The sequence below is a fragment of the Vitis riparia genome, chromosome 14, assembly GCF_004353265.1.
Source record: "Vitis riparia cultivar Riparia Gloire de Montpellier isolate 1030 chromosome 14, EGFV_Vit.rip_1.0, whole genome shotgun sequence".
Lineage (NCBI taxonomy): Eukaryota > Viridiplantae > Streptophyta > Magnoliopsida > Vitales > Vitaceae > Vitis > Vitis riparia.
This window is the reverse complement of record NC_048444.1, coordinates 2,631,418-2,742,932: the sequence shown is the minus strand read 5'-3', so window position 1 is coordinate 2,742,932 and position 111,515 is coordinate 2,631,418. Positions and strand designations below refer to the sequence as shown.

Here is a 111,515-nt window from a genome sequence, read left to right as displayed (position 1 = left end):
TTCCTTATACTTTTCATTTTTATTTTATTTACTTCACAATTTCCTTCAGATCTTCTAAGAACAAAACATAACCTTAAAGGTTTAAATGGTAAAAGATGTGTGGCATATTTTATAAAAATTACACAAAAGTGATTACCATATCAACAGAATAAAAATGTATATAGAATTCGAGTCTCTTAATTGAAGGGTTTCATTGTATACATGTGAACGACAATGAATCAAAAAACTAACTTTATTAATTTGGAGTAAACTTTGCAATGTAGAACACCGACAAAAAATCTTTTAAGTGAAATGGTAAAACTCTTATATATGAAGACAAATTACACACAAAATGTTTTAAGTATAAAAAAATATAAATATTATAAATTCAAATATCGAATGAAATGAAATTAGGGAATGAACAACTAAAGCAAGCAAACACTAATAAGGCAAATTAGGATTTTGTATTGGCATATAATGTAACAACATCTAACATAAAATGCAAAGATGTTTGGTACATGATACAATAACCATATTCATGATATGAAAGAATTATTTTCATGATTGGATGAATTAGTAAAAAAAAATAAGTTAATTTTGAAAATAAATTTGAAGTTTTGATTTAAGGCAAAGGAAATATTAAAATACGTTTTAGAAAATTGTACTAGTGTTACTATAGCATACGTATTTTTGTTCCAAATCATTTTTTGAATTTATTGAGAATGGGATAATTAATGTAAAAAAAAAAGACATATTATTAATATCTAATGGAGTTTGCACATTTAGTGACAAAAATAAGGTGATTATTAAAGTGCAAATGATAACAAATATGAAGTTTAGCTAACTTTTGTTTATTTACGAATTATGATATGATTTTATATGTAGTACAAAAAAAATTGATCGAAAATGACCATACAAAAGAGTAAACCATTAAAGAAGTTAGAAAAAAGCTTAAAAGTTACAAGATGAAGTATAAACTTAATGATAAAGTTGATCAATTTAAAATACTAAATAGGATAATTGACGTACTAAGCAATAAATGTTATTATATAATTCAAACAATATTATATCGTTTCCATCATATATAATACTTAAGTATCTCATATCTCATTAAAAATAATATATAGTGATCCTATCTTATTTTGTTCGGCTAGCCTAGGGCAAGATTATATTTAATACAAGATATGATAAGAAAAATAATAATATATCATATCTAGTGTTTAATTGATGGTGAGATAAGATTAATTATTTCATTACTTATTTTATTACATATTTAACTAAAAAATGAAATAAAATAATTAATCGGCTTTTTTTGGTAGGTAAATAAGAGTATATATTATAAATGCTTAGAAATTGCGAAAACAACACACACGATGTACACACTAAACACCCAAAAAATTAAGCATCACAAAAACAAAAAGGTCTATCCCTTACCTAAGGAACAACCGATCTATAAAACCAACCAAAGACAAAATGTGATCCTTTATCACAAAATAATACAAAAAATAATATTTGATGACTTGGTTAGCGCGTTCGACATCGTTGAAGGCTCTCTCGTTTCTTTCCTTCCATAAGGTGGGATATTAGGCATAAAGGCATAAAGGGGTAACCCTCCAAACCTTTGCCCTTCTTTTACATACATGATGAGATAAGATAACCGTCAAATCATATGAGATATACATATATACATATTGCGAGAACCATAAATTTATTTATTTTATATATTTTTCATATTTTTTATTTATTAATATTACTTGTTTTGCAAAAAAAAAAATTCAAAATTTTTGTTTGCAAAAATATACATTACAACCTAAAACAATATTAATGTAATATAATATTCTATATATAGAGGGAGATATCAAATATGTAGGTATGTATGTATGCATGCATATATGTATGTATTACTGTAATCTCCCGTTCAACCCAACCAACAAAAGACCAAAATAGTTCAACAACCCCACAACCCACCCAGAATAAAAGTCATGGCCCAAAATCCACATATACAGTGCAAACCCAAACTCCATAGATAAATAGTACTGGCCCACTATATGTGGAACGTAGGCCCAAATAAAAAGGGGCATGAATAACAAACCACGACCAACTATTTTTAGTGAAGGGAGTGGAAGGGGAAGAGAGTGATAGAAGGCAGTAGAAAAGACAAGAAAGTAGAAGAATTTATTCACATTTTTACAGTAAAATCGATTTTTTTATTATTATTATATGAGTAAAAGAAATGATAATTTATTTCATTACATAAAAGTTATGTTTGATTCCAAAAAATACTAGGGAAAGAAAAAAAATGTTAAGAAAAATTATTTTCTTACGTTTTATTTTATTATGAAAAATGAAAAAAAAAGGTTAAATATAATTAAAATTATTAAAAAAATATTGTATATTTTAAAATTATTTAATCTATTAGAAGAGTTAAATTTATGAAAAATGTTTGAAATAATATATAAAAATAATTTATTGACTTTAAATTTATTTTTTATTTAGTTTTAATGTTAATTTCCTTATACTTTTTCTTTTTATTTTCTTTATCTCACATTTTTCTTCAAACTTTTAAGGAACCAAACATAGCCAAAAACTTCAAATACTTTTTTTTTTTTTTCAAAAACATTCTTTCATGAACATACCCTCCCAAGTATGATTTCAGTTAATTCAGCACATTTCAATATCATATATTAATTTATTGAATGTTATACTTGCAATGTCGGTTGTAAATATATTTGTTAAATTATTGCTTGAATGTACTTGTTGAACATGGACTTGATTACTTTTTTGGAGTCATTTATGTAAAAGAACTTAAGTGAGTTGTATTGAATTCTATCATCTTTAATATAATATTATTTTCACATAAAATTATTGCACTTTACTTAGTCAAAGATAATTTAGATGATTGTCGGACTCTTGGATTGCAAATTTCAATCATATGCATTCACAACTTATTTGAATAATTTAAAAAAGTGACAACTATGGTTTGAAAACGAGCCTCGTGAGGGTTCAAAATATGACTTGCATTTGTATATTTTGAACAAAATAAATTAAAATAAGTTGCTCTGCGTAGACTCTTTTAACCAATACTCGAATACATACATTTAGTTTCTCATATACCCAAGAATCTTTACATGTCCGTGATATTATTCTCACACTTTTACAAGCTTTAACACAACCATCATAAAGGTTCTCACAATTTTACAATTGAAAATTTATCAAATAAAACTTTCATTTAGAGTAGGTCGAGAAATGAAATGAAGAGAGTTTAGACTTGAATGTAATGAAAGAGTATGCAAATTAGGGTTTACACGACAATAAATGCTTAACAAAGGTTTAAAACTTTAAACTCAATGTAATGATGATTTACAAGTTATTGATCTATCAAAAATGAATATCGATGATCCTATTTATAACATATTATAGAAAACTAGTCATTAAACATATTTTCGGCTCAACAAGTTAATTGTCCTATTAAGCACTTATTAGTCATTATACTTTTGTAGGTGGACTTTGAGACCAAATCAATCAATTGATTGTTGAATCAATAGACACTACCAAGGTGAATCAATCGACCACTTTGGTTAATTGGTTAGCTATGAGGTCATCCATTAGTTAACAACACAAAAACTTAGTAAAACAACTCGAGTTAGTTTAATTTAAAAACTTCATATTAAAAATGTTTTTCAATAATGAAAATAGTTTCAAAATATAAGTTTTCATTGTTAATAGAATCAATATCAACTTTTTATAAAAATAATCAATAATTTATAAATAAGTTTGTTTAAAAAAAAAAAAAAACCCATTGTAAAGAATTAATTATTTTTTGCTAAAAAAATTGCATAGTTTTTAAATGTCAATGTTAAAATATATTTATCCTTATTTTGCATAAGTCCTAACTTAAGATGCCTATGACCATCAAAATCCAATCTAAGTCTTTAATAAGTCTTCATTTGCCGATGTTATTTCTTATCAAACTTGAACTCATGCATTAAATGCAAGTTTTGTTTTGTTAACATCAAAACTTAAGATTTAACTAAACCTTGAGTCAACACTAATAAATTGATATAAGATGTAATATCTAACCCTGTACAATTTGTAAAATATATAAGTTGACTTATCACATTAAGATATAATACCTTAAAATGAAGAATGTCGACATTTTCTTGCTTAAGATTCAAGTTTTTATTTATCGTAAAATTATAAACAATCATTGATAAGACTTGCAAACAAAACAAAATGATTCAAGATGTACACGTAATATCATCTAATTGATAATACTAAAAAATGTATAATTTTGTATTGTATCGAATCTTTGATTTGAACATGATAGGATTTTGAAAACCTTCTAATATCTTAAAAGACAAAAAAATAAAACAAAATTTAGCGGATCGAATTCATGCATGACATGCTATAGCAACATCGTCCTTTCAAATGTGATAAGGCCGGCATAGCTTTTCACGGGTTTTAACTTACAAACATCTTGGATTTTTTCACGGGTTTTAACTTACAAACATTTTGGATTTTATTTACTTGATTGGGTTCACAACCTCCACATGTTTAAAAATACTCCTAGAAGTTAAAATTTTGATGATTCCAAAATCAGTGTTGGGGGCCAATCCGGGCCAGAAATTTACAAAAATCAAAATCATATTAAACCCTCCTAACAATATAATAATTATTTTAAAAATAAAATAAAATTCTCAATTCAAATGTGACCACGAGTTCAGAAACTCTGAATATGGGCACTAAGTGCTCAAATCACACGTGGAAGGTTAACCAATTGAAATTCAGAGTCACATGCCCAATAGAGGAAGCAACTTAGTATCATAAAATTTGGAAATAATAATAAAATAATTTCAAGGTGTGTGTGGCTTCCTTTCGACGCCGGCCTCTATTTCATCGAATTGCGGCGCATTAATCTCGAATTGATGGGTGGAAAATTAAAAAAGGAGAGATGGAATGGCGACGTAGCGTGACGGAAGACGACGTGACTTTGAGACTTTGGTTTTTTTACTTCAAATATTTTTTACGGGTTTCAACTGCAATGATTCATTTTGTAGAAATCTGATGAAAAGATTTCAAAGCGTTTCCATTAAGTTTCTTGATCATCGGCGCACTTTCTCCCAGGAGGGAAAGAATGATTTTTATTTTTAATAAGTTAAAATGAATTAATAAATTATATTAAATTATTAAGTAAATGAAGTATATTTAATAACTTAATTTAAATTATTTAATAAATTAAGTATGTTTGATAAAATAATTTAATGGTATGATTTTAAATAAAAATTAATTTTAAGTTATTTATAAAAATAATTAATTTATTTTGAAACCCACGTCTTTATTTTATAATTTTATTTTCATTTATTTTAATTATCTTCACAATTTCTCTTATTACTTCACGGCTTCCATTGTTACTTTACCTCATTTACTTTAATTATAATTTACGATGATAAATATATCAATTTGATGATTTAAAATAAAAATTAAATAATACATTTTAAGTTAACAATTTAAATATAAGTTAACAATTTAACTTAAAGTTAACTTAAGTCAATAAATAATAAATATTAAGAAACTTGATTTTAAATTTAATAAAAAATTTATTAAACAAAAACCTAATATGAAAACCAATAAAATAAGTTTAATTTTCTTAAGTCCACGTCTTTATTTTACATTTTTACTTTCATTTGTTTTAGTTACCTCCATAATTTCTCTTGCCACTCCACCACCTCCATTATTACTCTACCTCATTTGTCTTAACTATAATTTACGGTGATAAATATATCATTTTGATGATTTAAAATAAATTTTAAGTTAATTTTATAAAACAATCTTAATATTTAAAATAAGAATTAAGTAATAAATTTTAAGTTAACACCTTAAATATAATTTAATTTAAAGTCAATTTAAGTCATTAAATAATAAATATTAAAAAACTTGATTTTAAGTTTAATAAAAAACTTATTAAACAAAAACCTAATATGAAAACTAATAAAATCGGTTTTATATATATATATATATCTCATAAATTAGTAGGAGTTAAAATCATCGAATACTTGCTAAGTAAAATCTAATACTAATCATCAAACAATGATACCTTTGAAACAAGAGATGCATAATTTTGGATGTCATGATGTAAACGATAACTTTCTTTCAAGAAAGAGTTAATTAAATGACTCATTTTTTTAATAACACATCATAAACTGAATACACGAATTGAGCAAATCTTCTAGAAATACATGGCAGGAGAAAACCTCACGAGTCTTTCACCCAAAGTGAGCCAATGCACAGAGACGAATCCCGAAAGGCGTGGCATCAAATCAGGGGGCTCATAAACTAATTTTAACGGTTTTCTTAATCCTAGTGAAAACGACTGTCACGTGCTAGTTATTAGTCCTAGCAAAATCCATAAATCTTGCTTTAGACGGCGGCCCACTTAGAAAAAAATATGCTCTACATGTCTCCCTCTCTCTTTCCAGAGGCCTAGTCTAAGAAATTTTGTCTGAGTCCTTGACGTGGATTTTCATGTATTATTGTAGGAACCGTGGATTATTGTAGTACGATTTGCTTCTACACTACGCCAACATAGAAATTTGTGGGTGGGGCTTGGGAGGAGGTGGGTTGCATGATTTTGGAATTGGTCTGCTTTCGTGGTTACGTCACACTGACTCATTTCGGGCTTTTCATATTAGCCGGATGATAAGTTAAGATACTTATGTATTATGCCTATATACTTGCATATTTTGACATTCAAATGAAGGGACTCTTTTTTTCATTAAAAAAAAAAAGTTTTCAAAAATTTATTTATTTATTTTTATTTCTTTATAGAACTAATAATAAAAAAAATAGAAAAAAAAGGTAGAAAATACCAGAGAATGAAGGGTAGTTGCTTTCTACGCTTGTAGCATCACGAGCTTAGTCCTCTACCACATTCCTACTTTATAAATACCCAACCATCTCCTTTATTTGTCACTCAACGAAAACCTCTCCTAAGCTTTCCACTTTTCTCTTCTAATTTTCCACGAGAAAATGAGTGGTTTCAGTCTCAAAAGGCTAGCACTCACCGTTCTCATTGCCTTGCTTGCCTGCTCTTCGAGCTTTCAAGCATGCAGTGCTAGAAAAGCTATGTACACCCGGCAGCTCAAGACCATAGGAAAAGGTCATGATGGTTATAATTATCAGGACCCCAAATTGATGGATGAAGGAAACGGAGTGACTCCATTGAAGAATACTGGTTCTTCCACCTTTAATGTCTTACACTATGGTGCCAAAGGTGATGGGAAGGCTGATGACACCAAGGTGATTTTCAAATGCCTTTTGTTTGTAGCTTCTTATTTGTTTCTTCATCGACTTAAAAATAAATATATATTTACGTATAAATAATTCAAATGCTTTTTCAAGTGAGTGAATAATCCTACATGCCACCACGTTCCGTTCTGACCAACTATTACTTTCCTTTTCGAGAGGGTTGTTAGTTGTATCGATCGGGTGGAACTGTCTGTATGTAAAACAATAGTCTCTGTTTATATTCATTCAGTAAAAACCTGAAGTTAACCAGCTGCTATGATGCAAGGCAGGCATTTGAAGCAGCATGGGCGGCAGCTTGCCAGGTTCGGGGATCGACGATGATGGTTCCGTCTGGGTCTGTGTTCCTCGTTAAACCGATAACTTTCTCAGGCCCTAACTGCGAACCAAACATTGTATTTCAGGTGAGTTACACATATTCACTATCTGATTCCTGTTCCAACATCATGAGAAATCTATTCACGGAGAGTTTGATAGAGTTGTTGTTGATGGACTCAGCCTTTGAGAATGTTTCTTTTGCAGTTGGATGGGAAGATCATTGCTCCTAGAAGCTCCAGTGCTTGGGGATCAGGGCTCTATCAGTGGCTCGATTTCTCTAAGCTTCAAGGGATTACGATCCGTGGTAAAGGAACTATCGATGGACAGGGTTCAATCTGGTGGAATGACTCGACAGATGAATCAGAATCAGAAACTCCGACTGCCGGAGATTCACTTTATAGCAGCAAACAGGATTCGGTAAGTTCCTAAGCCCAGACAAATCTACTTCTGAGACACTTCTAAGACTCCCTGAAACTAACCACCAGTCCTTTTTCCGGCAATCGCTTCTGCAGATAAGTGGTGAACTCAGTGCAAAAATGCCAAGCACCAAGCCAACAGTAAGTGCCTTTTCATAAACTTTTCCCATCCACACAATTCCACAACCTTAGAACGAAATCTCAACATCAAGAAATTTATTTGTGGTGTTGTTCTGATGTGCAGGCTCTCAGGTTCTATGGGAGTTCTGTTGTGACAGTCACTGGCATCACAATTCAAAACAGTCCTCAGACCCACCTCAAGTTTGATGATTGCACCGGCGTCCAGGTTTCTGGCGTGACTGTTTCATCGCCCGGGGACAGCCCTAATACGGATGGAATCCACCTACAGAACTCCCAAAATGTGGTGATCTATAGCACAAATCTAGCTTGTGGTAAATACAAAAACCTTATAGTCTTGAGACTTGTCCTTTTGAGAACACAAGCACCACGGCTGGTCATTTTTGCTAGTAGAAGCGTAACTTGCGCAAAATTATGGCAGAGTCCTCACAAAATTGGTCATCATTGACATCTAAGTTCATCAGTAACGTTAACTCATAATGCATTCTACAGGAGACGACTGTGTATCAATACAGACAGGATGCTCAAATATATTTGTACACAATGTGAATTGTGGACCTGGTCATGGAATCAGCATTGGAGGTCTAGGGAGGGATAACACCAAAGCCTGCGTAAAAAATGTCACGGTTCGAGACATCACAATGCAGGATACAATGACTGGTGTCAGAATCAAGACATGGCAGGTAAAAGCATCCTACCACTCCTCCAAGTCCCTTCTCTAATCATCCTGAAGGGAAAAGGGGGGAAACGGAAGGAAAGCAGCTCTGAAAAACACAATAATGCTACAATTTATTCAGACGCCTCTGATATATGATCTCCAACCATCTTATAGTTTTATCATTTGGCACTGCAGGGCGGTTCTGGCTCGGTGAGTGGGGTCATGTTCTCAAACATTCAAGTTTCTAGGGTCAAAACTCCCATCATGATCGATCAATTCTACTGTGACAAGAACAAATGCCAGAATGAAACAAAAGCTGTAGCTGTATCAGACATAAACTACGTAAACATAAGGGGTACCTACACGGTAAACCCCGTGCACTTTGCATGTAGCGACAGCTTGCCATGCTCAGGTGTGACTCTGACCACCATACAGCTAAAACCAGCACAAGAAGTTTCCCAATCGAATGGACCTTTCTGTTGGGAGACATATGGACAGTTGAAAACCAACACCATCCCTCCAATAGACTGTTTGCAGAGAGGCAAACCATCTAAAAACCAACTACATTCCAACGGTGATTCCTGCTGAACTTAGCCAGTGTTATGATAGATATGAACATGGACCTGCCATGATTTCAAAACAACTATTCATGCTATAGTAGTGTAATGAAGGTGATACCTGTCTATAAAATCACTGTTTCATGTAGAACTCTTGTTTCTGAGGAAAACAGCGGTTTTCCATAGAAAAAAACAAGGAGGTATAAAATGTGGCTACTTTCTAGATCACTTTCAGGAGGCCTATGGTTGGCAAAGGTGCTAATTGTACTTGTCCATCAACAGAATCACACAGGTGCATTTAACCAGAAACATGAAAACACAATCCCCACTTGTCTAATGATACATAAGGTGAAACAAAGATGATAACAATATAAAAATGAAGGATCTCAGACACATTATCCTAGATTAAGTAATTCAAAGAGCCAACTGCAATTCTTATGATAAATTTTAAAATATCGGTGTGAAATGGTCAGTGATGATCGAATGCTTACGCAGCTAAGTCATAGCCTCATAGGAAGCATGAAAATATGTTGCATATATATAAATTCACCGCTCAACCATTGGAAATATAAGCCATGTATTGTGACCTTAATGTGCATCAGGGGAACAGATAGCAAAGGAAGTGATAACCAGGAAACAGAATCCCACAATTGATTGTCTCAAGAAATTTTCAATAAATCAAGAATAAACAGCAAATCTCATTGGTACAAAAACAGCAAGGTTAAGCATATCAAACTATGGTAACAGAAGGAAAATCTTGTTATGTATGCATATGCAAAACAACATTAAACATATCTTCATATTATGATAATGTAATGAAATATCTTAATATATATATTGCACTTTTGATTGATAACAATATGAGAATGAATCTAGTCAATTGGAAAATGAAACTTTTTATGATGATGCCTATTTTTCTGAGGTATGACTTTTCATGGTGATCATAACTATGTCCTGCATCCTATACGGCTTCCACCATTAGACAATAGACATGTTCCAATATTTCAATTTTGTCCTACTTGATTATTGGTTGCTTCCTGCATGACATTAAAAATCACCAAGAAAATATTTTAACTATTTGCAAAGTAAATGACTGTCTAACAGCACAAGCATATCCTAAATCACTCTATAGTTCACCGGTAACAGAACTTCCCAATGACACAGGGACCTTTGGATAGAACCCAATGGTGGAAAGCGCTAACAATCATCAAAAGCTAGCATAGAAAAAAAGGACCATACCTGATGTCATGTGCATAAAGACAAAGTGGAAATAATATCGAAAGAATGCACACACAATCAAGCAAGCATGTATCCAGATGTTTAAGCAATTACAATAGCAGCTGAAAGTCAATAGCAACTCATTTAAAGCCTGAGAAACAATAGATCTGAGTTCTGGCTTCACACTCTAGCCAAGAATTAAGAGACCACCAGTAACAAATTCTTTGACCATACAAATTTGAATCCTCAACTTAATCTCAGAAAGACTGAATAACAAAAAAATACATTGGTATAATGGAAAATGTTGGGAAGAAAATTTTATTTAATTGGTTCAAAAATAAAATCAAAACAGTACCCTCAAATTCTCATCGATAGGCACCTATCAATTAAGTATTACCAAGGAAAAGCATAGGTAATTAAGAATGTGTCAATAAAAATGTGAAATGTATTTTATATGCCGATTCTTCATTGTTGAATACTTGAATCATTAAGACAAATCTTCAATCCCATACCTGTAATAAAGAGAAGAAAAAGGATCACTAATACAAAAAGAATAAACCAGAAAAAGTTGGACATATCTATTGCTTTTCTTCTCCCAAAGTTCACCAACATTGGAGTACACCAGAGAAAGCAGGAGCACATCAAATGCTTCTTCTCTATCTTCTATGTCTGTTTTTTTCCCTTCCTTTTTATTTATTTCTTAGGTCAAGGAAGCAAAGAAGATAAGAAGAATCTAAGAAATTACCAAAACAAAAAGGATACCATTCACATTTCCAGATGTTTTTGAAAGATTCAAAAGTCAATTATGGGCTTCGAATGGGCATTATAGTAACCAACAATGCTTGTGGTCAAAAGAGCCAGGGCAAATGAGTTCCAGAAGTCACTGCTTCAAGCTCAAAGCAGGTTGATTCACTATTGTGGGTGTGAAACTTTTTGAGGTATTAACTGAAGATATTCAGTCTTGCTAACAAACATTGCATCGCATTAAACAAGAAAAAACTATTACCCGGGTATCCAATACCAATAATACATAATACTATTCATCTAATGTATCCACAACATTCCAATGTTCTTGTCCCAGTTTGTGCTTCTGCTCAGCATACTCCTGTATGTGGTACAATCAGCATCAGGCCAAATATCCTTGTCTATATTAATAGAATAAATATAAAGGACACAATCAAACAAGACATGCATTAACAGTGTACCTTACATATAAAACCTGATACATTTAGAAGCTTGTGTATTCATGATTTCCCAAAACCAGCAGCCACCTTCCTTCTTTTGCGGGTTTCTATCCTTTCAGGGCTCGGAAATCCAGTCCTATCTTCATACTTCCTTTCTAAGTCCTGTCAACAGAACAATTGGCACTAAGCAACATAACAAACTTTTCATTTTTCCATTGCAAAATTGGGCTATTATCCATTCATAAATATGACACAGCAACAAACCTCTGAAAGCATTATGGATCCTATAAAGTTAGCAATCAAATTATTTAACAATATTTTATATCAGCAACTCTTCCCTTATGATTGGCAGATACAGTTTCTCAGATACGGTTTCTTGCTTTTAGTGCTACACTGCAACACTAAGTAATGCCTGACCTATGTGTTCAACATGGATAAAAAAACCAAAAAGACAGTTCTTTGACATATAGTGCATATTTGTATTCCACCTTTTGTAGCAAATTATCTAACACAGGAGAATCCAAGAAGATTACCAAGACTAAGCAGTCCACTAGCTATTAGCTTTGGTGACTAGTTAAGCATTGAGTTGCAAATTTTAATTCATATTTTGTTTTCTTTGTTTCCTTATGTTCATGTTAGTTTTTAGAGATGGTCATGTGGCTTCTATACTTTTTAATCATGTAACAGGCATATGACATTTGTAACAATGTGAAACAGTGAAACTGTGAAAGGCTGGAACTACAAGGTTAAAAAAGTAACCAAGGGCAGAGTGTAATCATCATTAACATGAACTTTTAAATAACATCATGGCCTTGGATCCAAGCCACCTTGTTTGAAAAGGAAAGAACATTCTTTTCAAGCCATCTCTCTGCTTTTGCTTATAGGTAATTTGTTTGGTTCCAAGGAATGTTTGCAAGGTCCCTGTCCCCACCTTGACAAATTGCCAATGCCATGTCTCAGGGTCATTTTCTATCCATCTTTCTTATACTAGAAAAAAAAAGGGCCAGCCTGTAATGCCATGTGAAGCCCCTTCAATAGAATGGACTGATGGCGTTGAGCAGATAACGAATGGAACCGATCTTTGGCTGAGTGTCCATTCTCAAGGCTAAGCTTAAGCCTTTACCAGGCTCAACATGGTTCAGATGTGCCCTACCTTCCAGGATTTGTGTGTTTGTGCATGCATGCATGCTTGTATGGGTTTATTATACTATCGAAAGAGAAGTAACTAACTGTTTCACAAGTATTATGTGTCCTATTGTCACAAGCATGAAATTTACCCCCAAAATTTTCATATTGTAAGGCGCTTAAAAGTCTTTTTAGGCCAGCCCTTCTTAAGCCTCAGGAGATGCACAATTAACAACACACAAGACAAGCAACTTTTTACAGGGAAAAAACCCTAACTTATATTAACTCTCAAGCATTTACAAGAAAACGGCCACGGCCTTCTCTGAACAAGATTGCTGCAACTTTCATCGGTGAGTTCATGCAAAGAAGGCTTAGAGAGGAATGCTTTATATGGGCACTAACTCTACCCATGTTTTAGGAATCATCCCACTAACACCACTCACATCTAGGTAGTGGTTCATCTCATGGCTTCAGCCATTGTCATCCATCCCAACAGTTGCATTGCCTGCTCCTGCTTATATTAGCTGTTACCATGCTCAACAGCTCACTCTCTTGGTCATGCCACCTTTCTAAGTCTCAATGTGCCAATTACATGTCACCTACCCCATCATTGCAAAGATTTGCCTGGCTTGTGACACATGTCTAGCAAGCATCTCAGCCCACTAAGTGTCCTATGTTAGACGACTTGCAACTTTTTAACATGCTAGCAAGTACCAACCCCTTGGTTGGGCTTCCCCTAATACTAAGATGTCACATCCTTATGCCTCTAGATGTAATGTTCTTAGAGTCCAACAACCCTTGCTTGGTTTTCCACCAATATTAAGTGTTGCACCATGTTAAGCCCTAGCATTCACTCAGTTCATTGATGTATGCATAAGCGGCCTCATGTGCTTGCAACCACTTGCTTGTGACAATGCCAAAATGTCACATTCTTACACATCTAGATGTCATGTTCTTAAGAGTCCAACAGTGCTTGCTTGGTCTTTCACCAATGCCAAACATTGTATCATGTTGAGCCCACCCGTGTCACACAGCCCATTGATGTATGCATAGTGGCCTTATGTGTGCTAAACCCCTCACCTATCAAAAAATGTGTGCTAAGCCCCCTCTTGGCCCACATCCTTGCTGCAATGTTGCATTTGTGTGCCAAACTCTCTTCTCATCCCATAGCCTACATTAGTTGCATTGTTGGCCCATGCATGTCAATCTTGTTGATTCCTTCCTTTCGAGGCATGCATAGCTCATGCTATGAGCCAGAGCTAGGGGCATAAGCTATATCATGAAAACCGATCACACCAATCCACAGACTGACTTAATTGGTTCAGCTTTCACTTGCAAAATGTTGGTTCAGTTTTGGAAAGGGTAGAACTAATTAATTTGATTCAGTTATCAGTTTGAAAACCTTAGGCCGAAGAGACCAAACCAAACCCACCTTTCATACATGCTTAAGACTTTTATCATCACCAGCCCACCTTATCCTGAACTGCAAACAACATTGTATATTCTAAATAAACAACACTTCAAAAAAGATGATACAAATTTTAAAAATAAAAAAACACAGGCCAAGCAACCTGACCCTAAATCCCATTGCCGGCTCTTAAACCTCAACCCTAAATCATCTCCACTAATCTGTGGTTCACTGATGACGAAGAAAGGATCACCTACAAGAGCTTGTGATGGAAACTCTGAAATGCTTCAATGGATCTAGGAGATATAAGGTGAAGAAAGGGGTGGGAACACCATCATCTAAGTCCAGTAAGAAAAAGATCTCTCTTTCTATATATAGTTGTTTGGTTGATCAGAAATTGGAATCAGAGAATTGGAATTTCATATGACAAGTGTATCCTCTCATGTAATTCCCAAAATCATTCCTTCTTTTAATATGACCCATTTTTGTATGAGACACAAAGTGGAAAGGAGAAATAGATCAAATAGATTTCCATGAATAGAAGCACTTGCACCTAGACTAAACCAAATGATCTAACATACTTAAAGCATTTTTTTGCAACTAGGTAGGAAGAAAACCCACTCATAATCACCATGGTACTTAATTTATCCCACTCATAATCACCATGGTACTTAATTTATCAGAAGACTTTTGTTTTAAACATGGTTTGAAATTACAGCAAATACAGATATATCGGTACTTGGATTTTATGGATATATAAAAAATTATCAGAGAAATATCGGTGGATATTTTGACAAAAATATTAGTAAAACGAAAATTATTCAAAATTCATGGAAATATTTAAAATAACCCCAAATAATGATAAAATAAATAAAAATACATATGTTAAAGTTATTTTCTAAGTATAATTGACGATATGATCAAAGAGAAAAATATCAATAAGTAAGGATAAATCGATCTTAATAATTTATTATTTATCGAATCGAATTAATTTTAATTTATGAAATATTAGAAATTCATTATTATTATTTTTTTATTTTAGTATTTTTTGAAAATGTTATATTTTTAATATTTTAAAATAAAAACATTCAAAATTAAATAAAATTAAAAGGATAAATATAAAAAATTTAAAAGTGAAATGACAATAATTTTTTAAAATAGGATTAATAAGATAAATAATAATACATTTAATATTAAAACTACAATTTATTCAATTCAAATGCATTCAATAATATAAAATAAATGATGATGCATACATGATTTTTTAATATTTATATTTTTTATATATATATATATATATTTTTTTTATAAGTAAACAGGATATGCATTAAAAAAGGCTAATCGCCACAAAGCATACAGGGAGTATACAAAACGGCAAAAGCCTCAAAAAGAGAAAAATGACCAAAGAGAACTACCTCCCCTTAAGTGGAAGCTATCCACTCCAAAAAACCTATAAGAAAGACAGACTCCTCACCTAAATACACTTTGGCCCAATTCCACAAGTTACAGACAAAAGAATTCTTTAGTTTCTGAATATTCAACTCACCCCCCCTAAAGGCTAACCTATTCCTCTCCTTCCAAATCGTCCAAAAAATACATAACGGAATGGATTTCCAAATCTGTTTCCTTTTCTTCCCTACGAATGAGCTCCTCCAAGAGATAAGAGTCTCCTTTACAGTTTTTGGGAGGACCCATTTAACATCTATCAACCCAAAAATAATGTCCCATAGGGCTCTAGTCACTATACAGTGTAAAAGAATATGATTTACATTCTCTTCTGCACAACCACACAAAAAACAACAGTTTGGGAGTTGCACCCCTCTTAACTGTAGTCTATCCAGAGTAAGCACCTTCCCCTACGTAGCCTCCCAAGCAAAAAAACATACTTTAGTTGGCACCCTATCCACCCATATTCTCCTTGCGGGAAATATTGTGGCATTAGGCTTGTCTAGCAGCCTGTACGCTTCTTTGACTCTGAACAAACCCTTTCTTCCCTGTTTCCACATAACTGAATCATCTTCCCTGGAGGGCCTATGGCCCCTCAACGTATGAAGCAGCTCCCCAACCATATCCAACTCCCAATCATTGAAGTCTCTCACAAAGACAAGATTCCAATCTCCTTGACCCGAATCCTGATCCCACATCTCCTCAATCGTAGCATCTCTATTCACAGCAAGGACAAAAAGATGATTGAAACATTGGGACAACGGAGTGTCAGTGCACCAACTATCTTTCCAAAATTTGATTTTGGATCCCTTCCCAACTATAAAGGCCAAGTTTTCCCAGCACCAATCCGCTTCTTTCATAATCTCCTTCCAGACCCCTACTCCAACCGCCCCAATAGCCCTCTTTGACCTCCAACCATAAACCTCTTGCCCATATTTCGAAATGATCACTTGTTTCCAAAGATTATCCTTTTCACAAGCAAACCGCCAAATCCACTTGCCCAGCAGGGCTCTATTCAAAGTGGCTATTCTCCTTATTCCTAGCCCTCCCTTGTGTTTTTCTGTACAGACCGCATCCCATTTAACCAAGTGGACTTTTCCCTCCAAGTTTCCTCCCCCCCATAGGAAATCTCTTTGGGTTTTCTCCACTCTCTTAGCAACAGACTTCGGCATCCTGAATATAGACATTTGGTAAATTGGCATGCTAGCCAAGGTACTTTTTATGAGAGTGATCCTCCCCCCTTTGGAGATATACTGTCTTTTCCACAGCGCAAGTCTCCTCCTGACCCTCTCTTCCACTCCATCCCACATAGAAGAGGCCCTAGCTGGAACCCCTAGGGGAAGGCCCAAATACTGAGAGGGCTTATATTTTTTATATTTAATTATCATATAAATGATATTAAAAAATGTTTGTTAAAAAAAATATAATGATGGTTTTTAATTATTAATTAATTAAATAAATAAAATTTAAAGTAAAATAATTATAATTAATTTTTTAATAATGAAGTTTAACAAATTTACTACACATTAATAAGCATGAGCTTAGCCTAGTGGTAATTGGGCTTGAACCCAAGACTTTTGGCTGGGTTTGAATCCCTGCATCAACGTAAACAAGGCGGGCAAAATTTGAAAGGGGGACAGCAGGCTGGCAGCGGGCAGCAGCAGTTGGGCAACAGCAGCGACGGGCAGCAACGTGAATGGGCAGCAGCAGCGACGTAATTGAAGGGCTGACCGGGTTGGCCACCGAAAATATCGGGAAATATCCCGAAAAATCAGTAAAAATACTTTCGGCGAAATTTTTAAAAAAAAAATTAGTGAAAAATTGACTGCCCGATTATCAGTGTGTGTCGATCTACTCCGATAACCAAAATATCGGCGATATTTTGGCAAAAAATCCGACATTTCAAACCATGGTTTTAAACTACCAAATGGGTCAGTGCCAAGGCATAAAATGAATACTTATTTCTCATGTGACTCACAGCATTTAAATAACTGAACAAAATTTCTGACAAAAAGAAAGCATATCGAATGCTCTACTTATCATCATAGTTTAGACTCCCTTCAAGAACTAGGTAAAAGAACTCATCCACTACCAAGAGATAGAAAAACATATGTCAACTTACCTGCAGATTGGCATGGATACTGTTAAGAACTTCTTCGGTCATTCTGTCAAAGAAAAGAGTACCCTGCAAATTCAAGACCTATGTTAGAAAAAGAAATTTATGGATTATTACTAAAACTGGACCACACGAAAACACCAAGTATATGATATCTAGAGCAATTTATTTGTTTCTCGACATTCAGGCCACAAGTACAGATAGTATCTCATCATCTGTTTCACAAATGTTCTTGGTAAATAAAATCTGGGAGGGATCCACCAACACCATAGAAATCTGGTTTTTAAAACTTTCAGCTACATATTCCCTGAATAAAAATTCTAACAATTGGATTTCTTGTAGTTGAACCAGCAATGATTGAAAGAATGTAAATTAAAGAAGAGAACCTGTAAATGGTCAAACTCATGCTGGAACACCCGTGCAGGAAGTCCTGACAAGTTAATCATAAATCTTGCACCAGTGATGTCCCGTGCATCAATCTTTACAGATTCTGGTCTCTGCAATATTACGGTGTACAAACCAAAGAGCAGGGAAGACCACAAAAAAAAAAAAAAAAAAAAAAAAAAAGAGGTTAGGTAACAAGAGACTTACACACCTTCTGAACAAGGGATACTTGCATGCAAAGTCAAGTTTTGTCAAAGCATGGTGTATTCATCTTTGATAAAAAAAATAACTTTCAGGCATATTCTCCAATGATTAGAACTCAGAAGAAGAGCATTTAAGTAAAAAAATGAAGCAGAAGCAGAAGCAGCAACGGAACCACAGCTTCCGTACAATCGAAAAGGAACATAATAAACTTTGTGTTTGGTTATTAATAAACTAACAATTATTCTATTAAATTGCCACTACACAGGTTAAGGTGATAATGTAACACCTCACAATTTATGATTTAACAAAGCAGTGTACTAGGACTTATTTAACCAGGCCTACAGAGCTCAGGCTAAGACATGGTGGAGTTTGTGCTGGAACAACATTTGAAAATGAGCCAAAACATTATGCATTTGAACAAATGCAGGTGCATGATATAATTTGACTATTTGAAGTTTATGAATCCTTTTCATAGGAACATGTATACACATGCCAAGCTCATTTAGACTATAAGCACCCTGTGTCTTCACTCTCCCTTTTCTGGCTTAGAGAAAAAAGACAAAATTTAGAGAATCAGAAGGTTAGATTTCATTTAGGTGGAGGCTTGAAGCATGGATTGAGCATTGAAATAAGTATAATACACACACACACACACACACATATCACTTATATTAGTTAGTACTCGAAGTACAATTGTTTAGGGTTAGAATAATTCTGGGCTCAAAGCTACCAACAAAACACTACTTTTTCTATTTCACAAGCAGCAAGAGACAAGGAAAGAAGCATGCAATGTTTGAATTCCTGCATGCTTTAGTTACTTAGAAATTAAATCAGCATCATCTTAAGATTTATTTATATATTCATTTATTTTTTATAGGTATGTGGAATAAATATATTAAATGCGCTAACTGAAGGCACACCAAAGTATCATCTTAAGATTTATGGGAACTCCTCACTCAGGAAGATGATAATTGATATTCAGTGGATAGGGTAAAATCATAAATATGCACCAAAGAAAATTAATTATTCAAAGTAACCATTTCCTGTATACTACTCTGAATGGATGTTAAGCTAAAAGGCACCAGACAAAATAAATAAATAAATAAAATAAAATAAAAAAGAGAGAGGAATCAGCATTTATGGATACCTCTACATCAGCATAGATCCCCGGAAAGGACAAGCAACCTTCATTAAAGAGAACAATTTTTTTTGAATATTTGTTTACTCGAGGGTTTACAAGAACAATTTCCTCTCCTTCACCACGTTCACCAACCGGATTAAAAACCATGAGTTGAACATTGATTCCTACTTGGGGTGCTGAGAGCCCAATACCATCAGTTCTGTGGAAAAGGAAGCCAACAAGTATTGTTCACACTCCTGTAAATGGCAAGCATTCTTATAAGCACCTAATAATTTTAAAGAATAGATCTAATCCTAAAACATTCAATTTCAGAGTAGTGTAGTGCTATCAGTAAAAACTTCTTATCTTTCTTTCTAGGTGAGGTAAAAGCAAACTAACCAATGCTGCAATGCATGGTAGTCCAAAATGACACGGCAGTATTTTCTAGTACAAAGAAAGGGCCGTTAAGATCCTGCAACTTATTGGACAAGAAGATGATTTGCTATTTCTTTATCCCACTTGCACATCCAACACTACTTAACAACTATTGCACCTTTCCTCACCATCTGGTTAATACATAAAATCATCCCCCAAACAGCAGTGCAGCTAATCAAGTTCAGCTCATTAAGAACCCCTACCGCATTCACTTATCAACAAGCCAAACTTGACCTTGAGCAACACCAAGCTGAGTTCAAGTAGGCTCGTGAATACTTCAGACCATGCAGTTTGAGTAACAAATTGTAGACCTCCAATTTTGTCCTGAGCAAAATGATACACATCCACTCATACATGTGTTTTGAGGGGCTTGAATGTTTTGGCATATTATTTTCTTTCATTTTACTTCTTAATTTTAGTTTTAACATTAATTTTTATATTTTATTTTTATTTTTATCATCAATTTACACTTTAATTAATTTGATTTCTTTCTTTTGCCATTGATTCGGCACACTTTCATTTTAATATCATTATTCAAATATTGTTGTAATCATTTTGTTTTCAATTTCAATATTCTTACATTTTATATGATATATAAAAAATGATAATTTTTATTTCTATTTTATTTCATTGAATTTATTTCACAAAAGTATAGAAAGTTCTTATTCAAATGATAAAATAACGACAAATAAAAATAAAATAGAAGCACATAATATCGTGTTGTCCTTCAATTTTCTTTTAAAAATTGTTTAATTAGTAAAATGTCAAATTGCAAAGAAAACACATTTTGAAACCTCCAAACATCCAAACAAAGCCATCTTCATAATGTTTGAAGCAACATGAGACGGAGAACACTCCTACTTCCATATCCAACAAATCCACCACCCCATTGTCCTAGAAAACCAAAATATCTCCGATTAAACCTCTAGCTTCCACTACTTCCCATTCCAAAAATATTCCCACACCCAAGCTCCTAATCATCTGAATAGACATCTCTTGCACCTTAGTTTCTTTAAGGCAAACAAGGTCCACTTTATGAGACATGATCATAGACTTAATTAACTTCCTTTTCTCCCCATATTGGCCCTTCTCACATTCCAAGAAAGGATCTTTAACTTCATTAGTCAGCAACAACTATTTCCCAATTATTCTTCTCACCTCTTCTAACTTTTCCAAAAGAGTAAATATAGTTGATTGAGCATTCCGGCTTTTAGAGCTCCTTCTCAAAAGGAGAAATTGAAATTTGCTTCCTTTTCTACTCTCTTGTGTTTGTTTTGAACTCTATGGAAAGAAAAAAATAGGAGGGCATTTAATGATGCTGAGCAGTCAGGCCAAACAGTTAAATCTAATTCTATGTCCATATTTTTGGGTTGGGTTAGGATGCACATAGAGGACCAGGACCATTCTTTGGCTACAACTAATTTTGTAGAGAGGTTGAGCTTGAAGTAAAGAGAGAGAATCATTTTTTGCTTTCTTTTTCTTTGTTTAGCCTATGAGACTATTTTCCTAACAACTTCTAGTGTTTAATTGGAAATTTCATTTTAGTTTAAAAAATATGCATAAATAAAAATGAAATGAAATAAAAAGTAATAATTTGGCTTGGATAAAAACATTTTGAATTGATATGTATAATAAAACTCTCTTTCTTAATAAATTATTTTAAATTCGATTGGAATACAAAACCGAACAAATGATAATAATTTTTCATAAATAAAATTTGTCAATAGTTATATTTCCAAATCAATTATTTTGTATGAAGTAAAAATTATTATTATTATTTTTTGTAATTGCTTGGTGGAAATTAGATGAAATTTATCTTAGTTAAACAAATTTTTGAATTCATCTTTGTAAAATATTAAAATAAGAAATAATTAAAGCCCCATTACTCAAGTTTTTTCTTTTTGATAGGTAAATTTTTGTCTACATTGGGACTTGAACTAGGAACCTCCCACAAACCTTCTCCATCCCTTTACCACTTGAGCTAGGCCTCGAGGGCTCCATTACTCAAGGTTGACATCCATGTATTCAAACTCGATCTTTTATTGTATTATATTTTTGTAATCCATCAAGTCTTATGTTATTAAAAATAGAATGCATACTTTTGTTGGGAAAGTCTCCACTTATTTAGTAGAAACCAATGTATTTCAAACCTATGCTTACTAGTGTAGCCCGGGAGTCAATTAGGTTTTGTTTCTTGTTATGTTTTTCCAACAACTTTAAAACAAAAGTAAAAAGTCAATTCTCCATAAAAAAATAAATAAACAAATAAAATTAATAAAAATCATAAAAAAAAACAAATAAATATTTTTTTAAAACAAATAAAATTAATAAAAACCAAAGCACAATGCCATTGTGTGACAAGGTTCACACACACTATTACAAAAATCAACCAGAAAAAACTTTTTAGTAGATAAATAGAGAAGTGACATAAAGTTGGTAAAGTTTCACAAAGAAACAAAAAGCATTTGTAGTGTTGATTTTCATTGGTAGTGAAAGGAGTCTTAAACTTTGCACAAGGTGAATACTAGAGAAAACTAGGTTAAGTACAAAAAAAAAAAAAAAAAAGTTCTGAATTTGGGCAAACATACATGCACTAAAGCTTGAACAGGTTATTTGAAATCAGGAAACCCAAGCTCAAAAAATTGGCTTGAATGCCTCAATTCTTATCTCGACTGATCAAGTGTCTCAAACAACCCCTTTAAGTGTCACAATGATTTCAAACTTCAAATTACTTCATCAATGTAAAAAATAAAAAATAAATAAATAATCCAATTATATCTGATGAAAAAAAAAATTGAATTATATTATCTTCTAATCAACAAAGGGAATTAAAAAATTATTGAAGAACAAATTGAAACAACAAATAAGTCAAAAAGGCTTACTTGTACATTACATCGAACATTTCATCAACCAACTTCTTCAAATTGTCATCAAATGTACCGATAAGCTTGTTTTTGGCTCTCAATATAGGGTCTGGATATTCCACAATTTTGAGTGGTGCTTCAAAGGAAAGATCAGCAGCTAAGACATTGCAACATTACCACAAAATCAGAGCTTAGCAAGAGAAAAGAAATGAAAAGGGAGCAGTATTTAATCATCGCATATTATGTATTGAACAAGAGATTAAAGATTTGCTGATCCAATGTTTAGTTGCTAAGAAATGTAGGAAAATACAAAAATTTTAAACATATCAGCCCAAGATTTTTCATTGGTTGAAGTTGGAACTTAGTAAATTGAAAACCTCACTGAACTGGGCAGAATACAAATGTTTTGCTTTGTTGAGGTGAGCTAAGATTTGAAAAGACAACAACCTTAAGAAATTAGATTCAACTTTTGATTTCCTTTCTTTTCCTCATTTCCTTAGCAACTAATGAAGACTAAAAGATAGAAGACAAAAGGGAACGATTCGAGAGAAATAAGGAGATTACTTACGAGAAGCGATTACTTCTTCTTTGAAAGAGAACCCTCTCTTGGCCTGCACTTGAACCTGCATTAATGGCAGTCTGAACTGGTTTGCAGAAGAGAAGAACCGGCTGGGTGAGCAGAACCGATGGAGGTGGCTAGTGGAGGTGGAAAGAGCTGAGCGGTGACGGAGGATTGGAAGGAAGGTATTCGACAAGTAAGATGAATGGAGACAAGATGCAAAAGCCATAGCCACTGTCTCGAGTTGAGCTCTGAAACCTCCCTTTGCTAAATATTCTATGTTCCAAAATTATTTGATTTGTTCATCAATAACTATATATATATATATACATATCAGAATCAACATATGTATTAATTAAAAGTGAATAAAACATAAGAAGGATGAGAAATCCTCCGCATGATATAAAAACCTAATCAAAAGACCTGAAGAAACCTCTACTATATAAGGAGCACTATATAAAAGGAACAAAAAAGCCTATACAGGTATAGCATCTCCTAAAACTCATCTAGGAACTTGACTCTGTAGGCCCAACCCTAGGGTGTACATATTAAAAGCCAACTAAGCTGAATTACACTCAAAGGATAGGTTTTAAAAAGTATGAATAGTTTTTACATATATCCATACTATATATAAAAGTATGAATAGTTTGTAGACTTTTTTCTTTCATAAGTATCCTTATTATATCACCTATTTCCTCACATATTTCACATCCTCATTATTTAACTATAACAATATTAATAAATTCATCTTAAAGATTTACTTATTTTGCACTTTAAAGTTCTTCGTTTTCTTTTGAACTAATTGGTTAAAAGGGATGAAATACTCCTCATATTTGTGAATTTATCCCTTCCCATGTTTTTGTTTGCAGTGAAACCCATTTTTAACATAAATGCCTTTGATTATTTCAAGTATTTACAATATGTTTTAAAAGAAATGGTTATTTTGACAAGAAAACAATAAGGACATTTTTGTCAAAATGAGGCCAAAAAATGACGAAGAGTTAGATTTCCAAAATTGGGTTTCCAATGACCCTTTTAATCAAATACCCCTTTTTTTTTTTAAGACAAGAATTGATACTCTTTTCTTTTTTCTTTTTTTTTTTTTGCTGCTCTTCCTTTGCTTCCAAAGGCTTGTATTTTGGCAACACTGTATGTACCATTTGCCAAATCCTCTTTACTTATAATTGCACAAGTTAATGTTTCGGGAAATTTAATTTTGCAGAAAGTCTATCTTGAGTTGTAGTCCATAATGAAAACCTATTACTAGTAGGCGCTATTTGTATACGTCCTATATTCCTATATACTTTGGTGCGTCCTAGTGAAGCTTTTTATTTTTTAATGCAATTAGTTTTATCTATCAAAAAAAAAAAAAAAAAAATGAAATCCTATATTTTAAAATTTTCAACATTGACAGTCTAAAAACATTCAAAGAGAAACCCTAGCCCTTTGATTTCCAAGAAAATAGAACACCATTTTCATTCGTATGTTATTTCTCATCTTTTGCTTCCCAGAAAGAAAAGAGGAAAAGGAAAACGCCCTAGGCAATGTGAATTTTAAGCAAAGTGACATTTTTCTATATTCCAAATAATGATTGGTGAAAATTTTACAATTAAAATTTTAGTTACTTTTTACATATTCTCGCGTATGTAAACTAAATCTACTTTTATACAAGAAAACATTTCCAAGTAGCAAAGATAGTTAATCTAACAAAATTTCAGTCTCAGCTGGCAATAGTTCCATGGATGTTCAAAGCGAAACCCTATAATTCAAAACTTGCAGCAATAGAATTCCCGACTTATAAAGCACTCGGAGTGAAATCCGAACCTCTGCTTGGTTACCAAGAAAACATAAAAAAATAAAAGAAAACCACATTTTGATTACTAATGTTATCTCTCTCTGTTTCCTTGCAACCAAAAATCCAAAACAAACAAAAGAATTAAAACTTCTCGAGTCTTATGAGTTTTGGGTAAAGTGCAATTTTACGTATTCTCGAACCCTAGATGGTGAAAAATTTACGATTCGTGACTTTCTTTCATTTTCGCGTTATTTTCTCAGCATCCAAATGATTGTATCTAACCAAGAAATCGATCGGTTGAAATTGGAATAGAGATCGGAACAGTACCTTCAACCCGGACATCGACGGAAATGCAGCGTTTGGGGTAGAGATGATTGAATGCTCTTGCTTAAATAGAGATTGGGGTCACGTGTGTTCAGTCAGGTACTAATGGGCCTGAGCCTGGCTCGTCCCAATTTTTGAACCACTGGCTTGTAAGCGTGCTGACCTCTAATCTCACAATTTTTTTGATCGAATTTTTTAATGAAAAATAAAACTCAAGTTCTATCCGATCTTATTTTCAATGCTCGTCACTTTATGTTTATACATTCTTTGTTTTCTATTTTAAAAATATAAAATAATAATAATTTCTATATAAAGTATAATAAAAAAATCATTTTTATCAAGAATAATAATTTTAAAAAAAATTAAAATATTTAAAAACTTTTATTATTTCAAAATTTTAAAATAGAAATTAGAAAATATATTTAAACAATCATTTAATATTTAAATTTATGTGTAATCTATTTATTAATATAATAATTGTATAATTAATTATACTTTAGAATGCTTAAAATTAATATTTTATTAATTTTATATTATTTTATTCAGCTGACCAATGGCGTTTTCTTCAATCTTTTTATCAATCCCTTTTAAAGGTGCAACCTAATATGAATAGATTTTGAAGTCTTTGTCAAGAGGCTATTCATGTGCCTAATCGTCAAATTTGGAATGATGCATTTTTCAAGCCCAATCGATTAAGAGGTTGATTTTTAGCCATCATTTTAGGGGCTTAAGATGCAAATGCTACAAATACAAAAATATGAAATTCCCTTCATTTATAATTAGACGCTAATGCAGCATGATAGACTTTGGATTAAGTGTAACAATTCCTCCCTAATATATTCGACAAACTTAGAAATTATTAATAATAATGGGGTAAGTTTTTTGAGTGTTCACCATATTTTGTCCCTGGAGGGTTTGAGATTTAAATAAATAGATTTAAGATAAATTTGATTTTTTTTTTAACTCGAGACGGGTTTGAGTATTGTCCAATTTTACACGGCTTAAATTATATATAAATTTTAATTTAATATAATTTTTTTATATTTTTAATATATAAATAAAAAAATTAAATAAAATAAGTTATAAAAATTATAATAATTTATTTTTTAAACAAAAAAAATGTTAAACGGGGTGAGTGGGAAGGATATGAAAATTTCTCATACTTGCTTTGTCTCGTTCCGTCCCATTTAATTTTTTTAATAAGATGTGAATAAAAATTATTTCAAATAAACGGGAAAGAGGTTAGGATGGGACAACCCACTCAGCCAACCCTACTAAAAATGAAGTATAATATCTTAATTAGTTTAAAATTTAATCATACAACTTTTTTATTTTAAATGAAAAGGGACGTGAATAAAAATGATAAGGGAGATATTTGATAAAATTTTAAATTTATGGAGGTTAGATGTATTTAATCAAAATTTTAGAGGAATGAGTGAAATTAACCCTAAAAAAGAAAAGAAAAAGATATTTTCGAAGGCATTTGAAGAAATATCGCAAAATAAGAACCTAAATTATAAAATCCAAACTTTTTACGTTTATAACGCTCCCACTTGTTGTAATAGTTTAGGAGAAGCCATTTGAATGGATGTCTATGAAAGAAAAAGAATCTTTTTGCTCCTGAGTTGTCCTATACGAACAAAAGTTGAGCCGCCTCCAAATGTCGTCCCCGCAACATTTTTGGCTGGTGTACGGGGGCTGTAAGCGTGTTTAAGTTGTACAGCGATCGTTTTACAGGGGTATTTCAGACCTTTCATTTCGAGAAGCCGTGGCTCATTTCTCCGGTCAATCAAATAAATAACGAGAAATTAACGTATTGTTACTCCGTCCATTAGATCCTTCTCTGAAGCTTTTGAGAGGCGAGTTGTTCTTTCTCCTCTTCTCTTCCGTTGATTCAGTTGACTTCAATTCAGATCTCTCTCGATCTCAAGTGCTATATCCGCTGATCTCCCCATGCTGATCGGTTGAATTCGAATAGATTCGTTGTTTTGGTCTTTATTTCTTTAGAATTCTTAGGAGATTCGCTGTTTTTGAGCCGTTTCTGGTTCGACTTTGACCTTTAATTGGTACGTTTCAGACAGCGTTTTCAAATTGTTGCTACGATTTTTGTTTTTTTATTTTATTTTTTAATTTAGTTTAGACAATCATTTATCGAAACAAATCGTTTTGTTGAATTCAATGTCCCGTGTCTTGATTTTTTCATTTGAAATTGTTTTAGCCTAATTTGAATTCGTATTTATGTTAATTAGACATGTTTGAATGATGGTAAGATGATTTTAGGGTTTCTGTTTTTCTCGCATGGGTTTTATCAGATTTTATACGTATTTATTTAAAATATTAAATTCTTATTAGGTTTCACTCTTATCTGATTTTAAATTGGCACAAGTGAATGCAAATCCCCGTGTTTATTATCATACTTCGTGTTACTGTTGACTATGTATATGGTTTTGGATGTTTTTTTACTCCCTGATGATGTTTTTTTCTTTTTTTCTTTTTTTCTTTTTTTGTTGCAGTGCATCGAGTAATCCATAGTGAGGTAAGAGAAAAACAGAGATGGGGCTGACATTTACAAAGCTTTTCAGCAGGCTTTTTGCCAAGAAAGAGATGCGAATCTTGATGGTAGGTCTTGATGCTGCTGGTAAAACCACTATCTTATATAAGCTCAAGCTTGGAGAAATAGTCACGACCATTCCTACTATCGGTGAGTCCCAATTCCTGATATCAATTAATTTCTAGCTTGTTATAACTTGTATTGGTAAATATTGCTGCTATTGAGTTAATTTCCCTTCAGTTCATTTGTGGTGATCTATAGTTACCTCAGTATAGATGATGTTCTTTCAAAAACCTGTAGTATCTTTTTCCCTATTCATTTATTGTTGATAAAGGTAAAATTTTGCATTTGAAAAAGATGCCAAAGGCTGGTACCTGGGATGTCTACGAGGGCCACACAAGGTCTAAAAAGCTGAAAGCATAAAGAGCACAAACTTAGAATTTCCGATCAAGGAATCATACTATGGAAAATGAATAATAGGTCCTCCAGAATAGGATTCTGAGAACAACATCTTTAAGTTTAGAGATACCTCCCCAGAGCAATGGGCTCCAAATTTCTCATTCGCTGATGATACACTGGTTTTTTATGAGGCTTCCAAGAGCAAATGACATTTTTAAGTTGGTTTTTAATGTGGTTTGAAGCCATTTCAGGGCTGAGTATCAATTTGAATAAGAGTGAAATTTTGTCGGTGGGAAGAGTAGAGAATGTAGAGTTGTTGGCCTTTGAGCTTGGCTGCAAAGTGGGAGCTCTTCCTTTCACTTATTTGGGGCTCCCTTTAGGTGCTCCGCACAAGTCGGTGGTGGTTTGGGATGGTGTGGAAGAGAGGATGTGGAAGAGACTAGCCTTGTGGAAGAGGCAATTCATTTCTAAGGGAGGGAGAATTACTTTCATTCGGAGCACTCTGGTTAGCATGCCAATCTATCTCATGTCCTTAATGCGTATGCTAAGAGTTGTTAAATTGAGACTAGAGAAAATTCAAAGGGACTTTCTTTGGGGTGGGGGAGCTTTGGAGAAGAGGCCCCATCTTGTAAAGTGGGCAATTATTTGTTAAGATAAAAAGAAGGGTGGATTGGGGATTAGAAATCTTTCTATCCTCAATAGGGCCCTTTTGTGCAAACGGAGTTGGCACTATGCGGTTGAAAGGGAGTCCTTATGGAAGCTTGCAATTAGTAGGAAGTTTGGGGAAGAAGGTAGAGGGTGGAGCTCCCGTGAAGTTAGGGAGGGCTATGGGGTGGGGTTTTGGAAGGAAATTAGAAAGGAAGGTTCCTTATTGCTTAAAAATATTACTTTCTCAGTGGGGGATGGCAGAAGGGTGAGATTTTTGAAGGACATTTGGTGCGGGAATAATTCCCTTTGTGAGGCTTTTCCCTCTTTGTTTGCCTTAACGGATTCTAAAGATGTGTGGGTAGCGGATTGTTAGGATTCTTTGGGGGAAGAGGGGGGATGGAATCCTCGATTCTCTAGATCTTTCAATGATTGGGAGGTGGAGGCGGTGGAGAGGCTTCTTTCGACCCTTCAAGGAAAGAGTCTAGCTGCTAGTTTGGGGGACAGGGTGGTGTGGAAAGAGATGAAGAATGAGATTTTTTCTATTAAATCCCTCTATAATACTCTTGATCCTAGTTGTGCAGTCCCGTTTCCGTGGAGCATCATTTGGAGCCCTTGTGTTCCTACTAAGGTGGGTTTTTTTGCTTGGGAAGCCTCATGGGGGAAGGTCCTAACCCTAGATCAACTGAAGAGGAGGGGGTGGAACTTAGCTAACATATGCTTCCTGTGTTGTGCTTGAAGAGGAGACGATAAATCACATTTTTGTTCATTGCTCCAAGGTGAGGGTTTTGTGGGATCTCGTGTTTACTTTGTTTGGTGTTAATTGGGTCATTCCGCTTACGGCTAGAGATACTCTTTTAGGTTGGCTTGCTTCCTTTGTGGACAAGAAGCGTAGAAAGGCTTGGCTGACAACTCCTCTCTATTTATTTTGGACGATTTGGAAGGAAAGAAACAAGATAATTTTTAATAATGAGGATTTGTCGATTCAAAGAATGAAAAATTCGTTTGTTTGTAATCTTTGGTCTTGGGCTAAGTCTTGTTTAGATGTAGGACCCTTTTCTTTAATTAACTTTGTTGATTGGTTGGGTTCTTGTTGAGGGCTGGTGAGTGTTTGCCTTTTGGTGATTCGTGTATACTCCCTGTATGCTTCGGGTTGCCTCTTAAGCACCCTTTTTCTAATACATTTTTTGTGGGTTTATCTATAAAAAAAAAAGTTTAGAGATACCTCCTCCTAATTCTCAAATATTCTATGGTTCATCTCTTCCCATAAGTACCAAAGCCCTCGGCAAGGAACCACCCATCAAATTGTTTTCCAATAAGCAACATGTACTTTGATTCACCCACACCAAAAAGGAGCCTCTCCAATTGTGGCATTATATGACAGCAGATGTGTCATTTCACCTCATGACTCAGGCTATTTATTACTAAATCGAAAAGAACATGCAAGTGGGCACTTTATAAAATATTGGGAATATGCAAATTTCTGTTTTAATTTATTTAAATAGTTACTGTAGATTATTTGAATTATTAAATGAGCTGTTTTTTTTTCAGGATTTAATGTTGAGACAGTGGAATATAAGAACATTAGCTTCACTGTTTGGGATGTTGGTGGTCAGGACAAGGTATTTATTTCCTTTCTTTTGTTTCTTTTTGTCCTTTAAATTGTCATATGCCTATTGGCTGCTTCTTGAGGACCACATATTTGATATTCCAACATCATTTTGTTTCCATGATTCATGGATTCTAGCTGTAGTGAAAAATTGGATTTGGCAAGTACTTATTGAGGTAATTTTAAAATCTTATGAAAATAGGGCAATAATATGGAGAAACTTTAAGTTTGAATTTTGCACTTCTTGCACATTATAAGAAGAATTCTTGCTGTTATAGAATTTTTTAGAACAATTTAGGAATTATCAGTTCATGTGGGACAATCTTGGCTTTTTTGTTTGCTTGGTGATGCTATTATTTAGAATTTGAAGATTACCAGAATTTTATTATGATTTAGTTGGAACTGAATTGTCAATGTGTTTTTGTTTATTAATATGCATTTGGAACATACATTATTTTTTGTGTATATCCTCATATGGAAGAGACAAAGATCTGTCTTGGTAGTTAATCAAAATATACGATCCATAGTATGATTACTAAAGCATGTCTTCTAGCAGCCTGCAAGTGCATAAAAAACCAAAGAACAATGGAGCAAGCTATAACTTTGAATGGGAGATAAACAAATGCATAATACTATCCTGTTTTAGAAGTAAACACTGTTTGAAATGTTAATATGTCAGTGGTGTTTTTGTTTTGGCATCCTTCATATGCCTCCCGTGTACTTGGGGTGCACCCCCAACTCTTTGATTGGTATCTTTTATATATTCTTGTTTGCTTATCAAAAAATAAAAAAACTGTTGTTGGATAAGTGGTAAGAATGTTTTTATACCCAAAGTAGTGTTGGATGTAAAACATATAGGCAAGCGTTCAACAGATTGTTAATCAAAGTGAGAAAGTTTACTACTTTCTCTAGTGCCTCATATTTTTTGTTCCCAGGGAATAACCCACTGAATATATGAAGTTGTTTTCTTAGTCTAATGTGTTATATCATTCTGGGAATCTTTTTCTGAAGCTTTGTGTTTTTATAAGAGTGATTAGCATGTTTCTCTCTTTCTTTGTTTTATCTTTTTTGATAAGAATGTGGTTTCTCTTTGTAGATTCGTCCCTTGTGGCGGCACTACTTCCAGAACACCCAGGGTCTTATTTTTGTTGTGGATAGCAATGATAGGGATCGAGTTGTTGAGGCAAGGGATGAGTTGCATAGGATGTTGAATGAGGTAAATTTCCATTATACATGCTTCATATTTTTCACCTCAACGTTTATGCTAAATCTCCTGACATGACATCACATGGCACCTTCTAATTGAGATGATTGATGCTGTCTGCCTCTTGGTTGTTTGGTAACAGGGGATTTTTTTTTTTGAATGACTGAGATCTTATATTTCTTTGCCTCTAGAATATGGATATATTTACTTCCTTCTACACATTAAAGTTTATCATGAATAATGAGTCAAGAGGGGCTTTATTTGATCTATATAGATATCTCTAGTTTTAGTTTCAGAAAATCCCTTCTATTTTCACTTTGTTGGGTTTTCATTTTTCATTTTTTTCCTTTCTAGTCTAGGGAACTGATATCGGAGAACCTTTCTGTCACTTCTCTTGTACTTCTAATAGAACTCTGGTAGAAATTCAAGCAAATGAATCATAAATCTTCCTAAAAATGAATTGGAGTTTTTGTTGGGTATTTTGGTAATTGTGGGCTACATATTAACATTGTACATTAAGTTATCTTATTTTAACCTAATTAAATGTGATCAATTAAGTTATTTCTTGGGCTTTTAAAACATCTCTTATATACATTGCATGGACTTTATAATGTGTAGAGACCAATTTTATTTTATTTATTAATGATGAACCAATAAATAAAATAAAAATAATAAGGGGTATAAAATGGGTTATGGTCCACAATCTAAACAAGGAGAAAAATTTGCATATTATTCACATCCCATCAGTGAGTGATGTGAGGATTCCCTGCAACACTCGTTGCAATACTTCTTTTAGACGTGGAAGACAATACCCAAGTACAACATCTCAATGGATTCAAGTATGTCTTCCGATATTGTTATCCTATCAATTTAGCATAAGATTCTAGCATATATATCATCTAGATACTGCTATCCACAACAATTTAGAAAAACAGGGGTGGATAAATGAATGGAAATCAAAATTTAAAAACTCCACCCACCATGAAACACCTTTAATTAAAAAATAAAATACAAATCTAATCCTAATAGATTTAACAAAAGTGGCTCTGATACCACTTGTTGGAGAACCATGAATCATACAGAATGATGATAAAAACTGTCATCTAGATAAATAACAAAACTTTATTCCATGGATAGATAATAAAATCTGATGGTCCTGATCTCATCCAAAAAACAATCTAGATGATAAATATGTCAGAATCTCGTGCTAAATCAATAATAATATCGGAAGACGTACTTGGATCCATTGAGATGTTGTACTTGGGTTTTGTCTTCCATGTCTGAAACGAGTATTGCAGGGAATTGTCAAATCATTCACTGATGGAATGTAAATAATATGCAAATTTTTCTCCTCATTTAGACTAGGGATCATAACCCATTTTATACCTCGTATTATTTTTATTTTATTTATTGACCCATCATTAATAAATAAAATAAAATAAAATAAAATTAGTCTCTACACATTGTAAAACCCATACAATGTATATAAGAGATGTTTTTAAAAGCCCAAGAATTAACTTAATTGATCACATTTAATTAGGCTAAAATAATATAGCTTAATGTACAATGTTAATATGTAGGTCCACAATTACCAAAGTACCCAACAGTTTATCCACTAATTAGAACATTTGACCAATTTATTTTATCACAACTCAAACTGAAACTATTTGGCCTTCAGTTCAGGAATTGGAGATACTGGTTACTGCTGTTTACTGGGGCTTCAGATTCTCTTTGTTATGTTACATGGCTTTTAGGAGATACTATTTTATTTATTTATTTATTATTATTATTATTTATTTTTATTTTCTGATAAGTGGCTTTTAGGAGATACTATTTTGTCGAGCCATATCATATAATCGTATTTCTTGTTGGTTAAGTAGGATCAAGGGGATCGGTTACTTGAGATATTGCTACTAGGATTGAAATGTTGTGCTTGAATCTGGTTTCAGGATGAACTGAGGGATGCTGTTTTACTGGTATTTGCTAACAAACAAGATCTTCCTAATGCAATGAATGCTGCAGAAATAACTGACAAGCTCGGTCTCCATTCTCTTCGCCAACGCCACTGGTAAAATTCCATTTTTGGTTTTTTTGCACTGCAATAAGCTATCTTTCCATAATCACCCTGCTGTTCAATAAAACCATTACTTCAAGAAATATCAGGGGACATGCTGAACTGGTTGTCTGAAATTTGGCCCAATTCTTACTGAAATCACTTTTCCTCCTTGGGGGCACGTTTCCCCCTTGATTTGTCTTAGGCAAAAAAATTCAGGATCTTTGTTCTCCTTTATACTAGTTGGACAACCTTGGACTCAATAACTGAATATTTGAAATGAATCGTTTCTTGAAATTTGATCAGATCTTGAAAAAGGTGCCATTTTGAACAAAGAATAGTGGTTTGAACTCTACTGATTTCATTTTGTTGTCCACTCCCAGGTACATCCAGAGCACATGTGCAACCTCGGGAGAGGGTCTCTATGAGGGTTTGGAGTGGCTTTCCAACAACATTGCTACCAAGGCAAGTAGTTGAATAATATATATGATGCTAGGTTTTGCAAACTTGAAATACCCTGCTAGTTTAAATATGTGGACAGATCAAGTATGATGAAAATAAATTGATCCTGTTTAATCTTGTCTGTCCCTCTTTGTTTACAGGCATGAGGCAGCCAAGGAGTCTCATTCAGGATAGGATTTTCTCTGATGCATGTGTAGACAATTATAGGCTTATAATGAGATCCTAGAAACCGAGAGGACATTTCCTCCGAATTTTGGGGTTAGTTATACTTTTTGTGAGTGTTTGGGCTTTATAAGCTATCGTTTGGGTCTGTATTACTGTTTCTACTTTAGCTCATACTTGTATGGTGGTGTCATCTTTTTCTGAATGGATTGTGCTGTGCTACTTATTCTGTTCCCAAGGAATTCTCCATGTACTATAAATACTTTGGTCATGATTCTTATGAATGCTCTCTTGACTGAAATTGACGCAGTACAGATGAAAATCATTGTATCTTTAAATGGAATGAGTAAAGCACTTGCTCTGCTGATAGGTTCAGTATGGTTTCCACCCACTCTATATACATTGCAACGAGCTGTATTATTATGTTTAACCCCGACTTTCGATCATTAGTGGAACACTGCTATCTTCAAATAAAGATCCTGTCAAGTGTCTAAGGTGGTGGTTTTTTTTTGGCTGAATAGAAAATGTCAAAATATTTAGTTTTTTCTATTAAATTAAAAGGAATTTATTGATATCAACCAATATAATTAAATTAATCTTATTGATAACAAATTCATTTTAGTTTATGTTAATTAATATTAACAAGGTATTTTTAGTTGAATAGAAAAAGTCAAATATTTTGGCTTTCTATTCAGTCAAAAAACAAACACTACCTTCTTCCAATACGAGCTCTTTGTAGTTTTTACTTGAGATGCTGGTCATTTATCTTCATAAATCATGCAAACGATTCTTTAAAATATTATAAAGGTAATATTATGAAATTTAAATGAGGAAATAAATAAACTATGCAGTTCTAGAAACCAAAAGGGAGAGAAAATAAAAAAGGGAAAGAATAGATACTGCCATACCACCGTTGTAGGTAGTACTTTTCGAGGAGAATTAAAAGGTCCTTTCTACAATCTTGCTTTCACTCAACAACACGGATATATCCATGCGCTTTCACTCAAATCCAGTCCGTATTTAATCAATTTCGTCCCAAATGTAAACTTGTCCATGTCCATTCCAGCCCTTGGGCCACTAGGCCTCTAAATTATTGGGTTCATGTTGGCGGGTTGGCCGCAGTCTGAACCAAGCCCAGTGCAGAGAGGCTTGTGCTTAAATACTACGAGTATTGACAACGTTACGAGAATGGTCCACGCGAATATCACAGTGGACGAAAAATATTGTGGTATGGTTGCTCTTGAAACTCAAGAGGCAGACAACTAAGACGATGTTGTTGATAAGTCAAAAGGTCTTTATTTATTTATTTATTTTATCAGTTTTATTAAAAGATTTTCTAGATAAAAGAAACTTAAAAACAAAAGTGGATAAATGGATCCTAAATTTTAAGTTTCTTTTATCTAGAAACTCTTTTAATAAAATTAATAAAAAAATATTTTTTTTAATAAGGTTCTTTTGTCTTTAGTTACACTTTAGGATTCTTTTCTACTACTTGATATGACTTACTTCGCTCTTGTTGAATGATATGAACTGATTAAGGGTTACTAACTCTAATATATTGAAGCGTGTTTTCTTTTTAGTTCAAGTTTTGTGTGGTTTTACCACTTTCCTTGCTAGGGATTAACAATACGTTGGTTGGGGACTATGATTAGTGCAAAATTGCTCATATTATCATAATTAAATTATGCAAACTCATGGCATTGCATACACAATAATTCTTAATATATCATGTTTCTCAATATAAGGTGTCTTGATCCTTTTGTACGAGTTTTTTGAGGAAATATGGTAAAAGACAACTTAAACGGAGCACTTTGGAAGGGTTAGTAACCTTAGAAGGAAGATGACTCAATGCCCTTCTAATTAGCCTAGCAAGCTTAATGGCTCATGAGGTTGCCCACTAGGCTAGCTTAGCAAACACTAGGCTTGTTAGGTTAAGACTTTAGCAGCCAGGATGACCCTTCTTTGCAATTTGAAGTTTTTCCATACTTTTTCAAGCCTAAGTAACCCTACGACCTTCCCAAATCTCTCTTTCTTCATGTCTCACTCTCCATCTCTTCTTAGCGGAGACTTGAAATTCAAATTATCAAATCTCACTTACTTTTTCTCATTTTCACATTTTATTTCTCATTTCTCTTCAAGCAAAACTTGCTAAGACAGTGCCAATGCTATGGGAAATGATTCAAAGTTGTCATCAAAGCCCCAATTGCCATAGCATGTATGACACCTAACAATCTTTGGAGGTCACCTATATTGCAAGTAGTTCAAGGAAGAGACATTTCATTTGCCTCTAAGTGAAATTACTATACTTTCTATAAATAGCCAACTATGAAAGAAGTAGAGAAGGGAGAAACATGAAGTAGTAGAAAAATATAGGTGGGAAAATGTGAGAAATGAAGGGGAAGAAATCTAAGTGAAGTTGTAATTTTACATATTTATTTATATTTTCAATTTCAATGTTTAATTTTCAGTTTTATTATTTTGTCTTGGTATCATGAGTGTGTGATATCTTTGGTTTATGGTAAGGGTGAGCTTAGGCTCCCATTCAATTTATGAAATCTTAGTTAAGGCAAGTCAAGGCAAGGATCACTATCTTCATTGTTACTTGAATTGCCTTAAATGAATGGTAGTTGGTGGAGTGATGTTTACAATGTAGAGTCCTCACAAGACTTGATCAATCTTGTGTTGTAGGATTGGCCGAGGGGGTGAAAACTCTTTTGGTGGCACCAATCATAGACAAGACATGGATCATAAACTTTGTAAACACCAAGGTTAGTTTAAATTAGGTTTTAGTGTTTTGAAAGGGCCGGGAAATGGGTAGAGAGAGCAAGAGTTCCATGGTGTGGTGCCTATCTAAGATAGGGTTACAATAGTAAATGCTTAAAGTAAACCTGAACCTTAGTCATTTTTTGTTTATTTAGTTTCTTGATTTTTTAGCTCTTAAACTTTCCAAATTCAATATAAAAAATATAACTTACTTTCCATCTCCTTATTGAACAAATTTCTTAGTCACTCCTTTTGGGTTCGATTATCAAGATACTTTTTAGGTGTTATAAATTAAAGTCTTTGTGCTTGGAAGTTAGTTGACAACAAGAACACAATTTCGAGACAAACACTAATGCAAAAAGAAAAAGAAAAAAAGAAAAAAAAAGAAAAAAAAGAAAGAAAAAAGAAAAAAGAAAGATTGGTTATTAGGATATTCTTTCTTCTCTTAAATTTTTCTTTATAACTTGAGTGCTTGCTGCACTGTTAGACAGGGTTCATTGAATCAACTAAGTCTAGTACCCTACTTTGTTTGAAGGAGGTTTGTATTTTAGTGGCAAAAAAAACAACAATAGTCATCAATGACATTGTAAGAAGAAGATTCTAGAGGAAAAGCTTTGTTGAAAGATTGTCGCTCTAAAAATTCAAGCTATTTGTGGCAATTAACTAGCAGAAAGGCCATTTCCTTACGAAGATGATTCCTAGCGGAGGAGATACCCCTTGGTTATGATAGAGTCCTCACCCTTAATAAACAAGTGAGAGTCATTACGACTCAGTTAGAGACAAAATAGACATAATGTTGCTGCTAGCTAGTACGAGTCCTTATGCTAGATTATTGATAAATTGTAGTAAGAAAACAAACTTCTCCAATTACCACTAGAGTATCGACCAACAAAGTTATGTTACTCCTTTCACACTTGAGAACAACCATCATTAACGATGAGCAAAGTCAACATCGAGTCTCTAGTAATATTGATTTCCACCACTCCATGCTTAGTCAAATTATCTCCCTTAGCAAGCTTCATCATTTGTTCATTCCTTTCGAGCCTTATGTGAATAGGCGTTCAATTCACCTTAGAGTGGAAGTTAGTTCATTGTTTGAGATAAAGATTGGCTCAAAAAAGACTATTCAACATTTTGTGAAGCATTTTAGCCAAGCTCTAATGTAATTCAAAGAGGACAATAATGTTGTTGCTATCAAGGCTTTTAGACAAGCCTTACCCAATATTCAAAATTGAGAAAGTCATTGGCCTGCTTGAAACCCACTACCTCTTTAGAGGCCTTGTTTCATAAGGCCATTGAGTATACATTATTGGAGGAAGACTGGATCTTATGCTCCCAGAAAATATTCAAAATAAGACGCTTATGGCTTATTTTTCAGAGTCAAGCCCCTTAAGCTAGTATGTGAACTATACATATTTATGGGATAATGTCATACTTAGCCTAACCTAGGTGCATCAAATGAATTTCTTTCTATCAAACTACCACTAGAAGTTAAACTTTCCTAAACTAGATTGTTTCTAGAGAATACTATCAGTCCATCATGATAACCAAAATCCCAAAATCGATAGAAATCGACTAATAGAACATGGTTGTGATGGTTGAAATATGTAGGAAATTGGTTGATGCAATGACAATGACCAAAATTGATAGGAAACTAATTGATATGATATGGTGGTGATGATTGAAATCAATAAAAAATTGATTGATAGGATGTGGTTGTGATGCCTAAAATCAAGAGAAATTAATTAATAGGACACAATCATCATGATCAAAATTGATAGGAAATTAAGGTTATGTTTGGTTACTCGAAAATACTAAGGAAAGAAAAAAAATCATTTTCCTTTACATTTTTTTTATGTTTGGTTGTCCTATGAAAAACATTAAAGAAATCAAATATAATTAAAACTAATTAAAACTTATGTATTTTTAAATTATTTAATCTTTATATTAATGAGTTAAAATAAATAAAATGCGTTTAAAGTAACAAAAAAATTATTTATCAACTTTTTTTTTTCCTTTATTTTTTCTTTCTTTCTACTTTTCATTTGTTATTTTCTTTCCTTTACATTTTCTTTCAAATTTTATGGGAACCAAACATAGCTTAACAAAAATGAAATCCATAAAACAACAACCTAAAAATGGATGGAAGAAAATAAAAAAACTAATATGAATTACTCCGACCATATGTGCTCATCATCAAGAGAATTATATGCCCCCTCGATTGAAAATACTAACTTGACCATACATCACAATACTAAGAAAATAATAGACTTTTGATGTTTTATATAGTTAATATTTATTGTAGATGACTTGATATTGAGATATTATTTTTATTATTTTTCATTTAAATGTAAGATGCTTAAGGTTTTACTATGTCACAATTTTGTAATTCATGTGTTTTATTTTTAATTATTTATTTTGTGATTTGAAATATAATTTGTTTAATTTCAACAAATGTAATTTGTTTAATTTCAATAAATATAATTTGTTTAACTTCTTTTTGTTGAATAATTAAACATGATGACCGTAAGATTTTAAACCTCAACCTTAGATCTTGATGATTTTCACACAATATACTCTTATGAAGTTAAAAAAGACTCATTTTGATAGTATTTTTGGAAAAAAAAATATTTTGTGTTCATTCAAGAAAACATAAAGAACAAAAATTTATTCACAAATGAATTATTTTTATTTACTACTTCAAACTCATTTTACTTATTTTAAACAATCGATATAAAAATTAAATAATTTAAAAATATATAAGTTTCTAATTAGTTTTAATTATATTTGATTTTCTTTGATATTTTTCATAGACAATCAAACATGATAAAATTATTTTCCTTTGCATATTTGTTATTTTCTTATTATTTTTTGGGAATCAAATATAACTTTAGTAATAAGAAAAATAGTATAATTTCATACTTTTAAAAGGATTTTAATTAAAAACTCAAAAGAGGTTAAAAAAAAGAGTAATCATAATGCATTATTAGAAAAAACGATTGCAGTTAATACTAATTTAATCAAATTATAAGTTATAATTAATTATATTAGCATAATCACTAGTATAATAATCATAATTCTCAATAATAAAATACACAAAAAAAAATGGCTATTATATAAATATATTACAAATACTTTATCAAGATTTTATTAAAATATAAATAAGTGAAATATATTGCAATCAAATCACAAAATCTGGATGTTTTAAATGTTTTCTCAATCAGACAAAAAGGCTTTGTTGGCATTGAAAAGTATTTTTTATAAAATATAATTCCATACATCACCTCATGAGTGCAATAAAGATCCTGACTAGCAAGTAGTTCTACTTTGAATGAAAGTACAAAAAAGAAGCCTTGCCAAATGAAGCCCAAGTCACTAATTAGCTTTTTCTCACGGCATTTTGAGGTTGCTTAATTAATTAAATACGTATGTTTGGTAATTATTTTCATGAGGGTATTTTGTGGTTAGTTAAATATATATTTTTTATCATTAATAACTTTTAGGGTTTATTTGACAATTATTTTCCAAAATAGTTTTTAATCCTACAAAAAAAAAAAAAAAGAAAGAAAACATATTTAAAACCAGAAAATTATTTTCTGATTTATGTTATTAAAAACAAAACATAAAATGTTTTTAGATAACATTTTTAATTGCTTAAACATATTTTTTTTGACCATCAAATTACTTAGGTTTATTTTGTTTAGCAATTATTTTCAGGGCATTTTGTAGTTACTTAAACATATTTTTTTGACCATCAAATCACTTAAGGTTTATTTGACAATTATTTTCTAGAATAGTTTTTCATTTAAAAAAAAAAACATTTAACAACTAGATAACTATTTTTTGCTTTTTGCTTTTGAAAACAGATAAGATGTTTTTAGATAACATCTTTCAGTTATTTTAAGTTATTTTTTAAGAGTTGTTCTTAAAAAGAATTATAAAAACATGTAAAATAATTAAAAATAAAATATTAAATATAACAATTATTTTAAAAATATATTTAAAAATATTAAATACAAGTTAAAAACATTTCAAGTTCCAAATAGATTTTTATTATACAAAATATTAAAGAACAATTTACAAATATTGTTCTTAAAAACTATTTTTCAGAACTGTTTTCAAAACTTTTTTCAAAAAATATATATAGTTTACTCATTTTGCTCATAAGTACTTAAAGTTTTGTTTGGTAACTGTTTTCGAAAATAGTTTTAAAAAATAATTTTTGAAAATTGTTTTTATGTTTTATAAAACAAAAGTTTGTTTGAAAACTTAAAATATTTTTAATATGTTTTAAAAATAATTTTTATATCTCATACTTATTTTTAATTATTCTACATATTTGTATAATTATTTTTTAACAATTCTTAGAAAACAAGTGAAAATAAGTAAATGATATTATTTTAAAACACTATATTTCATGTTTTTAAGAACAAAAAATAGGAAATAATTTCTCTCGTTGCCGTGCGATTTTTTTTTTTTTTGGAGAACTGTACTCGAAAACGATTGTCAAACAAATTTTTTGATATGTGAAGACAACAGTTAAATTTGGATTTGAAAGATTTTTAGCTCAAGCCTATTTATATATCTATTTCATGCATAAAAAAGAATTAGCATGTAAGATAAAGTGTTAACTCCATAGTTTTATATGGTTTAAATTTTTAGCAAAAGGTGATGATATGTACAACAATTGAAAGGGACTTCAATGTGAAAGTTACATGAATCTTTAATAAGCATTCTTCATTTTTTTTTTTCAAAAAATTTTCTTATTGTATGCAAATTCATTTAACCTGGTGGGGCTTTGATAACAATGAGAAATCTTATCAGTCTTTGCTTTCTTCAGATCACATCTTGTTTTTGTATTAATTCCTCCTGAGACATTACATCATTCAAATGATTTGAGCCATTATGTGGCAAAATAGCTATGGTCGGTTGTATGTGGTAGTTAGGCAGCTCCATCACTAGATGTTGACTCTATGGAATCCCACTAATTGAATGACATTTTGAGGAAACTCTTCACAATGCAAAAGCTGTTCAATAATTCCTAATATGGGCCGGGGTTGTTCTTTGACCTTTCATGGTTGAGGACAGCTTTAACCCATTGATTTATTAACTACAAAACATACATGTGATTAACCTTATCTACCAAAAGCTTGCAACCCAGTTAAGTGGCATCAAAGTTGAGGGTTTTGTCCTTCCCACATGCAGATGCTTAAACCCTAAATCATGGAACTTTGCAAGCCACTTGCCAGCCACTAAAAACCCCATTTATCATCACTTTGAGCTCTGGTTCTTTTCCCACTTTCTTTTATTCAGAAAGAAAGAAGATTTTTTTCCTCACATAGGAAAAGAACCCATGCGTGAACTTTGGAATTGAATGACTTGAGACTATGGTATATAGCCTATACTAATGACAAATCAAAGAGTTTACTAAAAGCACCATTTTCCATTCATAATGTATATATATCTCCTCCCAGATAAAAAACCCATATGAAATTTATCTTCCATGATTATCGTCCCTCTAAAAAATGAAATTATATTCCAAAAAATCTATGAAAAAACATGAATTTAATGAAATGAGGCTCATTTGATATTATTATTAAACTAATAATTTTCTTAAAAATTTAAGCTAACAGTATGTATTTTAACGCCCTCATGTAAGGCCCCATACCTGTATGTGGAGAGCAAACAAAAATAAAAAACTAAAAATGGTGAAGAGCAAATATAAAAAAAGAACTGCAAATTGGAGAGGTGGTTGGAACCCATGACCTTTTACTAAACCAAATTTTAATATCATGTTAAACTATCAATTTTCCTATAATTTAGCAGGATTTGGGTTCAATACATATATCTAGCAAGAACTTTTTTTTTTTTTTTTATCTTTTTAATTACATAAGATTATGTCATTACTTGTATTTTGTACCACTGAACGTGAAGAGTAGTCCCCACTGGAGTCCATGTGCGGCAATGGGGTAGGGTTCCTTGAAGGCCCCATTGATTTCCATCCACATATTGGTTACCAAGAGTAGTAGTGTTTGCATGTAGCTTTTGGGTAAAGAGTCAAAATGTTCAGAGTCATGGATTGGGAAATTAAGGAAGACAACTTTCTGCTTTACTCAGATTATGAGGCGGTTTACACATGTTTGACAGGCCTTGTTAGGAACAAGTCACTTAGATGAGATTTAGCAATGTTTTAGTCTAAACCATGGATCATGACTGAGCTTATCATCAGTCCTTTGTTATCCTTCTTTAGCTTTTGTGTGGATCGCCACTCTCTAAACCTAATTCAATGCCTTATCCATTCAGTTGACTGCCAATAGATACAACTAAAATATCTCAATATTTGTGAACCATATTGCTTCAAATCAAAACTAGAGGTTAATCTTTTCTCTTGGGTTCTTTTTCTTAACAACTTAGACCCCATCCTGTAAATGGAAAGATATTGGTAGGGTTCCACCAAGTCACATCTTGAAATGCAGCTGGTCGCGTGGTGGGCGTATATCTGATTCTATACATCGATCGTTGGTAGAGGAGATTGAAGGTTATATAAGGCCATTTTGAAGGCTCTCTTGTCACCTTCATGTTCCCCATACCGATATATAGCAATCTCGTAGTGCCTTAAACATGGACTGTACCATCGATGTTACTCTGAAGTACTGCATTCAAGTCATTACAAATATTGGGACCAAATTTTTATTATTAATATATCCATATTTATCTAAGCTTAATTGTGAAATAGTTAATTAATTACTATATGCTATGTCTCGTGATTATCATGCATGCATGCATGCTGAGATAGCATGGCTTGATTCCATATTGCCAACTTGTTATCACTATTTGGGTGGACTGATCATATAATTTTCATAAAAACTTCAAGTTTTAACAAGGAAAACAACCCGAAATTCGTCATATTTGTAGTAATATGATTAACAAGGAAAGCTTCAAGTGATTAACCTAGCTGAAATTTAAGAACCAGTTTGATATTTTAAATGAGATTCATTAGATGGTGGATCCTAAATAATAAAAGTGGGAGGAAACTGTGCAAATTAAGGATAAGATCGAGGGACTACTCGAGGTGATGGTGGACGGTTCGCCATGTTAGGAAGTGTGATATATATATATATATATGCTGGCACAAATGCATAAATTACTCATAAGCTTTCACATGCGATGACCTAACCTGTCCAAATGTGGCAAGACCTTTGGTTTATTGCGTTAGGTGGGTGATGGGCTTCGATGTCGAATATAGATTTGGAATGGAGAAGATAATCTTTCCTGCAAATGCATATAACTTAAAACGAAATAAGACTAGTTTTCAAATTAATAGGAGGAGAAGATGGGATTGAAGGGCATGTGAGTATGCATAGATTCCTATAATAGGCTGGCTAGCTTATTAAAAAGAAAAGAAAAGAAAAATTAAACAGTTTTTCTTCCCTTCAGACATGTTGTATCCATCAGTGAAAATGGAGAACTGTAGTCTGAACCGTAAGTTTGTATGCAGGCATTGTGCATATATGGGCTACCTCATAAATTATTATGTACCTTAAAGCCTGCTATCAACTTCAAAAGAGAATGACTTCCAAAGGGATTCAACTATATTCTCTTATATGCTTTCTCCCAACATACATGTAAGTGTTACACGAGAAGCTGCTTGTCTGTTCAACCATTTGTCATTCTTTACTGATCAAGAAAAAGAGGTGACACTTGCTGACCTTATTGCTGCAAGTGTATAAATACATATATATATATATATATATATATGTATTTATATATATATAATATCATGATGTTATCGAATAATAAAATGTCTTCCAAATCAGCCGAAGCAAGAACCGATCAGATCAAAATTTGACTCAAAATTTGTGTAGGGAATCGAAAAATGCAGAAGAAAATTTACAATCAATAATGAATTCCAAGTTCCTTAAAAGTCATGATTCTTATTAGTACTTAGCAAGAACATTTAATGTCCTCTATGTGAATACTCTTGATATATATATGGAGGCATACTCTATGCTCATGATCAAAATTGTAATAGTGATTATAATAGTACGTAGGAGAAATAATAATTAATGATTATGCTACATTTTCTCAATTCACCACTGTTAATAGCTTCAAGAGTCAATTATATCAAAGGCCACACAAAGAAATAATAAAATGGTACTGTATATGATATTTTGTATCTTAATTTCTTTTTTTTGGCGAAAGAAAATTAAGGGGTACGGGCCTCAACGTGCCACTGAATTTTATGTTACATCATTAATAAGCTAATTTAATATTTAAAAGTAGAGTGCAATAAAAATATGCACATGATCAGGCATGCATGGTTATACATGCATCATACATGTATAAGGATTAATTATTAGCTTATCAGTATATAGAACTATACGTCTAAGATAAGGGCAAGCTAGACTAAAAAATCTTGAGTATTTTATTCAGTAAACTCAATTACCAGGAAAATTCAACTTGGACATGCTCTATAAAAGCCATAGGAACCTCTATTGGTTTATTGCCTTTCTTCTCTGTCCCTCTCTCTCTTTTCCCAAAATGGATAAAAAACCCTGCAATTCTCAGGATGCTGAAGTGAGAAAAGGGCCATGGACCTTAGAAGAAGACTTGATTCTTATCAACTATATTGCTAATCATGGTGAAGGTGTTTGGAACTCTCTAGCCAAATCTGCTGGTACTAGCTTCATTAACAAAATCTTGGTCTTTTTTTTTTCTTTCTATACTGACCCTATGAACAAACTATCTTACGCTAATAATTTTGATAGGACTGAAACGTACTGGAAAAAGTTGCCGCCTCCGATGGCTGAACTACCTGAGGCCTGATGTCCGCAGAGGTAATATCACAGATGAAGAACAACAGTTGATCATGGAACTGCATGCTAAGTGGGGGAACAGGTGATTTTTTCCTACACCAAAGAAGTATTATAAATATGAAACTCATTCTTCTTCATCACCCTTTTCTTCATTTTCTCGAGAACAAACAAGAGCCACTCTCCCTTATTTCTCATGTTATTTTGACTAAGAAATGAGCACTTCTTGGAGTCCCTCTTTAATTGCACAACCTTGCAGCCCATCAGAGAGAGAAAGACAAGGAGAGAGAGAGTGAGGGAGTCAGAGAGAGAGAGTTGCAACATGGGGTTAATAAATTAATAATATTTGTGGCCAACAAAAATCCTCATGCAAGATGGATTTCTATTTCTTTATTATTATACAGTTCAAATATGTGGTTTGTAATATCTATGGCAACCAAAAATCCTTGTGCAATAGGGTTTTCTCTCTTTGGAGTTGCAATATGGGGTTTACGGTATTTATGGCCAAAAATTCTTCTGCTCAATGGGTTTTTTTTGTTTATAACAAACTCTCCTGCAAGATGGAATTTAACTAGGGTTTCAACATATGGTTTATGATATTATGATTGCCAAAATATATTCCTTCTCCAAGATGGAATTTTTTTCCCTAATTCTTAGAGTTGCAAGATGGGCTCATGATATTTTTGGCTGCCAAAAATCCTTCTCCAAGTTTTTTTTTCTTTCTTTTCTGTATTTTTAATCTTTTCAGTTGCAATATGGGGTTCATGATACTTATGGCTTTCAAAGATTCTTTCTAAGATGGGCCCTTTTTATTCTTCTTTCCCAATATTTATGGTTACGAAAATTCCTGGTTCATAGGTTGTTTTAATTTTTTTTTTTTTTTTGAATCTGCATATTTGTCATCTACTCTTGTGACTTTATCTATATATGGAATGAATAGTGACACTTTTTTCCTTAGAGAGTGCATGGTTTTTGCTTTTAGCCTCTCGTCACAGGTGTTATATGATGGAGATGAGGCATGTCATTTCCAGTGAACCTATCCTCCTTGTAGTACATATGGCAGATCATCTATGAATGCATCAGACTACCAATCAAGTGGCTCCTGAAAATTTTTCTCTCACTTTCTCTTTTCTCTCCGAGGAATCACATTTTATCCATTTGATCATAAAATTTTAACCTTGTTTTCCCGATCTAACGCTTGGAGAGCTAAAAATGGTTTTGGAAAGGAGCAGGACTAGTTATGAAGATTGATAAGGCTTAGTAAAGGATGCCCACCAATAGAGTTATGCTTATCATGGCAGATATGTACTACCAGGGGGTAAGGTGCATAGAGGATGATGACTCTCCACTCTATGGTATACATTGATTTATTTTTCTTCTATATAAATATATTTTTTAACTCCCTTTATGTACATATAAACAGTACTTAATATGTACAGTTATTATATAGATTGGGAAGCTCATAGATTTGTATAGAAAATCCCATCAAATAAGATGGGTTTTTTTTACCAAAGTTGGTAAGAAAGTGAAAAAGTTTCAGAGGGATACTCAGACGTATCAAACCCTTATAATACAGCTGTTGATATAGAACATGTTGTGAACGCTAGCCACACATATTGAGCTAAAAAACTTTCCATTTTTAGCCGAACCCATTTCAATAAGTCACACTTTAATTGCCTTTGTACATAAGAAAGAGAAGTCCTTGTTGCTTTGGTTGAGGTAGACATCGACCTTACTGTTTTGGCTCTTTCGGGACATGGGGCCCTTCTAATTTAGGGGATTTTCCTAAAACCCTCAAGTTACATAAATTTTGAATCACCGTTGGATGTTCATGATGGACTTAGATAAGAGAATAAAGCTCCTCATAATTTAATTCTTCACCTAAGTTTTTGGGAATCAACATCAAGTATGATATGATACTAACATATTTCCTTTCATTTCAAATGCTATTTCCTTAGAATGAGTTATCCCCATTAGAAGGGTTCATTGGTAAGTTCTATAGTCTTTTGTAATTTCATAAACATTTCTTTCCATGTATTTTTCATGTAAGTGATCCTGAAGATCTAACATTTTCTTTCAAAAATTCCACTAATGAATAGCATGTATATCTATCTATACATATAAAATGTTATTCTTCTTGGTTTGTTTCCTAGGTTAAGATGATGGGGAGCAATTCATCATCGGGAATAATTTCCATGGTGCCTACCTAACTGCTCTAGCAAAAGTATTGAACTATTTTTATGGGGGAAAAAAATTGTCGAAAACTAAAGCTTGTTGAGACACTGTAGGCCTTCTAGTTTCAGTGAGCAGTACTGATTTTACCCTAGCCTGATCACTAAAACCACAAACCATATGGATGACCAAAGAGAACGGTATTGTTCTTTTACCTTGAGGCAAAAAAACCACACACACATGAGATCCGTGGGCAGATTGCTGACTGAATGTGGCCGAGGATTCTTCACTCACTGTATTTATTCCAAAGACAAACAGGGTTCGGGTTGCATCTGAATTGCGCGTACCCTCTGAGTGAGGGGAGAGGCAACAAACACAGCCACAAAATTCTTGTTCAGTATGTTCCATTTCAACTAACACCTACCATGGGGTTTCCTTTAAATAAATGAGTCCAAGATGGACAACTTTGATTTCCCACCATGGAACATGGCTTGAGATATCTCAGTATAACTCACAGTATTAATTGAAGTTACATCATATTCATATGCATATATATAATCTTGTTGCATGAAAAAGTTAATACATATGCATTCATATTTCTTCATTTTTCTTTCTGGTCGGTTGATTGGGTGAATTTAGTCTTCTTACAAGCATTAAATCATTGGTCTCCATAGGTTATCATCTTTATGTTATCTTACACCAAATATAAATACTTCGTCAGTCAAATGAACTTTTCCTTTCCTTTCTTTCTTTTGCTTACCGAAGGAGACCATATAAGTAAACTTAACTTCCATGATAAGATCTTATCAATCTTATAGGCGTGTGTGTCTTTGTTTAAATTTTGTTGACTAATTGTCCTTTACGAGTTGTGTTAACTAATGCAGGTGGTCCAAAATCGCAAAGCATCTGCCAGGAAGAACCGATAACGAGATTAAGAATTTCTGGAGGACCAGAATCCAAAAGCACATAAAGAATGCAGAAACATTCACTGCGCAGAGTTCTGATCAGACACATGATCAAGCAACTACAAGCCAAGTCATGGGTGCTGCACATGTTGCTGATTCTTATTCTCCACCATCCTACCCTGCCAATCTCGAGGCTTTTCCGGGTCCTTCATCGGCTGAATCCAATGATAATTTCTGGACCATGGAAGACATCTGGTCTATGCAGCTACTTAATGGAGATTAAGTACAAAACCATATATATATATATATATATATACTCTAGTTTGCCCTAAATATTAGGTTTGTCTATAGCTGAAACCTTAGTATTTTCTATATGATAAGGTCGAACCATATATTCACTGCTGTAATATAATATTTCTACCTCTATATCTATATATATACATATATATGGTATGTGTTTTGTTTCTATGCTAAATGATACACACAATATATATACATACATATAAGCTTGTGGACCACAATTTTTGTTCATATAGTGGAAAATATGTACGTGCTGAAAAAAGATTGGAGGCCCCAAGTTGACAACGGATTCGATGACCTTTTCCCGATTTGAGCCATGTTCTTTTCATAAGATTGGTTCGTCACTCAACTGCGACATCGCACATTAAAGAAATGATTATGTTTGTCTTGGGCTACCTTCTATTGATGCCAAGGCTCTAACAATACTTTTTAGCCGTTCCACCTAAATCATATCTATAAGGTTATTGCTTATTCATGGAGTTTGAAGTTTCTTTAGGCCCACAATTGAACTCATGACAGGAAAATTTTCAAGGATGGCGACATCACAATGAGACTAAGCCATCAAAGTACGGTTGAATTTAGTTTAGTGAATGAGGGTTAGGGTTGTCATTGTTTAATTTCTTAGGGTTCATTTCAAGCAATTGATATTTCCTGGTTAGGGTTAGGGTTTAGGTGGGGCTTGAGAATGTGGGTTTGTGTGGAAATCTCATGCATGCGACATGCAAGTAGATATTATGATAAACTAGGGCATGCATGATGATGAGGAATTACATCATAGGCCATACATGCCCATACATGTGCCTAACTCAAACAATGGTGAAGGGACATGTAGAAAGGCAATACAACCATTCTTGGCAAACTCCATCCATGCTTTTCATCTTAGCCATTTTTGTGGGTGACCATGCAAATTTGGAGTTGGACGTTAGCCTAATTCTCAAATGGGCACAAGGGAAATCTTCACATGTAGAGATGGAGTGAGTGGAGATGAAAATAAGATGATATTTCCAAGGATTCGTCACATCGATCTTGTATGGGAAAAGGATAAACAGGAGGTTTGTTGTGAGCGTTTATTGATACCTAAGTGATATGAAAGGAGCTGAATTTTGGGCCGCTTGTTTATGTCACATGTTTTAAATGCCCAAATCACATGAAAGCACGAGTGATAACAACTACATGTGAAAGATAAGGAAAAAGCACATGGTGGGTCGGCAATGAGTGATTAGGTACAAAGTGCGAATATTCAAAGAATCACACCCCATTCACGTCTTTTGTTTCTTATTAGACCTATTACACTCCATTTCTCCTTAATGGGTAGTTAATTTCCATTTTAGAATTAATCGGTTAAAATGAGTGAAATAATTGTCATATTTACAAATCTAACCATTTTTATATTTTTGTTTAAAGAATAACCCACATCAAAACTATATTCAACATAATGAAAAAAAAAAATAAATTAATAAATTATTTATATATATATATATATATATATATATATATTTAAACTTATTTAACTTATTTTTATTTTCTAATATAAAGATTAAACAATTTGAAAATATATCAATTTTTAAATAATTTTAATTATATTTGATATTTTTTCATAGAGAATCAAACAAGACAAAATCATTTTTCTTATAAATATTATATTTTCTTAGTATTTTTTACAAGCCAAACATATCTTGAATTGTAATATTTATTTTACTTGAAAGGAAAATAAAGAAATTCAAATTTGAATGGATAGATAAATTTTATAGGAGATCTAGACTTCTTAAAAGCTTTTTTAAAGTATTGTCAACTTTAAAGATCATCTTTGGCCAAACAAGAAACACAACCTAGCTATCAAGTTTGAAATATATAAAGGGTGAGGTAGTGTCATCTACTTTTAAGGATAGCTTTACTTTGTGATTTCACATCTTTAATTTTCTCACTTCTCTCTAATGTGAAAGGACAGATGGGTTATCTTCCCTTGAATTCCCTTTTGTCTACATCTTACCCAATTGGATTATAAGATTGTACTTGGTTTATTAATTATGGATGAGAACTTGGTCTCATTCTTTGAATTGATACTTAAAAAATAATCAACAAATTGTTAAGGTAAGAGCACCCTATAGAAATACAAAGAAACTTTCCTCTATTTCTTGTAACCAAAATAGGTTTGTCAAGGGATTTCTAAAAAAAGATTAATATATTTGATTTGTCAATGAAGTAAACATAATAATAAAATACATGATAACTATAGTTGATTTTAATTCCCGTTGTATCAAGAGTAATGAATTTGTAAAGTTGTCTCTAAAAATAAACTAAAAATTCATAACCATAAATTTCATCAAGAATACATTATTTTTTGCATCAATAGTGATAATCATCCATAAAGATAGATTTTTAACAAATGACTAAAAAAAGTTTATCTCTGATCAAGTGGGGATATTTTAAAGGAGCATCTTAGAGTAATTAGATTGATAACTAGGCCACTAGAATTGAAGAACACATAGTAAGGATTCATTACATAAAAGTAGAGTGAAAATGAACAACATTTACCTGTTAATCCTCTAATATTTGTTTCTCAAAAAACAACCCTTCTCCCTTTGTAATTCCTCTATGTGTAGAGCAAATGCCTCTCTTCTTCCACATATTTTGAATCTCAAGTGGCTTCTCAAGCAAACCACAAATGCACCTCCCTCCCTCCCCCAATTTTTTTAATTCTTAGGTTTTAGTGCCTATCAGTACGGTTCTTAACTTACAAACTAGAGTAGACCCAACAATTCTCCCCATTTGCCCCATGTAATAGGCTCTTTGATCCAAGTCTAACTTTTGTGTATAGATTTCTAGCTTCTCCTTAGGCAAGGGCTTTGTCAACATATTTGATCCATTTTCCATAATGTGTATTTTATCCATAGGTATAGCAATTTTCTTTCAAGCACATCACGAATTCATTGATATCTTATATCGATATGCTTTGACTAATTGAGTGAAATATTGAATGTTTGGAAAGGTGAACAACACTTTAATCATCACTATATACGATATGTTTCTCTTATGACAGACCTAATTCTTTTACAAGCTTCCTCATCCATAAAGCTTCCTTCTATATTTCAATAATTACGATGTACTTAGCATTTGTGGATAAAAACATATATTTTTGTAGTTTGGGTTGCCAAAGAAACTATTCCTTCTACAAAAGTCATCCATAAAAGTCACAAAATAAAGTATACCTCTAGGAGTTTTAACTTGCATGGAACAAATATAAGTGCCAATCAAGTAAAAACATTTGATTTTCTAGATTGAGGGTATGAATGAAAGACCACTCTATATGTTTATCCGACTAAACAACTAACATAAGTTTTAAGAGACATACCTTGCAAACTAGGTAGGTATTATTTTCTAGCTAGTAGTTGAAGTCGTTTCTCACTAATGTGACTAAACCTTTTGTGTTAAAAGATCAATTTTTCCATCCTTTTGAATCACATTTATCTCTCTTTTGTGAAATTTAACTTTTATAACATAAAGTGTGTTCTCTTCTTTCCTCTCATCCCTACTAAAAAAACCTTTTATGATCTATTTTGTTTTACTAAAATAATTAGTAAAACAACACGTCATTGTTAAGTTTATGTATAGATATCAAATTAAGACAAATATCTTGGACATGCCTAACATCTTTGAGCATTAATTTGCTTTATCACTAATCTCCAACTAATTATCTCCAATACCTACTATTAAAGGCACTATTGTTTCCCATCCTAACATTACCAAAATTACTAATAGAATAAGACGCGAAAAAGTCACCATAAGGAGTTACGTGGAATGGAACACCAAAATTAATCATCAATCACTATCTTAGCACACAAAGTTAAGACAAATATCATCACAAACAATGATAACGTAACTTTCAATGGCAACTTTATTAGTCTTCTTTTTCATCTTTATTTCCTTTATTTTGTTCTCCTTTCCACGTTTTGCATTCCTTCTTCATGTGGCTTGGCTTATTATAGTGGAAACACTTAATATTTTTTCTAGATATGGATTTTCCTCCAATTTGTCATTTTTGCCCTAATCTTGATGATTTCTATTTTTTCTTTTTCCACATTTTTCATGTGCGTCACTAACAAGTACCTCAAAAGTAGATTCACTATTTTCCTTTCTTTTGGCTTTTTCAATTGATACTATCTTCCTTATTTAATAACAGCATTATTGTATCCCAACTATGAGGAAAGGAGTTGTTCTGTTTACAAAGAAACTAGAAGCTTATAATAATATAATCCCATTAAGAACACAGAGGTTAATTTCATTCACACCTCTAACATCCAAAGGTTTAATGTAAATACATTAAGCTACTATTGATTTCAAATTTTATCCATTAGTACCATTATAAATGTTGTATTTTATGTATAAAATTATTTTTAAAAAATAAAAATTATTTTTTAAAGAATTGTTAAACATATTCACCTAAAATCTCTTTAAGAATGAAATATTTAATGAAATTGACTAGTAATGCAAGCAAATCAATGAAATTAATATTAAATAATTAATAGAAAATTGGAAGAAAATAAAAACAATTTGATGCGACTAAATGATCAAACATTCAATTGAAAAATATCGAAACAAGAATTCAATTGCATTGTAAAAACAAGTAACTAGAAAGAAAAATCTATATTTTAAAATTTTAAAAAATAATAATAATAAAATAAACCTGAAAGAGAAAAGGGTTATTTTGAACAAATATTTTAAAATAAACCCCAAATGTATATTTTTATGACCAAAAAAATTTTGAACCCAAATCCCTCTTCTTAGGCTGCAAAATTATACCAATAAGACAATCTTCAAATAGCTTACAATGTTTTGGGCTCACTTCCATTCAATTCAGGTTTAGTTCTTGACGACCCTTCAAGTCCATTTAGTCATGGGCAGTGCCCTGTTTCTATGGCCCTGGCCCCCCTTGCATGCTAATCCCTGTGACAAGAAAACTCAAAGGGAACTGCTATTTACTCTTTCCTTCCTCAAGATCATACTTACTATTTGCTATCCAATGATGACGAAGTTTCATACTGAAATGAAATATAATGAAGGGAAAATGTTAATGTAGTAATGAATAATATTTTGGGCCATTCTTTCACTTGAATAGAAATGATCATAATAGCAAGTGTGTCGAAGACTCGAAATTCTCTATCCCTGTAAATGCTACAACATGAGTATTACATCACTGAATCAGCAACAGCAGTAACTGGAAATAAGATGACTAGTTTCTTTACCATCTTCGGCGTCTCCTTCCGTACCAATATGCAAATACAGCTACGGAGGCAGCCACAATCACCCCTGCTGTTGCATGCCAAGCATACATTGGTTTTTGAAGATTAAGGCCAGAGCTGCTCACCTCAGGAGGCTGTGATGGTGGTGGTTTCCGACTGACTGCCAATGCAAAACCCAGACCTTGTCTTTCCAGCTCAGCTAAGTCTTCAACATCTGGCTTCAGCTTGGTAGCCTTGGCTATGGCCTCATACTCCTCTTTCGTTCCACCTTCAAGGAAAGACCCAACAAGTTGGCCTTTACTCACCCAGTAAGCACCAAAAGTGCTTCCAGAGAAATCCCCATAATGAACCACTTCCCCTACAGAGTCCCCATAGAACTGCCAAGACAGCGTGAAGACCCTGGAGTAGAAGAATGGTAGGTAGTCGAATTCACTTGTCTTGGCTGGTTCCATTATTGCAGTAACAGCATGTCTTGCTGACTTTCGGGCTGAGTCAACATGCTCAAGTCTGCGGGTTTCTCCAAAGAGTTTGACAGGAAATGCTGCAACATCTCCAACAGCATAGACTGAGCTATTACTTGACTGCATCCATCCATTCACTTTGATCCCACCCTTTTCCAAAGTTAGTTGGCCCTCAAACAGGCCTGTATTTGGGCGGATTCCGATTCCCACCACAACCATGTCTGCAGGGAGCCGATTCCCATCCCTGAGAGTAACTGCTGTGACCTGTAGAATGAATAGTTTGCCATAAACTTATAGATAAAGCTGAACCAGAAAAAAGATGCCTTATATACAAGAATGATCCTTGCTAGCCTATTTCCTGGAAAGGTGACTTCCTATGTATAATGAAGGTTCATTTTCCTTTGTTTTGGAGATTAAAGAATTTCTCTAGAATAAATAATTGATGTTCTTGCACTCCAAAGATATCAGATAGCAAATATCAGCAACCATTGTCTGGTCCATGTTTCCATAGTACAACAAGGCCACGAGCAATTGGTCTCCACATTCTAAACTAGCATTAAGTTTTTACCTTTCCAGAGTCGTCGATATCAAATGATGACAAGGCTGTTCCTTTAATGAACTTTACTCCTTTAGACTTGTAATAATCTTCATAATAACTCGCAATCTTTGGTGTGAATAAACGGGCCACTGCAAAAACAAGAAAGGAATGAATTTTCATTTTAATTATAGTACTCGCTGTCCATGTAAAGAATTTTAAACATGAAGTCTACAAATTGTTGAACCTTTTTTTCTTTTTAATTTTCCTAATAAACATAAAGTTTTGCTACAGGGAAAATAACCCTTGAAGAATGTAGATAATTCTTACGCATAAGAATGAAAACAAATTAAAGTTTTGACCACGCAAGTGTCCAAGAGTTGACAGCTTGTATTCCCATTCTGTCTTACATGGCATTTCAAAAGAATCCATTCTGTCTTCCAAGGCAATTGAAAAGAAGTTCATCTCATGTAGTTTTATCATGGAGTTTGGGAAAAGTAGACACTCAAACTGGAAAAGGTATTGGAAATGCTTTCAGCACAACAGGCTCTCCATCAACAAAATCTTCAGAAACCTTTAAAATGAGGAAAATTAGGATGGAATTATATTCTAGGATGCCACTTTCCAGGAAATAGGTTGTGCATGCCCACATTGGTCATCTCAAATCATGCAAGTTCTTCAATTATATAACTTACTAATAAATCATAATGATAAACAAGCTCATCCAATAGAGTTAAACACTTCTTTTCATGATTTAACTTCTCATCTAAGCAAACTGAGCCCTAGTATCTAGGATCCTGTTTAAGATTTCAAAAATTCTGAAATTAATTATCAATTTTCATTTCTGAAGCACTCCAAATTCCTTGGATTCCAATTTTGTCTTTCAAATGCTAGGAAAAGAAGGTAATAATTTAGAACAGTGCTTACTGCAATGTGCTTCTGGGAAGACCATTGTAACATTTATTTTATTTATCACCAAAGATGCAGCACACTCCATGCCTATGTACCCACCGCCAATCACAACAGCATTCCCACCAGTACAAGATTTCATGACATCAACAAGCCTGGTGGCATCAGCCAAGTCACGTAAATAACACACATTTTCAGCATCTGATCCAGTCACTCCAAATTCTTCAAGCTGCAATGCCTATACATAAGATGCAATTGATTAGTCAGTCAACAAATTATTAATTAAATCACTATCTTTAATAGGTGAGAATTAGCCTCAATAATTGGTCCTTATAAATTAGTGCAACTCCCAATTTCAATCCTTAAATTGAAAGATTGAGGGCTGAGCATGGATCACAAGAAGGCCTTATGTATCATTAAACTGAAAATCTTCACCTGATTCTGTTTCACTCCTTTCTCTGCTAATTATGTTGTTGAGATATATGCAAACGTATTTACACAAACGTATATTTATATATATATATAATATATATATATATATATATAAATGGTATACCCTTTTAAATACAAATAAAGTTGCTCTGAAACATTTGGCTTATTAAAAAATGTCACCTTTCCACCTTTAATCTGGGCTCTGATTACTTGGGGATTGCCCTTACATTCAATGTAGAAAGCAACAAGATTAGCTTCTTAATGACAGGTTCAAAAAGGCTTGATACATCATAGCACAATCTTCAAAAATTTAAATTCTAACAAACTTTTAATGTTAACTAAGGATTTTGAGCCATTTGAAAATTTTGACATTCAATATGTTGATAGAAACTACAAAATTTCTAGTATTTGGGGAATGCTGTTAGGAATTGTTGTAAATTCAGGATTCTGTTTTTTTATTCTTTAAATCAAGATGAGAACCAAAATACAAAAATAAAAAACAAAGAATTAAAATAAATAAATAAAACCTGATGCTCAGCCCCTACACCACAAAGACACATGCAACCACAAAGCACAAGAAACAACTTATTATGTTTTTAAAGTACAAGAAAGAACAGTTACATAAGCAAAGGAAAACAATGTGGTTATACAATTTTTTTAAGTATTTCCAAAAAAAAAAATCCATATCTCTTATAGGGATTAACCATAAGCGAAAAGATCTTGCCTATCTGATGCACTACAAGGTAATTGACTGTTGAAAGATCAGTTTTCAATACCCGAGCACCTGTTGCAATGATGAGAATCTTGTAACTTATTGTTTCTCCAGTTGCTGTTAGTAGCGTCTTCCGCCTCACATCAGCAGATTTGACTCGAGTACCAAGGACCAGTTCAATTCCTATGCAGAGTCCAAAAGTCAGGCACCATGTTGAAAACAGACTATATATATATATATATATATATCTTCCATGTTCTTTTATTTGATTGAATGATATGCTAGTACTTTTAATCAGAGAGAAAGCATAGATAGAAAAATATTTAAAGCATAAACAACAGTAAGAAACTTGAGATCAAATTGATGCTATTTAAAGCATAAATAAAAGGAAGGAATTTGAAATCAAATTGAAGCAATAAGCATTAATACAAAAATATTACATGAGGAGATGCAGTCAACTATTTTCATGAAAAATCAGCAATCATAAACAGGTTGATAGGTTGTGAAAAGCATACCCAACATGGTCCTGTAATTTTGTTCTGCCTGGGCACTTAAGATTAATTAATATGATGATTATTAATTATATAAATGAGCTGATGGACTCAAACTTTGAGAATAACCCCTCACTAGGTTCAAAAGAATGACTGCATAGATGGGAAAAAGGAAAAAAAACTGAAACAAGAATGTTGATTGCAAGAAGACAACAAAGAAATATCCCATTAAAACACATCATATTCTGAAAATAATTCTCACAAAAGAGTAGCACTAGAGTCGAGGCATCGAATGAAGACTAATTACCATGTTCCTTATACCATTTTGGAGTTAATCTCTCCTCATTAGCACCAACACAAGTGTGAAATGATGGTAGGCGTGAAGGAGCTGCATATTGCCAAAAACAAAACACTAATTTAATCACTGCATGTTTATAGAAGAAGACTAAATATTATAGTAACATTTCACATTGAAAAAAATGTTTAATGGTAAATATCACATCAACGATAGAGGACCCCCTAGGGATAGAAGATAATCTAGAGATAATGTGATAATGATTTATGAAAGAACATGACCATCCCAAGTCAACTTTCTTATCCAGATTTTATGTGCCCCCTACATGTTTTCTCATAAAAACATCAGAAAACAGCCTTATCTTTGTCTTTGTAGAAGCTTCAAAGACATAGTCATTTACCTAGCATGAGAACTGCAATTCCAAAAGCTATTTTGAGTGGGTCATCTCATAAATGTAAGTCTGAAATCCAAATATAAGTCATCTATCTCCAATATTTGAGACATTTGTATGCCCGAATATAACTGAATGAATTGATGTTTTTACATTCATAGACAACTTCCACAATTTCAAGTCACAAGTAATGACATTATTTACATTTTCATCATTGCAATTCTAGGTGGCACTCAAAACCTTTTTTTTTCCTTCTTTTTGAAAATTGAAGCACGTCTCTTTATCATCAAGTTCTGCACAGAACAGAATAAAATACTCCATTTTCACAAGACTATCTGAATCATCTACACCAAAGGGTTAAGAGTCATAAGTTATTAGTAATATGGAGCTTCAAAACCCTCGAGAACCTGAAAATAACCTACTTGATATGGCACCTGAGAGCATTTTAAACAAAAAAAATTATTGAACCTCCACTCCAAAAAGACGTGAAGGTAGGGTGCTTGCGTAATGTTTGAAGTAGGAGAGAATTTTCAAGATTCAATAATCAAATCTCCAAGAAATTTATTTTGTTTAATAAAAAGCGTAAGATATTTATGATGGAAGAAACTGAACCATATAATCAAGCCATGAAATTTGAGGTTAAGAAGATACCTTCTGGAAGCAAAAAACCTTTGCTTAATGCAGGTCTCTCATATGGCACAACCTACAAGAAGAGTCATGGAGCTTTAGAATTGTCTGAAAATCAAAATTGACAAGCCCTTTATTTTCACAAACTATCACATTATTTACAAAATCAAAAGATAGATACCAGACCATTCATCAATGTGAAAAACACAGAATATATACAAGCTTATGAACTTGTTTGCGAGTGATTTTGAGAGGGGCTAAAAGTGTTTCCTAATACTTGAAAGCACTGCTTCCTAATACTTGAAAGCACTTTTTTTTTCTTTTTTTATGAACACTAAGCGTTTAGCAAACATTTGAAAATTTTGAGATTCAATTAAAATGATTTGTTGACAATCGCTTGATGGGTAATTCTTCCAAAATCATTTTTTTTGTGATATAATACATTATCCAAAACATAATCAAAGTACTTTTATTAGTTTATATCTAAACACTAAGCGATTCTTTTTTAAAAGCATTTCTAATAGAAGTGCTACTAACAAAAGTGTTATAAATAAGAACGCTTTAACTAGAATCACTCCCAGATGGACTCTATGTCTCGGCTCTAGAAATCCATAACATTTTGATTTTTCTATTAAATTATCCCAACTTCTGAACTATGAGGGTTAAAGTCATAAAAATCTCTGACTAACCCACTGCATGTAAACTTTCAAGGTATAAGTTAAAGGGATTTAGGGCATTAGAATGCAATTTTAATTTATAAAAAGAACGTCAGAAGCATGAGATCCAAGCCTTACATTTCTACATATTAATTGAATGTTGGTAAAAAGCCCTAAACCCTTTTCATAGATCAAATTGTCGATCATATAGGAAACCCAATGTTCTCTACTGAAGACCAATTTGGACAAGTGTTCACTCATAAGGTGGTTGATATCATTGATTATTTATCCTAGCATTCCCACCAAACTTGAAAAAGCACAAAGTGTTTGAATAAATTCCTCTGTTGTGTTACCGAGCAAACAGAAGAAAAGTAAAAGAGATTCGAATATCTCACAGTCCCAATTCAGCATATGACAAACAGTAAACAAACTTCTGCATTATAAAGCTCCTACTGAATTAAAGCTCTTCACCAAATGAAGTATTTCACAAACCCAATTTGTAAAAACACCAACTGACAAAGCCCAAAAGAGAATTTCTGGGCACTATCCGAATTGAAGAAAAAAAAGTAAACAACGGCAACAAAACAGTAATAACAGCAGATACCCAGAAAAGATATGAGCCTACTAAAGCCAAAAGAAGGAGAGAATCTTACTGGTTCTTCAGAGATTATGCAGAGTTCACCATGAGAAATGCCTCTCTTCGTGAATTCAAGAGCTGCATACCCAGCTGCTACGCCTCCACCAAGAATCACATACGTAATTGCTCTTCCCATCCCCTTTTCCCCCTAGAAATTCCTCGAAGTTCTGATTTCCCTTTTTTTTTTTCCCCTCTTTCTGGGAGTGGTTGTTGCCTGCTTTGAATACACTTCCCCTCCCTCTAAGAAAAACGGAGATCATTAATATTCAATCCATCCCATGAAAAATGTGCGGCGGACGGAAGAGGTTATCTGAATTTACAGTTATGTCCTTCAATATTTTTTTTATAAAAACTAAAATATTATAATATGGTTTAAATACCAATTCATAACTTATATGGTTTCTATACTATATAATCTTTTCAATGAATTTTCAATTGATTTGACCATAATCAATCAATTAAATTAATTAATTAATTTTTTTTTTTTTTTTTAAATGTAAAAGGAGCCACCAAAAAGGATGCGATGCATGGGGAAGGATAATATTCTTGGAGGCAGTGCTGAATGGGGGAGGATATCGAGTGGGACCAGCGATGGATGGATCTAGCGAGTGAGATTTGGCCACGTGGGCGTAGAAAGTGACTGGGGTGATGATGCTGCAGGGGATACTGTTGGAAACTGTGACGACGATGATGAGGATTGGGAGGAACATGCCGTTGATTATGTCAGGGTCGGTTTTCATAACTCCACTCACCACCGCGTCCAACTGAATTCTGGATGAGGCCTCTCCTCCAAATCCACACCACACGCATCGGTTTTTTTCCTTGGAATTATCCGTTTTCTCTATGCATTTTTTTCCTCTTTGTTTGCTTTGTGTTAGGACTTGGGACGTACAAAATCCAAATTTGCCTCCGAGTGAACCAAATTTGAAACGAAACCTGTTCACAGAACCTACAAACTTGAAGTCCAACTTTTGGATTACTTTGAACTTCCAACGAAAGTATGCCTACGTGTGCCAATTCAAAACAATCCTTCTTTCAAGAATCTTAACTTTGAATCATAGAAAAATTATTCTCCAAACATACACTTAATAGTAATATTGAGTCAATTTTAGATATCTATAAGATTTTATGTAATTTTCGGACCATATTGAGTCAATTTGTGAATTTTTATAACTCCTTAATTCAAATTTCTATTAATACTTAAGGACCGCAAAAAAGAGCTTACGAGAATAACTAAGTATTCTTCTTTCTAATGACAACAATAAATATTTCGGATCTTTCATTATTTGAGGTAGAAGTAAAAATATTTTTTTCTCGAGTTATCCATAAATCCCAAAAAAGCTACCCTCGTGAAAAACATGTTTTCCATCAAGAGTTGGGGGAATAGTTTTAATCACGACTTAGTTCGTTAATTCTTCACTTTAAGCAATGAATTGTTTTAAGCTTATAAATAAATAAATAACGAGGATTTAGATAAAACCAATAAAATTTTTTTATGACTATAGGAAATGAGACTCGATGAATTTAAGGGGATTCCTTTGATAATTGAGAAAAAAAATTGTAGACCCAAATATGAAGGAGTCCTAGGTATTATAATAGATAAAGATATTAATAAAGTTTTGATTACTATGTTAAGGTAGATAAATCATATAGATGTTGATAGTATCTAGGCCAAAATCACGAGGAAAATATATATATATTTTTTAGGATATCTAAGAAAGGAATGGATTTTACTATTTGAAAGAAAACCATTGAAAGTATTGGAGATGAGCTAAAACAATGCATTGGAGATAGTGGAAAAGCTAACTTCCAAATGGACCTTTGGGTTTAGATGTCACTTCTAGCTTCATTTGTACACCATAATAATTTATATTATCAGGATGCCAAAGTTTATAATTTTATAAACCAAGATTCCAATCAACATTGATAATGGGAAACCATCTGTATACTTGCCAAAATCCTCAATTGAATTTGGAAATTAAATCTTATGTCAAAAATAAAAATTATCTTGCAGTTAATTATTAGAAAAGTCCTCCCTACTTACATGTACTTGTGAGAAGAATCGAGATATTATAATTTGTCATTAATAAGGAAATTGAAAATATTGTCTATATTTTTAGAAGATGCCCTTTTGTCCAAGGAATTTAAGACCACGTTATGTTTAATTATTTAACCCTATATCACATGAAAACAAATTTTAATAGTGGCTTAAAATTATGTACAAAAATTACAAAATTAATTGTAAAATTTTGAACCATCTTATGGAAAGAGTTGTCATTATCATGTGGAATGTATAAATTTATAGAAATTTGACAGGGCAAGAAGAATCATTCGTTTCTCATTATAAAAAGGGGTATTTGGTTAAAGGGGTCAAAATAACCCCCATATTTGCAAGAATAACGCATTCCTTAAAAGGTACAAAAAAATGACTAGATTGAGACAAAAATACCCCTCATTATAGCATATTAGGTTTTTATTTTTTTATTTAGTCATCCACTTGCTCATTCTCTTTGTTTTCCTACGGAGAAAAAGTTTGAGTTCTCGCGATTGTTTTATCTCTTCTTTATTCTTGGTTACGAAAAGATGTTAAAAATATAAGTAATCAACAATTTATTTTTTGTATTATTTCTTTATGTTTTCTAAAAATTTAAAACTTCACTTCATCATTATAGGTAAAACACAGAGACTCCACTATCACTTATATCTTTACACTCAAAGTCTATATATCCTACTGAAAATAACAAAGATCGAATAATTCTGAAAGACATCCGTTGTAGAGTTGTATTGCCACCAAAAAGTCGACGACCAACAGGAATACCAAAAAATAAGAGAATTCATTCAGGTGGACAAGTTAAGTGCACACGATGTTGTGGTAGATGTGGTGATTATGGGCACAATAGAAAAACATGCAAATGACCAATCCCATTACACCCTAGAGGTGAGCATAGTTGTGTTAATATTGTTAAAAGTAATATCAACATCCAAGAATTCTACTTACAACCAGTTCATCAATCACTTTAATAATATTACCATAGAATTTCTTTATTGGGGATGATTTAGTCATATATCTACACTTTTTTTTTTTATAGGGGCATGATGGATTGAAATTTTTTGTATATGCTTAAAGCAATTTTTTTTGAATGATGGATTGAAATTTTAAGTTAATGTTTTAGTTTTATCATATAAATTAATTAGTTAAATTTAACTATGGTTAAGTTGACAGTCATTATTAACCTGAACTTAACTATGGTTAGGTTGCATTAACAAAGAACTTAACTATAGTTAAGTTCTTAGTCATAATAAGTTCACGGTCATAATTTTCATTTGAACTTAACAGTAGTTAAGTTGTATTAACAAAGAACTTAATTGCGATTAAGTTTATAATCAAAATTTTCACATAAACTTAACAATGATTGAATTGTATTAATAAAGTACTTAACTATGATTAAATTCACAATCAAAATTTTCAACTGAACTTAATAGTGGTTGAATTGCATTAATAAATAACTTAACTGTGGTTAAGTTTACAATCAACATTTTCACCTAAACATAACAATTGTTGAGTTATATTAACAAATAACTTAACTATGGTTAGTTGACAGTTATAGTTACATTACAAAAATTGTAACTTTAAGCATCAAGTTAAATTCATCCGAAATAACAATCAACCCTCAACAATATATAAACCTATTACATAGTCAAATTCAAACTCGCTACATGGGCAAATTTTTGAAGTAGAATAATTCAGTTGTCATTTTCTCTCAAAACTAATCAATACGGGCATTGGTCAGTGAGTTGAATGGATGATCATGCATGGCTTATAATCAATCCTTCAATTCATCAAGTTGTCTTATAAGCATGGCTTGATCATGTCCAAAGTACTCGACTCTATTACCTCCATCTAAGGAACTATTACCATCCCTCGATGGCTCTCCATAACCATAATTTGATGGTCCCTCGTCTGAGTAGGTAGATTGTGAATATCTCATACCTCCTCGTCTCTCTTCCCAAATCGCCAATCAGAACTATGCTTTATTCTCTACCATGTGCTTGCATTTTGGACATAGGACTTTAATTCCCCAGTTTCTTTTTCCATCTTTATACCACCCAATTCATCTCTATTTATATTCATATCAAGAAGAGTCTCGACAACTCATTTATTAGCTTTATCCTTAGAATAATCCCGACTTTTCTCAACATTTAAACCCATTTTACCAAAATTCAAAGAACTAGCATTTGACTTGACATTTGCATAAAAAATATCACTCAAGTTATTAAAATTCTTTGTTTCATTTTCCAATAAATTCCCAGATTTCAAGGAAACTCTTTCAACCCTTTTTTCATTGGATGTCACTAATGAAGTGTATGTACCAGATTTTCTATTCTTTAAACCTCTCAACACTCTGTTTGTTTCTCCAAAAAATGGTCGAAAGCAAAAGAAACTAAACTCTAGGGCCTCACCTTTTACGTTATTCTGATTTCAAAAGAAGGAAAAACAAAGGAGAAAAAAAAAATCTTTGCTAAATAGTTGAATTAGCAAATGACATAAAAAGAATTCAAGATTTTGATTCCTTTTCTTCTCCATGAAATTTTCTCAGCAACCAAATAATGGTAAAAGAGAAACAAAGAGTGAAAGAAATTGAACAAAACACCTCTAAAACTTTGTTTATTTGAAGAGAAAACATATGTAATTAAATAAATTGAACCATCTTGTCCCAATCGAGCCAAATGATTGCATTGGTAAATGGCAAGCAAATGATCCAATAATTTGACTATTGCTCTTTCCCGTTATTTTCTTTGCAGCCAAATAGAGGTTAAAAGAGAAAAATCAACAATAGAATTGAAGAAATCGTAAAATTCGACCCACCCCAATAATTACTTGGGCAAACAACACCTAAATAATTTGAGATCTCAATTTCTTTTCATTTCCCATTCATTTTTCTCATAAACCAAACAGATGGTAAAATAAAAATAATAATAAAAATAAAATAAGAGTTATTTGGTTAATATAAGTTTTATGTTCTATGCACCAAAGAAAGAGAATGAAATAGAAGAAGTTCTGAAATAAGGGATTGTTTGGTTGCTATTTTTGAAAACTGTTATGAAAAACAGTTTTTGAGAATAGTTTTTGGTGTTTTTAGAAAAAAAAATTGTGCTTGGGAATTGAATTTTGGAAAACAGTTTTTGTTCTAAAAAAAAAAAAAACATGTTTTGTTGAGTTAATAAAAAAAAATTTAGAACAAGTAAAACAAAAAACATGTTTGAAAGATGTTTTTTTTTCCAATTAATAAAGTGTTTTCTTCAAGTAACTTTATATTATAAATTTATAAATAGTTTTTATATACAGAATTCATTTAAATTAAAAAAATTATTTCATTTCAAAATTTTTATATAAGTTGATAAATTATTAAAAATAAAATAAAATAAAATATGATGTATGTATCTCACTAATATCAATATCAATATTTTTTTTAAAATAAATCAAACATGATAGAATCATTTTTATTAACATTTTTTTTCTTGATTTAATCTTTAATTTTATTAAAAATTATAATATATTCTATTAAGATGAGATAAAAAGTTTGAAAAAGAATTAATTTAATTTTACAACTAATTTTCACCTAAGAAGCTTGTAAATAAAATAAATAGGACATGAAAATAAATGCAAGTAAGGTGAAGTTTGAAGATGGTCACTTTCCAAGGGATCCCACGGCTGAAGATGATGTTTTGTTTGGGTTGACCAATAGATTTTACCAATTAATATGCATTGATCAATAGATTTGCATTTTATGTATAAATTTTTTTTTACCAACCATGTCCCTTAAAAATATCTCTGCCCATTCCACTATTGAGAAAAGTCTTTACCCAATATTATTACCTTATTTACATATTACTACCCTCACCCTCAGCCATCTCCCATCTTCTTCAAAACTGAGAAAAAAGTTACTTGTAAAACCCTCTCAAAGCAACTCACTTTCTTTTTCTTCCATGTCCTTAAGCAAGTTTTTTGTTTTTCTTGAACAAAACAACTCAAGAAAAATCAAAACTGAGAAACGGGAAAAATCAAGTTTTTTTTTTTTTGTTTTCATTCTCGTTCCTTACTTTTCTCAGCACCCAAACGGGAAAATATAAACGGGAAAAATAAAAAAACTAACAACACATAATAAAAAAAAAGCTCAGATCTCATTCGAATAACAAAACTGATATCTCTTTACCAGATTTAACATTTTTCTCAACAAATGTTACCAAAATAAGCATATTTTACTAGATTTACTAAAAATAACTTCAACATATGTGGAAATAAAATGAAAACACAAATGTGTTGGTGGAGTTACCTTCGTTTCTTGCTACTAGAGATGCCACCACTGTGCTGGAGAAAATGAAATATGAGAACGGGAAGAAAAAAAAACACGGAGAACAGATGATTTCTTTATGGTTTTTTTTTTTGTTTTGTAAACAGTAAAAAAACGGGGAAAACAACATTTTTTTGTCCTCTAAAAAGTGTCATTTTGAGAACACGAAGAACAAGAAAAACAAAAATAACTTTCTCGACCAAACAAGTTTTTAGTGTTTTTTGTTTTCAAGAACATAAAACTGTTCTTGAAACACCAACCAAATAGGCCCAAAGATTTTTTTTTTTTTTTTCGGTTTCTAAAGGAAAAATTGAGGAGTCGTTTTAGAAATGAAGTAGGGGATAAGAAGTTGTAAGTGTTGGAGGGAAATAAAATGAGGGGTATTTTTGTCTCAACAAGGTCATTTTTTTTTTACTTTTTGACCGATGGGTTATTTTTACAAATATAGGGGTTATTTTTACCCATTTAACCAAATAATCATTATAAAAAAAACCTACTCTCAATTTCCAAAATCTGAAAGGTTATTTTGACTCATTCTTTATTCATAATGAGTGATGTAATTGTTTTATTTGTTAACCAAATCTCTCTCTAAGAATTTTCTCATTTTTTGTAGTTTGTATAATTGCAACACGTGCTACTTGCTAAATAACTTTTGTTTTTACAAAAAAAGATATCCTTATCGTGTTCTTCAGGACACGGGAAGACTATATTTGTGTTCTTAATCATACAAAAGTATGATATTTGCAAGAATACAAATTACTAAATTCATGTTCACGAGAACATGAGAATATGTCTGTACATATTTACCCATTTAAGTAATGTCCTTTAATTGGTTAAAACATTAATTTGATAAATTCCTCCCATCAATAGAAAATTTAAGCTAAATTTTGATTAATCAAATATCAGAATAAAAGTACTTCAGAATGAATTATTAGAGACTAATAAAATTATAAAAATTGTTGTAAATAGGTGTCTAGATAATGCATCAATAGTTATTGCATAATATATAATTTTACGGGATTTTATGGCAGTTGAAAGGAAAATAAAACATCCAATTATTTAGCTAAAAAATATTTGTAAAACAAAATTTATAATTTGGTGGTTAATTTTTTTCACTGATGTTATAAAACTTGGGCTTGAAGATTTTTGTGACAATTCATTACTAGGGTTATGGATTATTTATGATATAATACTAAATGTCTTGGTCCTGTCATACAAGTGGGCATTTGGTCTAGTGGTATGATTCTCGCTTTGGGTGCGAGAGGTCCCGAGTTCGATTCTCGGAATGCCCCTTTGCTTTTACCATTTTTACTTGGGAAGGGTAATTTCGTCAATCACTTTGTATTTGGATCCAATTTTTCCCCCTATATAAGGCACTGCCCCTTATCCTATCCTCTTCCAGTGCCACTCTCCCTTCTTCCCCAACTCTCTTCTCTTTCTCTCTCTGACTAAAAGATGGCGGCATCTCTGTCAACTCTCACCCTACGTTCCCCATCTTGTCCTACGCTATCTTCTTCTTTTCCTACCCATTCCTTCAAGCAAACCCTAGATTTCCCTTTCCGAAACCCTAAAATCATACATAGAGCCACCTTCGTTCGCCCTATCTCCGCCGTGGCCGCTCCCGAGAAGATTGAACAAATCGGCACCGAGCTCTCCAATTTGACCCTAGAAGAGGCTCGAATCCTCGTTGACTGGCTCCAGGACAAGCTTGGAGTCTCTGCTGCCGCCTTCGCACCGGCTGCCGTCGCGGTCGCTCCGGGTGCCGTTGCCGACGCTCCTGCGGTCGTGGAAGAGAAGACGGAGTTCGATGTCATGATTGAGGACGTTCCAAGCAACGCGAGGATTGCGACGATTAAGGCCGTGAGAGCGCTCACGAGCTTGGCGTTGAAGGAGGCGAAGGAGTTGATTGAAGGCTTGCCTAAGAAGTTCAAGGAAGGCGTTTCGAAGGAGGAAGCTGAAGAAGCGAAGAAGCAGCTTGAAGAAGCCGGAGCTAAGGTCGCCATTGTGTAGTAGCATCGAATGGCTTTTTGGTAAATTTTCCTAATTTTCCCCCTTTTTTTTTGAAAAAAAACCAGTATTTAGTTGTTGATTCGATTGTTAGTGTCCGTTCGATGATTTGTAATTGTTTGTGCTTTAATTGAAACCAAAATTTCTGTACGAAAATCTCAGTTCTCAGCGTTTTTTTCGATCAATTATCTCATATTGTTGCTGGAATTGTTAATTAAATTGCAAATGGCGAACGTGACCCGAACGAATGTTGTTTGGTTTTAGATCTGTAAAATCCATGTTTGGTTGTGGTGGAAGCGCTTATGATCGGATTTCTATATAAACGTGTCCATATATTAGCTTCAACTTGTGTTTTGTTTTGCGCTGAAGGGGGAAAAATGTGAATCTTCATTCTCTGGTCCTTCATTTCATGCAGCCAGCCTCACTAAAAAATTGGAGTTCTTTATTGGTTAATCATTAGAATGAGTGGAAGTGAAATATCTGAATAATGTACGTTTGGACCTTGATTACCTACCAATATATAGTTTGGGGAGTAATTTACATCATTAGATTAGGAAGTTCTGGAAATTTGAAACATAACAAGACAGAAAAACATGGACAAGGGAGAGAAGCAATGCAAATATTAAATACCATGAATTAATGGACATGAGTTACAATTCACCTTACAAATCATCTTTTGATAATCAACATTGTTCTGTGTTTTCCATCTGTTCCTTATATTCTTTGGCTGCATGAGTTATGGTGGTAGTAAGTTTTTTTTTTTTTTTTTCTCTCTCTTTTGCCTAGAATGGTAAGGACTTCATCAAACAAGAGAAATAACACAGAAATTGCTGTTGGCTCTTTGGGTCCTAAAAGATGAATGCTGTGAGTGGGATGATGGATGTGGTGATGGTTGGCATAACCTGACTGCATTTTCCTTTTGATTGTGTTCATTTCAGTTTTTGGCTTGGGGCTTCTGGATTGTCTTGAGATGAGGCAAAGGGACCCTTATTTCTAATGGAATGTTATATACATATTTTCCATAAGACTTCTTTGTATCGATAAAGGTAGGAAACCTATCATAGATTTTTTTTTAAAAGGTGGGAATTTTTTTAAAAAAACTTGTCTTTATAAATTGTTCAGATTGCCATGTATGTCCTTGTTTGCTTAAATTAAAATTTGTGTCCTGGTAGAAATGGAGATACAGTATATTATGCTATAGGACATTTTTTTGCCAGAATGGAATGTGAAGGAATCTATAGGAAATATCATGAACAATAATTTGTAACTCCCTTAGCACATTCAGAGTTGGACAATTGTTTGGACTGATACAATCTCTAATCCTGTACGCTTTTTCCTCATTGTTCTTAAAAGTTATAGTTTGCATTTGGTGGAAGAGGGTAGGAACTTCACATTACATGATCATTTTGTAAAGCCCAGCAATAGATGTTGCAATCAACAGGTTTTAATGCGCTCAGGGGCCTTCCTATTTAGAGCTGTGGGTGTCAATTACAAATTATAAAATGCCACCAGCCTATAGAACCCAAAGCGGGGTTTATAGTAATAATTGGATGTGAATTAAAACTCATTCTTGTTAACCTGAATCTGTATTAGCCCATGCTTTCATTAGTTCATTTTTTGTGAGCAGAATGTATTAGAGCTATCCTTCAATTTCAAGAAGTTTCCAAGGACGTGACCTTTAATTCCAGGAACAAGAAATTCATTGGGATTTAGGGATAGTGTAATTTTGAGTTCAATCCAGAAACAAGTACTCCTTTTATCTTGAATTATTTTGGTTGAATGTCATTCTTATTATTGACTCAGATTTGAATGCTTCTTCACTTTTCACTTGTCACCGATGTTGTTGAAATGGAATGGATGGATCCGACGACCATGATATCTGCCCTGCTTCCTTTTTTATATATATATATATAAAAGTGCTGATCCCAAGGATTAAGATCCGGTTATTATTTGATTTTTAACATCTCAATACTTAGGCATACAGGCATGTCAGAGTCCAATGCTGGTTTGACTGGGATAAAGACATTGAAAAAAAGAAAAAGAACTTAATGTTATAAATGGGTCGTGAATGACCACCTTAATGTTAAAATTGAAGTTCACAGAAGGCCTTTCATCATTTGTACAAGAGCATCCCAAAAGAAAGATTTTTATCTCTTTCTCTCATTCTCATTCTCTCTTTCTCTTATTCTATACTCTTTCACTTTTCCTTTATGATCCTTTCCTCCCCATTATATATTATCATGGAGTAATATATAGTTGTTATCTACTTTTATTAACATTGCATTTATTCTTGTTTTACAACACGTTATCAGTATAAATTGTTTTGAAGGTAATTCTTGTATCTTAAATTTGAAGTTATTTATATAGAATAAAATTTTACATAATTATATTATTGTTGATTTTGTTTTGTTATATATTGTTAAAAGTTATAAGCAAATTATTTGATTTTGTTTATGATCAAAGTTATACCAATGTTATCAATTTATTATAACTTATTCTAATAATATTGTTTTGTCACATATATGTGAAGTAATTTGATAATGTTGAATCTCATAAAACTCGAATTTGTGACACTTGACATTTTGGGAAAAAATTATCTATCTTAGATCCTTGATATTGAAATACATTTTGATGTAATGAATTTTAGAGCTATGATAAAAAATCGAAAACAAGCATCCCTGTAGGATTGCGCAAAATTGTTGATTTTCCTTCGCCATTACTTCCATGAAGATTTTAAAAATGAGTATTTTACGGTAAATGACCCTTTTACTCTATGAGTAATTTGAAGGAAAGATAAGACCAACAGAAAATTCTGATTTTCCCAAAAGCTTGATATGATTGGATGCACTTGAAATTGCAAGATTGTAAAACTATTAGTGAATATAACTCCATACTTTTCAAAATCAACTCTCAATTAAAGCTGTGTAAAGAAAAAAATCACAAAAGAAGATATGTTAAAGAAAATTTTTACTACATTTCATGCCTCGAATGTGCTCCTGTAGTAGCAATATCAAGAGCGTAGATTTACAAAATGTTCTAAATTAATATCATGTCTTTTTATTGATGAACAAAATAATGAGTTTTTAATGAGAAATCACCAGTCTTGTCCAATTGGATATGAATCATTCCCTGAAGTGAATGCAATATCGTCCCAAACTCGTAGACATGGATGAGGATATGGTCGTGATCGTGGAAGAAATCCCTGATACTATGGTTCTTATGGTAATAATTCATCAAATTCTAATAAAAGGAAAACCTCATTGCATCACTAGAAGGGGAATAATACTAATGCAAAACAAGAAAATGGGAAGTGTTTATAAGATAAACCTCCTAAGAACCATGAAAATAATTGTTATAGATATGGTATGAAGGAGCATTTGTTACGTATCTGTCGTATGCCCAAACATTTGGTTGATTTTTACCAAGCATCAATAAAAACAAAAGGAAAAGAAATATAGATGAACTTTATCGATGGTGATGAATTGGGTCTAACCTACTATGATATTGATTTCTTTGGAGGTCTTAGAGAAAAAAACATGTCATTTAATAAATGATGAGAATATTAACATTGATTGATGTTAATTTATATATCAAATAATATATTATTATGTCTTATATTCACATCTAATTTTCTTTTGTTATTTATATTATGCCTTTTTTTTTTTAATATTAGTTATATTTAAAATCCATGTGCTATTTGGTCTCAAGATGAATGAGGATGATGTATGTCTTGCAAACTGTGTAACCACGTACAATTCTTCGAGATAAAAGATATTTCATCGAATTGACATTAAGAAAAACTAATGTAAGTACCATATCTAGTACTACAAACTTAGTTGAAGGCTCTGGAAGAGCAAACATAATGCTACCAAATGGAATTAGATTCCATATAAATGACGTTTTGTATTCTAACAAATCCAAAAGAAATTTGCTCAGTTTTAAAGATATCCCTAGAAATGGATATCATATTGAAACTATGAATGAAGATAATATAGAATATCTTTACATTACTCCCATTATATCTGGTCAAAAGCGTATAATGAAAAAACTCCCAACTTTCTTCTCTGGGTTGTGTCATACAACTATAAAGCCTATTGAATCATATGTTATCATGAACCAGAAGTTCAACGACCCAAAAGTTTTTGTCATTTGGCATGACAAACTAGGTCACCCAAGGTCTTCAATGATGTGTCGAATAATCGAACACTCATATGGGCATCCACTAAAGAACTAGAAGATTCTTTTGCTCAATAAATACTCATGTGTTGCCTACTCATAAGGTAAATTGATAGTCAGACCATCTTTTACTAAAGTCATATATGAGTCATCAGTCTTTTTAGAAAGAATGCATGAGGACATATGTGGGCCTATTCATTTACCATGTGGACCATTCTGTTATTTTATGATCTTAATAGATGTTTTCATTAGATGGTCACATGTTTGTCTCATTTCTACACGTAACGTTGTCTTTGCCAAACTCATTGCACAAATAATAAGATTATAAACACAATTTTCAAATTGTCCAATTAAGACAATATATCTTGATAATGTTGACGAATTTACTTCTCAAACATTCATTGACTATTATATGTCAGTAGAGATAAATATTGAGCATCCTATTGCTCATACTCATACCCAAAATGGTTTAGCAGAATCCTTCATCAAACATCTCCAATTAATAGCTCAATCATTACTAATGAAAATCAAATTTCCTACTTTCGCTTGCAGACATGCTATTATGCATGCTGCACCTTTAGTCCGTATTCGACCTACAACTTACCTTAAATACTCCTTTTCATAACTTGTCTTTGAAAAACAACCAAATATCTCTCACTTACAAATCTTTAGTTGTGTAGTATATGTACCAATTGCAACTACACAACGCACTAAAATGGGTCTCCAAGAAAGACTTGAGATTTATGTAGGTTTTGATTATCCATCTATCATAAGATATCTTAAACATTTGACAAACTATGTTTTTAGAGCCTGCTTTGTAGATTGTCATTTTAATGAGAGCGTTTTCATGTCATTAGGAGGAGAAAAGTCGATTCCTGAATAACGACGAGAAATTACTTAGAACACATCTACTATGTCCCATCTCAATCCTCATATAAGTTAATATGCACTAGAAGTTCAAAGGATCATTCATTTGCAAAATCTTGCAAATCAACTACTAGATGCATTCATCGATACAAAGAAAGTGACAAAGTCATATATCTCAACTACAAATACTCTACCACGAATTGATGTCCTCGTATGATAGTTAATAAATGAATCTAAGATACGTTTGAAGTGTGGTAGACATATTGGCTCAAAAAATGTAACTCCTCGGAATAGGAGAACACATGAAAAAATTGGCACTTTAGAAGAAGCCATCAAAATGATTGATTAGTTTAAAATTGATAAATCTATAGTCCTAAAAGAAGTACAAATAATGTAGAAAACCCCTGAAAAGACACAGATTGAACAAGAAGCCCTTGAAGAGGCACATATTGAACGAGAAGCCCTTGAAGAGGCATAGGTACCTAAAAATTGTGAGATATCAGTAAGTTATATACACACGAGAGAAAAATGGGATCGAAATAATATTGTTATTAACAATATTTTCGCTTTCATAAGAAATTATGAAGATCTTGAACCACAAAATGTAGAAGAATGCCGACATAGAAATGATTGGTCAAAATGGAAAGAAGCTATGCAGGCAGAGTTAAACTCATTAACAAAACGAGAAGTTTTTGAACCTGTAGTTCAAACACCTGAAAATGTAAAGTTTGTTGAGTACAAATGGGTATTTATATGAAAACACAATGAGAATAATGAGATCATAAGATATAAAGCGTGATTAGTAGCACAAGGTTTCTCACATAGACCTGGTATTGACTACAAGGAAACATACACTCCCGTCATGGATATAATTGCATTTCGTTTCTTAATTAGTTTGACAGTTTCAGAAGGACTAGATATGCGTCCCATGAATGTTATTACAACATATTTATACGAATCCATGGATAATGATATATACATGAAAATCTTTGAAGGATTTAGATTGCCTAAAGCAAATAGTACAAAGCCTCGTAGCATGTATTCAATCAAGTTATAACGATTCTTGTATGGATTAAAGCAATCTGGATGCATGTGGTACAATCGCCTTAGTGAATACTTGCTAAAAGAAGGGTATATGAATAACCCTATATACCCACACATCTTCATTAAGAAATCAGAAACTGGATTTACAATTATTACAGTGTATGTTGATGACTTAAATCTTGTTAGAACTTCTGAAGAGTTCACAAGAACAACAAATTACTTGAAAAAAGAATTTGAGATGAAAGATTTTGAAAAAAGAATTTCCAAATGGAGTTTTAGGACATTAATCAACACACATTAAGAAAGTTTTGAAGCGTTTATATCTGGATAAAGCGTATCCTTTAAGTTTTTCAATGGTTGTCTAATCACTTGATGTGAAAAGGAACCCATTTCGTTCTTGCGAAAAAAATGAAGAGTTACTTGGTCCTAAAGTACCATATTTTAGTACTATTGGTGCGCTTATATATCTTACCAATTGTAAATATCCCTTTTTCTATCAATTTATTAGCAAGATACAATTCCACTTCAACTCAAAGACATTGGAATGGTATTAAACATATATTGTGTTATTTTCATATAACTACTGATATGAGTTTATTTTACTCAAGGGAATCAAAACAACAATTGCTTGGATATGCAGATGCAAGATATCTTTTAAATTCACATAAAAGTAGGTCGTAAACAAGGTATGTGTTTAATTGCAATGGTGTTGGTATTTCATGGAGATTTGTCAAACAAACAATGGTGGTCACATCATCAAATCATTTAAAAATACTAACAATTCATGAAACAAATTGTGAATATATATGACTAAAATCATGATCCAACATATTCGGGAATTATGCGGACTTTCCTCTATCAAATGTGACTCGACAATATTATTTGAAGATAATGTTGCATGTATTGCGCAGATAACAGAGGGTTATATTAAATGAGATAAAACTAAACACATTTTACCAAAATTCTTTTATATATATGAATTTCAGAAGAGCGGTGAAATTGATGTGCAACAAATACGCTCAAGTGATAATCTAACAGATTTATTCACAAAATCATTGTCAACCTCAACATTCAAGAAGTTAATACACAATATTGGAATGAGTCAACTCAAAGATATTGATATGAGGGAGAGTATGCTTGTAAAAAGGTGTTAATGTACTGTACTTTTTTTCTATTCGTCTAAGTTTTGTCCCACTGGGTTTTACTAGCAAGGTTTTTAACAAGACAATCATAATATACCAAGAGCAACTTAAAAAATTATAAGAATATTGTACTATTTTTCTTTCATTAGGTTTTCCCCATAGGGTTTTTTACTAGTAAGGTTTTAATGAGACATATTCTTTTAATAGGATGGTCATCCAAGGGGGAGTGTTATAAATGGGTGGTGAATGACCACCTTAATGTTACAATTGAAGTTCGTAAATGAACTTCATTTACTCACCTTTAAGATGAGTAAATGTTTCTCATCTGGACAGCCTATAAAAGACTTTCCATTCTTTGTACAAGAGCATTTTGAAGAAAGATTTTTATCTCTTTCTCTCATTCTCATTCTTTCTCTCTTATTCTCTCTTTCACTTATTTTCTAAACTCTTTCACTTCTTGTTTCTGATCATTTCCTCCCCATTATATATTATTATCGAGTAATATGTAGTTGTTCTTTACTTTTATTAGCGTTGCATTTATCCTCGTTTTACAACACTTAATTATTTATCTCCTTAATCCTTAGTGTTATTTGACACTAAGCATGATTGAACTTCACGGCACTGTCAATGTTACAGTTGAAACCACAACAACAAAAATGTTACTGTGTGCACAAATTTCGCAAATGGTCCTGCAATCCATAACAATAGGAAAAATAATGTGAAACAAAATATTTTATAAAAATTAAAAATTGTAGAACTTCTATTTTTGTGGCAATATTATTTACAAAAGAATATATTTTTCTGATTCTTTCACGTTCATCACAATTTGGAAGACGATGATGATGTTTTTATAATTTCAAAGATCAATCAAGGGCCACACTAGCTTATTTCCGAATAAACTCAGTGAAGATCGTGTGTGTAGAACTTCTATCGTCTCTTAGACTTATAGAGATATTTTTATGAAACCTTTTTTTCCCTTGTAAGGTAGTTTTTGTCGATCCGAAGAAGTCTTTTCATTAAAGGAGGTCTTTCCATTAAAGGAAGTCGCTCATTATTTATAGGTGAAAATAGGAAATCAAATTTTGGAATTCCCTAAGATGTTTGATTTAACAACTTGTCCATAAGAGAATATGTATATAAATTCTTCACTTTTGACTTCAAAAGGAATATCTGTTTATTTATTTATTTTATAATTATCAATTAAAGAATATTTATTTAATATTTTTTTATTCTTTTTTTATAATAATTTGAAAGATTTTATTTTATTTGAAAAACTACATTTTGTAATCTTTCAAATTTGGTCACATGTCAATTTTTAACATATACCATGTGTTAAATGTGTGTAAAATCAATCTTGTTGATCCCAAATTTCAGCGAATTTAGAAGTCACGTTTTTTTTTTAAGATCAATTTAATGATAATTTATTTCATTCAAAATTTTGATGTCTACCTTTACATTCAACTCTATTGTCTATTATTTTTAATTATCAAACCATTGAAAAATAATATTTAATGTTAAAAGCAGTTGTAAAATTTAATAAAATAGTTAAGATTTATTTTAGTTCTCTTAGTTGTGTGGACTGTGGAGCGTGGAGCAGCAACGACTTGATGAAAGGAGCAAAAGTCCAAAATATCCTTTCAACAACAAAAACCTGGCAGCAACAGAGCTGCTTTTGGGTCGGCAGACAATATTCCAGGACGGTGCTCCACATCATGATTATGGAAAACGACGTCGTTTTGTTACGTTTGAGTCAGGCCCAACTTACCCAAGTGGATAAACACTCATTTAGGGTTCGTTTGGGTCTTAAAAGTTTTCTCCTGTGCCCTTGAATTTCTAATCTTTCCCCTTATTTTGTGGTTTTTGTCTACCTCTGATCTTCCCTTGCAAGAACAAAAAGTTAAAAGGCAACGAACCCAGTCCTTACACCAGAGAATATCGAGCGTTTCTAACTTTAAAAAAATTTGGATCCAAACAAATCCTTAGCCGCTGTGTTAATGCTTAATGAGATTCTGTGCTTTCCACTTTACACCTTCCTCGGTTTTGAAAACAGCTCCCTGAACTGCGTTGATGAAAACCGTGATACTCGCTAGGGATAAATGACACGTTCCAATCGCAATAATATACAGACACGTGGCTAGAGCAAGACAGCGAGTAGATGAAAAATACAGACAGCCAGAAGAATAATAGAGTGGTAAAAACATGAAAATAACCGTTCAAAAAAGGACGGAAAAAGAACAACACGTCTCACTCTCACCGCCTGAAAAATCGTTTTCAATATGGACCCGTTTCTGGCGTATTCATTATGCCACGATTATTAATTTTCTCAAACCCTAAAGCGAAAAGGGTCTGTTCGTTTCTCGAGAAAATTCATTTCTCTCTCTACTACCTATTGCTTATCATCCCTGTTTTTGTTTTTTTGTTACGAACTCGTAGATTTGGGAAGTTGGCATGGATGAAGCATGGGCATGAAGTCCGTGGTTTTGAGTTTGGTCTTGTTCAGGTTCTCTCACTCTCCAGTCAACGTTAACCCTTAAATCTATGATTGTTGGATTATCTTTTATCGCTTTATTTATTACTTTCTTTTATCTTTTCTGTTGTTGTTATTGATTGTTTATTCAATTTTATTGGATGGTTCGTTGTGAGAACTAAAACCCTAGGATGCGATTTGATTGATGTTTCTGTTTTTGTTTCCTTTCGTTTTTTTCCTTTCCAGTTGTGAAATCTGCGGCGGTTTATTTCTCTCCAGATAACAAAAGAAAATCTAATAGCTTTCCAGCATGGAAACTATGCAAATCGTATCTGAGAGTTGTGGTGTATCAGGACCGGATAAACCCCAAGCACCAAAAGAAAAAGCCCTAAAAGAAATTTCTCTGATTTCCGGTTCGGGACGCCAAGAAAATGGAGTTAGGGTTTCTGTTACCACACCGGAAGTTGAGACTGAGGTTTCGATCAAGAGAATATTCGGGGAAGGAAATGAGGATATCTCATTTGGTGATAAAGAAGACGTCGTGTCATGCTCGGTTACCAAAGAAAGTGAGAAAGAGGGAGTGGATTCTGTTTTGGGAGTCGACCACAATGAGGAAAATGTTGATGCGAGAATGGCGCCAAAAGATGGTTCCCTTGGATTGAGTGGGGATGCTTCAGGTGGGAAGGTGGATTGCCATGATAATGGCATTTCACTTGTTGTGGAAGTTCACGGATCTTCTTCAAGCAAAGAGGGGCGCTCATCAAAAATCGACTCCAAAAAGGGGCAAAATCTGGGTAAGAAAAGTGGATATGGAGATAAGGATGGGTCAATGCATGAAAATGAGGGAAACCCAGGTGAGAAAATCAAAGAGATGGATGGTTCCAACCCTGAACTGATGGGGGACAAGAATGGAGAAGTTGATGAAGATATGGGTGATGGAGAATATCAGTACTCTGTGGGTGACTTTGTGTGGGGTAAAATAAAGAGTCACCCATGGTGGCCTGGGCAGATATATGATCCGAAAGATGCTTCAAAACATGCCACAAAATATAGCCAAAGGGATCGTCTTCTTGTGGCATACTTTGGAGATGGCACATTTGCTTGGTGCTACCCATCACAGTTGAAACCTTTTGAGGAGAATTTCATAGAGATGTCCAAGCAAAGTAACTCAAGGAGCTTTCTCAAAGCTGTGGAAGAGGCACTGGCTGAGATTGGTAGACATGTAGAGTTAGAGATGACTTGCTCTTGTACCCCAAAAGAAATTAGGATTGGGCTTTCTAGACCATTGACAGTGAATGCAGGTGTCAAGGAAGGGGCTGTCATGCCCGAGGGTGGCATCAGAAAATTTTCTGTTGCTCATTTTGAACCAGCAGAATTTCTTTCAGGTTTGAAATGTATTGGCCAGGTTGTTTCTGTTACCAGTATGCTTGAGTTTTCAGTTCTTAAGAGCCAGATGTCAGCCTTTTGTCGTTCAAAAGGCCCACATCATCAACTGGCTGTGTACCATGAGCCCCAGGAAATTGCAGGCCTTGAAGAAAAAGTTGGAAATGGTGTAACCAAAACCTCTGATTTAGGTGGTCCAGTAGAAGTCCCAATCCAAGGCCCATGTGAGGATGACTGGCTTTCAATGCCTGTTTCACCTAGTTTTGGGAAAACCAGCCGAACTTTATTGCACAAAGCCACAGGTTCAGAGGATAAGTTGTATCAAAGAAGGAAGCAGAAAAGCATGGCTGAAATTATGAGAGGGAATGGTGATGTTGAGCCCAAGAATGAAGAGACAGATATGGGCAAAGAAGATATAAACTCTGTCAAATTGGCTACAGCATCTGAGAAGAAAAGGAGAAAAAAAGGTGGTAATGAAGCTGAAAGTCATGCTGTCAATAGTAATTTGGCTTCTCCACGAGCGAGGAGAAAGAAGTCCAGGCTTTCAGGATCTCCTGTAACTTCGGAGGATAGGGCTGTAAGTGTTGAAAGTGATGGCAGTGAAGGCAAAAGAGAGAGTGAGAACAGTCCTGTGTCAAGGGAAAGGAAGAAGAAAGGCCTCAGTGTTGAAAATGATGGTGGCAGGCTTCCTGAAGAAAGTGAGCAGACCTCTGTTTCACGGGAAAGGAAGAAGAGCAAATATTTGTGCCCACCATATACAAATGTGATACGGATGCATAGAAATTCTGGCTCAATGGGTGACTCAAAGACAGAATTCCTAGAAGTTTCGAATGTTGCTGGTAAGGGAGAGCGGAGCTCCAGGGCTGCAGGTCAATCTGTTGGGTCCCCTACAATTTTGAAGTGTAGTAGTGAGACGACCTATCAGAACAAAGACAGTAAAGAACTTCAGACACCAAAACAAAATCGGAACAAGGTTATTGACCTGAAGGAAATCCGCATATCATTGCAAGAAGTTCTATCTGGAATCCGATCTGCAGCCCTTAATCCCTTCTATCTGAGGGAAAACAAATCTGTTGATAAGATCAGTGGATTTCTGTCTGCATTCAGAAGTGCAATCTATCATGATGGTTCCAACTACAAAATGTTCAACAAACATGGACCTGGTAGAAAGAGAAAACGTCAAGAATCTGAAACTGGGTCATCAAGAGAAGACCTAAAACAGAATGACCACAACTCATCTAAGCAAGCCCGCAGGAGTAGAAAGAATGAAACAGCAGAGCCAGATGGCCCAGAACTCAAGCAAGCTGCTGCTGGAAAGTCAGATACGAAGACAAAACACAAAGACAAGGACAAAAAGGTTGAATCCGCTACACTTCTCTTGTCATTTGGACCTGGGATCTCCTTACCCTCAAAAGATGACCTCATTAAAATATTTTCGAGGTTTGGGACTCTGAATGAGTCAGAAACAGAGATACTGTATGATTCTTTCTGTGCTCGGGTCGTGTTTTCAAGAAGCTCAGATGCGGAAGAAGCCTTCAATGGTTCACAAAAGGCCAGTCCCTTTGGAGCCGAGCAAGTCACATATAGGCTCCGGTATCCATCATCCAGCACCTCCAGGAGGACTCCTGATAAAAAACATCACCCCCCAAACAAAAAGGCAGGCAAGGCACCTGCCAACCCATCTGCAGGAGGAGAGAAATCACAACTCAATTTCATCAAGCAGAAACTAGAGATGATGACTTGTATGCTAGAGAAGTCCAGTGGTAAAATGTCGGGGGAGATGAAATCCAACTTGGAGGGTGAAATGAAAGGGCTGTTGGAGAAGGTAAGTACGATGGCTGAAACATCCTCATCGTAGATCAGATGGTATGATATATGGAGAGCTTCTTCATACTTGCATACTCCTGCTGTTGATCTTCTATGCGTAGGCATAGCTATATAATATAGGAATGCATGTTCCCTTTTAATTTAGAAAGAGAGAAAGAGAGAGTGTGTATGATGTGTAGAAAGAGTTAAATTATGGCGTTGAGGTGTTTGTGGTGGGTAGCGTTTAGGCTTTTTATGCAAATGTAGGAGTTTATTCAACACAGGTGGGATTATCATGTTTTGTTTACTGTAAACATCTCCACATGCTTTTACGTTATAGAGACCATCTACATTCAGACACACTCGGTTTATCTCGCTTCTCCCTCTCTGTCTTGTTCTCTGTGTTCCTTACGGCATAATAGTGTTGCGATGTTTAATCTAGTTGCAAGTTTTGAGGAGTTGAGGGGCTCATTGTTTTGGAATGTTTTTTAAAACAGTTTTTAGAATAGTTTTCAAAAACAGTTTTTTTTTCATGTTTTATACCACAAAGGTTTGTTTGAAATTTGTGTTTTAAAAACAAATTTCAAAAAATATTCTTAAAACTTTTCTTAATATGTAATGTTAAAGAGAATGGCTAGTTTTTGTCAAGCAAAAACAGTTTTAACATTACCATCGAACTTGAAATGGAGGTCGTCGACTTGCATGCATTTTGCATTTGGATGTGTAAAGAGAACAGTAGAGGGCAGTATAAAAGTCTAAGCATTACATGTAATGTTAAAGAGAATGGATAGTTTTTGTCAAGCAGAAGATGTGTTAAGCCTCCTGCTTTCGCTGCATTTTCTATCATTTTTTGTATGGATGCTGTATTTATACGAGCGAAGCTTCTGCTCATTGCTCTCACACAGCTTGCAATATAACATCTCCATTTTTCCTAATATCATTAGACAAGTATCTTAAATTTTTCAAAAGCAAAACAAACGAACAACATGTGCTCCACAAGCTTGAGCTATAAAGAAGTAGAACAACCAACTTAACAAACTCAGTCTGAATGTCGTATACACCTTAGAGCGTTCCTCATGCACCATTCTGTGTCTTCTGCAGGTTAAAACTTCACAATCAATAAATAATTTCTTCAGTTCATCACAGCTATTGCATGGTCAGTACAAAGTCATATCAACAAATAAGAGAAATGGAAAGGGAAGTACGTTCCAAAACAATCAGTCATCAACTGGGTCCTGAGGAATTTCATCTGGCCTGCGTTTGATGGTGATGACAGGGCATTCAGCATGCTTCACACAGAATTCACTCACAGTTCCAACAAAAACCCTACAAAGAAGATACACACGGGTCAAATTGAGTAATATATCACGATTTAAATTCCCTTCTTAGGTATCCTGGAAAGGAATTTCACAATGTCAAGGTGCAGCTATAAAATTTCCCTTCTAGGTAATGGAAATGGTTCCTGGAACCTTAAATATGTTGAAAAAGGAGCTTTGGTCTCCCAATCTGGCATTGATACAAATGAATTGTGATACGTGGGTCATCAAGAGTTATGGGGACCAGAAATGTTCATGGAAATAAAGTTGTAGCCATACCTCTGAAAAGGTCCAAGACCCCTGCAACCCACAACCAGTAAATCTGGCTGGATTCGTTTGACCTCATGGCATATGACTTCCTTGGGATCACCTTTCTTTATCCATGCTCCACAAGAAACCTACAAACACACCAACATATAGTTTGGAACTGAATAAGCATTTCTTTAAACGATGCCACTAATTAACAAAGCTTTTGCTTGAATACAATATACTGAATCCCTGGTTCAACAGATGTGGCATCATGAACCATTGAAATTCACATTTCAACTATGTTTAAACTTGTTTTGAATAAAAAGGAAAAGTTGAAATAGTAAAGATGGGGAGATGGCATATAAATAGGTTTATCCGGAATTAACCAATATCTGAACCAATATCAAAACCATATTGCAAAAAAAAGTACTGAAATGGCACCCTTTTTGGTTATCCATCAATTTTTTTAGGCATGCATAAGAGAAGGCAGTTTCAGTACCCCAAATTCATGAGAACTCTTCACAAAGTGCTCCAACAATTGAAGCCCTCTTGCCTTGTCCCTGCGCTCCAAGTTTTTGAAATCTTCAGGGGATGCATAAATGCTATCCATGTCATCAAAACCTAGAGACACATGTTATCAAAGAACATTATTAGGATCAATACTAGACAGATGAACATTCAGGGACAAGGGAAAGAAATAAGGGGTTACTAGTCAGCTGACAAAAAAGCTGCTCTGATGGTTGGATGAGACAACAACAAAAACAAATGTTATCGTTCTCCAAAATGAAGGATGTTATTTGCTTTAATCCCATGAAAGGTTGTTTTTTAGGGACACCATCACCACTAATGTTAAGAGGAAAGAACTTAATCCTGTGACAAGTACCACTAGAAAGTCATATTGCTAGCCCTCTGTGTGGCCTACTTTGACAGAGGGAGTAAAACCCCTTTTGTACAGAAACATAGACATCATCCACTAAAAATGAAATGCCTAATTATTAACTTGGTCATAAACCAAGGAATTCTGTTAAACAAAAGAGGCCAGCTTTACAGAATATTTCAAATTCTGAATTCATTTTATTTATTTAGAATTACATTTAAAAGAAATGGTGATTAGAAAAAATTATGAATTTTTAGTTTTAATTTATATTTACTACAGCCAGATTTAATTCCTTATTTCAAATTAAATATGTGAATTTATGTAAAAAAAAAATCATTATCTTAAAATGTTGGCTTTGCTTCAAAAATTGAATCTTTATCTACTTGATATACAATCATATTAGAATAAATGATGTAATCATTGATGTGGATGTTTTTTGTTGGAGGCAATTATCACACAAATTGTTAAGAATTTGATCTTGAGGAAATAGCAAAGTATGCTGCAAGGCAAGATGGGGTTAGAGAGTATGTGAGCAGCCCAAGGAGTAACTTCTATGGAGGTAGCCCAGGAATCTTAGAGAATTCTGATAATTGGACTGAGACTCAGGAGATATTAATCCTTGAGAAATGGGCCATTAGGCCTTTGCATTAGAAGTGGGTCATTAAGCTTTTAGGAAAATCGGTTGTCTAACATGGTATCAAAGCCTTGTTTGACGGGAGGTTATGTGTTTGAACCTCACCGAATGTTTATCTCCCCACTTTATTAAGTCGGCGTGTAAGCTTATAAAAAGGCTACCCACAAGGGCGAGTGTTGGAGTACATGATATCGATTGTGGACCCAAATTCAACAAGCATAAGCTTTTAGGAAAGTTGGTTGTCTAACAGAAAAGAGTGGGATGAACCAACCAGAAGGCCAGCAACGGTGCTAGGCTGGATGGGAGGCCAGCCAAGGTGTCTGCTATTGCCCAGACCAGTGTATGATATGCGGCAGGTGGCATTTGTCTTGAGAATAGTAGCGCCAAAACAGAGATAGAGGGGATGGAGGGAACCCCACCATGGCTTAGAAGCTGCAATGAAAAATAACAGAGGATGGACCACCCATCCCCATCCCTACCAGAGAGAGCTCGAACAATTTGATCCTTTGGAGAGTCACATATGGGAAAATACCTCCGCCTTGGGAGTTGGCAGAGAACCTTTCTTTTACCTTTACCACCGGTAGGATAGATGTTCAAGAAACTAGGGAATCCACTCAGGGGGTGGGTATCATTTTAAGGTTCTATTGGCAGCCGCTTATGCCCTTGAAAGGAACCTGATTAACATTCTAAACTAGCTGATTCTCTACAAAGTTATATATTCATATATGTGTGTATTGCATGGCTTTGGGTGCAGGTCTTGGATGATGGTATTTGCTTAGCTCCAAATTTATGATATTGGAACTCAACTAAAAATGATTTGGACACAGCATAATAGAATCCCCCTGTTTTCTCTTTTATCCTTATCTTTTCTTTCTTGTCACTAAATATTCTTATAGAAGTTCTCTTTCCAGCAAAATTTCTTTCTTTCAATATAACTATATGTCAAGGAAGTAGAACGATAAAAAAGAAATAAACAAAAATTAAACATATGTATTTGAAGAAAATGGGAGTATCTGAAAAGAGTGTCATTCCTGCATCTTTGTCATAATGTTAATGTGGTATGTTTGGTGAAGTTGAAGAGTCTGCATATCATAGTGTTTGTGCATGTGTATAAAGACACCAGTATTGTATATCATAGGTCTTGGACCCAATATTGCATAGATTTGTGATCTTGCATTCTATGAGGGTTTCTAAAATGTTCCCAACCTTGAAGTGCTTAAATCAGTTTGGAGGTGCTTGAACGTAGTTGGAGCTACTTGGAGCCTTGGAGGACCTTTCAAGGTGCCTGGGCTGCTTGGAGGGGCGTTCAAGGTGACTGGAGCTTCTTAGAGGTGCTTTTGAGGTACTTGGAGATGCTTGGAACAACTTTGAGGTGCTTGGGGGAGTTTAGAGCAACTTTTGAGGTGCTTAGATTAGCTTAGAAGTGCTGGATGTGCCTAACGAGTTTTATGAGTATATTGGAACCCAAACTAGAAACATGAGGAGAGTATCTCCCTTACTACTTATAAATAGGGTACCCTGTAACTTGTAATCATCTCAAAGATTGACAAATGTCTTGTATATTAGAGTTTCCTAATTGTATTACACTTGCTCGTTTTCAAGCATTCTTAGTTTTCCTTTCACAACTGCCTCGGTAGTGCTCATTTGGATGCTTGAGTTTTGGATGCTCAGGCACCACACAAGATCCTAGTTTGTAGCAAGTGGCATCAGAGCCAAAGTTAAAACGGGGTTGTAACTAGGGCTAAGGGGAAGCTAACAAACAGGTCTGGCTCTATAGATTAGACAAGACAACTCTTAATGAGTAACCTTCCAATAGAAAATCTAGCACAGCCAAAGGGGGAAGAAGGAAATTTCATGAAAAGTGTTTGCCTCGTGGAGGCATTCCTTGTCAAGGTAGTGCAATGGCCAACAACAAGGAGCGACTTGACTTGGTGGAGCAACGCTTAGAGCATGGCATTGATGACTTTGCGAAACAGCTCCAGGAGCTCAAGGAGAGTATGCCAAAAAGTCTAGGTTCCAATGCTTGAGGTATGTAAACAACTGTCTTTGATGTTTTCTAACCTTAAGGCTAGTTTTGACATTTGCATTTAGGAGTTTTGGTAAGACAGAGACATGTGCAAGAAGGCCATAGTCACAGAAGCTGTGAGCACACATTAGGGAGAGGGAGCACCCAAGGTAGAATTGCTGAAGCATGATGCCTTCAATGGAAAAAGGGATGCTAAGGAGGGACAACTATTTATAGCATATAGAGTGCTACTTCAGGGCAATGACACTCACACAGTAGGGTGTACCCAAGCTGTGGTCCTCCTTTGTTTTACTTCATTGATTGTATAGGGTCCTATTAATATTTTTGCTTTTTTCTTACCTTTTAGCACTCTTTGTATACTCCCTGCATCGAGGTGCACCACCCTTTATTTTTCTTTATTGGTAATGATCAATATATACCATTCATTCTCCTATTAAGAAAAAAAAAATACAAGAAAGGAAAGTCCATACCTAATGATTAAGGCAAGAGAGAACCTATGACCTCACAGATGGAGAGGGATTCAAACCCCCAGTATTCCTATCAATACTTCGATTTTCTAGACCAAACCTTTCAGCCTCTCAGACATCCATTCCATTATGCACGCACTAGCAGGTAGGGCTTCTCTATGTAATTTGCTAAAAAATGTTTCCTACATGATGGTCCATACTGGTCAAAGGAATCTCCAAAGAGGAAAGCCCTTAGTACCTTGAGGTAGGAAAGAGGAGAAGAGATAACATAAGTCGGATCTCTTCAACCATTGATGTCTCTCAAGGCAAAAGAAGTGTGTATGGAGTTGATGTTTGTGAAGGTAGGCCTCAATAGCAAACCCATGTGTGTCATGATCAAAACTGGTGCCACTCATAACTTTATCTCAATGAAAAAGGTAAGGAAATTGGGGCTGAAGATAACCAAGGAATCAGGTGACTTAAGGTCGCTACCTCAAAGGTAAGATCCTTGCATGGTATAGCTTAAGGAGTAAAGCTACACATGGGATCATGAGGTAGAAAGTTTGACACAATTGTTGCTTCCACAAATGACTTCTAAGTGGTTCTTATTCTAGATTTCTTAGGGAAGGCTAAACCGATCCCATATCTTTCCTATGCACAATGGCTATCTTAAAAGAAGATACACCATACACCATTTCTACAATGATAGGAACTGAGGTTGATATTGCAGTCATCTTTAACATACAGTACAAAAGGGCATTAAGGAAGAAGTGATAGACCAAGTTGCACTTAGGGTGAGGGAGCTGAATGAAACCCATATCTTCAGTTGGTTAGAGGAATGAGCTGAACTCGAGGGTGAGGTTATTAGCCACAGAAATATAGGAAGTGCTTTGAAGTTTGAAGTATCAAACCTTGGCCAGGAGGTGGCAGTGTCAAGATATAAAAAGGAGGACAAATACCCAAAAAAGCACCCAAAAGGGAAGCAACATGTTATCAACTTCAAGTAGACGATATATTGGTCCAATGGCATCACTCAAGGACAAGGAGCTTCTCCTATGGCAAAGTAATTGGTCAAGTGGAAAAAACTTCTAGAAAAAAGATTGAAGCAAGAGCTACCTGAAACATTGTGGTAGCACAAAAACAAAAATTCCACATGGAGACATCCATGAGGAGGTTGATGAACTACGTGGGGAATAGTGCCACCAGACCCCAATTTTGTGTGGATTTGTGATTAATTTGTTGTAACCATTTTAAGGAGTTGAGAAGTGCCTAGTATATGGTAAAGCTTCCTAGTATTATACACTTGCTTTCTTTAAGCATGCTCTTCCTACTGGACCTTACCTTTGCTTATGCAGTCGCTTGAGTCAAGTTGACTTAGGTGCTCAAAGTTTTAGGCTGCCCAAGTACTGCACAAATATTTAACGGAAGTCCTGATCTATAACATCAATCCATCAATGAAATCTAACAAAGTAAAATTTACCATCCCCAACAGGCATGAGGGTTTTAATGAAGAATTCCTTCAATCCCTCATGAGAAAGCTCTTCATTGGGAACATCAACATTGTGCTTGCTCCAAACATGCCAAAACAAGTAGAGAGGAGCCATTTGTGGCACCATCCTTCCCTGCTTATCAAACCTTAAGCATGCCAACCCAAACGAAGAAATGCCTCTTGAAGAACCCACTACAACCCAAAAATTTCAAATAAAAGATCCCATAAAAACCAAGCTTTACGGTGGTTAATAAGATGTGGTTTGCAGTCTCACTAATTTTACAAAGGCTACATGTTCATCAAGATTCATTCACTTCTTAAGAGTTGGTCAACAATTAGAGTCTTTTACCAAGCTGCTTACCAAGTGAAAAAGCAAGTTCTCCAAGGAGCACATGTGCTCTAAATCTCTTTAGCAGACACTGAAATGGTCTTACAGTTCACAGGGAATTGTAAAAACACTTCCTCATACCCACACGAAAGTATCCTCTTATTCTGTAACAAATTCAGAGAATAAATGCACTCCAAAAGAACAATCATCCTCATTCATATTTGAGTTCAAGAAAGGCCTCCTGGAACATGGACTCTAACAATTCTAACTTCCATCCCCCACACATCCACCACTTTAGCATTTTTGTGCTCAAGTATTATAAAGATCTATGCAATTCTAGAAAACACTAACACAAAGTCAAGTTCGCAAAATGGTTCATGCATTAGCGATATTGATAACCCAAACTCCACCTCAGTATCTGGCAAAATATGGGTGTCTCTCCTATCCTACTAGAACTATGAGAACTATTCCATTTTAGCAAGCATTACCAAACACAGTCAAGCTCTCACAATGGTTCATATAAAACAACAATGATACTAAAAATCAATTTACTAAGATCATATCTTCACAGCTTCAAATAAGTAGTTCAATATCCATAAAATAAATAAATAAATAAATAACATCAAATATAAATAATCTTAAGATTGCACATTTTTTTCATTTTTATTCTAGAGGCACTTAAGGTTGCTTAATTCTTAAAGAAAAATTGAAGATTTATGACATAATAATGAAACTGATGAAACAGGGAATTTACAAATATTGCATTCAAATGATTATGACCCTATGAATTAAACTATCACATCAGATATATCTTCATCCGAGTTCGTCATTTCTGCATTCATGCTGTGTTTAATTGCTAAGAAGAAAACTTAAAATCTCACACTTATCACTACTTGGAACGCCAAAAACCAACAACCTTCACTATAACAATTTCACTCGGTTGAGTTGAGTTTGGGTAAACAACATAATAAAAAGATAAAAGATGAAAAATTTTGGTTTTCCAGCAACTAAATAGGATACTAATGTTCATAAATGCAAGCAAAAAAAAAAAATCATTTAATACCTAATCACATAATGATAACTAAATTTTATAATAAAGAGGGATTTATTGTTTGTCTCCTTCTCTAGGCATCCTTTGTATACATCGTGTGCACGTTTCGCGCCTACTTTTAGGCGCTTTTAATATATTTCCTTGTTTGCCTATCAAAAAACTAATGATACCTAACTAATAATTCAGATCAACTTCAACTACTTCAATTCACTCCATCAATATCTCTAAATTTAGATTCACTTCAACAATTATGCCCAATCCAAGAGCTGATGCACTGCTAAATAACAAAATTTGCAATTTCATATGCATTTCTCAAGCATTTTTCGATCAATTTCGCAATAAATCCAAAAAAGAAAATCAGAGAATAAAAAAAGAGTTGAAATATCCTAAAAAAAAAAATAGAGAGAGAAAGAACCGTCTTCGTCGGGGACATGGACGTGAAGGAAGAGGAGCTTGAAGGCAGAGGTGTTGGAGCGAACGATCTTCTGAAGAGTCCATTCGAAGGCGCGCTTGCTGCTAATAGAGGGGTGTGGATAGCCCTTGATGCTCGACTCGTTCACTGCGATCATTATCCGAGTTGGCTCACTCTCCATTTTCCCCACAATTCACTGAGGCACTCCCTTTCTGTTATGAAATATGATTGTCTCTGGGTGTCGAAGCGTATCGATGCTTAAAGAGATGGGCGCATTACGCCCACACTGGCGTACGGTATCCAACGTGTGCTGGTAATTCTAACGTGGTCCCGACAGTTGCAACCACGTGGCATTTGCAAATGTGGTGTCACCGTTTCCCCTCAATGAATGGCGGGGTTTGAATAGTATTCGCTTCCCTTTCAAAGATTTGTCCTATTATCAACAACCGCATCAATAATAATAATAATTTTATAAAAACAAAAATTTAGATTTATTTTTTATTTTTCTTTTTTCTCTTTCTTTACTTTTCCTTTAATTTTTTTGAAACCAAACATAACCTAAAAATTGAGGAAAAAAAAGTTATCACGGGATGCATATTTTTCATTTTTTCTGGCTTATTTTTAAAAGAAAATAAGAAGGAAATTTTTTTCTTAATTTTTTTATTAATAAAATCCTTAATAACATATACAATTATTTATTTATATATTAAATAATTATTCATTTATCAAATTATAAATCATTAACACACTATACATATAGGTTAATGTTAGATTTATTTTTCTCTTTCCTCATCATTATATTTTAATATTCATCTGTTTCTTTTTCATATTCTTAATTAAAAATTTACAATAATTTCAATTTTTAAAATAAGTACACACCTGCCACGTCATTGCCATGGTGGGCAAGTCGTTGGAAACTCTTTTAAGATGCAAGTCATGTCAAAGCCACGTGGATAGACGCGTATGATGAAATACTGTTGTATTATCAGGCGCTAAAATGGAAGGTTATTAAGGATAATCATAGAACATGACATTTGTAATTGTTTTTGGTACGTAAGAGGAATTAATTACTTTCCAGGAGGGCCCCCAACATGTAAAGCTGAAAATTAAAGACACCAGATGTGTAATCTTTTTTAAATGGGGCCTGTTACATGATTTTCCCAAAAGAAAAATACTATTAAAAAATATAAAAAAGAAGTACATTTTCCAAGACTCCATGTGGACTTTGGGGTCTAAATTTTTATTGGATTGAGAGAAAAGGTTTGAAAATTTTAAGGGGTTGTTTGACAAATGTTTTTAATGATAATTATTTATTTTTCAAAATTAAATAAAAAAAAAACGTTTAATAATTAAAAAATTATTATTTATTTATTTTTTAAATATAAATTAAGATATTTTAATTATTTTTACTAATATTTTAAAAAATAATTATATAAACATATATAATAATTAAAAATAAAATACTGACATAAAATTTATTTTTAAAAAGTTAAAAACATTTGAATTCTCAAACAATACCTTATTTTTGTTTCTTTCTTTCTTTTCATCACTTTCTCACTTATACCAACCAACTAAACAAGATATAATGAAAAACTATGGACCAAACAAAGTATAATAAAAAACCAAAGACTATATTTGGTTTTAGGAAATATGATGGAAAATGTAAAAAAAAAAATTAAAATTAAAATTAATAAATTAATTTTATATATTATTTTAAGTTTACTTCATTAATTTTTGTCTTTACCATAAAAATTAAATAATTTAAAAAATATATATTTTTAATCTATTTTAATTATATTTGATTTTCTTTTATTTTCTATCGACCAAACATACTCTGCGAATTTTAATTTTAAGTGGGAAGCTTTCTCTTCCTCCAAGAAGGGTAGCACCACCTGTGAATAAAGATTTTCACTAAGATCTCTTCTTCCATTTTTATGGAATGCCACCCAAGTTAGTAAGTTACCACTGTGACATGATCTTGGCCAGCTAATGTATCTGTGCTTATAATCTTACCATTTCTGAGAAGATATGATGTCTTGCTTTCAAAATTCAAATAACAAAAAAAAATGGAAACACAGAACAAGAATCTGGGTTAGCTTTCATTGTGGGATAGAGAGAAGTGGAAAGTTTTTTTTTTAGATCTCTTGATTTATTTGTATCCCACATTAAAGAATTATCAGTACTTTAAAGACGAACTTAATGGCGGATTCGAAGTGATGTAGGAATTAAAATTTTGATCTTTTCTGTAACTGAAGAGCATTTACCTGAAGCTTGCATAAACTGAGTGCGTTACGCCTGCAAAATGATTGAAAGCGTGAGAGCCCAATGAAAATAATAGAACCGAGTACTATGATTGATAGATGGTACTTCTGCGAATGCAGTATTTCTTTTGACAGATAATATTGAAAATCAGCTCATTTTCCTTGAAGATCAGCATTCATGGAGGAATAATCCGTAGTACGATGCCCCAGAAAACCACTGGGGAAAAATAAAATTATGAGATTTTTCATTAGAGTTTTTAACAGCAGCAGTTTTGTTTCCCTAATTGCCCTTGGCTTGGGGTTGGATTCCAGTGAAGGAGACCCTGCCAAAGCCCAGATGACCCACCTGGTACAGCTCCAACCAAACCCTATCTGCCTCAAACCTTGCGCTCGCTTTTTCCTTTTCTTCTTCTTCCTCGCCAACCCCATATAAAATGTCTGATGCTCCCTCATCCGCTCTTCCATTCCTCAAGCTTCCGTCTCTCTCTATCACGAATTCGATTTCGTTTTTTTTGCACTTTCTCTTCATTTCCAGCTTCCTTTTCCCGAGTCCTAGACACCTCCTTCCCATCATCCAGGGAATCTTAACGAGGGCAAGAGCCAGCAGGTTCACCACAGCACAGGGGCAGCAGCAGATTGCTACGCAGTCGGCGAACAACCCTGCGGTGCATGACCTGCAATACTTGCCGGAACACTCGATCAGATCTCCGCCATCTTCTACGGCGTACCGGCTCTTGCTTGCCTGCCTGGCTCTTGAGCCTTTGTGGGTCTCCTTTTTACGTGCAACTCGAGATGGGTTCCCCTCCATTTGGATTCTCAATCACTAAAATCTGCAGCAAAGATGAACCAAGCAAACACTACGTCAGTTCGATGCTTTCGACTTCTCTCTCCAAATCTATTTTCTGACCCTCGATATACCAAACAGCTTCACCCCATAAATTTTCTCAAGAACCTCTGGCGTCACACGTACAAAAATGGAGATGTTCATGCATTTATTTATAAATTTATCTAATTTCAAAATGCCAGGGGGGAGATGTACCCATTCACGCGCCTCACAAGCTCGTGGTCATTACACATTCTCTCTCTCTCACACACAGACACAGTCAGAGAGCCTATCTACAAAACCGCGTGGGGGAGCATTCCTTGGTTCGATATGGGATGTTACCAAAACGACCCGGTTTTGGAAATTGACAACAAAATGAAGATTGAAAACAGGAGGGTGAGTAGTGGGGAGTGCGTATTCAGATCAGTAGCATGGTTCTTCTGAAATAAAGGTACTTCTTGTATAGGGAATGTGACTGAGACGAGACAGTGGCCAACTCATAGGCCAAGTTTGTGAAACATTTGCCTAGAATGGTTTTATAGCAAAGGAAAAAAACATCCCCTTCATGTCTCGGCCTTTATTTAGCTTTACAACAATTCTACTCTGTCCTTACTTCTCACTCTCTATCTTCTGCACTGAATTGTCAAAGAATAACATCAGCTTTTATACTATTACTACCACGCATGATAGGTTATTTAAGTCTCCATCACTTTTATCTATTCTGGGTTTAGAGTCAGCTTTTGCTGGAACTATTTTTGCCAACTGATCAACTTGATTGAAGTGAAGTTTTTTTATCATCATTCTAACTTATAATTGTCATTAATTATGAGAGAGTGGGCATTTCATAGGCCATGGAAGAGGAGGAGGCAGCAGCTACTTACTCTGGCTTTGCCTTTGCCTTTGCCCTGTGGGTAGATGGACACCCTTGAAAGAACCTCTCTCATGAACTATGTTTTCTATATATTTTCTAAGTAAACTGGCCTGTTGGGAGATAATAGATTAAGTGATTAGCCTAAACACTGGGGTTTGAATCCACGAACACATAAACCTCTCTCTCTCTCTCTCTCTCTCTCTCTCTCGCTCTCGCTCTCGCTCTCTCGGTAGCATCAGACAGGCTTTTCCAGTTGAAGGGAAAATAGACACAGTTATTAGCCTAAACACCGGGGTTTGAATCCACAAACACATCTCTCTCTCTCTCTCTCGCTCTCTCTCTCTCTCTCTCTCTCTCTCTCAGAATTTTACTTTCTATTGGTAATATTAGACAGGCCACAAGCCCAATTGGATACAGATTTTGAAGATTCTACCCCTACTATTGGTGTGTAAAAGTGATTATAGATTTCCAAACAATAATCAGGTGGGAATTACCAAAAGCTAACCCACTGCCTAAAATCGTTCAGGTTTGGAATCAAAGACATAGCCACCTCCACCAAACCAAAGAGGAAAAAGGAGGGGACCAGATTCTCAAATCCTACGGCAACTAGAAGTGGCAAAAGGTGTTCCACACACTGAAGCCCCTACACTTGAGGCAAGAGCAGTTGATGCCAACAAGCTCAGGTCCACTTCAGTATGCTTTTATTTTGCCAATGAAATAAATATTGACAACTTGAACAACATATACCAAAATAAAAAATAACGATTCGATCTACTGTTTAATTGAATTGGAAATTTGGATGTTTTAGAGGGGGTTCTGCAGCCACATTTCAAAAATGAAAAGGCAATTGATTCAGATAGATATGTAACAATACAGGGAATATAAATCAAAGAAAAGCACTAGCAGGCACAGTGGTCATGTACCACAGAATTAGATAGAAGTATTAATCAATCCAACCCAATTTTGATAGTCCCTCAAATGTCTTATTTCCATACATAGACTCACCTTTAAAATGAATTTCCATGAAAATGCAGATTTGTTGTCTCACTGAATGTCCCTCTACACTGATATGGGAATGATTCCTCTAAATCACTACCCAATATCCTCCAATAAGTCAAACATGAGATCAGATTACAACTCCCCCATTTTCTACCTATTTGTTTTAACACAAGCTTAGAAAGTTGACTCCTGGCTATTACCTAAATGACCTTATAATTGGGTGAAAATAATTGATCATTAAGTCATGATGATATGTCACTTTCTTTAAATTTGGGTTATAAAATGACACTTATTGTATGATTAGTTTCTCAGAATATATATCCTAGAAGATTATGCAATGATATAGCTTTATATCTATATAGTGATGAAGGAAAGTGACAGTAAGACAATTGACATTGAAGGCTGATCAGCCACCAGACAACATAGTGAAATAGAAGATCACTGTTCCAGTGTTCCTCCTATTTTCATAATGCAACAGTACAATCCCAGGAGAAGGCAAGTATTCAAAGACTAACAAGAAATGGAAATTAAAAGAACCCATTTGTAAATATGAGCTTCCAATGAATAAAAGCCTTACCTCTTTCTGTAGATGGGTGTTTTCACTGCATTTTCATGGTGGGGTTTGGCCAATGGCAGAGAGAAAACTCCCAATTACTCAAGAACTGGAAACATGAAGGGGTGTTTGGATCTGATCTTGAGTGCATATTTGTAGTAGTGACTACTGAGTATGATCTCTGCAAGTGGAATCACTCTCAGTACAACCCTCTCTCTCTCTCTCTCTCTGGGTATTTAATGTTATTTTAGTAACTCGTAAATCTTCATTACAGCGAAGAGAGAGATGAGGTTTGATGATTCCCGATGACAGCGAATATAGGAAATTGTCCCGCTTCCCCCTGGCTCCTTTTCCACTTCCTTCTGTTTGTTTCTTCACTGCATGAGCCCAGCACGTGAGAGATGCCCTCTCCTATCCCCATACACACAATATTGCTCTTCCTTACACAACCAAAAATTAATTAAAAAAAAAAGGAAAAAAAAGAAAAGAAAGTACAGATTCATGAGTGTAGAAGCAAGCCACCACCACACATCCATTTTCTCCCCTTCTCCACCAACCCCCCGCCCCACAGACCACAGCAAAGTTGGATTGGTGGTGTAATTGAGAAGGCCATAGAAGGGTCAAAGCGACTTTATGGCGATTCCTTGGAGTCAAGAGCAAATGGTTTTTTTAAACATTAGGTAGTTTTTGGAATCTGATTTTAGTTGTAAGATTATTTTTCTATTAGGAGTGATCTTTAGCCGGATGTTCATCATCTGCCGTAACGTGGGAGAATGAAGACAATATCCGGTGGGTTTTGAATAGTCTAAAGTAAAATGTAATAAATAAATAAATAAATAAAAGGAAAAAAAAAAATTGAAGTTAATAAATAATTTTTATATATTATTTAATCTCATTTAATATACAAAGATTAAATAATTTAAAAATAATCTTAGTTATTTTAATTTTTATATGTAAAAACTAAATAATTTGAAAATATATATAAGAGTTTGTCTATAATTTAAAAACAATTTTCTATTTTTAAAAATAAAACTGTTTTTAAAAGTTTTTAACACTATTTGACCATTGTTATTTGGAAACAACTTTTAAAAATAAAGTGAAATAGGGAATAATTTTTAAAAAAAACAAGTATCACCCATTTTTAAAAACAAAAAGAAAACATGCACTGATTTGATTATGATTTCTGAAACTTGTTTTCAAAAACCGTTTTTGAATTAAAGAATAAAAAATAGTTTTAAAAAACAAATTTCAGAAAATATGATTAAACAGACTCTAAGAGCCCGTTTGGCAGTGATTCTAATAGAAGTATTTTTTTTAAAAGTGTTTCCTTCTATAGTATTTTTATGAAAAACAATTTATGAGAATTGAAAAAATGATTCTAATAGTGTTTTTGATAATATGTTGTATAAGTATAAAAACACTTTTAATATTAATAAATTACTAAAAAGAACATATAATTTTAATTACAAAAAGAAAATAGTATGATAAACAAAAAAAAATTCAAAAGAATATATATATATATATATATATTGTTAAAAAAACTAAAATATAATTTTTTTTATTTAAATAAAATTTTGAAAAATGTTTACAAAAAGAATTGGATTATTAAATAAATATCAATCATGATATAACTTATTTGATTATATATTAGTTTAAATTAATAATTTTTTATCACTATAATAAAATTTTTAAAAATATTTAAAAAATAAACATCTAAATCAATAAAAAAAACATTGAATAAAATATAATTTTCAAAATAAAATAATATATGATTACCTATTAATTTCTCAAAAAAAAACTTTTTTAATTAAAATTAATAATTTTTTTCATCATTATAATAAAATTTTAAAAAATATTTACGAAAAAACATCTATAAAAAATAACATTAAATAAAAGATAATTTTTAAATAAAACAATACATGATTGCCTAAAAACCACACAATAGAACCCCGACTTATAGCAGATTGAGTACATATCATCTTCCACTTTGAATGACTTCACGTATTCTTACTTGTTGTTTTGCCATATCCCACTCTACGATGAACTCCTCCTTTTGCTTTGGCTTCTCATGGACCAATCATCGAACACCTAGTGGATGCAAACATACTGGGAACTAAGAACACTTGGTGTATTGCCGATTTGAACTCCTAAAAATCAAATGATCTTCCCCAATAGGCCAAGGATTTGAATACTGATATTATGATTGGAAAAACTAACCTGTTACAACATGCATAAATGAGACCGTTGTTTTTCTCGATTGAAACTGTTGTTCCCATTATGCTTCCCTCAACCTCAACACAGAGTTTGTAAATAGGCTTAACCACACGGTTCAAATATGCATTCTCATTCGGAATTGACGGCAACATAGGCCAACCTATGTTTTCATCAATGTTAATTCTCAAGAACTTGAGTAGATAGAGGCTAGGGCAGAACAATTCGCGATCTGGATTGGGCATAGAATCTCGAATTCAAATGATTTGATTTCTGGCAGAACAGAGGGTCTTCCTACTGTGCAGTCTCGAATGGCAAGCGATGGATGAAGAGAATGAAGGAGAGAGGTATGAGTAAAAGGGAAAGGAAGGTATCGGGAATCACTTGGAGGCATTTTTGAAATATTTCAAAAATTTTAAAGTGTTTTTTTAAAAAAAGCACCAATAAAGTGATTCTCTAAAAATTACTTTAAGTGTTTTTTTGGATTTTCAAAAGTGTTTCTTAAAATTTGTCAAACACCTTATTTTCATCCCAAAAACACTTAAAAGTGTTTTTAAAGGAAAAAACTCTTTTGAAAATCACTGCAAACGAGCTCTAAATTTCTTATTAACTTTAATTATATTTATTTTTTTATATTTTTTATAGGATAATTAAATATGAATATATATATATATATATATATATATATATATATATATATATATATATTATTAATACTCTTAGTTAACCAAATGAAATGTATAAATTTTTTAATTTTTTAATTTTTTTAATTTAATAAAAGAATATTAATGTCATGTGGACGTAGGATTTTTATAGTGGAAATAAAAAAAATAATAATTTTTTATTATATTCATTTTATAGAGCAAGTAATTATTTTATAATATAAAAATATAATATTTTGACCATTTATAAAAAGACTGGAAAAATATTAACGGTCTGTATAGTAAATGGGCCGGACAAATTTCTGCTAGGCCCAATGCGGGAAAGAGGGCCCAAAAAGGAAGCTATAAAATCAGCAAGGGTACCTCATTGTTAGCATCCTTCAGAAAACCCTAAACCAGGTATAGCCGCTTCTCGAGATTTTTCTTCTTTGTTTTCTTTCTTGTTTGTGGTTATAGAAGGGCAAAGATGAAGAGTGCTTAATATTTCTGACACCTCTTGTATGAGAAGAGCTCTCAAAAAGCTCTTCTTTGAGCACATACAGCTACTCTCTGAGCCCTTAGGCTTCTCTCTTCTTCTGCTTTTTGCTTTCACAAATTGCTTCAGTTAATCGGAACGCAGACTCTGATTTAAGCTCTCTCATTAATGAATCTGAGGCGCATTCTTTGATCTTCCTTTTCCTCACAGCGATTTGATTTTCTAGTTTTTTTCTCTCCATTTTCGTGGCGAGATTTTAAGGTTGTACGCTAACACCTTTGTGGTGTATGTTTTGCCTTGTGATTTGGCATGGAGTTTCTTAGCTGTCTCGATTCAATCTCACGGCCTGAGATGATCCGGCCTGAGATCAGCTGGAATCATTCTTAGGAAGACCGTCAATTTTTGGCCAGTGGATCGGGCCCTGATTTTTGAAAGTAGTTTAAATTAAAGGGGTTATAGTATTTCAAATCATTTTATTTTATTTTATTTTTGTCTAATTCTTTGCTTTCAAACACGGTATAAATGATATTTTTGAAGGGCTTTTTAGGGTGTTTCATGTGCTGGGCTTGAGCCAGCCCATGATTATAGACTGGCTGGGCTGTAGGTTTTCAAGTGTTCAATCTCTCAGATAACATCTTTTGATGGACCATTTTAGCGGATCCATGGGCTCTGCTCCAGCCCAAGCTCGACCTTAGCGGCTGGGCTAGGTTAGACAGAGGGTGGATATGGCCGAGTTAGTTTTTGGCCCAAATCTTCATTACTCGTGAATTTCTATTTAATGATCATGCGTCACTGATTAACCCGTCCAATCCGAATCAAGACAATTGATCTGAGCTTAATCCAACCCAAGTCCAGTTTAACCTCATTTCCCTGAGCTCAGGGTTGGGTTCAGGTACAGGTAGACTCGTTGCATAACTTAAAATCTATATATAATGTTTTTTTTTTAAATAAAAAAAACTATTTTTTATATATTTATGTGAAAATTTAAATATTAAACTTGACAAAATTGTAAGATAATAAAATAATAATAATAATAATAATAAATTATATATATATATATATATATGTATGTGATATAATATAATTTGATATTTTTTCTTTAAAATCAAAAAAGAAAATGAATATCTTGGTCTAGATCTAAACTCGAATGGAAAAAACTTAATCCAAATTCAACTTAAATATTAAAAAATAATTGCTTATTCATCAAACGTGAAGTTGAGCTTGAGTTTGATTACACTAACCCGCCAATAGACGAATCATGCTTAAGGATCCTAGTAAATGCATTTCACTCAACTCTTTTTATTTTTTTCCTTTTGCTTAACTGATCTCATCTTGACCTCATTGTACCCGAGATTTGATTGCTTTATATTTTATATTAGACATGATCTCATTATTTTATATTTTAATCTTATTATTTTATACTTTTCTACTTTGATTTTATCTTGATTCATATTTGTATTCTTATTCAACAATTCATGTTTTACCAGAGTTAGAGTTGATTGTTTCCTAATTCGGATTGAATTTATATTAGTCATCACCAATCAACTCGCTCAAGTTGCAAAAAGTTTAATATAGTGTCAAATCAATATCATAGATTTTTCCTAAATATGTATTTTCATTGAAGAAATACTTTGACATGTTAGATAAATAGATGTAAAAATAACTGAGGTAGTGTTTTTAAAAATACTTTTAGCCTAAAAAGTATTTTTGAAAAAAATAATAAGGTATTTGGAGTGATTCTCCTATAAATACTCTTATAGAAAACATTTTCATTAAAAATACTTTTGAGTAGAAATACTATCAAGAACACTCTAACCTGCGACAGAAAAATATTACAAGTGATTTTAAAAATTTTTAAAAATGTTTTTTTATGTCAAATATCTTTTTTAAAAAAAAAAAAACATTTCTTAAGCTAAAAGTACTTTTTAAAATCATTATAAAACTCTAAGCCTGTTTGGTAGTGCTTTTAGTCGAAATATTTTTATTAAAAATGTTTTTTTTTTTTGTAAGACTTTTGTGAAAAACACTTTTATAAGAATTTGAAAAAGTAATTCCAATAGTGTTTATGATAATATGTTGCATAAAAAAAACACTTTTAATATTAATAAATTACTAGAAAGACCATACAATTTAATTAAAAAAAATTATAATAAACTAAGAACTTTTCATTATATGTATATATAAACATCTATTTTAAAAGAATATGTAAATATTTATATTGTATAAAAAATTAAAAATAATTATTATAAGAAAATTTTTAAAAATATTTTAAAAAATAGATTAATAAATAAACATATATAACAATTTTCAAAGTAAAACAAATTATTTGATTATATTTTAGATTAAAAATAATATATTTTTATCATGAAATGATGGATTACAACTATCCAAAATTCAAAAATCCTTCTAAATTGTATTTGTCTAAAATTAAAGGGTCAAATGTTAATTATTACCCACTACTGTATTCTTGCCTGGGTTGAGGGTTGGGTTATAAAATATGGTCAAAATTGTAACTTTATGACGCTTGTGATATATGGTATGTATAATCTAAAGATTCAACCACCCACATATGTCTATTATAAACATATGTCAATTCTTTCTATTAGGTAGGAATACGTATAAGCATTAATTTTCAATAGATATTTTTTAACATCTTGAATATAATTCATTTTATAAAATTTGACCATCTAGAGCAAAGAAAATATTGGAGCACGTTTTAATGATGTTGAATGAAAGTGATAAAAGTCTTTGAAGTATGGAATCTCCACTTGGATGGAGACTGATTGAGAAAGAGATAGAGTAAAAGGAAAATAAAGGATATTGAGAAACATTTGGGGGTATTTCAAGAATATTTAAAAATTTTAAAGTGTTTTTTTTTTTAAATACCTCCTCGATGCTTCTCTAAAAATTAATTTAATTGTTTTTCTAAGTATTTAAATGTGTTTTTTAAATTATTATTCAATACATATTTTTTACCTTAAAAACGTTTTTAAGTGTTTTTAATACTAGAAACACTTTTAAAAAGTACTATCAAACAAAATCTAAAGAGTACGTTTGATAGTGTTTCTACAAAGTATTTATTTTAAAAATGTTTTTAAAACAATCATCTATCATGTCTCTAAAAAACATTTTAAATAATTTTTTAACACTATAAATGATTTTTTATATTTTTAAAAGTATGAAATTTTGTCAAACAACTTTTTTTCTTTTCAAAACGTTTTTTAAATTAAAAACATTTCTTAAAATTATTACTCAAAGTACATCTTTGAATTATACCCTCATATCGTTACATGGAATTTAAATTATACTTTCATCTTAGTTTTAAGGAGAATGAAATATTTTTCTTTTGGATTTTGAATAGTTGAGATTAATTAATGGAAGTTATAATTCCACGGAGTTGAGTACCTCAGGATTTTCCTTACCAAAAATCCAACCTATTGGAGAGGACTTCATGTCTCCATTTTTATCCACTGGTTTCCATCTCTTATCTCTATGATGACTTTTCTCCTTTTCTAGGATGATACTGCTCTATTCTTCCTTTCTTTCAATCATGCCATCAAATATCTTGAGAGGGTTGAAAAGCCCACTAACTTTATTGATCATGGGAGTGTACTAGATTCAATTAATTTGTGGTTGATTTTGACACTAGAAAAAATCCCTCAATGAAGTCTAGTCTTCGAGCCTAGAGAAAATCAAGCTCATTTCCATTAATTAGCTTGTACCACTGTCATTGAATCGTCAACAACACTTTTGGTAGTGTTTAAATGTTGTTCTCAAGTCATAAGCTGAGTATATCTTTATAGACTTGTGAAAAAAAAAAATATATATATATATATATATATATATATATGCTTTACATGTCAAGAAAGTGAGGTCAAACTATCAACAAATTAAAATGCAACGAATGACCATTCAATATTAAATTTTATTTTTTGTTTGACATAATTGTTGAGGGTCGACCAACCAACTGGAAGTGATATTTCTTCTCTGATGTTATTGCCCAATCAACCGGAAGTAATGCTCCTTCCTCTTTTTCTGCAAAAGATGTTCAGAGTGGTTGTCCGGACACACCCTCCGAAGCTCAAGTCAGATTAATAGTTAGAGAGAATACCCCCTTTTTTTTAGGAGCTTGGGAAAGAATGGATATAATACTCCCCTCCCCCTACCTTTGGGCTACGGGAAGGCTTTTATAGTGTCTGGAGTCTTGTCACATCTGTGCTGAGATGGTCTTTTGATTTTCGCAATCATGATGGCAACATAGAGGATGACAGAGCAATCATCATCCTTTAGGTGGCTGATAGAGATTGCTAGTGGGACGGCTTGATGGCTAGCTTACCACCTCAGTCTACAGGCGATATAGTGCAGAGCGTAGCAAGTCGCCTAAAAGGGCAGGGAGACGTCCCGTCAAGCATACTTCTAGTGAGGGAAGAATGATTGCTCGTAGGAGCTAGTTAGGGAACCTGCTTGGAACGCACCATGCACTCTTAAAGGAACACAAGGCAGTCGGCCATTGATACTTAGAGGTCGGATTGGGCGTTCCGACCTGGTTGTGCTTGTCCGGATAAAAATGGATGGATGCCAGTGTCCAATAGAAGGGTGTTGCGCAGGGCCGAGACAATCTACCACTTGGTCACAAAAGGGATGTCTTTACAATAATAAGCGTTAAAAGTAAATAGTAGGAGAATAGTTTTTTTTTTAAAATCTTTTCTGAAAACGGTCTTTTAGAATAAATTTTAGATGTTTTCAATTATTTTTATGGAGTGTTCTAAGTAATAGTTAAAAAAATACGAGGAGTCGTGTTTCCTAATGTTATATATGCAGTTCGTTTTTTTAGTAATATATAGAAATTTTAAAGTCACAATGACCTATTGAACTCAAAGTAAATGACAGAGGTGATGTGTTTTATCTTTCGAATAAGTTTGTAATTAAGGGTAAAGTATTGGTATTTAATACGTCAATTAGGGTTTTAATGCGAGGGTTTAAAGTGTTAACATGACAAAGGTTGAGAGGTAAAATGTGACATAAATTGCATACCGTGATAAATGACAATCATATTGTATATACATCTAATGACACAAATTGTATCATATCATAATTCAAACAAGCCATAAAGCATGGATGCAGAAAAATCGTAGCAGAGTGGACTAGAAATTGGTGTTCTACACTTTATTGATGTTTTGAATCTGATGCACATTGCATTGACAAGTGAAAAAAAGAATATTTCTACCCACTATCCACCTATGAAACAGATGCTGTGGTATGGGCAAGGAGTTGGTTGGTACAACATTACTTGGAATTCAATCAGCTATGTGTACATGTTGAATTCATGGCTTCTCAACAGTGAAAAAGCTTGGGAAAAAAGAAAGAGACGGCTTCATTTCTACAGTTTGATTTGGGGGAGGGGGAAACAATCTTCTCTTGACAGTATGCTACACTACAATATTCTCTTTCTTCAGTTCTCTCTTTGAGACCCTGACTGAACTTTCATTCCTGGCTTTCACTATAACAGCTTGTTCTTGACATTAGACCAGAGAGCCTCCCATCTGACAACTCAAACCTAGTCGAAAAACTCGAGGACCCGTCTCCGGTTATCCGGTTTAATGGCATCCCTGTTTCTGATGCTAGATTTTCTGCCTCAGCTTCTCCCCCAACGACACTGTCAAAGCAAATGTATCTTCCAAACGAGGCCTTGCTCATTGCCTCAAACACAACTACATGTGCCTCGGCTAATCTTGTTACATCAACAGTTGCCAAAAGGCCACTTCCATACATCTCGTATGCCCCTGCATTACAAACATTTTTCAGAAATTGAAGGAGGCTGGAAAATGGAAAAAAATTTGGTATATGATTGAGAATTGAAGATTCATATATATACCTTTGAGATAGGCTAATGTTGCCGTTGGATTTCTTCGGTAAAATTCAGGACCAGTGACTAGAGCAGGGCAGATAGTGCTCAGCCTTAATCCCTTCTCCTCAGCTACTCTCCATGCAGCTTTCTCTGCCTTCAGTTTGCCCCATGCATACCACAGCTGCCATTTTACAACCACTTATCAAGAATTGATACACTATTTTGTAAGTAAAACAATTTTCTGATTTTTCAAAACTGTTTTTCTTAGAACTGCTTTCGAAAACACTTCTGTAACGGAATCATAACCTCGCAATGGAGAAGAACCAATACCTTTCTATCAAGGCAGAAAGCCTCATCACTCCAGGAGTCATGATCCACGATGGGCGAGGGGTCAGCATTGGAGCCACCTTGCCAGACGCAGGCCAAAAGCGATGAAGTGAGCACACAGCCTTTAACCGAGGGTGTCCTTGCACAAGCCTCCATCACATTCTCACTCGCCTTCACCTCTATTCCAGCCATGGCTTTCTGCCCATCCAACATAAACCAAGCAAATGATTATTCACTAATGTTAACCCACTGTTGACCATATGTTGGCCAGTGCCACTGTTATACAATAGATTCATGTTCATAGAAACAGATAGAAAAAATATATATATTTTTATGTTAATCTTATTCTATATCATCTTCCACAGGGTGACTTTGTCAGTAGCAGAGAAATGGTCAGACTAAAAAGAAGAAGAAGAAGAAGAAGAGGCTGGTGGGTATGCTTGGTGATGCAATTGTATATTGTTGTGGACTTCAACTTGGATTTTTGCACTTGTTCTGTGGCCGGCCTCGTCACAATCCAGTCAGTTCTGAGATGATATGCTTGTCTTCATGCAATAGGATTTTTGCCAAATCTTTTGAATCGGACCCATTGATAAAAATAATACTTTTTTCAATATAAATAAAGTAGAAATATGTAGTGGAATTTTTTATCATTGAAGGGGCTTATTTTATCCTAATGAGTGGGTGGTTGAAGATACTTTGACTATGTTTTAAACTTAGTTTTAAACACTATGATGCCGTTTCGGATTTTGAAGGAGGAAACACCTTTCCCAAATATTTTGAATTTGACCCATTCATAAAATTAATATTTTTCTCAATGTAAATAAAGTAGAAATATTTATTGAAATTTTTAACATCCTATGGGGTGATTGGGGGTGTTTGAACATATTTTTTAAAACTTGTTCTTGAGTCAAAAAATAAAAAATAATTTTTTAAAATAAGTTCAAAAAAATTATGAAAGTGAAAATAATTATTATTAATGTTTTAAAAAATGTTCTCTTTTTCATTTTGTATTTAAAAAACAACGCCTACACAATTTAAAAAAAAAATTAAACTAATTTTTTGTTTTTGAAAACAAAATTAGAAAAGTTTTGATGTGAAAATTCAAGTGGAGATGATGAAAAAGAAAAGGAAAAGGAAACGAGGATTTTTACAGATGAGATCTTTGGATATGCCAAAAACTAGAAACAATGGATCTGAATTCTCTGTTGTCTGTGTAGTTGGTTGGTGAAATGTCTACCAGAAATGGGAAAATAAAATAAAATCGATTGGACCCAGAGAAAGAGGACTTACAGAGTAGCCCGTAAGACCAGCAGGGTCAACGAATCCAGAGGTGTGGAATACGCCACGACACCCCTCCATTGCCGCCTCTAAGCTTTCAACTTCGCTTAGCTTCGCCGTTACCGGCCAGATGTTACTGTTGTTTCTTCTCATCTCCTCCACTTTCTCCACATCTCCTGCAATTCCCAATAGAACCCATGTGAAACAAGATTAAAATCAACAACAAATATCACAATATCAGAGAGATGGGGGGCAATTGAGCAATTTTCCTGGAAACCAAACAGGTACTGGTTGAATAATTTTACCTTCGCTGTCGACGATGACTCGAACAGAGTACCCACGAGACAGGAGCTTGTTGACGAGGGCGAGGCCCAGGAAGGAAACACCGCTGGTGACACAGACCAGCTTCTCTTCTTCATCGTCTTGTGTGGTTCCAATTTTGGCTTTGCCGGCTCTGGTTCCTTCTTCTCCGCGATGCTCATGAGCGTTGACCTTGTAGGCGCCGGCGCTTGCAAGCAACATGCGGCGGAAGTCCTCCAGCTCCTGGCGGTGGATCTCATCGTTCCTCACAAACCCCATTTCTCTGAAATTAATGCCTCTTCGTTGTGAAGTGAAGAGATGATGCGGTCTGACTTCTTATATAGTAAAAACAATTGGAGTTCAAGAAATCGTAGAGGCAGGAGACGTCTACTTCAAAGGAAATAAAGATTTCCACTTGGAAGGAAATAAGGTTGGTAAGGTTTTTTCGGAAACAAATAGTATTATTCATCCGTACTATTTGGTCTGCATTCTCATATTCAAATTTCACATTTTTAGGGTTTTCGTGTTAAGAGTCGGTTTGACTATGCCATTTTAAAATATCTTTTGAACCCAAAAATTATTTGGGTGTGTGTTTGATAAACGGTAACCGTTAATAAAAATAGTTTTTTTATTTTTTAAAATAGGAAAACATATTTTATAAGTGAAAACTATTTTTTGTTTTTTATTTTTAAGAATAAAAAATAAGGTGTTTTTATAAAATATCTTTTGATTATTTTTTATTATTTTCATTTGTTTTGATATAAGTGTTTTAAAAATAATTATACAAATATATAAAATAAAACACTAACCATAAAATTTATTTTTATAAATATAAAATATATTTTAGATTTCAAAATAGGCTGAAGAACAATTTTTAAAAATAGTTCTTGAAAATTATTTTTAGAACTTTTTTAAAAAACAGTTACCAAACAAATCCTAAGTATTTTAGTAAAATTTATTAAATAATTTTAAAATTTTGAAAAATTATTTATAATATTAAAACACTTATGGTATGTTTAACAATAATTTTAATAAATGTTTTTAATATTTTTAATATTTAAAATATAAAAATTTTCAAATATTATAAATTCTAAAATCAAAGTTGAATGTAATATTAATAGATGATTTTCCTAAAACACTTTCTAAAAAAAAAAGAGAAATTATAGTAAATGATTCTATAAGATTTAAAAATATTTTTTAAATTTTATGGAATATTTGATTTTTTTTTTTTAAATTATATTATATAAAACACTGTCAAATAAACTTTAAATTATTAAATTTATTTTGAAATTTTAAATTATAAAAATTTTAATTTTATTAAATATACTCCATTAACTTAATACCTCAAATTAAATCATTAATTGATTTTTGAAACATCCTTTTTGTTTGTAAAGTTTTTTATTCAATAATTGCTGTTTCGTATACTAATTTATATATATATAAATAAGTGTATCCAAATGGTGCACGTTTTACTTTTGAACATTATTATAGAATAAAGGCAATTTGGGTCATACTTGCATTGCTGTGCACCTAGTCAAACACTCCTTTTCAATTGAAATACAAAATTTTATATTTTGGTCGATGAGTTTTTATTTAACTCAAAATGGTTTTTGAAGTGTTTTTAAAAGAATATCTATCAAATATTTTTTAGAAAAAATATTTTAAATGATATTTCAATATTATAAATGATTTTTAAAATTTTTTAAATTTTACTAAACACCTTATTTTTCTTTAAAACATTTTTAAAAAAAACACTTGATAAAATAACTGTCAAATAAATTTTAAATTTTATTTTCATTTGTAAAAGAAATCATATCAATTTTGAAACTTATTGCTTTAATTTAGATTTATTCTCTCATTTCAGAATAGATAATTTTCTTGAAAACACTTTCCCCAAAAAAATACTAGCAGTTATAGTAAATGATTTTATAAGTTTTAAAAATATTTTTAAAATTTTATGGAATACTTTATTCTTTTTAAAAAATAATTTTTATGTTATATAAAACATCATCAAATAAACTTTAAATTATTAAATTTATTTTAAAATTTTAAATTATAAAAATTAAATTTTATTAAATATACTCCATCAACTTAATACCTCAAATTAAATCATTAATTTGATGAAAATCCTTTTTGTTTGTAAAGTTTTTTATTCAATAATTGCTCTTTCGTATACTAATTTATATATATATATATAAATAAGTGTATCCAAATGATCCACGTTTTACTTTTGAACATTATTATAGAATAAAGGCAATTTGGGTCAAACACTCCTTTTCAATTAAAATACAAAATTTTTTATTTGGGTCGATAAGTTTTTATTTAACTCAAAATGTTTTTTGAAAGTGTTTTTAAAATAATATCTATCAAATATTTCTTTAAAAAATATTTTAAGTGATTTTTTAATATTATAAATTATTTTTAAAATTTTCTAAATTTTATCAAACACCTTTTTTTTTTCAAAAACATTTTTAAAAAACGCTTGATAAATAACTGTCAAATAAATTTTAAATTTTATTTTCATTTGTAAAAAAAATCATATCGATTTTGAAAATTATTGATTTAATTTAGATTCATTCTCTCATTTCAGAACCGACAATCAATCTTTTATGTAATTTTTGACCAAAATTTGGGAAAATCTAGACCATTTTCCATTTTAATTTAAACAATCTCCACTTTACTTTCAACCCATCCATATCCATTGTCTTTTGAATATAAATATCCAAAGAATGGTGACATCCATATCTTGTAGAAAATTTGTATGGCATGGTATTTCTTGAGACCCACCTCATGTTCTTGAAATAAAATAATTGATTCAAACATGTACAAATGGAAGAAAGCTTCCATTTTTGAATAGTGATCAGATGGGTTGGTCTTCAGTCATTTTTGTCGACCAAACAGGAGGAGAAATAGAATTGGAGTTGGTGGCTTCTACTTTCACAAAATGTCTACGTGTAGGCCTGCCCCTTCAACCCCATCTTGTCCTATCACCCACCCATCACGTTAAAGATAGAATTTTTTTATTCCTATCCAAACTAATAATAGCCTGCATTTGGGTGAGGCGGCTGGCCGACGGCCGCCGGTCTTCATTAGCCCACAATTTTCTATTCAACCGTTGGCTCATAAGCTTTGAATATCTCGGTTTGACCATGGACATTTGCCGAAATTCACTGGAACCTTCCTTCCTACGTGGGATGAATGACACACGGAGTCATTTTCAAGGTCTAATATTAGTTGTGATTATTTTATTAATAATATTTAGATAATCGGGTGCGTTTCTTGACAATTTTATTGTTTTAATTATTTTTTTTTTTTGTAAAAATAATATTTTTTTAAAAAAACTTTGAAAAAAACTAACGTATGTTGGAAGGAACGATGAATGCAGGGCATTGAACAGGTGTATGCGAGATTCAACTGTAGCATCGGCGAAATCAATGGTTTTTTTTTTTTTTTTCTCCAAATAATTGAGAGGAAGGAAAGGCAATCAAGAGGCTGTCGATGCAGAAAGGACCAAGCTTAAATGGGTAGGTAAGCCAATTAAAAAGCTCTTCAGACGTTATTAATGGTGATGCTGATTTCTTTGTCCATTTATAGTAGCCTTGGGTAGAATTTATTACTAGTACATCCAATTTATGGGATTTTTCTATTGTATTTTGCATTTAGGTTTAAAAATTAAGTTTTACTTCATATAAAAGTTTATTATTTAAGCTTAATACCTAAAAGAATTGTGAAAATTGAGAAGAAGGATATGGAGTTTTTATCTTTTAAAAAATGATTTTTATTGATTATGAAAAAAAACAGAAAAATATTAATTTAAATTTTATTCATTTTACAAATCTCAATAAAATTTAATATAA

General features: G+C 33.1%; 10 protein-coding genes and 2 non-coding genes across 18 annotated transcripts; 7 read left to right on the top strand and 5 right to left on the bottom strand.

Annotated features, from left to right (window-relative positions):
* The first annotated feature begins 6,966 nt into the window (after positions 1 to 6,966).
* On the top strand, positions 6,967 to 9,596 carry LOC117929816 (polygalacturonase At1g48100). The gene is made up of 7 exons (XM_034850236.1): positions 6,967 to 7,275; positions 7,554 to 7,685; positions 7,804 to 8,016; positions 8,112 to 8,156; positions 8,260 to 8,467; positions 8,646 to 8,836; positions 9,007 to 9,596. Exons 1-7 carry the CDS (start codon positions 7,006 to 7,008, stop codon positions 9,397 to 9,399), a joined length of 1,452 nt encoding a protein of 483 aa, XP_034706127.1. The 5' UTR covers positions 6,967 to 7,005; the 3' UTR covers positions 9,400 to 9,596.
* Positions 9,597 to 10,738: 1,142 nt separating this feature from the next.
* LOC117931147 (peptide deformylase 1B, chloroplastic) lies at positions 10,739 to 25,660 on the bottom strand. 3 transcript variants are annotated; one of them, XR_004653986.1, is made up of 9 exons: positions 25,554 to 25,659; positions 23,441 to 23,707; positions 22,891 to 23,029; positions 19,601 to 19,793; positions 18,252 to 18,362; positions 17,872 to 17,934; positions 11,792 to 11,932; positions 11,593 to 11,691; positions 10,739 to 11,098 (listed from the first exon to the last, which is right to left on the bottom strand). XR_004653986.1 is itself a non-coding variant. In XM_034852051.1 (8 exons), exons 2-7 carry the CDS (start codon positions 23,658 to 23,660, stop codon positions 11,831 to 11,833), a joined length of 828 nt encoding a protein of 275 aa, XP_034707942.1. In that variant the 5' UTR covers positions 23,661 to 23,707; positions 25,554 to 25,660; the 3' UTR covers positions 11,328 to 11,691; positions 11,797 to 11,830. The 3 variants fall into 3 exon arrangements, 2 of the variants coding, with proteins under 2 accessions (XP_034707942.1, XP_034707941.1); XM_034852051.1 differs by lacking the exon at positions 10,739 to 11,098 and having other exon boundaries at positions 11,328 to 11,691; positions 11,797 to 11,932; positions 25,554 to 25,660; XM_034852050.1 differs by lacking the exon at positions 10,739 to 11,098 and having other exon boundaries at positions 11,328 to 11,691.
* A 1,711-nt stretch (positions 25,661 to 27,371) lies between these two features.
* Positions 27,372 to 34,957, top strand: LOC117930696 (ADP-ribosylation factor). 2 transcript variants are annotated; one of them, XM_034851341.1, is made up of 7 exons: positions 27,373 to 27,616; positions 28,064 to 28,251; positions 30,697 to 30,767; positions 31,851 to 31,970; positions 33,908 to 34,026; positions 34,395 to 34,476; positions 34,614 to 34,957. In XM_034851341.1, exons 2-7 carry the CDS (start codon positions 28,104 to 28,106, stop codon positions 34,617 to 34,619), a joined length of 546 nt encoding a protein of 181 aa, XP_034707232.1. In that variant the 5' UTR covers positions 27,373 to 27,616; positions 28,064 to 28,103; the 3' UTR covers positions 34,620 to 34,957. The 2 variants fall into 2 exon arrangements, with proteins under 2 accessions (XP_034707231.1, XP_034707232.1); XM_034851340.1 differs by lacking the exon at positions 34,614 to 34,957 and having other exon boundaries at positions 27,372 to 27,616; positions 34,395 to 34,503.
* Positions 34,958 to 45,888: 10,931 nt separating this feature from the next.
* On the top strand, positions 45,889 to 49,734 carry LOC117929911 (myb-related protein 305-like). Its single transcript, XM_034850356.1, has 3 exons — positions 45,889 to 46,075; positions 46,167 to 46,296; positions 49,268 to 49,734. The coding sequence occupies exons 1-3, from the start codon at positions 45,940 to 45,942 to the stop codon at positions 49,569 to 49,571; spliced, it is 570 nt and encodes a 189-aa protein (XP_034706247.1). The 5' UTR covers positions 45,889 to 45,939; the 3' UTR covers positions 49,572 to 49,734.
* A 4,899-nt stretch (positions 49,735 to 54,633) lies between these two features.
* LOC117931154 (monodehydroascorbate reductase 4, peroxisomal) lies at positions 54,634 to 61,221 on the bottom strand. Of its 2 annotated transcripts, none has more exons than XM_034852057.1 (7): positions 60,991 to 61,221; positions 59,706 to 59,757; positions 58,676 to 58,756; positions 57,942 to 58,060; positions 56,752 to 56,971; positions 55,858 to 55,976; positions 54,634 to 55,553 (listed from the first exon to the last, which is right to left on the bottom strand). In XM_034852057.1, the coding sequence occupies exons 1-7, from the start codon at positions 61,108 to 61,110 to the stop codon at positions 54,828 to 54,830; spliced, it is 1,437 nt and encodes a 478-aa protein (XP_034707948.1). In that variant the 5' UTR covers positions 61,111 to 61,221; the 3' UTR covers positions 54,634 to 54,827. The 2 variants fall into 2 exon arrangements, with proteins under 2 accessions (XP_034707948.1, XP_034707949.1); XM_034852058.1 differs by lacking the exon at positions 60,991 to 61,221 and adding an exon at positions 59,064 to 59,347 and having other exon boundaries at positions 59,706 to 59,735.
* Positions 61,222 to 68,547: 7,326 nt separating this feature from the next.
* TRNAP-UGG lies at positions 68,548 to 68,619 on the top strand. The gene has a single exon. It is a non-coding gene; the product is annotated as a tRNA-Pro (tRNA).
* Positions 68,620 to 68,728: 109 nt separating this feature from the next.
* Positions 68,729 to 69,630, top strand: LOC117931403 (50S ribosomal protein L12, chloroplastic-like). Its single transcript, XM_034852385.1, has one exon. It carries the CDS (start codon positions 68,783 to 68,785, stop codon positions 69,335 to 69,337), a length of 555 nt encoding a protein of 184 aa, XP_034708276.1. The 5' UTR covers positions 68,729 to 68,782; the 3' UTR covers positions 69,338 to 69,630.
* A 9,248-nt stretch (positions 69,631 to 78,878) lies between these two features.
* LOC117929454 lies at positions 78,879 to 82,581 on the top strand. The gene is made up of 2 exons (XM_034849731.1): positions 78,879 to 79,063; positions 79,277 to 82,581. Exon 2 carries the CDS (start codon positions 79,341 to 79,343, stop codon positions 82,269 to 82,271), a length of 2,931 nt encoding a protein of 976 aa, XP_034705622.1. The 5' UTR covers positions 78,879 to 79,063; positions 79,277 to 79,340; the 3' UTR covers positions 82,272 to 82,581.
* Positions 82,582 to 82,961: 380 nt separating this feature from the next.
* Positions 82,962 to 91,285, bottom strand: LOC117929455 (universal stress protein A-like protein). Of its 3 annotated transcripts, none has more exons than XM_034849733.1 (5): positions 91,051 to 91,285; positions 84,284 to 84,405; positions 83,815 to 83,933; positions 83,425 to 83,545; positions 82,962 to 83,327 (listed from the first exon to the last, which is right to left on the bottom strand). In XM_034849733.1, exons 1-4 carry the CDS (start codon positions 91,226 to 91,228, stop codon positions 83,437 to 83,439), a joined length of 528 nt encoding a protein of 175 aa, XP_034705624.1. In that variant the 5' UTR covers positions 91,229 to 91,285; the 3' UTR covers positions 82,962 to 83,327; positions 83,425 to 83,436. The 3 variants fall into 3 exon arrangements, with proteins under 3 accessions (XP_034705624.1, XP_034705625.1, XP_034705623.1); XM_034849734.1 differs by having other exon boundaries at positions 82,962 to 83,314; positions 83,429 to 83,545; XM_034849732.1 differs by having other exon boundaries at positions 82,962 to 83,314; positions 91,051 to 91,284.
* Positions 91,286 to 93,464: 2,179 nt separating this feature from the next.
* Positions 93,465 to 96,816, bottom strand: LOC117931038. The gene is made up of 2 exons (XM_034851885.1): positions 96,579 to 96,816; positions 93,465 to 94,138 (listed from the first exon to the last, which is right to left on the bottom strand). Exon 2 carries the CDS (start codon positions 94,114 to 94,116, stop codon positions 93,589 to 93,591), a length of 528 nt encoding a protein of 175 aa, XP_034707776.1. The 5' UTR covers positions 94,117 to 94,138; positions 96,579 to 96,816; the 3' UTR covers positions 93,465 to 93,588.
* Positions 96,817 to 99,886: 3,070 nt separating this feature from the next.
* LOC117931470 lies at positions 99,887 to 99,983 on the top strand. The gene has a single exon (XR_004654045.1). It is a non-coding gene; the product is annotated as a small nucleolar RNA snoR1 (small nucleolar RNA).
* A 5,059-nt stretch (positions 99,984 to 105,042) lies between these two features.
* On the bottom strand, positions 105,043 to 107,992 carry LOC117931366 (cinnamoyl-CoA reductase-like SNL6). Its single transcript, XM_034852335.1, has 5 exons — positions 107,664 to 107,992; positions 107,371 to 107,534; positions 106,081 to 106,275; positions 105,778 to 105,931; positions 105,043 to 105,685 (listed from the first exon to the last, which is right to left on the bottom strand). The coding sequence occupies exons 1-5, from the start codon at positions 107,935 to 107,937 to the stop codon at positions 105,387 to 105,389; spliced, it is 1,086 nt and encodes a 361-aa protein (XP_034708226.1). The 5' UTR covers positions 107,938 to 107,992; the 3' UTR covers positions 105,043 to 105,386.
* Positions 107,993 to 111,515: the final 3,523 nt, after the last annotated feature.

Coding starts and splice junctions, on each gene's coding strand:
- LOC117929816 (XM_034850236.1), top strand. CDS start 7,006: ATGAGTGGTTTCAGTCTCAAAAGGCTAGCACTCACCGTTCTCATTGCC. Junction 7,686..7,803: donor AACCAAACATTGTATTTCAG/GTGAGTTACACA, acceptor TTTCTTTTGCAG/TTGGATGGGAAGATCATTGC. Junction 8,157..8,259: donor TGCCAAGCACCAAGCCAACA/GTAAGTGCCTTT, acceptor TCTGATGTGCAG/GCTCTCAGGTTCTATGGGAG.
- LOC117931147 (XM_034852051.1), bottom strand. CDS start 23,660: ATGGCTTTTGCATCTTGTCTCCATTCATCTTACTTGTCGAATACCTTC. Junction 23,030..23,440: donor AGAAGAAGTAATCGCTTCTC/GTAAGTAATCTC, acceptor GCAATGTCTTAG/CTGCTGATCTTTCCTTTGAA. Junction 17,935..18,251: donor ATGAGTTTGACCATTTACAG/GTTCTCTTCTTT, acceptor TTGAATTTGCAG/GGTACTCTTTTCTTTGACAG.
- LOC117930696 (XM_034851340.1), top strand. CDS start 28,104: ATGGGGCTGACATTTACAAAGCTTTTCAGCAGGCTTTTTGCCAAGAAA. Junction 28,252..30,696: donor CACGACCATTCCTACTATCG/GTGAGTCCCAAT, acceptor TTTTTTTTTCAG/GATTTAATGTTGAGACAGTG. Junction 31,971..33,907: donor TGCATAGGATGTTGAATGAG/GTAAATTTCCAT, acceptor ATCTGGTTTCAG/GATGAACTGAGGGATGCTGT.
- LOC117929911 (XM_034850356.1), top strand. CDS start 45,940: ATGGATAAAAAACCCTGCAATTCTCAGGATGCTGAAGTGAGAAAAGGG. Junction 46,076..46,166: donor CTCTCTAGCCAAATCTGCTG/GTACTAGCTTCA, acceptor TAATTTTGATAG/GACTGAAACGTACTGGAAAA. Junction 46,297..49,267: donor CATGCTAAGTGGGGGAACAG/GTGATTTTTTCC, acceptor TAACTAATGCAG/GTGGTCCAAAATCGCAAAGC.
- LOC117931154 (XM_034852057.1), bottom strand. CDS start 61,110: ATGGGAAGAGCAATTACGTATGTGATTCTTGGTGGAGGCGTAGCAGCT. Junction 59,758..60,990: donor GCATAATCTCTGAAGAACCA/GTAAGATTCTCT, acceptor CTCTTCTTGTAG/GTTGTGCCATATGAGAGACC. Junction 56,972..57,941: donor TCATTGCAACAGGTGCTCGG/GTATTGAAAACT, acceptor TCTTATGTATAG/GCATTGCAGCTTGAAGAATT.
- LOC117931403 (XM_034852385.1), top strand. CDS start 68,783: ATGGCGGCATCTCTGTCAACTCTCACCCTACGTTCCCCATCTTGTCCT.
- LOC117929454 (XM_034849731.1), top strand. CDS start 79,341: ATGGAAACTATGCAAATCGTATCTGAGAGTTGTGGTGTATCAGGACCG.
- LOC117929455 (XM_034849733.1), bottom strand. CDS start 91,228: ATGGAGAGTGAGCCAACTCGGATAATGATCGCAGTGAACGAGTCGAGC. Junction 83,934..84,283: donor AGAGTTCTCATGAATTTGGG/GTACTGAAACTG, acceptor GTGTGTTTGTAG/GTTTCTTGTGGAGCATGGAT. Junction 83,546..83,814: donor GGTCTTGGACCTTTTCAGAG/GTATGGCTACAA, acceptor TCTTCTTTGTAG/GGTTTTTGTTGGAACTGTGA.
- LOC117931038 (XM_034851885.1), bottom strand. CDS start 94,116: ATGGAGGGGAACCCATCTCGAGTTGCACGTAAAAAGGAGACCCACAAA.
- LOC117931366 (XM_034852335.1), bottom strand. CDS start 107,937: ATGGGGTTTGTGAGGAACGATGAGATCCACCGCCAGGAGCTGGAGGAC. Junction 107,535..107,663: donor AGTCATCGTCGACAGCGAAG/GTAAAATTATTC, acceptor TGGGAATTGCAG/GAGATGTGGAGAAAGTGGAG. Junction 106,276..107,370: donor CTGGTCTTACGGGCTACTCT/GTAAGTCCTCTT, acceptor TTGGATGGGCAG/AAAGCCATGGCTGGAATAGA.